At 37.9% G+C, this 144,179-nt stretch overlaps 2 protein-coding genes across 3 annotated transcripts in view; both read left to right on the top strand.

The window, feature by feature from the left end:
- FBXO30 (F-box protein 30) overlaps positions 1–10,147 on the top strand; it is a 16,993-nt gene extending 6,846 nt beyond the window's left edge. Inside the window, exons 2-3 of the mRNA XM_081251397.1 lie at positions 1,782–3,838; positions 7,630–10,147. Coding sequence (XP_081107523.1) covers positions 1,805–3,838; positions 7,630–7,833 — 2,238 coding nt within the window. The 5' untranslated portion in view covers positions 1,782–1,804 and the 3' untranslated portion in view covers positions 7,834–10,147. The remainder of the gene's footprint in view (positions 1–1,781; positions 3,839–7,629) is intronic.
- Positions 10,148–45,206: 35,059 nt separating this feature from the next.
- Positions 45,207–116,766, top strand: EPM2A (EPM2A glucan phosphatase, laforin). 2 transcript variants are annotated; one of them, XM_081250964.1, is made up of 4 exons: positions 45,207–46,352; positions 75,702–75,876; positions 107,169–107,410; positions 115,203–116,766. In XM_081250964.1, the coding sequence occupies exons 1-4, from the start codon at positions 46,052–46,054 to the stop codon at positions 115,478–115,480; spliced, it is 996 nt and encodes a 331-aa protein (XP_081107090.1). In that variant the 5' UTR covers positions 45,207–46,051; the 3' UTR covers positions 115,481–116,766. The 2 variants fall into 2 exon arrangements, with proteins under 2 accessions (XP_081107090.1, XP_081107091.1); XM_081250965.1 differs by lacking the exon at positions 107,169–107,410.
- The last annotated feature ends 27,413 nt before the right edge of the window (positions 116,767–144,179 follow it).

Raw genomic sequence — 144,179 nt, 5'->3', positions numbered from 1 at the left:
ATGAACCAGAAATGACATGGATCCCTGAAGAAGAGTAATATTTTAGAAGAAAAGATTAAGGAATAACCAAAGAGGTAGGGGGAAAACCAGGGAAACGTGAGACCATAAAGACTAAAGAAAGATAGTAGTTCAGAAAGGAGGAATTAGTCAACAAAATGATATAATGGCTAAGGAAGATGAGGTCTGGAAAAAATGCCCTTTGGATTTAGCATTGAGGATCTCGATAGAGCGGTTTTAATGAGTGGTGGTAAAAGTAAAGCCACATTAGAGGGCTGAAGAGTATATGGGAAGTTAACAGGGTTTGTTTGTTGTTTTTCTTTTGAAAGCTTGTCTGAAAAGGAAAAAAAACAGCAAAAGGGGTATATTGCTTTATTATATATGTTTTTAAATATGAAATAGTCTTAAGTTTTTGCTGCTAATAGGAAGAAGCCAATAAAGAAGTTGAAGATTATAGAAATAAGACATTGAATAGGCTAAGTAATTATAAGTAAATCAGTGCATTGTGCCAATACTTTCTCTTTTTTTGTGTAAAATTTTTCTTGCTAAAAGCAGGAAAGAACATTAGTTATCTGTAATCCTCTCATGTTATTTTATGGGTACTACTTCTCTGCTTAAAATCCTCAGTGGTTTCTAACTACTTAAAAGTCTGAACTCCTTAGAATAGCATATAACACACTTTCCATAACTTTTGTTATTCCTGTCCCACCTCATCTCTCACAGCTACTTTGCATTTCACCTTGCGATCCAGCAATACTGGGAAACTTGAGGTTCCCTCAACATGTTTTGCGAATTCTTGCTTTTCTGTATTTGCATGTGCTGTTACTTCAGCATTGAATGCCTCTCCTCCTTTCTAACCCTACCCTCCTGTGCTTAAGACTTCTCATCTTTCAAGACTACTGTGAATTCTTCTGTACCCCCACGCATACTGATTTTCTCTGTCATATTGATCATATAAAAGTGTGACATGATTTTACTTTCATCTCTGACCTCCTGCTGAAGCTCCTTGAGAGGAGGCACCATGTCTTCTAATCTTCACGTTGCCATACCAAACACAGAGTCTGGTACATGGCAGTTAAACAATAAATAGGTGTTGAATGAATGAATGGAAACTGTGGCCCTCAGAAGGAAGTGATTCGTCCACTGCCACAGAAGTGGAGCTAGAACTTATATTTTTTGGATAAATGCCCTCTTTGCTTTAATTAAGGCTTACTCTCTTTATTTGTTATAGAATTTATTAAGGCATAGGTAGAAAGAGGTCAGTAGATGAAATCTTACATGAATTTATGTATTTGGAGGGAATATTAAAGAAAACATCTAATCAGGCTTTAGTTAAGTATATTCATGAAATTCAGATTATTCTCTTAGGAATATGATGAGGTCTCTGCCATGTGGAGTACATCATAATCAGTTTAGTTAAAATTAAAAAGGTAAAAGCTGAAGCATGCTCTGAAATCTAAAAGTTAAATATTCATCAACTTTTTTTGGCATTAATTTATATACTACACAATATACTAGAATTTAAGTATTATATTTTGAAATGTTTGTCCTGTTGGGCAGATTGTTATATGGTATATAAAAATGAACTTATGACTTGCTTCTTGAAGTGCTTAAGCTGTTTCAAGATGGATTGATTTTATGTCAAATAAACTTGTTAAGTGTTTATATTATATATTTCATCCTCATATCAGCCAATATACCTTCATGATTTGATGTTTTTCTTTAAAACAGTTTTTAAAATGCGACCACTTTTTGCCTAACTTCTCCTTTCTTTTCCATCTCAGTAACTAGAGCTGGACTGGCCATTATGGAGGAGGGGCTGCAACACTCTCACTGCGTGAATTGTGTCAGTAGAAGGTGTATGACCAGACCAGAGCCTGGGATTTCCTGTGACTTGATAGGTTGTCCATTGGTTTGTGGAGCAGTTTTCCATTCTTGTAAAGCTGATGAGCATCGACTTTTATGTCCATTGGAACGAGTGCCTTGCTTAAATAGTGACTTTGGATGTCCATTTACAATGGCTCGAAATAAAGTTGCCGAACATCTAGAAATGTGTCCTGCAAGTGTGGTGTGCTGTACTATGGAGTGGAACCGATGGCCAGTTAGTTATGCAGACCGGAAATCATATGAAAATCTAAGCAGAGATGTTGATGAAGTGGCACAGTTAGATATGGCCTTGGCCCTTCAAGACCAAAGGATGCTCTTAGAGTCTCTCAAAGTAGCCACCATGATGTCAAAAGCAACTGATAAAGTATCAGAACCTAGAGAACAGATCTCAGTTAAATCAAGTGTCCCAGAAATACCACATACTAATGGTTTGGTGTCTGTTGATGAAGACTCTTATGGTGCACTTTATCAAGCTACTGTTGAAACAACCAGAAGTTTGGCTGTTGCTTTAGATATCCTGAATACCGCCACAAGAGACGTTGGCATGTTAAGTACGAGTCTTTGTGCTTCCCCGAATGAAATGAAAGAAGAAGAAAATGCCAGAGAAAGCTTACAGAACAGAAACTTGAAAGACCAGGACCATCTTTATGAGGATGAGATAGGAGCAGTAGGTGGGATTGACCATAATGACACAAGTCAGAATGCCCAGTCTGAACAAAATGGTTCAAGTGATTTATTATGTGACTTGGATGCCAGTTCTTGTGGCACTTCTGCTCTTTGTAATGGCTTTCCTTTGGAAAATATATGTACACAGGTCATTGAGCAGAATCAGAATTTACATAGTGACTCAAAACAAAGTAACTTAACAAATAGAGAATGTGTAGCATCCGATGGCCCTTCAGAACCTTCTAGTTCACTTTCAGTAGCAGCACAAGTTAAGGAAGTAATACCATCTAATGCTTTGCCTAATGGCACAGTTCAGCATATCCTCATGCCAGATGATGATGAAGACTTGTGTTGGAAAAAAGTAGACTTAGGGGACCTAAGGAATGTGGATGTCTTATCCTTCAGTCATCCTCCTTCATTCAAATTTCTTTCTAATTCATGTTGGTCTAAACCAAAGGAAGATAAAGCAGTAGATACATCAGATTTGGAAGTTGCAGAAGATCCGATGGGTCTCCAAGGAATAGATCTAATCACAGCAGCATTACTGTTTTGTCTAGGAGATTCTCCAGGTGGGAGGGGTATATCTGATAGTCGCATGGTTGACGTTTATCACATTGACTTTGGGACTCAGACTTTTTCACTTCCGTCTGCCATATTAGCTACAAATACAATGGTTGGGGAAATAGCTTCAGCTTCAGCTTGTGATCATGCCAACCCACAGCTTTCAAATCCAAGTCCTTTTCAGACCCTTGGGCTTGATTTAGTATTGGAATGTGTTGCTAGGTACCAACCCAAGCAGCGTCCAATGTTTACATTTGTTTGTGGACAGTTATTTAGAAGAAAAGAATTTTCATCACATTTTAAGAACGTGCATGGTGACATTCATGCTGGACTCAATGGCTGGATGGAACAGAGGTGTCCTTTAGCATATTATGGTTGTACCTATTCTCAGCGTAGGTTTTGTCCATCAACACAAGGAGCAAAGATTATACACGACCGCCATTTGAGGTCATTTGGAGTTCAGCCATCTGTATCTACAGTGTTAGTAGAGCCTGCTAGAAACTGTGTGTTGGGATTACATAGTGACCATCTAAGTAGTCTTCCTTTTGAAGTCCTGCAACATATTGCAGGCTTTCTTGATGGCTTCAGTTTATGCCAGCTCTCATGTGTATCCAAGTTAATGAGGGATGTGTGTGGCAGTCTTCTTCAGTCTCGTGGAATGGTCATACTGCAGTGGGGGAAAAGGAAGTATCCAGAAGGAAACTCATCATGGCAGATAAAAGAAAAGGTTGGTTTAATTTAATTGTATCAGTCCCTTATTTGACCTATAATAGGCACGCAATAATGTTGTTGCTGAATTAATAAAATTAACCTTGTTGCAAAATTGACCATCCTTAAAACTTAATAATTCAGTATGATGACAAACTTTTTTATAACGATAATGAAAGCAAGAATAGTTAGAATTGTTAGTCATAATCACATATTTACTGCAGACATCCTAGAACTAGAGTCTGATGTCATACGACAGAGGCCACTTCCAGTTCTTCAGTTGAGGGGTTCTATACCTAGTTACTTCTTCTGTAACAGCTCCCTTTGCTTGAGTCCATGTTAGCCACCTTCTAATTTGGGCTCCATCTGAAACATTTTCACCATAGGACAATGGAGGAAGCAAGGAGAAGGTTTTTTACTGCTTGTAATTGGCAGTTTTGGTCCATTCTTAGCAATTTCTTTCTTAGAACTTGATTATTACAGGGAGAACTTAAATAAGGAGACATGAAAAAAAATCTACTCCTAGTAAGTGACCAATGGAGTATTTGGGGTATAGAGAATGTAAATGGATGGATGTGGAAATGTGTTAGGCTGAGGTGAGATAAGGGCAGTAGGATTTGATATTGTTGACTCTGCGTTTAGTACAGTACAAGGGAGTGTTGCAGATTGGAAGCTTGAGCTGGAGATTGGGAACAAATCCTAGCTCCACCATTTTCCTCCTGTGATATCTTACTTTTGCCCAGCTTCTGTTTGAGGTACTATCCAATAGAAACTAGAAGGCATTACAAATACCTTTGATTGAAGGTGTTTTTTCATTTTAGAACATTTATAATATGAAACTTTGATTTTATAAAGTAGAAAAAAATTTAATAAACGTCACATTGGTTGAACAGGGTTCACATTTCTGGCTACTTTGTTTTTACCACCCTTAGGTTTTCTCTTATTTTCACTCATTGCTCCAGTTTTTCAGAATTCTGCATCTGCTTTTGTGTTCTCCTGAAGCTTTGACCAGTAAATGAGCACACTAATTATTTTATGTAGAAAATTTCACACTTGCTGCATATATGTGGGTATGTGTGTATTTTCATTTTCTACATGATTTGGTGTCTTTCTGCCATTAGTGATGAGACCCTGAGAGCGTGGCCCATTTTTGTCCTTGCCCACTAGTATTGACCTATGAGGTAAAATATTTTCTGGGGATTTTATTGCTGCAGAAAACCTCATCTACTCTTGGAGTTTAAATTGCCATCATTTATTCAAATTACATGTGTATATCCTGGCCATTTTCTCTTCTGAACTGCAGTCCATTATATACAAGCATCTACTGGGCATCTGCACTTGGTTATGTCACAGCTTCAGCGAACTCATCAGGTCCACTTTTCTACCCCTCTTAATCTCAGAACATGGCATTTTCATCTCTGAAGCTGCCTAAACTAGGAATTTGGGAGTAAAGGTTGACTCCTTTTTTTCCCCCCTTTATTTCCATATCCAGGTAATCACAGAGTCCTGTTGTCTCCCTTCTTCATACCTCTCAGGTTTGCTGACTGTTTCTACTGCGGTTTCCCTACTTAGTCCCGCCTGTAGTTCTCTCCTGGGTTACTACAGTAGCCTCTTCCTTACTGGGTTTCTGTTTCCAACTGAGTCCCTCTCCAACATACTCGCTATAGAAGAGGTAGAGTAATAAATAATTTCTTAAATACAGTTCTTATGCTGTAGTGCTTGAAAACTTTTAAAATGCCCATCCATTGCCCTGGGGTAGAGGCAGACTGCTTAATAAAACATTTAAGACTTTTCATAATCTTGTCCTCACTTACCTCTTCAGTTTCCTTTTGTCACTTTATATTCCAGCCATGGAATTTACTTACAGTTGTCTGATGTTTTCTTCTTGCCTTAAGGTGTTTGAGTACACTGTCCCTGATACCTGCATTTGAACACTTCAGATGTTCTAGGCAGTGTGTACTTTACTTTCGTTAATGTATTTAATCTACTGTCCCTATTTCATGGATGAAGAAACTGTGGTTTAGAGAGGTTAAGTAACTTGTCCAGTTGGTGGATTCAGACCCTGGGAACCTACTTCTGGAGGTTGTGATCATTATCTCATTGGTATATCCTGCTTACTCTTCAGATCTTACTTTGTCAGGAAAGCCTACTCCGACCCCGTTGAAGCCCTTAGGGAAGTGCACTGCTCTGTGTTCTCGTAGTGTTCCATTATGTACCTCCTACTCTATGTACCCCCACTGAAGCACTGACCATGCTGTTTGGAAATTCACTGACGAATTGTCAGTTTCTTTCATTAGACTGTAAGTTCATTGAGAAGTGAGACTCTCTGGGAACCAAAATATTAACTGCTTAGCATAGCACCTCCCATATAGCAGGCACTAAGTAAATACTTGATGTATACTTGGATGCAAAATTGGCCCATTACTAAGAAACCTTGTCATCAGGAGATGGGAGCCGTCCATTTTTTCCTGAGTTTGTTTCACCAGACTCTTTTGACTGTGTGGAAGTAGGGAGTCTTTCTGCCACCATTGAATCTTTCAGCAAATTCATTCTGCGAAGCTTAACAAAAACTCCTAATTCTTAGTATAGTTTTGTGGTTATGGGGAATTGTAATCTATAATGTCTATTGTTAGCTACTCTCCAGGCCTTCACTGACATCTGGGAAATGACTCCATGCAGGGTAATTGATATAACCTTAAGAAGTATAGCAATTAAGTACCTTATGTGCTGAACTATTCTACTGCTGGCTGAAAAATAATTGTGTTCAGAATTTGAAGGCATCTGGCCACCCCAGAATTCGTAGCGTTCTTTTCTGAGAAGCGCTAATGAATGCTGAGGGCTTCTCTCAAATTCACAGCTACTTTCTAGAGTATCTGCTGTTTGCCATGGGTTCAGTGTTCTCTAGACATTTGCTTGTTGATTAGCTTAGCTAGGATGCCTAGGCCTGTCTTGCTGTATTCATGCTTATTACCTATGTTCAGGTAACTTTATATTTTCAAATTGTAAAGATGAGAGGGGGCCACAACAGTCATTGCTGGACCTATAAGGTGACAGTGCTTCAGGGCTTGGAGGTGCTGAGTGGGCAAAAGGGAAAGTAGTTCTTATTTTTACCAGAACAGGGATGGCATATAAATATTTTTCCCAGAAATGTATTTTACAATGATATGGAATTAAAAAATGATTCATTTTACAAAAAGCTCTATAAAAATTCCAGAAACATGTTGAACAAATTGAAGCACTTGTGTTCCTCGTTATTACTAAGTGCGTTTACTACTTATAAATAATGAAAAGAAAAAGTACCTTGGCACAATATTCTAGAGTATTTTTTAGTATACTTCATATGGTGTAATAGGAATGGGAGAAAAACTTGTAGAAAAAAATAACACCTGTATTGTCAATATCTCCAGACTATGGATAGGTCTATATATATATAAACATTTGGATAGGATGAAAGACTGGTGTACAATATGCATTATTTTAGGAAGTAGCTCTGAATATTTTATAAAAATTGCTTAATAAGTAAGCCAGGTTGGATGTGGTGATTTTCAATGTTGAGCTTTGTCTTTTATTTGCTTTTTAGTTATTATATTTATTGAAGTTATAATGTCATAGAAATGATTTATCTTACAAATATTTGATAAACAGATTTGTATCCAAATGGATTACTACTTCCAGTTTTGTAGCTAACTACTTGAAACTTTATATTAGATATTTCTCTTAACAGTTAGAAATGTATGCAGTTAGACCAAGAAATACGTTTTGATTCTTATAAATTGACTTGTTTAAATCTGAAGTAGAATTTTCTTCTAGGTATGGCGATTCAGTACTGCATTTTGTTCTGTCAATGAATGGAAATTTGCTGACATCCTAAGCATGGCTGACCACTTGAAGAAATGCAGTTACAATATTGTAGAGAAACGGGAGGAAGCAATCCCATTGCCGTGTATGTGTGTGACACGAGAACTCACTAAAGAAGGACGTTCACTTCGCTCAGTTTTAAAACCTGTACTTTAAATACTATAATTCCACTTGCACATACATGCAAGCACCTAGTATAATTTCTTGGTAATATGTGACACTTTATTAATGTATTAAAGATTACAACTAGCTAAATTCATTGTCACTATGTATATAATGTTTTGAAGTGACCTATATTTTTATAAAGTACTGTTTAGTTGGAAAAAAGTTGCCTTAATGTTTGAAATGTGTGAATTTTTTGGAACTTGCTGGACAGGGTGATTTAATTTTTAGCTACATAATTTTCAGAATTAGTATTTTTAGTGGTGTGCATATTTTGGTTCTTACATTTTTTGCTTCTTAAATAACAAGATCCTGACCAAACAATTGATTCCTCATTTTCTGTGGGTTATAACCTATGCATTCAAAAATCAAAACTTTGATTCTGATTTTTACATCATAGGCTTTTCAGATTCAGAAAACATTCAGTTGCTTAAACACTGCATAAGACCATTATAAAGTTTTTCTTTTCTGGTTCTCCCCTTACATAATTGTTGATACTTAGATGATCTCTAATATATACATAATATTTAAAATCATGAGTAATGTTGATAATGCCATTTATCATGTTTTAAAAATAGTCCACAAAAATGTTTTCACCTTACATATTTACAACTCTCATCAGAGAGTTGACCATATGCAGCTTTTTTGGTTAGATGCCACATCCAGAGACATGGCAGTGTATTATGTGACACAAACAAAGTTAAACAAGGTTAAAGCAAAATCAACAAAAAAAACCCTGTGAATTTACTTTAATTTGAAACTGTATATGGTATTATATATTTACTAGGTATTTGATATTTGGAGAGAAGAAAATACAGTTGGCCCTTCATATCTGCAGGTTCCAAATCCATGGATTCAACCAAAGGATGGAATATTTGAAAAAAAAATTCCATGAAATTTCAAAAAGCAAAACTTGAATTTGCCACTCATCTTCAACTATTTATATGGCACTTACATTATATTTATAATTATTTACATAGCATTTACATTGCATTAGGTACTATAAATAATCTAGAGATGATTTCCAGTATATGGGAAGTATGCATAGGTTATGCGCAAATACTATGCCATTTTATGTAAGGGACTTGAACATCTGTGACTTTTGGGACCATAGCAGGGTCCTGGAACCAATCTTCTGCAGATACTGAGAGACGACTGTATACCTCATCTTAAGTTTGAATTGGGCATATTCCGTGAATAAATTTCAGATATTCAGAATGCAAAGGGCTTAACTTTTTATCACAAGTGCTTAAAATTTTTGCCTTTTGATGTTTATAAAAATCACAATTATGTTGTTTTAAGACATTTAAAAATGTGACATTTGCTATCTTTGTAAGATGACAATCATGAAATGCAGAAACCTGTCTTCGTTGACAGTCTCTTTAAAACATTTCCAGGTTAATATTCCATAGAGTTCTCTACCAAAAAAGTAAGAATTGCATCTTTGTGTAAAACCAAAATATAACAGAAAGATATTCAAAGACCTATTCTTAAGGTATTCTATTACAGTTTTCAAATTGATTTATACTGTTATTAACCTGATATGGTCAGTTTAGAAAAATGAATATATCAGTATTAAGAAATAAATTGCAAAGATGGAGACTTGTACTTAAATAATTTAGGTAACTTGTGGCATTTGGTAGTCTGAAATGGTTACAAGTTACTTTGCTAAAAAAACTTCAAAACTATTTTGTCTTCTCTTCCTACATTTGTCCCTGAGAATGCTCTATTAACTAGGTTCTTGATTCCCATATATGGCAATCGGGCAGGGCAGAGGGGTTCCTTGGGCATTACAAAAGAATTCTGAATTGCTTTAAGACTTGTTTTGGTTGGATCAAGGCCTTATTACAGTTGAAAAATACAGCGTTAAAGACTAATCAATTGTTTTGCCTCACCTGTCATTTTAATTAGAAGAATACTTATTTCTTAGTGCTTAAACCAACTATTTCAACTGTGAGATTTGAATTACATAAACAGTCTCTTTCTGTGAAAAAGTCAGAAGTAAGATATCAAATACTGTAAAATATAACTCTGCCTTTTAAAGTTTTGCTGAAGAATGTGTCTGGTTAGGATAGCACAAACATTAACTTTTTGTTTTATGGTTGTGCTTTTTTAAAATCCTTGTTTTTTAAGTTTAGACTCCATGTTTCCACACTGGATCATCAGATATTTAACATTTTCTACCTTTTATTTCTTTTACACGTCTTTGGCTGTTTTCTTTTTTGTTTATGCCACCATACTATTTTGTTAAAATGTTTTCTTTGTGCAGCATTCGTTCAAATTCTAATAAAATTAATATTTTCCTTTATATGGCTCAGTAACGTAAAAAGAAAAAAACTTACATTTAAATAAAATTTTAATCCTGGCTTGACAAATTCCAAACCTAGTCATATTGTTTCTGTAGTGGGGATTTTCTGCATGTTGTAGGAGTTGCTTGTTGATTATCATTGCTCACCCATGTTTTACTGGTGAACATTAATTTTTTTTTTAATATAGAAAACTCATCAGTTAGCTTTCTCTGCCCCTTCAGTGTCTTCTTGAAAGTAGTCCCACCTAGGGGTATTGAAAGGCTGAAGAGTTTCTGGCAATATTATTTTTCTAAAACTTTTAATGGGAACAATCTGTCTAACCTTTTAAGCATGAAAAGGTTTGTGTTTTGGCCAAGTAAGTTGTCATTTGAGAAGACTTTGTTGATACTTTAGTCTTTACTAACCAGCAAGATAAAGGGCAGGTATTAGGAAGGAGGGAAATGTCTGAATTCACTTTTCTCCTCTGCCTTTTTCCTCAGAACTGCCTATTAGCTTAATCTCAAGGCCCACCCACCCCACCCCAACCCCCGCCCCATCTGTCTCTCTCTCTCTGTCTCTCTGTCTCTCTGTCCTTCTCTCTTTCTGTAGCTTCTGAGAATCACAGTTCACTTAGAGTAGTGGTTCCCAAAGTGTGGTCCCTGGACCATCAGCGTCATCTGGGAATTTATTAGAAATGCAAATTCTTGGGCCCCTTCACAGACTTAGAGAATCAGAAACTATGGGGTGGGAACAAGCAATCTGTTAACGAAGGCCTCCCCGCGTGATTCTGATGCTTGGTAAAGTATGAGAATTTAGAGGAAAGCCTGGGACAATGCCAGCTCTTCTGAATGATGAGTTATTGGGACAGATATATGTGTGCATGTAGCTACATGTATGATCCAAAATTAAGAGTAATAGTAATTTATTAGTATTACCTAAATGATCAAATTTAATGATATATGTTGTCTCAATGTTACAGCCATATGACAAAATACATTAGGTACCATGGTTGTTGGACATTCTTTTAAAAAGCTAGTATATACTAGTAAATTTACTCTTAGTATTTCACTAGTGTTTCTTCTGGTCAAGGTTAATTGCAGATTGTTCATTCACGCTAACATTTAGCCTAGTCATTCATTCATTCTCTTGTTGAGTGGTTGCAGAATCGTGAACATATTAGATTTCTAGGATAGACAGAGTAGAGGTAAAACGATACTGGATTAAATTCTACAAGAATTCTATAGGAATTCTTTCAACACTGTCAATAAGAGGTATTAAAGATTGGGTTTCTGGTTTATCAGTGGTATAGAATCTTTTTTGGTCTTTGACCTTGTGCTACATGTCCCAACAATGTTGTTGCTATTATTAACTATCCCTTAACATTGGAATCCTTGAAGACATGGTAGTTTATACTACCATATTTATAACAGGTTTTTAATCTCTGGCAATATGAAGGTAGGTTTTGGTGTTCAGAAGCAAAACATTTCATGTTTTGCATCCCAACCTAAAAAGACATGGAGCTTATTTATTTTAAAAATTTTCTAAGGAATAGTTAGACAAACATTAAAAAATATGTTTGTTTCATGCATGACACACCACATTGGAAATTGATATAATTGGCACCTGCAGAGGTGGGCGTTTAGAATTACAGTAGAAAGAAAGCGATTGGCCTTTGTTCTCTCAAAAGGCTGGATAAAGCCTTCTGATGGAAATAATTTCTCTGATGTGTGTTTGGCTGGTTATCTAAATATAGCTCTTAGTATTAACATGCTTGTGAGGCCTAGAAAGCAAGAGTGTATTAGTGATGCCTTTAAAGAAAATTAATCAGTGACTCATCCATTGTGTTTAAAATAATTCAGTGATGGGTTTTTTTAGGATTTGATCTAAATCTGATTTCCAAACAAAAAGTTCAAGATGTACAAGTAAAGGCTAACGCTAGTAAACTCCATTTTAAATAAGGGGAGAGGAAGAATGGTTTCTTTTAAAGTCACCTTTTTCACAATTTTCCTTGATTTAAAAGATCAAAGTAAGTTGAAGTTTCCATTATATGGATGAAAAAACCTAGGTACTCAAAGTTTAAGTACCGATGAGTGTTTTGGACACAGTTCACTTTTCTTTACAAATGCAGAAAGAGAAGGGAAGTTTAGATGTAGGGAAATTATTTTGGAAAACATTGTTGCCTAGAATATTTGATTACTAATAAGTGTTTTGGACAGAGTTATTGGTAATACCAAAAGGAAACAAAGTAGAAATTAAGTACCGTATGCTGTTCTGAAAATCCTTTGTAAAAATAGGAACTTTTGCTGAAGTTTTACAAGTATTTTATTGCATCTGTGATTGGTAAAATCTATAAATGTATTGTTTATACATATATTTATTTGCATGTATTATCTCCATAAATTGGCCAAGTAGATTTTAATACATCTTGAGGTATACTAATGGAGATACATCTCGAAGTGCTATTTTACCTTAGAACATTTCAAAACTGACATCTTGTATTCAGAATGTTTGACATTCCAATGTATTATGTGGGGAGTAACTTTTCATTAACTTAATAAACTACAAAGAAATGAGTTACAAGGATGATTCGTAAACTATAGAAATACAGTAAAAACTCAGTGATATGAATCTATTTTATAATTTTTTATCTTTGATGTACTGTACTGAAGCATCTGTTATTTACTATGAAGAGCATTTCTGAAGCAAACTGACAACAGAAACAAGGGAAATCTGTTTCCTTTTCACTAACACCAGTAAAATTTTAAGCATCCCCCAGATCATATTATTGACCGATTTGCATGCAAATATGATAGGAAAGGAACTACATGGGTAGCTCTAGTGGTGGTAATAGTGTGTGTGTTTGAAAGTAATATAACTGCATTTGTGTTGAACTCTTAAGACTGACCAACTAATCAGGTCAAATTGTCCTTTCCCAGTAAAAGCAAATTCCTCAGGTTTAGTTTTTACCTTTTTCTAATATAAATTGTTAGAATATTTTTCTCAGACAGGATCTTCAAACAGGTAAACAGGTTCATATATGTGTTGGTTCATCCTTGGGCAGAGGAACTGGCCAGAGTTAGATGGCTTTCTAAACCCCTTCCAGTCAGAGTAACATTGTTAGATTATTATTCAGTGGTCTAATGATACAAGAACAGTAGTAATAATTTGTGATTGCTCAAAAGGTTGAAGTTGAAAAAAAGGAGATCCTGCCTCCGACTGTCCTAGAATTTTTTCTTCATTGAAGTCCTCCTTTCCACATTAATTGTCATTATTGCCTGTTTATCCTATGACTTCAATTTTCTGATCAGGTGATCAGAAAGCCTAGATTAAGTACACAGACTTTTTAAAAACTTGTTTTGCTGATCAACCTATGTTTAGTAGTTTTGATCAATAAAGTTTAGATTTGATTAAGTAACTTAGTTTCTTTTAAAGTCTCAGCTCACAAATAAGTTTGTAGTGTTGAAAAATTGAAATATCAGCATTCAGGTTTACTCACGTTATTTGATTAAATAAAAGAAATCAAACCATAGAAATAGAAACAATAGGGTACTGCATCTGTTCAAGTGTAAAATTACCCAGTGAATATTTAATTAGGTCAACTGGATGTCTATTTTATCAACTGATAACCTTAAAAAATTGTTACCTGTATTACCTTCCCATTTAGGTCACCACAGAGCATTAAGTAGAGTTCCCTGACCTATATAGTAGGTTCTCATTAGTTATCTATTTTATACATAGATAACTCAAAGTTTAGGTATTGATGAGTATATTGGAGTATTTGAGAGCAGTGTGTTCTGACTTTTCTTTACAAATGCAGAAAGAGAAGGGAAATTATTTTGGAATATATTGTTGTCTAGAATATTTGATTCCTAATAAATATATGTATACATACAGCTGATTCACTTTGCTGTACAGTAGAAACTAACAACATTGTAAAGCAACTGTACTCCAATAAAAATGAATTAAAATTGTTACCTGTATTAGAGATCTGAAATAAAAATAGAGAATAGTATTGATTCCCTACAACATTCCAGTAGTTTTATGATTAAAAACTCTGACATATGAAATAAATTGCTTTAAATGGTTAATAATTTGGTGGATATGAATTCTAAAGATTTTTATGCTGCATTTAAAATGTTAAAGCTGTATTGTTCATTTGATCAGTGTTTAAGCACCAATCAGTCCTGAAAACTTGAATTGGATTCTGAGAGGTAATTGCACTGACTCATTAACTTACCTCAGATGTCATTTAGTTTCCAAAGTATCTTCTTCTTCTCATGATTAACATAAAGTCATTTTTTATCTTAATTGCAAAAGGATATGGTATTTATTGAAAAACATGCTAAGTGAAAGAAGCTAGACACAGAAGGCCCCATACTGTAGGATTCCATTTATATGAAATAATCCAGAATAGGCAAATCCATTGAGAGAAATCAGATTAAGCGTTGTGGGGAGGGAATAGTAGGAAGTGACTGCCTGCTGGATACTGGTTTCCTTTTGGTGGTGAAAATATTCTAGGACAAAAATAGTATTGATTGCACAACACTGTGAATGTACTAAATGCCACTGAATTGTTCACTTTAAAATGGGTAAAATGGTAAATTTTATGTGTATTTTACCACAATTTTTTTAAAAAGGAGGAGTATTTGCAGTCATTACTAAAGGTAAAAAGTACAGTGTTTCTCAAGTGTGAAATGCTTAAGCTATGGTTTAGAATTAAATTACAGCATTAGTAATGTAACACATTTATTCAAAGTCCTAATGAAATTCATGAATTCCATCACAGAAGTACTGCTGACAGCAGCGGAAATAAAGTTGTAATTCATCACAATTTTCTTATATTTAATACAACTGTAACAGTGAGTAATTGGCTTCCATGTTAATGTTCATTTTTCACCTTTTACATTTTCTTATGATTCCTTGTGGCACATCTCAATCACATTTTTTAAAGATCCGTATTTAAAATCATGCTTTGAAAAAAAATTTGTATAATTTTCATGATCATTTTTTATGGTTTTATACTTCATGTTCCTTTTAAAGAACAAGTACACTGATGTATTAGATAAGACTAAATAAATTGAACTGATGTATACATTTTGTATTCTTTTGAATTGTCTTGTGGGAAAATACTTGAATCTTGGCATTGGTAGGTACTTTAATGATCATTTAGTTTCTCATTTTATATTTGGAGAAATCAAAGCTGAGTTCGCCAGTGTTTGTTCATTCAACAAGAATTTCTTGAGCACTGATGCCAGGCACTGTGTAGGCTTGATTCTGGAAGGCTGTGACATGCCTCATGAATTACTACTACTTCCCCCTCCTCCTATGACTACTGTGTATCTGGTAACGCGGACAAATGGACAAGTTGCAGAGAAGGAAAAGCTTTTAGGCCCTTTAAATGGTTCTTCATATGTATCTTCCTCAAACACTAAAGTACAGTAAAATACACATGATTATAAATAGTCTATTACTTGAGGAATGCATTTATTAACAATTAAGTTTGCTTTCATGACTTAAGGAAGGAGGTATTTTTAGATTACATTAAGCCAATTACTTTCCACTGTGTTCTAAGGAGCTGACTAGAAAATTGTTGCTTAAAATCAATATTTAAAAAGTTAAATTGGGGCTTCCCTGGTGGCACAGTGGTTGAGAGTCCGCCTGCCGATGCAGGGGACATGGGTTCGTGCCCTGGTCCGGGAAGATCCCACATGCCGCGGAGCAGCTGGGCCCGTGAGCCATGGCCGCTGAGCCTGCGCGTCCGGGGCCTGTGCTCCGCAACGGGAGAGGCCACAACAGTGAGAGGCCCGCCTACCGCCAAAAAAAAAAAAAGTTAAATTGCTTTGCAAATAACTGTGCCTCTCCTATGATTGGGGGTGTATATGCCAACTAAGGTGCCTCTCCTATGATTGGGGGTGTATATGCCAACTAAGGTGTGTGTGTGCTCCACCTTGAACAACAATAAGTATAATTAAATGAGCTGAACAGGTTGAGGCTGATAGTATGATCTAAACTATCAGGATAAACAGAGTAGACAAGAGGAGACTTACACCACAACAGGTCTACTCAGACACTGCAACAAGGTCCAAGGTCAAGGAGTGGGAGGAAGGGAAATAACTTTGATAATTCTACTCTCAATTTGTTGTGATTTTTTACTTTAGTGATTTCTCAGCAATTCTGTGGTATTTCTACAAGACTTAGGACTTTTATCAAATAGGTTATTTGACCCAGATTTCCTTAGTCATCACCTCTTATTCTGTCCTCTTGCAGGCTACATTTCTGCACTATTTCCCAAACACTTTATATCCTTTCATGTCTCTGAGCCTTTACATATGCTTTTTATTTGGCCTAGAATGGCCTCCCCAAAATTCTTTGGTAAACTTCAGATACTTGGTGAGGATCCAATTCTGATGTCACCTGTTTTTTTCCTAGACCTTCCCAAGCCAATGAGTCACCCTCATCTATGGCCCCACCCCTTTTTAAAAAATCGTACCTTTTTTCAGTATTCATCACACTGCACTGCCATTATCTATCTGCTGATATCTGTAAACTGCTATATATTGTGGACCCCTTTAGGCAGAAACCATGTCTCACTTGGCTTTGGATCTCTGTGCCTAGCAAAAGGCCTTACACACAGAAGGCATTCAGTAGATGTCTGTTGAACTAATCATGAAAAATGACTGAATATTTTAAAATGCTGTTTCAGTTAGCTTTTGCTGCATAACATGCCACCCCAAAACTTCATGGCTTGAAACAAGTTTAATTAGCTCATGATTAGTTGGCTAGGTTAGTTTGGTCTGGTCTGACTTGGCTGATCTTTGTCTGGCTGGCTCATGCATCCATGGTCAGCTGGAATTTAGATGATCTAAGACAGCTTTATGGACATGTCTGGCAGTTGGCAGGCTATTGGCTGGGGTGATGGGGATGATTAGGCCACATGTCTCTCATCATCCATTAGGCTAGCCCAGGCTTATTTACGGGGCAGTAGCAAGAACAGCAAGAGAGTAAGCCCCAGTGTGCAAACCACTGCTTGTCACATTTGTGAATGTCCCATTTCCCAAAGCAGGTACACGGCTATGCCCAGATGCAAGGGATGGAGAAATAGACTCTACCTCTCTGTGGGAGAAGCAGTAAAATCATGTTGCAAATGAGTGTGTATATAGGAATGGGGAGAATCTGTCCATTTAAATTTACCATAAATGCCCAGGAAATTTCTAATTTGATAGTCCCACCTTTCCTCTTTAGAGTTTTCTAGCAAAATCCCCTAAATATTAAAAACTATTCAAAAATGAAGAACCAATTCAAAAATGGAGGAGAGCATCAAGTTTTGTAAGGACAGCAGGGAGGAGCTGCACAGGACAGAGAACAGCAGCAGGCGGGGAACACTGCGGTAGAAAAGTGACTTCTTAAACTTTAATGTTTACAGCATCTGTAGTCACCACCACCTTTCATTGCTAATATTAGTAACTTGTAAGTTCTTTTTTTTTTTACTACTTTTGATAGGGGTTTATGAATTTATTAATTTTTTCAAAGAGCCAACTTTGGCTTTCTTAATTTTCTCCCTTGTTTGTCTGTCACTGTCATTTATTTTTGCCTCTTTTCTTTATTTTTTATTTTTTTTTTTTTTTGCGGTACGCGGGCCTCTCACTGTTGTGGCCTCTCCCGTTGCGGAGCACAGGCACCAGACGCTCAGGCTCAGCAGCCATGGCTCACGGGCCCAGCCGCTCCGCAGCATGTGGGATCTTCCTGGACCAGGGCACGAACCTGTGTCCCCTGCATCGGCAGGCAGACTCTCAACCACTGCGCCACCAGGAAGCCCTAATTTACTCTTTGTTTACCACCTTCTTACTGTGGAAACTTAGATCATTGATTTTAAACCTTTTTCCTTCTATAATATAGGCTTGTACAGATACTAATTTCCCTCTAATCACTGCTTCAGTTGCATCCCGCAATGTTGACATGTTGTATTTCATTATCATATCATTCAAAATATCTTCTGATTTCTCCTATGATTCATTCTTTATTTATGTAGAAGTATTATTGTGTCTTCTTGACAAATGGAGTTTTTATCTTGAAAACAGCAATATGGCTATCTAGGGAAAGAGTGCTTTGGGCAAGGGATAGTGGCAAGTATAAGTTCCTGAAACCAGTGTCCAAGTATTTTCAAGGAGTAACAAGAAAGCCCGAGTGACTGGAGGGGAGTGAGTGATGGGGAAAACAGTAGGAGAGTCAATGAGAGAGGTAATGGGAGACCAGATCATGAAAAGCCTGGGGGGTGGTTTGTGAGACTCTTCTGACTTTTAGTGAAATGGGAGCCATGACAAGCCTTTAAGTATGGCTTACTCCATGTTCTTTCATGTTAAAGGGATTGTTTGGCTACTGATTTGAGAGTAGGTTGTAGTGAAATGAGGGCTAAAAACAAGGAAACCTGTTTTCAACCTATTGCTGTCATCCAGGCAGAAGAACAGGATGTTGTGGGCCAGGGTGTTAGCAGTGGAAACAGTGAAGTATATGAGAAAAAGAGGGATCGGGCTGACTTCAAGTCCTTTGTGCTGAGGAAATAGAACTGTTATTCCCATTTACGAGTAGGAAACTGAGATTAAAAATGTAACTCTTGCTTGTAAACTTTTTTCCTCCTAAAAGACAACTGTATCAAGCAATAATTATAAATCTGTGTTCAAAGCCATACAATGTATAAAGATGTAATTTATATAATAATAACAGCACAATGGAAGGGGAAGGAAAGGAGATATATAGGAACACAGTTTTTGTATATGCTTGATATTAAGTTGATATTACTCTGAACTAGATTGTTATAAATTAAAATGTTGTATTAGTTTCCTAGGGCTTTCATATCAAATTACCATAAGCTGAGGGGCTTAAAACAATAAGAATGTATTCTCTCATAGTCCTTCAGTCTGGAAGTTTGAAATCAAGGTGTCAGGACGGTCACGCTCCCTCTGAAGACTCTGGGGAAGAAGGCTTCCTTGCTTCTTCATAGCTTTTGGTGCCTTCTGACAATCCTTGGAATTCCTTGGCTTTTAGCTGCATCACTTCAATCTCTGCCTCTGCAATCACATGGTCTTCTTCCTTGTGTCTATGTCTGTGGGTCCTTTCAGTGACACCAGTCATTGAATTTAGGTCCCATCCTAATCCAGTCTGACATTATCTTAACTAATTACATCTCAAAGACTTTATTTCCAAATTTGGTCACATTCTGAGGTTCTTAGTAGACATAAATGTCTGGGTAGACATTCAACCCAATATTAATTGTAATCCCCAGGGTAATCTTTTAGTTAAAGAAATAACTAAAAATACAATAAAAGAGACAAAAATGGGAAAAAGTGGTACACTGGAAAATATTTAACATAAACGAAGGCAGCAATGGAGGAATAGAGGAACATAAAAAGATGTTTAGAAAACAAATAGTAAAATAGTAGACTTAGTCTAAACACTTCAATCAGAAGGAAGAAATTGTAAAAAGCAACACAATCCAATGGTACACGAGACACTTTTAGATTCAAAGACATGCATAGGTTAAAAATAAAATAATGCAGGGTCATGTGGTAGCTCTATTTTTAGTTTTTTAAGGAACCTCCATACTGTTCTCCATAGTGGCTGTACTAATCTACATTCCCACCAACAGTGTAAGAGACTTCCCTTTTCTCCACACCGTTTCCAGCATTTACTGTTTGTAGATTTTTTGATGATGGCCATTCTGACCAGTGTGAGGTGATACCTCATTGTAGTTTTGATTTGCATTTCTCTAATAATTAGTGATGTTGAGCATCTTTTCATGTGCTTTTGGCAATTTGTACATCTTCTTTGGAGAAATGTCCATTTAGATCTTCTGCCCATTTTTTGATTGGGTTGTTTTTTTGATACTGAGCTACATGTGCTGTTTGTATATTTTGGAGATTAATCCCTTGTCGGTTGCTTTGTTTGCAAATATTTTCTCTGATTCTGAGGGTTGTCTTTTTGTTTTCTTTATAGTTTCCTTTGCTGTGCAAAAGGTTTTAAGTTTAATTAGATCCCATTTTTTATTTTTGTTTTTATTTTCATTACTCTAGGAGGTGGATCAAAAAAGATCTTGCTGCGATTTATGTCATAGAGTGTTCTGTTTTCCTCTAAGAGTTTTATAGTGTCTGGCCTTACATTTAGGTCTTTAATCTATTTTGAGTTTATCTTTGTGTATGGTGTTAAGGAATGTTCTAATTTCATTCTTTTACATGTAGCTGTCCAGTTTTCCCAGCACCACTTATTGAAGAGACTGTCTTTTCTCCATTGTATATTCTTGCCTACTTTGTCATACATTAGGTGACAATAGATACATGGGTTTATCTATGGACTTTCTATCCTGTTCCATTGATCTATATGACCCAGCAATCCCACTCCTAGGCATATACCCGGAGAGAACCATAATTCGAAAAGATACACGCACCCCAATGTTCATTGCAGCACTGTTTACAATAGCCAGGACATGGAAGCAATTTAAATGTCTCTCAACAGAGGAATGGATAAAGATGTGGTATATACAATGGAATATTACTCAGCCATAAAAAAGAATGAAATAATGCCATTTGCAGCAACATGAATAGACCTAGAGATTGTCATACTGAGTAAAGTAAGTCAGAGAAAGACAAATATCATATGGTATCACTTATATGTGGAATCTAAAAAAAGTGTACAAATGAACTTATTTACAAAACAGAAGTAGAGTCACAGATGTAGAAAACAAACTTATAGTTACCAGGGGTAAAACAGAGGAGCGTGAAACTGGGAGATTGGGATTGGGATATACACACTACTATATATAAAATAGATAACTAATAAGGAACTACTGTATAGCACAGGGAACTCTGCTCAATACTCTGTAATGGATTATATGGGAAAAGAATATAAAAAAAGAGTGGATATATGTATATGTATAACTGATTCACTTCGCTGTACACCTGAAACTAACACAACACATTGTAAATCAACTATACCCTAATAAAATTTTTAGTAAATAAATAAATAAAATTAAAATATTAAAATAATGCAAAAAGATACATCCTGCAAACAGTAACCAGAAGAGAGTTGCGTGGCTATATTGCCATACAAAATATACTTTAATAAAAATGTGTTACTAGATGCAAAGAAAGATATTTTATAACGATAAAATGAGCAATCCATCAAGAAGATATATCAACTATAAACATACATGCATCTAATAAGGGAAACACAAAATACATGAAGCAAAACATGTCAGAATTAAAAGGAAAAATAGACTATTGAACAATAATAGTTAAAACGTCAATAATTCACGTTCAATAATGGATAGAACGAGTATTCCAGAAAATCATCAAGGATATAGAAAACCTGATTAAACATTATTAATCAATTAGACCTAACAGACACCTATGAAATATTCCATCTAACAATGGCAGAATACCTATTCTTCTCAAGTGCACATGGAGCATAATCCAATGCACATCATAATTTAGACATAAAGCAATATATTTAAAAGGATTAAAACCACACATAATATATTCTCTGATCACAGTGGAATGAAATTAGATAACAATAATAGAAGGAAATTTGGGAAATTCACAATTATGTGGAAACTAAGCATCACACTCCTAAATAACCAATGGATCAAATAAGAAATCACAAGGGAAATTAGAAAATTATTTGAGAGGGATGAAAATAAATACACAAAATACTAAAACAAATGGGACTCAGCTAAAGCAGTGTTACAAAGAAATTTATAACTATAAACACCTACATCAAAAAAGAAGAAATTGTCTAATCAGTAACCTAATCTTCTACCTTAAGAACCTCAGGGGAGGGCTTCCCTGGTGGTGCAGTGGTTGAGAGTCCGCCTGCCGATGCAGGGGACGTGGGTTCGTGCCCCGGTCCGGGAGGATCCCACATGCCGCGGAGCGGCTGGGCCCGTGAGCCATGGCTGCTGAGCCTGCGCATCTGGAGCCTGTGCTCCGCAGCGGGAGAGGCCACAGCAGTGAGAAGCCCACGTACTGCAAAAAAAAAAAAAAAAAAAGAACCTCAGGGGAAAAAAAAAAAGAACAAACTAAACTCAAAGCAAATAGAAAGAGGAAATAATAAACTCTACAGAAGAAATAAATGGAATAGAGAATAGAAAATATCAACAAAACCAAAAGTTAGTTTTGTGGAAAGATCAACAAAACTGACAAACCTTTAGCTAGACTGACCAAGCGAAAAACAAAGAGGACTCAAATTACGAGAACAAAGAATGAATGAGAGAACATTACTGCATCTTTTACAGAAAAAAATATATATTGGGAACACTCTGAACAATTTTATATCAACAAATTAGATAACCTAAATGAAATGGATAAATTCTTAGAAAGACACAAGTTAACAAAACCGGCTCAAGAAGGAATAGTATATATGAGTAGACCTGTAACAAGTAAACTTATTTAAAAACTTCCCACAGAACTATTAGAACTAATGAATGGGTTCACCAAGTTTGCAGGGTACAAGATCAAGTTTAAATATGTTGAATAAAAAATTTTTTAAAATCAACTGTATTTCTATATACAGTAGCAATGAACAATGTGAATCTGAAATTAAGAAATCAATTTCATTTACAGTAACATTAAAATAATAAAATACCTAGGAATAAATTTAACTGAAGAAGTTCAAAACGTATGTTAAAATGCTACAAAATATTGTTAAACAGATTGAAGAAGATCTAAATAAATAGAAAAACGTCTTGTGAGGACACAATATTAAGATAGCAGTACTCCCCAAACTGATCTACAGATTAAATATAATCCCTAACAAATCTCCAAAATGCCTTTTTTTTCCAGAAATGGACAAGCTGATCCTAAAATTCATATGGAGATACAAGGGGCCCAGAATAGCCAAGATAATCTTGAAAAAGAACAAACGTGGAGGACTCACCCTTTCCAATTTTGAAACTTAGTTCAAAGCTACAGTAATCAATACAGTATGGTCCTGGCATAAGGATAGGAATATAGACCAATAGAATAAAGTTGCGAGTTCAGAAATCAACTCTTACATTTAAGGATTTTCAACATGGGAGCCAAGATAATTCAATGAGGGTAAGACTTTCAACAAATAGTCTTGGGACAATTAATATCCACACAGTAAAGAAGTTAGACCCTTTCCTCACAACATACACAAGAATTCACTCAAAATGGACCAGCAATCTAAAGGTAAGAGCTAAACTATAAAACTTTTAGAAGAAAAAATTACATAGGCATAAGTATTTGGGATCTTGGGTTAAGTGATGTTTTCTTGTATATGACACCAAAAGCACAAGCAATAAAATTAAAAACAGATAAACTGGACTTCATCAAAATTAAAAACTTTTTGTGTCAAAGTACACTATCAAGAGAAGTAAAAGATGATCTACAGGATAGGAGAAAATATTTGCAAGTCGTATATCTGATACATGCAGTATCAAGAATATGTAAAGAATGCAAAACAAAAAGATAAATAACCCAAATAAAAAATGGATGAAGCATTTGAATAGACAGTTCTCCATAGGTGATATGCAAATGGAAAACTAGCACATGAAAAGATGCTCAACATCATTAGTCATTAGAGAAATGCAAATTGAAACCACAATGAGAGCACTTCACACCCATTAGGATTGCTATAATTAAAAAGTAGGGAAAGACTTCCCTGGTGGTGCAGTGACACAGTGGTTAAGAATCTGCCTGCCAATACAGAGGACACAGGTTTGAGCCCTGGTCTGGGAAGATCCTACTTGCTGTGGAGCAACTAAGCCCATGCACCACAACTACTGAGCCTGCGCTCTGGATCCTGTGAGCCACAACTACTGAGCCCACGTGCTGCAATTACTGAAGCCCATGCAGCCTAGAGTCCATGCCCTGCAACAAGAGAAGACACCACAATGAGAAGCCCACACACTGCAACGGAGAGTAGCCACTGCTCACCGCAACTAGAGAAAGCCCAAGTGCAGCAACGAAGACCCAATGCAGCCAAAAATAAAATAAAAATAAATAAATAAGTTTATAACAAAAAAACTGTACATAAAAAGTAGGGGGAAAAACAAGCATTGGCAAGAATGTGGAAAAATTGGAACCCTCATACATTGCTGATGAGAATGTAAAATGCTGTAGCCATTTTGGAAAAAGTTTGGAAATTTTGTTTTTAGCTTCATTTTTTGTATTTTTTTGTATTTTTGAAAATTAAAAAAATTTTTATTGAAGTAACATTGATTTGTAACATTATACTTTTCATGTGTATAACATTATATTTCCACTTCTGTATACCCTATAGAGTGTGCAACACCAAAAATTTAGTTCCATTGATCTATCACCATACAGTTGATCCCCTTTACCCATTTCACCCTCCCCCCCTTCCCCTCTGATAACCACTACTACGTTCTCTATATGTACATGTTTGTTTTTGTTTGGTTTGGTTTGTTCATCTATTTCAGTTTTTTGGTTTGTTTTTCTGTTCATTTGTTTATCAGTTTTTATATTCCACATGTGAGTGAAATCATACAATATTGGTCTTTCTCCACCTGAATTATTTCACCTAGCCTGATACCCTCAAGGTCCATCCATGTTGTTGCAAATGGCAAGATTTCATCTCTTTCATGGCTAAGTAGTAGACCATTGTGTATATATACCACATCTTGTTAATCCTTTGATGGACACTTAAGTTGTTTCCATATCTTGGTTATTGCAAATAATGCCACGATGAACATAGAAGTGCATAAATCTTTTCAGATTAGTGTTTTCATATTCTTTGGATAAATACCCAGAAGTGGGATAGCTGGATCATATGGTAGTTCTATTCTTAATTTTTTGAGGAATCTCCATACCTCTTCCATAGTGGCTGTACCAATTTACCTTCTCACCAGCAGTGTATGAGGGTTCCCTTTCCTCCACATCCTCACCAATACTTATTTCTTGTTTTTTTGTTCTTTTTTATAATAACTATCCTGACAGGTGTGAGGTGATATTTCATTTCAGTTTTTATTTGCGTTTCCCTAACAACTAGTGACGTTGAACATCTTTTCATGTGCTTGTTTGGCTATCTGTTATGTCTTCTTTGCAAAAATGTCTATTCAGCTCCTCTGCCCATTTTTAATTGGGTTGTTGGGTTTTTTTAGTTACTGAGTTGTATGTGTTCTTTATATATTTTGGATATTAACCCCTTATTGAATTATTATTTGCCAATATCTTCTCCCATTTGGTAAGCTTTATTTTTGTTTTATTGATTGTTTCCTTTGCTATGCAGAAGACTTTTAGTTTGATGTCATTCCATTTGTCTATTTTTGCTTTTGTTTTTCTTGCCTGGGGAGACATATCTAGAAAGATATCACTAAGACTGATGTCAAAGAGTGCACTGCCTCTTCTAGGAGTTTTATGGTATCTGGTCTTACATTCAAGTCTTTAATCCATTTTGAATTAATTCTTGTGTATGGTGTGAGACAGTGGTGTAGTTTCATTGTTTTGCATGTGGCTGTCCAGTTTTCCCAACACCATTTATTGAAGAGACTATCCTTTGTTTATATTTTAATGTTTAAAAGTTTTTAATTTTAAAAAGTTAAAAATAGAATTACTGTATGACCCAGCAATTCCACTCTGAAGCATATATCTGAGAGAATTGCAAACATATGGTTACATACAAACTTGTACAGAAATGTTCACAGGAACTTTATAATTATTTGTCAAAAGATGGAAACAACACAAATGTCTGTCAATGATAAATGGATTTTAAAATGTGGTATATCCATACAATGAAATATTATTTGGCAATAAAGAGAAATGAAGTACTGGTACATTCTATGACTTGGTTCAACCTTGAAACATTGTGCTATATGAAAGAAGCCAGACACAAAAGGTCACATATTGCATTATTCCATTTATATGAAATATCCAGAATAGACCAACTCATAGAGAAGGGAAGTTGATTAGTGTTTTCCCAGGGCTGAAATAAAAGGAGTATGGGGAGTTACTATTTATGAGTATGGGGTTTCTTTTTGGGGTGGTGGAAATATTTTGTAAATATACTAATGAGCAGGGAATTTTACCCTTAAAAAGGGTAATTTTGTGGCATAAGCCCTATCTCAATTTAAAATATCCACTCACAGAGTTTATTACCATTAACCTACATAGGGTTTTGAAATTTTCACGTGTGCTTTGTTCTGTCTGCTCTTAATTTGATCATCAAAATTGTGTGTTGTTACAAACAGAAATGTTCAGAACATTAATCTCATTTGTGTGCTGCAGAGTAGATGTAACACTCATAATTTCTTCATTTATCTTTGCTTCCTTCTGCATTAAAAATGTATCCATGGGGGGCTTCCCTGGTGGCGCAGTGGTTGAGAGTCCGCCTGCCTATGCAGGGGACACGGGTTCGTGCCCCAGTCCAGGAAGATCCCACATGCCGTGGAGCAGCTAGGCCCATGAGCCATGGCCGCTGAGACTGTGCATCCGGAGCCTGTGCTCCGCAACGGGAGAGGCCCCAACAGTGAGAGGCCTGCGTACCGCAAAAAAAAAAAAAAAAAATTATCCATGGGTAAAATTAAAAAAAAAAACTGATTACAGCATCACAACTCATAAGCACTTAATAATTGATAATCCTGCAATAGTAAATTGTTCAGCAGTGAGAGTTATCCATTAATGAGTGTGGCACAGAAATAGACAGGTTATTTACCATCCTCTTCATGTTGACTGTAATGTCCTCTCCTTTTTTCCTACTCAACCAAACTTTTCTGGAAAGCCAGTGAGTGGAAATGATGTTTACATAGTGATGAACTTTAAACAGTGCATTATTGTCAAACTTTGGATCTTTGATACCATAGCAAAATTAGTGTTATAAGAGACACTGGAGTTGAGAACTTGAGGACAGGACAAACCTTGGTTACTGAAATATTTACCTCTTAAAATAACTTCCTAAAAATAGTAACTCTTTATTGTATTGCCATTGGCATTGCTGCTCTCTACCATTATTCAGCTCTTCTTTCAACTTTAATCGATGCTTTCTTAAGGAGGTATACTGTGAACCCTAGAAACTCCTGGTATCAAAGGGTGCGTGGAAACTTTTAGCTCACTGCTCTCATTGAGGGTCAATGTCAAGAAAGTATTTTCTAAACAAAACACCAAAGGGCAGGCAGAGCTACTCAGCCGCTCTGCATTCCCTAACTGTCTAGATCATCTCCATTCCTTCACTCTCAGTCAGGAGACTTGCTTGTAACATCACAGAAAACTGAAGACTCAGTATGACGACCCAGTATTTTCCTTCCCATATTTATTCTAATTTTTTCTGCATGTGTATTTATCTTTATTTCTCTTCCCCCTTGTTTTTTCTTAAAATACTATTCCTATTTGGTTACAAAGTTAATCTCTTATATCAGCGCTCTGGGTCCCATCTTCCTCTCCTACCCCTTAGGGGAAATATGCTCCATCAGTCAGCATTTATTGCCCTGTACATTCACATTCCATCTCCATACTAAACATTCTCTCAGCTTGTAAATATGATTGTGTTCTTCATCTTAAAATAAACAGAAACTTCCATATGTGCTTCACTGCCCTCCTGCCTTCTCTCTATCTCATCATATCTTCATGGTAAGCCCCTTGAAAGAGTGGTTTACCCTCACTTTGTATTAATTACTTCATGTGTCATTCACTAGCCATCTTGAGCAATTTACTTTTCCTTGCAACAATGGCAAAGAAACCATTCTCAGCAAAGACTTTTTTTTAAATGAATGAATTAATTAAAATTTTTTTGGCTGCGTCGTGTCTTAGTTGCAGCACTCGGGATCTTCACTGGATCATGCGGGATCTTTCTTTGCTATGCAGGCTCTTTGTTGTGGCACACAGGCTCCAAGGTGTGTAGGCTTTGTAGTTGTGGTTTGTGGGCTCTGTAGTTGCAGCACACAAGCTCTCTCGTTGAGGCGCGCAAGCTCAGTAGTTGTGTCACACACGGGCTTAATTGCCCCGTGGCATGTGGGATCTTAGTTCCTCAACCAGGGATTGAACCCACAGCCCCTGCACTGGAAGGCTGATTCTTTACCACTGGACCACCAGGGACGCCTCATCAGCAAAGACTTTTTAATTGCCAATTCCACTAGGGTATTTTTCTGTCCTTATCTTACTTGAACTCTGTGACACTTGAAACTCTTGTTTCCCATATCTTCCTTTAACTACTTCCTTTTACTTTTCCTTTAATTTATTTTGGCTGCTCTTAACTGGACTTCTCAAGGGCATGGACTCTATCTTCTTTGTCTTCCCACTACCAAGCTCCTGCATCACATAGAGCAGACACACAGATATTTGTCAAATGAATGAATAAATGTTTTTTTCTCAGTGTCAGGGCTCTTCTCTAATACCAGGGCACACCAGAGCTTCATCCTTGAAGCTGGCCCTTTCTCCACTCATTCTAACCATTTAACTGGATAATTATATTCAGTTTTCACCTTCAGGCACTCTGGATTTGGTGACTTTCAAATCTAAACCTCCTTTAAACTCTATAGTGATTGACCTAATTGCCTTTCAGTTAACATCTCCTGGATGGCCTGCAAGTACCACAGTTCAACATGGACAAAGCTTTCCTCATCTTTCCTTTCAAAATCACTTCTTTATATCTATATGAATATCAATCAGTTGTTAGCAGCATAGATGCTGTGACCAGATTACCTCTTTTCCCATTTAGTTTCTTCCTGAGTGGAGAGTGCTTTGATTCCTTTAGTTTTCAAAGAGAAACATTCACGAGACAAATATTTTTCTTACTAATAGACTGCTTTTTATAGCATAACCTATATGGGTCTCTGAATCTTTTCTATGCTCTGTCAAATCCTAAAATTTCGTTTTAGATTATTCTGTTTGGGGATGGACCAGAGCCTGAAGGGATCAGTGGGATAAGAGTGTGTGTGTGTGTGTGTGTGTGTGTGTGTGTATACATCATTAAGTGAAAAAATTTGAGAAGAAAGGAGAGAAAAAATTCCATTTTGCCACATATATAATAAAATATAAAAGCATCTTTTAAAATATCTTTCTATTTATCTAGAGATACAGATAGCTATTAAGCATCAAAAAGTTTGATCTTATCAAGCACAAATGTAATGTTTAAGTTACAGTCACATTGCTAGCTCCTGACAATTGACATTTACTAAATAATTTCATTTTTTAAAGCATATTCACCTGCATGTCATCAGTCCATCTGCTTGTCTACAATCGCCTCAGATATTGATTATAAATAACCACTGGTTTAATACTAATAAACCTAAAGTTTTTCCCACTTACATATTTAAGTAAAAAGTCAGTTTGTTCACAATTTGTAGAGTAAATATCCTCCTGTCATTTTTTCCCCTGAGGTGATCTCCTAGTAACCACTGTTCTTATCCATGTCCTTGTGATTTGGAGCTGCTCATGTCTGCTCCTTCCCACAATGAGAGTGATCTCTCTTCTCCATTCCTAGGCCTGTTAGTGCTCTTAAATACACGTCCCGCCCCACACACACAGAGCCAAACTACATTGAAAGGTCATTATTTATTTTCTACCTCATTACTCTTCTAATGGCTTACTTTTCTTCTAGTTATTAATCAGCAGACACACATCCTAAGAGATGTGTGGTTTTGCCATCTTATTGAAAAAGACTCACAAATTATCCTTAGGATTTGCCCATCCCAAACTGTATGATATTATAATTTAACCAAATCTTTAAGGCATTCAAAATCAAATCTTCACTGGTCAGGGATTGAAATGTTATTCCTTTTGCAGAATCAGACAATTAAATTTACTTTATTACTTTACAATTTTCAGAAATCGAGAAAAATGCTACCTAACATTGCTTTTTAAAATCATATGAGTCTCTCAGAAATCTATCATTCTTGATTTTGAGACACTAAGTTCGTAATATTGTCCAGAGTTTCCTTCATGTGTTATCTTTAGCTTAGATAGCAATAAAAGAATCATATCTAGACAGTGAGCAGAAAAGTTATCTTGTCATTTTTAATATTTTTCCACTGAAGATGTGGCATGTATTACATTTGGGAACTTATATGTAATTTTACTACTGAAAACTTTTTTCCTTAAACCATAATCATTTATTTTGTATTTATCCTCAGTAAGGCCAAAGTTCAAAATAAATATATTTCTTTAAAGTATGACCTTTTTTTCTAATAATGGATCACTTTACTATGAAGAAAGACAGCTAATGTGGTTCAGACATTTCAAAAGAATTTTCTAGAAGTTACAAAGTAAGATAAATAAAATAAACAAAGGTAAGCCAGAGGGTAATAAGATTAGAGAAAAATGGTGATTAATTTATGGAAATTAGGTGGAAATTAGATGGAAGGAATAAAATGGAAGAGAAAAACATTCTTATGCATGATGGGCAATGAGCAGAAGAACAATGAAAAAGAATAGTTTCTACTTCAATTCGTCTTGAAAAAGTTTATACAGGGGCATTATTCCAATGATTTCAAGTTTTCTGCTTCAGAATAATATGAGACTTTGATGTTATTGCCCATCATGCATAATAAATCTTTTCTCTTTCATTTTATCCTTTCCATCTAATTTCCATAAATGAATCACCATTTTTCTCTAATCTTCTTACCCTCTGGCCTACCTTCTTTTATTTATCTTAGTTTTAGACTAAATTAAAATACAAAAATACAAGATGAACTAAAAGTTTATCCACCAAAGTGAAATTTTGTCATAACAAAAATTGGATAGACTTGAGAGGCAACCAAAAAACGTGTCTTACCTCTGTAAATTTGGACGTTAAATCCCTCCTACTTGATTATCTACATTATTCTACTAATTAATACATATTTTCTCCTAAATTGACATTGTTTAAATTGACTTCCAAAGAATATGAAATTCAATATTTATTTTAAAATAGAATTTTTTCTATTTCCTAGATTACATCAACCTCTTTAATGTTTAAGTATTAATAATTGATTTTTTTAAGCTTAGAAATATACTTTCAAGGAAAGTGTAGATTGGTTTTTAAAGTGGGCCCCTAAATCTCTGCTTAAATTATTTTGATTTGTTTTGGTAAACTAATATCCTCAAGTCTCAGTAATATGTTTTCTGTCTCTATTAACTTAATGTCACCTGAACTGTAGCATCTTTTATGCGGTAGCAAATAAAATCAAAGCCTTGCAAATATCTTATAAAAGACATAAGGCCTTTGGAGTCAAAAAGCTTTGGGTTCAAATATTGGCTCAGCCACTTAGAATTTACTTAACCACTTGAGCTTCAGTATCTTAAACAGCAAAATGTGATCATAATTTCTAGTTAAGAAAATTAAGGAGATTTTATTAGGTGATGTAACTGAAGTTTGAAGCTTATTGACCACCACAAGGCAGCTCCTATTAAATAGCCAATTCTATTATTATTACCAAATTATTTGAGAAAACCCAAGTATTTCTGAGGCAGTTAGACTTTTCCCCAAATATTTTACTTTTTTATTCAGGTATTTCACTTATTTAAGCAGTGAGATGCATTGTAGGCTGTTCCATATAAACAAATACTAACACTGTGAAATTTCTTTCTGCCTAAAATAGTTTCGTTTTGCACATTTCTTCTTGCAGAAAAGTGTCACACTTTCAATTTCCCAGGTACAAATTGTCAAACGGGTCCTATCTATAAGAGAACTGTTTTCTGAAGCCAGTGAATACAAGGGAAGTTAGCAAAATTTCCCCCATTTTACCTTCTTTCTTATCGTTACTTAGCAACCAGCTAATACTTTTGAAAAATCTCCTTTGAATACTAAATTACCATGAGATTTGTGTCTATTACTAAATGGAAGATCAAATATGCAGTCACAATTTCCCTAAAGGGCACAGTTGAAACCTAGTTAGTATTTTTTCGTTGCTGCTAAGAGACCAATGTTTTGCCCGCTGTTTAGGAATACCATTATGTGCTGTTACTTAGGCATAATAAATTCACAGTAATGTCTCTGAGACTGGGATTGTAAATGGGAATGTGTCATGTAGCCAACTTTAATACTCTTTAATACTTAATATGAGCCAGTCCTCCAGAAGCATTCCTTATTTGGTTTGAGAACACACAAAGTGTGATATGAATAAAGTACATTCTGGTTTGCCTAAGATGGATCTTGTTTACACTGTTGTTAGCACTGTTAATTATTTTAACACCTCTTTCCATTCTCAAAATTGACCTGCTTTGGACAATTCATTTCATGGTTACCCTAGATTTGAAAAATTTGAGGGCAGTCCAGAAGAGATTAATGGAAATAATTAGAGGCATAGGAAATAGTTTCTATGAAGAAATAACTAAAGGAATTGGGTTTATTTATTTGTAAGAAAAGAGAAAACTTAGGGAGATTACACTCTTCGAGGAGAAAATATAGAAGGAGATAACTCTAAAAGGAAACAAAAGCCTCTGTTTTCTTTCCCACCCAGGGCTGCATAGAATTAAAATTCTCACATCGGAGATATGCTGTGTAGAAAGCAGGGGTTAGGAAGATACTGTACACACTGGATTGTACCCTAGTAAAGGTTATTTTTTTCTTATTTTGAGTATTCTTTGAAGAACAAGTAGAATATGAACATATGCTGTGGTTTAGCAATTCTACTTCTAGTTGTATACCCCAGAGAAACTTGTGCATGTACATCAGGATGTATATACCAGGTTCTTAGTAGCTCCACTGTCTATAATTGGACCACACTGAAAATAATTATTCTCTCCATTAACAATAAAATGTATAAAATGTGAGATATTCAAACAATGAAATATACTGTACATAAACAAAATTAATTGAACTTCCATGCCCCAATATGAATGTATTTCAAAAACATAATGTTGAGCAAAAGACTTAAGTTACAGAAGAGTGTATGCAGTATGGTTTCACTTATACAAAATTCAAAAAATAGGTGAAACAATTTTTTAGTATGAGTGTCCCCAAAAGCAGATCCTAAATCAAGGATTCAAGCTCAAATATTAGGTTGAAATGTATGAAACTAGTGATATTCATTTTTTGACCTGCAAAAATGGCAAATATGGGTCAATCCAATAGTTTATTTGGGAAGGAAAGAAAAATAGCAGTAGAAGTGGAGAAATAAATAGACAAGAAATGGAAGCAGACAATATATGGTGTTTTTCAAGCCAGCTACCACTATGGATGACTAGAGCTTAGTCCCATTAGGGAACTCAAGGGAGCCAGTGAAAAAGTACCTGAATTAACTTATTTTAGGGGCAAAGCTAATATATTTATGCACCTTTTCCTGTTAATTATTGTTGGAGAACTGCTCCGGGGTTTGCCGAGATGCCACACAGCATTGCTGTCTGCCTCAGACATCTCTAGTTTGGTGGGATCAGATGGGACCTATGTTACAAAAGGCATTGTCACTTGTACCATATGCTGGAACTGCTGCAGAGACCTTTTTTGTTCTGGCTCAACTGCAACTGGTAATCTTCCAAGTTACCCAGTGAATGGGTTGAGGCAACATTCTCGTGTGGTATGTATTCTCCAAAATCCAAAGAGGCTTACCAAAGTCCGTGCCGCCTCCTTAGTTGTAGGAGTTGCAAGGTGCAATTCTTTACTTCCAAGGGGATATGCTGGCGTATCTCAGACTACTGAATCTCAAAACACTCTTTTGGCATTGCAGACCACTGAATCTTTGAAGGAATTATTTACAACCCTCTGGTGTGCATTTTGCCTCAACCCTCTGGTGTGCATTTTGCCTCAGCCCTCTGGTGTGCATTTTGCCTCAACCCTCTCGTGTGCATTTTGCCTTACAAAGGCATCCAGAATATTACAACTTTTTGATCCTCAGTTCCAATTATTTTACTATCAAATATAGTGGAGTTCTGAGAAAAGTCCAGATGACTGAGGTACCCTTGAACTATGTTGTGCTCGAGATCAGGAGAGTTATCATAGTTCTGGGAAGGCTGTGATGTATTCTGCCATCATCCATCATGATCCATATGATTTTTTCAAAGGCCAGATTAGTGAATTAAATGGAGATATGATGGAGTCATGTCCCTGCATCCTTTACATTTTTGAGGGAGACACTAATCTCTGCCAGTCATCCAGGATAAGAGTCTGTCTTGCCTGAAGTGAAGGTATTCAAGGACAAACATAATTTTCTATGAACTTTTATACAATTATGATTTTACTCCATTTATTTGTTAAGTTTCTCCAGAGAAACAGAAGCAATAGGAGATATATAGAGAGAGGACGAGATTTATTATAAGGAATTGGCTCACATAATTATGGAGGTTGAGAAGTCCCACAATCTACCATCTGCAAGCTGGAGACCCAGGAATGATACTGGTGTGATTTAGCCTGAGTTTGAAGACCTGAGAACCCGGAGCATGAGGGCAGGAGGTTTATGTCTCAGCTCAAGCATCCAGGCAAGAAGGAGAAAATTCCTCCTTCCTCCACTTTTGTTCTATTCAGGCCCTCCCTCAGAGGGATGATACTGCGCCTACTGGGGAGGGCAATCTACTTTACTGATTCCACTAATTCAAATGCTAATCTCATCTGGAAATACCATCACAGACACACCCAGAAATAATGTTTAATCTGGACTCCCCATGGTTAGTCAAGTTGACACATAAAATTAACTATGGCACTCCACAATTACGGAGCCAATTTAAGTTTCACCAGTTCTACCAGGTACTAAGTACATCCCTTCCGATTACATACTCAAGGACTGGGGAAATGATCATGGATGATTTCATGGACCCATTGGACTCATTGTGAAATGGACATGGACCAGGACTCTAACTGTCAACAGATCTCTGAATGCCCCCTTTCTGACTGGATATCCACGATATTTTGGTTTCCTGACAGTTTCAAGTCAGATCCAATAGCTAAGAGCTCTTAAAAGATATAGGTATTTTCTTTTCTGCAGTGTACTTGTGTATGGCCCTTTGGTGGAACGATTTGGAAATCACTATGTAAGTACTTGCTGAGGCACTGAAAAGTCCTTCCTTGAGGGGACATGTCTCCCCTTCAGTTGATGATATATCCACTTCCCTTCTGATATCAATGGGCTGCCACGTGCCATTTTCTCTTCCAGATTCTTATTTTTCTCATTGACAATGAAGAGATCAGTTCCAAAGCAGTGTCTTCTACCATTAGCCCTGGCTTCAAAGAAGAGCTGCCACAGAAATTCTCAAATACTGATGCTTCCCTTAGTAGTACATTCCTTATTGCTTTAGTAAAAGGATATCCTCTGGGCACCCCCAAGGAGCATGGTCAGCTGGTGGCTTCTCTTACCCTATGTTCTAAATATTTAGTCTAGCCTGCTCACCCCATTAAGTTCTCTGATCCCTTCCTCAATACCCTCTCTGCCAAGGCAATTTCAACATTCACATCATTCACTATGTAACATCTTTTTCCCCAGATTTGAAGGAGCCATTCCAACAATGTATTGGGAATGACCTCTTGAGCCCTTGCTAAAGATGGTACATCCTGAGTCACAGGAGAGGGCCTTCAAATTAATAAGCCAATGCTATATCCAGCTTATATTCCACCCCCTCATTTTCAGACATATCCTCTCAATTTCTGCCTGTATGTATTAGGCCATGTAGCACATTTGATAAATTGTTTCCTCTCATAGAAGAATAGTTCATTTCCTATCATGAAATGATAGGGCTTGAGACTTAACCTTAGTAATTGCTAGGGGATATGAGTGGGATACTAGTAACCTCTGCCACACTACATTATGGATGTGTATGTAGGAAATAAAACTATAAAGAGAAATAAGGAAATGATTATCACAAAATGAGAGTTTTCAATGTTCTTTAATAGATAGGAGTTATTTAACTAGTTCTAAGACTAGTCTGGATTTGCACAGGTAGTTTTCTCCTAGGCATCTCAAACTGCTGAAACATTAATATGTTTTAAAGGCTAATGGGAAGAACCTAAGGGCAGGACAGGAATAAAGACGCAGATGTAGAGAGTGGACTTGAGGGCACGGGGGGGGGAAAGGGAAGCTGGGACGAAGTGAGAGAGTGGCATGGACATATATACACTACCAAATGTAAAACAGATAGCTAGTGGGAAGCAGCCACATAGCACAGGGAGATCAGCTCGGTGCTTTGTGACCACCTAGAGGGGTGGGATAAGGAAGGTGGGAGGGAGACACAAGAGGGAGGAGATATGGTGATATATGTATATGTATAACTGATTCACTTCATTATACAGTAGAAACTAACACACAATTGTAAAGCAATTATACTCCAATAAAGATGTTAAAAATATATATAACATATATAGAAACACACAAAAAAAGAAATATTCTCAGTAATTCCATTTTTAAATAAAATCCAGTCAGGTATTCGCCGAGTCCCCAGTAAGTATTCAACACCATGCTGTATTTGAGGAGAGGATATAAAAGAAGTATAGATCAAACCATAGTCTTTGATTCAATACAGACGATAAGTTTGTAGACTGGATATCAGTGGCTTGTAAAGACATCTCAGAGACAACAGTGGAACCCTTAAGATGATTCCAATTGTATGAAGTTTCCAGAATAGGCAAATCCATAGAGACAGAAGTTGAATAGGAATTGCCAGAAGATGGAGGAAGAGGGAAATTGAGAATGATTATGAATATGTATGGGGTTTCTTTTTGGATTGATGAAAAGTTCTGGAATTAAGATTTTGGTGATGCACGCACAACATAATGAATACATTATTTATTATCAATCATGGATTGGGTATGTTCGGCGGATGTATCATTGACATGAGGCTACCACATAGTTAGTCCTTCAGGAAGGGGAGTGAGAATGAAGAACATGGAAATAAGAGGAAGTGTGTCTTTCAGATAATCCTTCATGTTTTAGGAATCTAGATCTATAGGTGAAAACAAATGAATGGAAACTTTAAAAATTGGTTTTATAAGAGCTTCAGTTTGCTCATATATGAAACAAAGAGGCTGGAATATGGAGGTCCAGATGGCTCTTAAAAATCTGCAGTTCCAAATATAACAGTTCTTTGAATTTTCTAACTAGGGGCAATGTGGTAAACTAACTATATTAAACTGACTGAATATTAAAGCCATTAATCTGGTGAAACAAATTATGTTTTCATTTATTCTATGGAGGAATTTCTAAATTGAATTATAGAATCAATTGCTACTCCACCTGGGACATACAAACTTAACTAAACTACAGAATTTTTTTTTTCTGGTGAATTTAGTGGCGGGACAGTGACTATGTCAGAGCTGGACATTTATTGAAAATTAAAGACTGGAAAATTGATTCTTCCCTCAAAGTGATAATAAATCACACTTTCTAAAAAGAATGTTACTGCATCCCAAAGATATTTACTTTAAAAAGCAATCTCGTGTACCTAACCTAATACTTCAAAAAGTTTGATAACTAAATGAGATTATTAAATGTATATTAGCTTTGCCATGATTAATACTGTTAGTCTGGTAAGCTTGTGGGTGATGCACTCACATACTCACTGAAGGAGGCAATGAGCAAATTATAACAGTTTGCAATTTACTCATTTCTGCTGTTATGAAATAGCATAAATGAACTCATCTTCATATTGAACTGAGGTACACGAAATGCCTCACCTCTTGATTTTAATAAGTTTGATATTCTCTCTATGGACATGAAACACCCAAAATATTTTTCTCTTTTATTTTCCCTTTGTTCCTTATAGAACTACTATAACATGCTTGTCTCTTTATCCATTATTTTTTATTACAAATTGTGAAATGTGAAACATATGAGTTGAAGTGCATGATTTCTCTAAAATGTAACCAAGGCAAAATACATGTTTGTTATATAATTATCTGAGAAAAATGATTTTGGGGATCCTTATCCTTTGCTCCTCTAAAATGACTTTACCTTAAACATGTCTTGAGGTTTTCTGCCTCTGCTTCTGTGGATGCATTTCTCTGACTTGGGATACCCGTGTCCCCTCACCTTCCTCTCTTGTTTATTGTCTCTCCCACGTTCTGCTTCCAAGGTCCTTTATGACCTTTATGCTTCCAACGACCAAACCATCCAGGTCCTTGGTGCTTCAATCCTGTTCTGACCTTTATGATTCCTGTTTCTAGTTGTCAGTCATTGCTCTGTGACAAGTAATTTAGTATCTTTATATTGAAAAAAATGAATATCTGTGATGTAATTCAACTTTTCATGTGTATTTATCTCTAACAACTACACCAGAGACTCCTTGAGGGCAAGGATCACATCTTATATTTGTGAGGTCCAAGTCACCTAATCCAGTGCTGTCTACTTCAACATTATTTGTATATTGATTGTCTGATGTGAATTAGTTGCCTCTTTTGGAAGGATTTGAAAAATCTGAAAAGGTCTTTTTTCCTATCCACCACTGCAAAGTGCGAATCAGTACCTTTGTGTATGCTGAAGGGAAAAAATTCTTCTCTTCTAGATTTTTAGGAACCAGGTTTTTGTGTGTTTTCCTTTGAAAAGCAGGGGTTCAAAACTCAAATGACTTAAATGTGCAACATAAGCTGGTATAATAGTTTACTTGCTTTTTTTTTGGTACATTCTGCAAGTTCTTTTTTGTGCGGTGGCCTAGAGACTAGCGTCTCCCTCCATCTGGCAATATTTATAAATTGAAGTGAAATGTGCTCAGTCGGGTTCAGTAAACTGTTTCCCTCATCCTAGCCTTCTCTGGCCTCCTTTTAAGGAAGGAAGCAGTAGAATTTTTGTTTCCTGTTTCACTCATCTCTCAGAGTTCCCAGAGCGACAGAACGGCTGTGAAGTTTCCTGTGAAGTTCTTGCAGAACTAGGTCTTAGCAGAGGGAGCGGAAGCCGCCACATGGCAGACCCCTACAGCCAGGCAATCTCATCACAACGCATGTATATAAAGTCTAGGCTACTGTTCTACATTTAGTTAGATACATCTGTATTTGTCCAGGCTGTTATATATAATCTGCTTATAGCTGTAATTTTGCTAAGGACCTGTGCTAATGAGTAAAAATATTGAGATTTACCAAACTGTGTCTAAACAGTTGTCATTAATTTTTTCTAATTAATTCTTATTGGAGTATGGTTGCTTTACAAGGTTGTGTAAGCCTCCACTGCACAAAAAAAATGAATCCTCCAGGGCTTCCCTGGTGGCGCAGTGGTTGAGAGTCCGCCTGCCGATGCAGGGGACAACGGGTTCATGCCCCGGTCCGGGAGGATCCCACATGCCGCGGAGCGGCTGGTCCCGTGAGCAATGGCCACTGAGCCTGCGCGTCTGGAGCCTGTGCTTCACAACGGGAGAGGCCACAATAGTGAGAGGCCCACTTACCGCAAAAAAAAAAAAAAAAAAAAAAAAAGAAGTTTGTTTGTTGTATTTTTTAGATTCCACATATAAGTGATATCATATGTTATTTGTATTTCTCTGTCTGACTTATTTTACTTAGCACAAGGCCCTCTAAGTCCATTCATGTTGCTACAAATGGCAAAAATCTCATTCTTTTTTATGGCTGAATAGTATTCCATTGTGTGTGTGTGTGTGTGTGTGTGTGTGTGTGTGTATAAACATCTTCTTTATCCATTCATCTGTTGATGGACACTTAGGTTGCCTCCATATCTTGGCAATTATAAATAATGCCACTATGAACATTGGAGTGCATGTATCTTTTCGAATTAGTGGATTTTTTTTTTTGGATATATATTCAGGAGTGGAATTGCTGGATCATATGGTAGCTCTATTTTGAGGTTTTTGAGAAACCACCATAATGTTTTCCAACTTACATTCTCACCAAGAGTGTACGAGAGTTCCCTTTTCTCCATACCCTTGCCAATACAAGATACTTGTGTTCTTTTTGATGATAGCCATTCTGACAGGTGTGGGGTAATATCTCATTGTGGTTTCGATTTGCATTTCCCTGATGATTAGCAATGTTGAGCATCTTTTCACGTGCCTGTTGGCCATCTTCATTTCCTCTTTAGAAAAATGACTGTTCAGTTCTTCTGCCCGTTTTTTTGTTTTTTGTTTTGGTTTTTTTTTGCGGTACGCGGGCCTCTCACTGCTGTGGCCTCTTTCATTGTGGAGCACAGGCTCTGGACGTGCAGGCTCAGCGGCCATGGCTCACGGGCCCAGCCACTCCACGGCATGTGGGATCTTCCTGGACTGGGGCACGAACCAATGTCCCCTGCATCGGCAGGCAGACTCTCAACCACTGCGCCACCAGGGAAGCCCTGTTTGTTTTTTTATGCTTTTGGCATCAGGGCTTTAGCTTGTATATAGCTATGTGGGAACTGGGAGTATTTCCCTCTGGGAGAAGGAAGTAGTGACATATGTCACCCCTGGGCACTCTCAGCCCCCATGGCTTTCTACAGATTTACCCTGTGGCACTAGGCTTACCAAGGAGCAGGTATTTTATGGGAAGAAAGAACCACCCATGGGCTATGTTTCAGCCCCCACTGATCTCTCCAGCCCAGTGCTTCTGTGCAGTATCTGAGCTGCACAACTATATGCTCAGTCCCTGGCTAGGGAGACATTCCTGGGTACAGTTCCTGGCTCTGTCATTTATTAGCTGTATGGCCTGAGGCAAATCAGTTAATGTTTCAGAAACTTTCATCCTTCTTCTGTAAAATGGAGATCATAACTATGTCATGGAAATGTGGAGAGGGTTAAATAAGGTATGTTAGACACCCAGCACAGTGCCTACCTCATGGTAGAGAGGCGCTCAATAAATGAGAAGTTATTATTATTAATATATATTGTTAAGAAAAAGTATTCAAAACTTAGAGGTAAGATGCAAGATTGACTGCATGTCGGGAAGTCTGGAGCAGTGTCCACCAGATGCATTCAGGAATTATTCAGCTTTTTATGAGATCCTTTGTGTCTTGATTTATGTTACTGTTTACCATTGATTAGGGCCCTACTCCCAAAGTTATATATTAAATTTTGTAAATGTTTATCTGTTAAAGATACAAGTGATTTCTGTGTGGTAGAATAGATAAACCCAAAGGTCACATTTTTATTGCCTCATGGGAAATTAATCAATTTTGTGTTTAACCTAGTAAACTTATAGCAGTCTTTCAGTGTCTATATACATTGCATCTTGAATTCTTTTTGAACTATCTTTACCATCCTGCTGGTTCCCTCATTAATTTGCAAGAGATTCATTCTGGAAAATTATATTTGGACAATGTCCATAATGCATGCTTGGACAAGTATATATCTTTTAGAAAGTGGCTCGTTCCATTCTGGAAAATTATATTTGGACAATGTCCATAATGCATGCTTGGACAAGTATATATCTTTTAGAAAGTGGCTCTTTCCATTGATTAAAATACGAGGATGCACCCTCCTTCTAATTTATTTCTGCATTTCCAGGGAGCTCCTGAGGTCCTAGTAGGAACTAGAGATTTGGGGAAGGCCCAAAGCATTTACTCAGATCCTGCTTTATCCTTTCTTTCCTCTTGAAGGCCAGTGGGGTTTCACCTCAGGCTTCTCCTTTATAGTTCTCACCAATGCTTACTTTCCTCTCTGGGATCCTGGTCTTTGTCCAGCTGATGATGTAGTAAAGAAATGTCTTCTAAACAACTTTCTGCCTTCCTTCCTCTCCCAATCTTAGAAATAGGCACCCTAAATGGTTTCATGTTTAAAGTACTTTTATTCTTAATGCAAACACATACAATGATGAGGAAAAATAAGCAAAGGGTAAATTACAGTGTGCTCAAATTCTTTTTTTTTACAACTTTATTGGAGTATAATTGCTTCACAATGGTGTATTAGTTTCTGCTTTATAACAAAGTGAATCAGTTATACATATACATCTGTTCCCATATCCCTTCCCTCTTGCATCTCCCTCCCTCCCACCCTCCCTAGCCCACCCCTCCAGGCGGTCACAATGTGCTCAAATTCTTAAAAAGTACTTTCAGGTTTGCCTCCTGGCCTGCCTCCCCACTAACAATTGCCCACCTCCTCCACTTTAGTCTCCATTCTCCATTTAAGGATAAATGAGTCAGCTCTGCTTCCAGCTAACCTCCTTCCTTTTTCTCAAACTCTTTGAAAGTTCCCTTGGGAGTTTCAGATCGTCCCTTCCAGCCATGACTCTTTTATTCCCAAGGGTTGAGTTATCAGGCCCTCTACCCTCCTTGAGAAAGGTGTTAATGAACCTGCCATTCAAGTTGCCCCAGACCTAGGAGGATCTTTTTACCACTGAAGGATGCTCTAAGCTGGTGTCTCTAACCTCAAGGTCTGGGCACCTGGCTTGGCCCACTACTTTCCCTAGGAAAAGTCAGCTGAGGTCATTGCCTAACAGAACCCAGGCTCAACTGACCTGTTGCATAGAGGTTTCCAACTGAGAAGTGTAGGGAGGTGTGTTTTACAATGCGGATAGTGGGAAGGGATGTGTGAGGGAGGCATGTTTGAGGGGAGGGGCAGAGTCAGTGTCTTTGGAAAAGGCATACATTTCATTGTAATTTTATACTTGGAGCATTTCTAACAATTAACATTTTTGATCGTATAAATTACAGAGAAATATGCATAACAAAACTGGCTGCTGGTGATGCACTAAAAATGCAGTACTTCCCTATGACTGTGTGGGGTGGGAAGTCGAATTACTGGAATCTCCTGGAGATAGAAGATTTTTATATATACCAAAAAGGGACATGGATTTCTTAAATAGTTGAGAAATGTTGTGGGATTTTTGAACAAAGCCTTGGTATAGCTCAAATCCTTCTATTGCTCCAGATCCTCAAAGGGATTTCAAGTAGCCTAACCTACAATTTTCCAAGCCAGAAAAAAGTCAGTTGCAATACGCAAATATCTCTAAGCTGTATTCAAATTCTCCCTGGAATGTTTAGTCTGGTTTTGCTTTTATTATTTTTTTTAAGCTACAAAATTGGAAATAGTATATGTGACACATTTAACTCAGTATGTTCTGACAAGTAATAAACTAATACTTATAATGGTTCCAAAACTACTTGGTTGGAATATGTTTTACATCAGTGAGTGTGTGAATACATACACAATATTATAAGGAAAGACTTATGATAACTCACTGACTAGTGAAAGATTGCTTCAGAAAACATAAATGACCAGAGATCCAAGTAAGAGCTGTCCCTGGGCGGGCTTTGAAAGAATTTGCATTTGAATCGGATCCTGAAACACTAAATTTGAACTTATCACCCATTCTTCCAAGATATATTGTAGTTATATATAAGATAGCACTATAGAAATGAAATTCAATGACAACAAATTAGTTTGGTCTTTTAAAAATTATTATCATAATTATGTTACTCTGTTGGGCTAATTCTTGTTCTAAATTCAGCTTGTCATTATAGCATCAAGAATCTGACCCCAAATGGATTTCATAACTAACCTCTTTTAATAAATATCCCGAGTCATTGAAATGTAAAAGAAATCTTACATGGAGAACTCAACAAGGAAAACGAGTTGGGAGTAACACAGCTTAATAATTGGTACATTTTTTCACCTTGCCTTCTTAAATCTGTGTTACTACTGCCAACAAGATAGGCATATTAAGGCATAAAAATGACCATTTTCTAGAACCTGAGGTCAAATCCACTTTAGATACCAAGATATTTATGTCTTTACAGATCTCATTGATCAGTTTAGACTGCCACTTATGATTCTTCTATTCCATCACTCCTAAGCATGAATTTAGTCACAGGAAATATTTACAGAAAGTTCATTTTTTAATTAAGAACTAATGGAGAATAACTCATTTAAATATGCTGGGATTTAAATGCATTCTGTAAATGATTTACTTATCAGAAATCAAATATTATGTTATATTATATTATGTTATCTTATCTTTAACTATAAGATGAATGGGTGTCTTTTAGCATCTGTCTCGGCCCCTTCCTTGCTGTGGGCTGTTTACTGGACCGTTCTTGCTTGTTTTCTCGCATATAAAAATAGGGATAACAATTGCAGTTATCTCATAGGATTGGTGAGAGAATTAAATGAGATAATATGAATATGAAAACCATGTATCTGGCACATAAAAAGGGCTCAATAACTATTATAACTATCATAGTTAATAAGTTAAAATGATTGACAGTCAAAGTATGATTGAGACTTTAAAATATGTATTTTTATATTTTGGTATTTCTCTCTTTCCAATTGCATTTTCTTGGGGTGCAGTGTAGCCATCACATTTGTACTATATTTAAATCCATGCATGCCATAAAATAAGCTGTTATAAATTTTATTTACGGGCTTAAAAGGGTGCTTCCAACTGTTAAAATTACTCAACTTCTTTACGAGGAGAGAGGAGAAAAGGAAATAATGTCTATTGAAAAAATACATTGTTTTCTTTTTTGTCATTGTTTCATCTACAGAATGGGCAGTATTCCCTTTGGAAGAGCTGATGGGAATAATGCCATTTGGAATGTACACAACACAGCAGCATGGCAGAACACAAGAAAGTTCTGAACTGTCAGCTTCCAGGGTCCTTGCATGGCCAAATGACTCTTATTTTCCTAAAATTACTCTAAGAATATCTTGTAGCAGCAATTTGAATAAACGGACTCACTTGTCACTGTGATTTAATGTCTGCTTTGCTACTGAATCAGCCGTATTTGGCCAGCCCTGCTGTCTTCACATTTTTCTTTGTGTTTATCCTTAAGCTTAGCAACTAACCAAACACTGAGTGGAATATCGATATTTAAAAGTGAAATGTATTAATAGTTTACTAATTGTTCCACAGAGAGACTGAGTTTGTATGGTTTACATTTTTGTACTTCTTTCTGTTCTACTTATGATATTCTGAATGTCTGAAATTTTTTGACTTTCCCCCCACTATTCACAAGCTTTCAAATACTGGTAAAGATGTGTCTTTAGTTCACATCAGATTGCTATGCTAAGTGCTGATGAATAAGTGCTGATGAATATAGAAATGTTAAGACCACGAGAACAGTTTTAATAAAGAATCAAAAAGTAACAGATTATGTAAACAGGACAGGTAGTTTTCCTAAGGCAGCGACCAAAATTAAAGCCCCCCTCCTCCCCGCCCAACCCCTAACAGTTTTCTTTTGATCAAATAACTATAAGCCTGTGTTTCTGGACACAAAATGATGTTTTAAGTTGAAAAAATATTGCTGACTTTTACTGAGAGCAAATTCAAAGCAAAAAGCTTTATTTTATGCCATTTAAAAATTATCAGTCATATATTTACAGTCATAGAATTACCGTTTTGGGGTTTTGTTTTACCTTGGAAAGGCTTGAAAATATTTACTTTAAAACCCATTTTTATACATACTAAAAGTATTATAACACTCTTTCGAAAAAAGAAAGTGATCATGTGTCATTTCAGGCATCAAATTGGTCTAGGCAAGGGAAAAGTATTCAGTGTTTTTGCACGAGCTCTAGGCTCTGAATGGCGCCTCTTCCACTAATCAGAAAAACTTCAGAGCCGGCAGGGTCTTTAAAGATCATTATTGTATACCCTCAGTTTACAGGTAAGAACCTGAGGCCCAAAGAGAGTAAGTGACCTGTTGAAGGTCCGGAGCTCTCTAGACACCGCTGCAGGATCTTTCCCCAACTTCACTATTGTGGAGGCTGCTTTCTATATGCCATTCTCTTCTTCCTACGATCCTCACAAAAATAATTTCGAGGTTTTTGGAAAGATTACTGGAAAATCTCGGAGATTATGAGATATTTTATTTCCTTTCCTAACCCCTTTTCGTTGCTTCCGATGCGTCCCCAGCCGTCCGCGGAGCCGCTGGAAGAGGCAGCGGGCAGGGGCCAGGCTCCTTCTCCGGGAGAGACGGGTGGTGGCCCCAGCTGACCACTTCCCACGGCCAAAGGCCCCAGCCTGGATCATCCTCGGGCTCCTGGGCCGCGTGATGCAGCCCAAAAAAGGTACAGCATCACACGTGTCCCCGCCAGCGTCCGCGCCTCGCGCGTCCAGGCCTCTCGCGCCGCCGCCCAATCGCCGCGGCCGCCTGGCGCTCGGGTCGCGTCCGCCGGTCGCAGGGAGACTGGAGCCCGGGAGCCGCGCCGCCCGCCGCCATGCGGTTCCGCTTCGGAGTGGTGGTGCCGCCCGCGGTGGCTGGGGCCGGGCCGGAGCTGCTGGTCGTGGGGTCTCGGCCTGAGCTGGGGCACTGGGAGCCGCGCGGGGCGGTGCGCCTGAGGCCGGCGGGCACGGCGGCAGGCGCGGGGTCGCTGGCGCTGCAGGAGCCGGGCCTGTGGCTCGGGGAGGTGGAGCTGGCGGCCGAGGAGGTGGCGCAGGACGGGGCGGAGCCGGGCCGCGTGGACACGTTCTGGTACAAGTTCCTAAAACGCGAGCCGGGAGGAGAGCTCTACTGGGAAGGTACTGGGAGCTGCGCCGGCCTGCACCCCGGCCTCGGCCTCGGCCTGGGGCGGGCCCCACAGTCCCCGCTGCGCCTTCCCGGGCGCTTTGCCCGGCTCTCGGGCTTCGCAAGCTGTCTGAACTCCCCGGGCTCCCTGGGCTGACCCTTCTCTGTCCGCCCAGCTGTCGCCCCAGCCGCGCCTGCCGCACCCGACAGGTTCGCTAGATGGAGGCTGGGTTCCCGGCCTCCCGCCCCTTCGGTCTTTGCTCCTCCGACCTCTTTCCCACAAACACGGGACCCGGTTCGGGCCTCGGTCCCCCTCGCCCTCCGCGTCCTCCCTGCGCGGGTCCCCAGGCTGCCAGGTCCCCCGCCGCTCCTGGGTTCGCTCCTTAACTCTGTCTTGACTGTTTTTGTGCCCTCATTTTCTTGCCCTGATTCACTAAAAAATGACCCAACCAGTGAAGCTAGTCTTTTCGCTAATCCTAAACTGCAACGTACTATCTAGTGTATTTTTTTTTCTTCTTTTCGATTTGAGAGTGAACTAATGGAAAAACGTTGAGCATTTCTCGTTTTGATTTTTTTTAAAGCCCTGAATATATGACAGTTTAGATATGCTCTGATTTCTTAAAATATAAAAACAATACATGCTGGCTGTAAAAAATCAAAAACAAAAGCAAAAAATGTACAAAGTAAAAACTTGTGTCCTCCACACACCCTAGGTCCACTGCACACTGACCAATATATGACATATGTATCTATCTCACACACAAATTGGTTAATATATTATTCTTTATCCTGCTTTTTCTTGCTCTGTAAAGGTTGCGGATACCTTTTAGTGCCACTCGTATAAATGTATATTTCATTTTTTAAATGGCAGCGAAATAGTCTGCATCTACCAATGTCATTTAGGCTGTTTTCTGTCTTCCTCTGTTATAAACAGTAATAGCTTAATTGGAAATCCGTGTATAAAGTTATCTTTGAGCATTTGGAAATGTTCCTGTATGGTAGATTCTGAGAAGTGAAACTGTTAGGTCAAAGCGTGGTCATATTTTACATTTCAGTAAGGACTACCAAATTATTCCCTGAAAACTTTATGCCAGTGTAGAATCCTGCCCGCGATGTGTGAATTTAGACAGTCCTTTCTTTAAATGAAATGTGCAAAGTTGGGGATTGGAGTATGTGTGGCTCAGTAGTTGTCTAAAGCGGATGAAATGTCTCTGTGGAAGTTTATATGACAAAAATGGGCCACGTAGCCCATAATGACGTGGAATCAAAGAATCTGCAGAGAGCATGAGTGTTCTGTAATATGTTTATATATACATTTTTTCCTTGTCCCTCTTTTTGTACCCCACTGAGTTTCATGGTCTGGTGACATTTATTGTCCTTTTGTATTACCATGCCAGAACTGAAAGGTACTCTCATCAATTACGCCCTTCTTTACAGGATATTACTATTTTTAATAGTATTATATAATTATTTTTCATAATAAAGTAATATCTGATCATTTTTATAAAAATTAGGATGGTAAAAAAGAAAGATTCTTCCCTTTACCCAGTCTCTCTCCTTTTCTATTTTTAGTTTTTCTGGTATTCCTCCCAAAGTTCTGAATAACTTGCTTATATTGCTATTTCTTAATATATCAACTTGAATTTTTCTGTTTTTAGATTTTCTGAGTTACCATACAAGTTATATATTACATTTAAATTAAAATTAGACAGTATCTATTGACAGCTGCTGTATACCGATTAAATTAACCATCATACTTGTTGTGAAATATGAAGAATTTAGCTCAAGTTCATTATCTCTCTCCTCCCTGCTGGTTTTTATATTATTATTTTATACTGCATATATGTAGTTTATTGTTGACTTTCTATTATATAGAAATTTCTGTATTATGCTTCTGTTACATAGAAAGTTACTCCTGTATAAAAGGATAAGAAAAATAACTCACCTACACATTCCTCCCCTTCTCCTTACTTTGGTTAATCATCATTTCTACATTAAGTTCTATTAATATATAATTTGTATTCTGTTTTATAATTGTTGCTGTGCCTTCTTGTTTTAGGTGGATAGGTTGATTCTAAGAATTGTAAGTTAACAAAGAACATCACGAGGAGCAGCATAGCCTATTTTGTTTGTTTGTTTGTTTGTTTGTTTGTTTTCAGTACGCGGGCCTCTCACTGCTGCGGCCTCTCCTGTTGCGGAGCACAGGCTCCGGACGGACGCGCAGGCTCAGCGGCCACGGCTCACGGGCCCAGCCGCTCCGCGGCATGTGGGATCTTCCCGAACCGGGGCACGAACCCGTCCCCTGCATCGGCAGGCGGACTCTCGACCACTGCGCCACCAGGGAAGCCCGCATAGCCCATTTTTAAGAGCAACAATTCTAGAGCCAGAATGGCTTCACCAGCCAGTGTGTGACCTTGGGCAAGTCACTTTACTGTGCTGTTGTTGAAAGGACTAAACTGGCTAATAAATCTAAAGAGCTTAGAATAAGACATATATTAAGTGTTAAATAAGTGTTTGTTATTGTTATTTTTACTATTATAGTTAGGAAATAATTAGTGTGGAACTAAGTAGTTCAGTTGCACTCAAACTAAAAGTTTGGAAATATAATTCTGTGACATGAAACCTGTGTACCAGGAGGAAAAGCTCTCTTCTCTTACACTGTAAATCATGCTCAGATTTTTATTTAAAGTGATACCAGAGTTCATTTTACTTTATATTTGGGTGGCCATGTTCTACACCTTGTTTCAAACTTTCTAGTTACTTTTTAAAAACAGAAACAGCACGTTGATCCTCACAATTTCCTAGCTTAAATGCAATATTGGATGAATGCAAATTCCTCACTTTTTGAAAACATTCTTTTCCTTGAAGAATTGGGATTTTTGTTCCAATTTTCACTAATATATAGCTTTCTGAGCACAGCTATCTGGGACTTTTATTTTTGTTGTTTTTAATTGAACTCCAATGTTTGTGGCATTGTTAAGGATTCCAAATCTTCCACTTTCTTGAATGTCTTAATCATTTCATTGGATTGTATCCTCAAATAAATTTTTTTGGTATTTTTTTATACTTTTTTTTTTCACACACACACCCTGTATTTTATTTTTACAAGAGATAAATAAACTGACATCAAGCATTGTAAATGGGTGACCACAACAAAAGCAACAATGATTGCAATTACCAAACACGAAACACACTCATACTATGTCATAATATTGACATTCAGTCCAGTAATCCTCCACTGTAACAGCTCCTTTACTTTGCAGTGAAAATTGATTTGTATATCTTTTGCCTCTGAGTCTTTGTGGGATTTTTTTTTTAATTCAAACAGAAAGTCACAAAAACTATAATCATCCTCATCAGTTCACTCAGTCCCATGTAATTAATTTTTTTTCATCTTGATCTTTTGTTAGCACTTTTATAAATTCATCAGGTTTCCATTAGAGTTCTGAAAATGCTTATTCATTCAGTTCAGCAGTATAGTCAGTTACCAGAAACCTGTACTTGTCAGAGTCTTTCCATGAATTCCTTGAAGATGAAACACTATTACAGGAATATATTTGCAAAAGCATCAGAGTACACCCAGAACTGTCTGCAAATTAAGGAAGACTTAAAAATGACCAAAGTTAAAGATTTGTTGAAAGTTCATAATAGTGCAATTGACAAGGAAATTTAGTTATTTCTGAGACATATATTTTAAAGTAATAACTAGAATAATGACATAACATTATACCAGAACATGTAAGGTTTTTAGAAATTTCATGTAATGTCTGAAACATTTATATTAACATATTTCCATACAAATAAGCCAAAGAAAGTTTAGTATTAGTTGTTCTTTTTTATTGTTTTTTTATACTGCAGGTTCTCATTAGTCATCAGTTTTATACACATCAGTGTATACATGTCAATCCCAATCGCCCAATTCAGCACACCACCATCCCCACCCCACCGCGGTTTTCCCCCCTTGGCGTCCATATGTTTGTTCTCTACATCTGTGTCTCAACTTCTGCCCTGCAAACCAGTTCATGTGTACCATTTTTCTAGGTTCCACATACATGCGTTAATATATGATATTTGTTTTTCTCTTTCTGACTTACTTCACTCTGTATGACAGTCTCTAGATCCATCCACGTCTCAACAAATGACTCAATTTCATTCCTTTTTATGGCTGAGTAATATTCTATTGTATATATGTACCACAACTTCTTTATCCATTCCTCTGTCGATGGAAACGTAGGTTGCTTCCTTGTCCTGGATATTGTAAATAGAGCTGCAGCGAACATTGTGGTACATGACTCTTTCTGAAGAGTTTTCTCCGTGTATATGCCCAGTAGTGGGATTGCTGGCTAGCATGGTAATTCTATTCTTAGTTTTTTAAGGAACCTCCATACTGTTCTCCATAGTGGCTGTATCAATTTACCTTGCCACCAGCAGTGCAAGAAGGTTCCCTTTTCTCGACACCCTCTCCAGCATTTATTGTTTGTAGACTTTTTGATGATGGCCATTCTGACTGGTGTAAGGTGATACCTCATTGTAGTTTTGATTTGCATTTCTCTAATGATTAGTGTGTTGAGTATCCTTTCATCTGTTTATTAGCAATCTGTATATCTTCTTTGGAGAAATGTCTATTTAGGTCTTCTGCCCATTTTTGGATTGGGTTGTTTGTTTTTTTGATATGGAGCTGCATGAGCTGCTTGTAAACTTTGTAAACTTTGTCATTACTTCATTTGCAAATATTTTCTCCCATTCTGAGGGTTGTCTTTTCATCTTGTTTATGTTTTCCTTTGCAAAAGCTTTTAAGTTTCATTAGGTCCCATTTGTTTATTTTTGTTTTTATTTCCATTTCTCTAGGAGGTGGGTCAAAAAGCATCTTGCTGTGAGTTATGTCATAGAGTGTTCTGCCTATGTTTTCCTCTAAGAGTTTTATATAGTGTCTGGCCTTACATTTAGTCTTTAATCCATTTTGAGTTTATTTTTGTGTATGGTATTAGGGAGTGTTCTAATTTCATTCTTTTACATGTAGCTGTCCAGTTTTCCCAGAACCATTTATTGAAGAGGTTGTCTTTTCTGCATTGTATATTCTTGCCTCCTTTATCAAAAATAAGGTGACCATATGTGCATGGCTTTATCTCTGGGCTTTCTATCCTGTTCCATTGATCTATTTTTCTGTTTTTGTGCGAGTACCATACTGTCTTGATTACTGTAGCTTTGTAGTATTGTCCAAAGTCCAGGAGCCTGATTCCTCCAGCTCCGTTTTTCTTTCTCAAGATTGCTTTGGTCTTTTGGGGTCTTTTGTGTTTCCATACAAATTGTGAAATTTTTTGTTCTAGTTCTGTGAAAAATGCCATTGGTGGTTTGATAGGGATTGCATTGAATCTATAGATTGCTTTGGGTAGGATAGTCATTTTCACAATGTTGATTCTTCCAATCCAAGAACATGGTATATCTCTCCATCTATTTGTATCATCTTTAATTTCTTTCAGCAGTGTCCTATAGTTTTCTGCATACAAGTCTTTTGTCTCCTTATGTAGGTTTATTCCTAGGTATTTTATTCTTTTTGTTGCAGTGGTAAATGGGAGTGTTTTCTTAATTTCTCTTTCAGATTTTTCATCATTACTGTATAGTAATGCAAGAGATTTCTGTGCATTAATTTTGTATCCTGCTACTTTACCAGATTCATTGATTAGCTCTAATAGTTTTCTGGTAGAGCCTTTAGGATTCTCTATGTATAGTATCATGTCATCTGCAAACAGTAACAGCTTTAGTTCTTCTTTTCCGATTTGGATTCCTTTTATTTCTTTTTCTTCTCTGACTGCTGTGGCTAAGACTTCCGAAACTATGTTGAATAATAGTAGTATAGTGGAAAACCTTGTCTTGTTCCTAATCTTAGAGGAAATGGTTTCAGTTTTTTACCATTGACAACAATGTTGACTGTGGGTTTGTCATATGTGGCCTTTATTATGTTGAGGGAAATTCGCTTTATGCCTACTCCCTGGAGGCTTTTTATCATAAATGGGTGTTGAATTTTGTCAAAAGCTTTTTCTGCATCTATTGAGATGATTATATGGTTTTTCTCCTCCGATTTGTTAATATGGTTTATCACATTGATTGATTTGCATATATTGAAGAATCCTTGCATTCCTGGGATAAACACCACTTCATCATGGTGTATGATCCTTTTAATGTGCTGTTGGATTCTGTTAGTTAGTATTTGGTTGAGGATTTTTGCATCTATGCTCATTAGTGATATTGTCCTATAGTTTTCTTTGTTTGTGACATCTTTGTCTGGTTTTGGTATCAGGGTGATGGTGGCCTTGTAGAATGAGTTTGGGAGTGTTCCTCCATCTGCTATATTTTGGAAGAGTTTGAGAAGGATAGGTGTTAGCTCTTCTCTAAATGTTGATAGAATTCGCCTGTGAAGCCATCTGTCCTGGGCTTTTGTTTGTTGGAAGATTTTTAATCACAGTCTCAATTTCAGTACTTGTGATTGGTCTGTTTATATTTTCTGTTTCTTCCTGGTTCAGTCTTGGAAGGTTGTCCTTTTCTAAGAATGTGTCCATTTCTTCCAGGTTGTCCATTTTATTGGCATAGAGTTTCTTATAGTAATCTCTCATGATCCTTTGTATTTCTGCTATGTCAGTTGTTATTTCTCCTTTTTCATTTCTAATTTTATTGATTTGAGTCTTCTCCCTTTTTTCTTGATGAGTCTGGCTAATGGTTTATCAATTTTGTTTATCTTCTCAAAGAACCAGCTTCTAATTTTATTGATCTTTGCTATTGTTTCCTTCATTTCTTTTTCATTTATTTCTGCTCTGATCTTTATGACTTCTTTCCTTCTGCTAACTTGGGGTTTTATTGTTCTTCTTCCTCTAATTGCTTTAGGTGTAAGTTTAGGTTATTTATTTGAGATATTTCTTGTTTCTTGAGGTAGGATTGTATTGCTATAAACTTCCCTCTTAGAACTGCTTTTGCTGCATCTCATAGGTTTTGGGTCATCGTGTTTTTGTTGTCATTTGTTTCTAGGTATTTTTTGATTTCCTCTTTGATTTCTTAAGTGATCTCTTGGGTATTTAGTAGTGTATTGTTTAGCCTCCATGTGTTTGTATTTTTTACAGATTTTTTCCTGTAATTGATATCTAGTCTCACAGTGTTGTGGTTGGAAAAGATACTTGATGCGATTTCAATTTTCTTAAATTTACCAAGCTTGATTTGTGACCCAAGATATGATGTATCCTGGGGAGTGTTCCATGAGCACTTAAGAAGAAACTGTATTCTATTGTTGTTGGATGGAATGTCCTATAAATATCAATTAAGTCCATCTTGTTTAATGTATCATTTAAAGCTTGTGTTTCCTTATTTATTTTCATTTTGGATTATCTGTCCATTGGTGAAAGTGGGGTGTTAAAGTCCCCTACTCTGATTGTGTTACTGTCAATTTCCCCTTTTATGCCTGTTAGCATTTGCCTTATGTATTGAGGTGCTCCTATGTTGGCTGCATAAATATTTACAATTGTTATATCTTCTTTTAGGATTGATCTCTTGATCCTTATGTAGTCTCCTTCTTTCTCTCTTGTAATAGTCTTGATTTCAAAGTCTATTTTATCTGATGTGAGAATTGCTACTCCAGCTTTCTTTTGATTTCCATTTTTGTGGAATATCTTTTTCTATCCCCTCACTTTCAGTCTGTATGTGTCCCTAGGTGTGAAGTGGGTCTCTTGTAGACAGCATATATATGGGTCTTGGTTTTGTATCCATTCAGCCAGTCTATGTCTTTTGGTGGGAACATTTAATCCATTTACATTTAAGGTAATTATCGATATGTATGTTCCTATTACCATTTTCTTAATTGTTTTCGGTTTGTTATTGTAGGTCTTTTCCTTCTCTTGTGTTTCCTGCCTAGAGAAGTTCCTTTAGCATTTGTTGTAAAGCTGGTTTGGTGGTGCTGAATTCTCTAAGCTTTTGCTTGTCTGTAAAGATTTTAATTTCTCCATCAAATCTGAATGAGATCCTTGCTGGGTAGAGTAATCTTGGTTGTAGGTCTTTCCCTTTCTTCGCTTTAAATATGTCCTGCCACTCCCTTCTGGCTTGCAGAGTTTCTGCTGAAAGATCAGCTGTTAATTTCATGGGGATTACCTTGTATGTTCTTTGTCGTTTTTCTCTTGCTGCTTTTAATATTTTTTCTTTGTATTTAATTTTTCATAGGTTGATTAATATGTGTCTTGGCATGTTTCTCCTTGGATTTATCCTGTATGGAACTCTCTGTGCTTCCTGGACTTGATCAACTATTTCCTTTTCTATATTAAGGAAATTTTCTACTATAATCTCTTCAAATATTTTCTCAGTCCCTTTCTTTTTCTGTTCTTATTCTGGGACCCCTATAATTCGAATGTTGGTGCATTTAATGTTGTCCCAGAGGTCTGTGAGGCTGTCCTCAATTCTTTTCATTCCTTTTTCTTTATTCTGTTCTGCAATAGTTATTTCCACTATTTTATGTTCCAGGTCACTTATCTATTCTTCTGCCTCCGTTATTCTGCTATTGATTCCTTCTAGAGAACTTTAAATTTCATTTATTGTGTTATTCATCATTGCTTGCTCTTTAGTTCTTTTAGGTCGTTGTTAAACGTTTCTTGTATTTTCTACATTCTATTTCCAAGATTTTGGATATTTTTATTATCATTACTCTGAATTCTTTTTCAGGTATACTGCCTATTTCCTCTTCATTTGTTTGGTCTGGTGCATTTTTACCTTGCTCCTTCATCTGCTGTGTGTTTCTCTGTCTTCTCATTTTGCTTCACTTACTGTATTTGGGGTCTCCTCTTTGAAGGCTGCAGGGTCTCAGTTCCCGTTGTTTTTGGTGTCTGCCGCCGGTGGCTAAGGTTGGTTCAGTAGTTTGTGTAGGCTTCCTGGTGGAGGGGACTGGTGCCTGTGTTCTGGTGGATGAAGCTGGATCTTGTCTTTCTGGTGGGCAGGACCATGTCCAGTTGTGTTTTGGGGTGCCTGTGACCTTATTATGATTTTAGGCAGCCTCTCTGCTAATGAGTGGGGTTGTGTTCCTGTCTTGCTAGTTGTTTGGCCTAGGGTGTCCAGCACTCTAGCTTGCTGGTTGTTGAGTGGAGCTGGGTCTTAGTGTTGAGATGGAGATGTCTGGGAGATCTTTTGCCATTTGATATTACGTGGAGCCTGGAGGTCTCTGGTGGACCAGTGTCCTGTACTCAGCTTTCCCACCTCATAGACACAGGCCTGACACCCAGCCAGAACACCAAGACCCTGTCAGCCACATGGCTCTAAAGAAAAGGGAGAAAAAAAGAAAGAAAGGAAGAAAAAAATAAAATAATATAAAATAAGGTTATTAAAATAAATACTAAAAATTTAACAATTAAAAAGTAATATAAGTGAAAGAAAGGAAGAAGAGAGCAACCAAACTAAAAAACAAATCCACCAATTATAACAAGTGCTAAAAACTGTACTAAAAGAAGAAGAAGAAAAAAAAACCAAAACGGACAGACAGTACCCTAGGACAAATGAAATGGTGAAAGCAAAGTTATACAGACAAAATCACACAAAGAAGCGTACACATACACACTCTCAAAAAGGGAAAATGGTAAAAAATATATATATCGTTGCTCCCAAAGTCCACCTCCTCAATTTGGGATGATTTGTTTTCTAGTCAGGTATTCCACAGATGCAGGGTACATCAAGTTGATTGGGGAGATTTAATCCGCTGCTCCCGAGGCTGCTGGGAGAGATTTGCCTTTCTCTTTTTTATTCTCACAGCTCCTGGGTCTCAGCTTTGGATTTGGCCCCGCCTCTGCGTGTAGGTCGCCTGAGGGCGTCTGTTCTTCGCTCAGACAGGACGGGGTTAAAGGAGCAGCTGCTTCGGGGGCTCTGGCTCACTCAGGCCGGGGGGAGGGAGGGGTATAGATGCAGGGCGAGCCTGAGGCGGCAGAGGCTGACGTGACGTTGCACCAGCCTCAGGTGCCGTGCGTTCTCCCGTGGAAGTTGTCCCTGGATCACGGGACCCTGGCAGTGGCGGGCTGCACAAGCTCCCGGGAGGGGAGGTGTGGAGAGTGACCTGTGCTTGCACACAGGCTTCTTGGTGGCGGCAGCAGCAGCCTTAGTGTCTCATGCCCGTCTCTGGGGTCCGCGCTGTTAGCCGCGGCTCGCGCCCGTCTCTGGAGCTCCTTTAAGCAGCGGTCTTTTTTTTTTTTTTTAGTTTCTGCTTTATAATAAAGTGAATCAGTTATACATATACATCTGTTCCCATATCCCTTCCCTCTTGCATCTCCCTCCCTCCCACCCTCCCTAGCCTACCCCTCCAGGCGGTCCCAAAGCACCGAGCTGATCTCCCTGTGCTACGCGGCTGCTTCCCACTAGCTATCTACCTTATGTTTGGTAGTGTATATATGTCCATGCCTCTCTCTCTAAGCAGCGCTCTTAATCCCCTCTCCTCGCGCACCTGGAAACAAAGAGGTTGGAAAAAGTCTCTTGCCTCTTCTGCAGCTCCAGACTTTTGCCGGACTCCCTCCCGGCTAGCCGTGGTGCACTAACCCCTTCAGGCTGTGTTCACGCCGCCAACCCCAGTCCTCTCCCTGCGCTCCGACTGAAACCCGAAACCCGAGCCTCAGCTCCCAGCCCCGCCCGCTCCGGCGGCTGAGCAGACAAGCCTCTCGGGCTGGTGAGTGCCGGTCGGCACCTCTGTGCAGGAATCTCTCCGCTTTGCCGTCCGTTCCCCTGTTGCTGCGCTCTCCTCCGCGGTTCTGAAGCTTCCCCCCTCCGCCACCCGCAGTCTCCGCCCGTGAAGGGGCTTCCTAGTGTGTGGACACCTTTCCTCCTTCACGGCTCCCTCCCACTGGTGAAGGTCCCGTCCCTATTCTTTTGTCTCTGTTTATTCTTTTTTATTTTGCTCTACCCAGGTACGTGGGGAGTTTCTTGCCTTTTGGGAAGACTGAGGTCTTCTGCCAGTGTTCAGTAGGTGTTCTGTAGGAGTTGTTCCACGTGTAGATGTATTTCTGATGTATCTGTGGGGAGGAAAATGATCTCCATGTCTTACTCTTCCGCCATCTTGAAGGTGTCCTCTCTAATCCCTTTTCTACATTCCAAGCTTATATAGTCTATTGTCTACAAGACTGTTTCACCTGGATGTAGCACGTGTATACAGTGGAATATTACTCAGACGTAAAAGGAAACGAAGTTGTGCTGTTTGTGATGAGGTGGATGGACCTGGAGTCTGTCGTGCAGAGTGAAGTAAGTCAGAAGGAGAAAGACAAGTGCTGTGTGCTGACACATATATACGGAATTTAAGAAAAAAAAATGTCATGAAGAACCTGGGGGTAGGACAGGAATAAAGACACAGACCTACTAGAGAATGGACTTGGGGATATGGGGAGGGGGAAGGGTAAGCTGTGACAAAGTGAGAGAGTGTCATGGACATATATACACTACCAAACGTAAGGTGGATGGCTGGTGGGAAGCAGCCGCATAGCACAGGGAGATCAGCTTGGTGCTTTATGACCACCTGGAGGGGTGGGATAGGGAGGGTGGGAGGGAGGGAGACGCAAGAGGGAGGAGATATGGGAACATATGTATAGGTATAGCTGATTCACTTGTGAAGCAGAGACTAACACACTGTTGTGGAGCAATTATACTCCAATAAAGATGTACAAAAAAAAAAGTACTTTAAACTGAAGATATTCAAACCTCAGCTTATAATCAATCCTTGCAAAGCTTGCTTTTCTTTGTTCCCAATTTAAAGACAATATAGCTTAGTCACTCAAGTATATGGAAACATATGTACTTCTTAGCCTGGGCTGCCTGCATCATGAGCCCCTGGGGCATTTTCTAGGCCACATCCTTAAAGATCCTGATTTAATAATTCTGGAATTGTCCAGGGAATAAGAATTTGACAATTACCCCAGGTGCTTTTGATAAGCAAGTGGCTTGGGAAATCACTGAAAGTGCTTCTGCAGTTGAAATATTACAATCTGCACTCCACCCCTTTTTATGTTCATCTTCCTGCCTCTTGCCAAAGTTTGGTTCCTTTGCATTTCAGTGGCCTTCTACAGATCTAATTCCTTTGCATCCCTTCTCTATTCATTCCTTCCTCCATGCCGCTATTTTCCTAAAGCACAGATTGGATAATATCCCATGTGTGATTAAAAATTCTTTGATGATTTCTTATTACCCATAAAATAAGTCTGAACTTCTTAGTATGACCTTTCAGGTTCCTTATAATCTGGCAATTATTTATTTAAAAAAATTACTTTTGCCTGTTCTTTTCCTGCCACTTCCTAAGGAAGTCTAAGTTTCAGCCACCTAGACTCTTAATTTTCCCCAATATTTTATGCAATTCTTTATTAGTGCTGTACCCTTTTCTTGGATTTCTGTCAAAACCATGGCAGTCTTAGATCTGCAACAAACCATGACACATTATTCCATTGGCTTTGGTGGAATAATATGAAAACCAGTTAGAGGTAACCTCTTGAAATAATTTATATTTATTATATAATTCTTAAGTACAACAAATGATTGTATAATGTAAAATTATTGAATCTATCTAAAAAAATCTTATGACTAATGCACAACACTCACACATTCATATATATACTTCTTGGGATTAGGAATATAGGGGTGAGTTTCTTACTCTCTAAGGGGTGTCTGTCACAGTCCATTGGTGGCATTTGTAGGTAAGGTTGCTTTCTTTTTCTCTGGCAGCTGTCTAGGTTATCAGTGTTGGTTAGATTCAGTATGAAGGTTTTCATTTTAGAGCTTCTGGTCAGAGACTTAACCTTCCAGCATTGGCAGAGGGAAGGAATAATATGCATCCCTCCTGCTAGAGCAAGTGTTTTTGAGCTACGAAAATAACATGCAGTTTAGTGAACTCACGTATTTTGGTCATATATGTGATTAGGGCACCTGCTGGCTCTGTTGCCCCCACTTAACTGGTTGTGGGTTTTACATACATGTAAGTTAAGCATCCATTTGAGTTGACACTGGATATAATTTGCATACATCTGGCTCTGATACCCCACCCACTTGGCTATAGTTTTGTGTTTATGTAAATTAAGTAACCCTGCCATGTTGCTTCTGATGAGATATGGTACCCTTCACTGAACACAGGCAGCTTCTGTGAATTTGTACTGATAAAGTGCTATGTCCAGAACTAAGACTAAGAGTTGTAATTCATACTTACAAATATTCTAAATCCCTTTTCTCTACTTGTTTAATACCTACTCATTTATATCTCACATATCTGAAGCATCAATATTCCAAGTCCTCTAGGCTTCTGTGATAACCCTTTCTTTTGATATTTAAGTAAAATTGCTTGAATTCCCATCCCATATATTGAGGGATTTGACCTCTTTCCTCTGTGTTATCCAGCACCACCTTTTCTCAGCATATTTGGAAAAGTTAGGCTGTGTAGATGATTATCGTTTACCAATATCCACAGCATCTCCCTGTGGGAGGATTATTCTTCTTTGCCCTGTTAAAGAAGTATACCTTTGTCAAGTGGCTTGCTTTGGTCAATAAAGTGTAAGAGGAAATGATGTGTGTCATTTCCTGTTGTTTTGCCTCACTTTTTTCTCTCTGACAAGAGATTACTATTGATGTTCTAAAAATGATTGCTCTGTCTGATGGTCCCAATATGAAGATATTGGCAATGTGAAGAAGAGCCCTTACTTAGTCAATCTACAATGAGCTCTAGCGTGGGAGAGAAGTGCTTTTCTATGCCACTGATAACTTAGAGTTGTTTGTTATCACAGTATGTCCTAGGATCTAAAACAATGCCGGGCATTTGGCAGGTGTTCATTAAGTACTTGATGAATGAATGAACTTGAACAAGGCAATTTCCCGGTGTCTCGAACTAGTACACTCATACTCTCTGTCTTCCCACCTTTCATGTGGTCCTGGACTAGTGAGCCTGTAGCACAGGATAGAAATGCAACATTGTCTTAAAGCAACACTTTTTGTAAAAGGTCTTTGAGGAAAAAAACCTCATGATTTTCAAATTAAAACAGACATGCATATGATATGGAAGAGAACACAGATTCCACAGGAATTTTAAAAGGAAAAAATACAAAAATTTTTATGACAGTAGGGTTCTGCTTTAATCTATATTCCTATAGATTATATATGCCAGTCTATATATTAGAAATGTTTGAGAAACCCTGATAATCTCTGAGTCTCACTTTCGTCCTCTATGAAATACAGGGTTTGGACAAGGGTAGAGATGTCAGAGTCTCTTTAGGAGGAGCTGTGTGGTGTAAGCAGCAGTGGACTGAGAGCCAGCAGCTTTGGGCTCCAGTGCTTGCTTTGCTGCTGGTTAAGCATAGGACTCAGTCGTCATAGAATCTGCTAGAATCTCAGACTCAGGAAAAAATGTACTCACATGTCTGCTATCTGTCCCACTGGATTTTTTTGAGGAATAATATATTTGAAAGTACTTTGAAAATTATTAAACTTTATTATGCCAGTTGAAAAGTGATATGAAATTCTTGGCAATCTTTTCAAATTTGAAGATTTTATTTATATTTTAAGTCCACTGGGTGGCAGTATTTCACTTGTACCCTACTATAATTTTATAGTTTGTATTAATCTCGAAGAAAAGAATTTAATCACCATCTCATTTTCTCCCAACCTTATCTTTCCCCTTTCCCATCCTGTGCACTCCCTATCTCCCAAAACAATTCTGAGAAACTGTTACCATTTGTTTAAAAGTGATTTAATGATATATATGTGAGGACAATCACTAAGACTTAGCAATTTACCCAGAACTTTTGCGTCTTTTGGGAAGAAGTGTTAGATAGCCTAATTTTGCTCAGATGTAGGTAAATTAGTTTGATGTAGGTAATTAAAATCAGTAAAATCACCTACAAATATCTTGCCATTGGCTTTTTTTGTGAATGCTTTAACAGTTTTTTTCAATAAGCTCATGTAAACGTTTTTGACTGATAATACCACCGATGCTTATTTTATCCTGTGTATCCTACATGATAAAGTTGTTATGCTGAATCTTTTGATGTCTATGACATGTTTGTGAAACATGTTGTCATGGTTCCATATCAGTTTGCTTTGCATCAGAATTTCTTAGAAAATTAATTCTACAAGATGAGTTAAATAGGAAAAGTATACTTGTAAAGTTTGATGAGTTATTCCTTGCTGACTTCTGTTGATATTAAGGCTTCCATATAAGTGATGGTCTAGGTCTACTAGAGCAGTCTTTCCCTGTAGCATGAAAAAAATATAAAGATTCTTTAGCAGTATAATGGGTTGCTAGTTTTTAGTTGTAAGGAGACCATCGGTGCAGTTTTAAACTGCCATAATCACTGCATTCTGTACAAGAGGAAGTAGCTGCTTTGAAAATTAGGCTGTAGAAAAGTTGCTTATAAAATGGTGTGGATAGAGAAATCTTATTTTTAAATGGCTGACATTTGATAGAAAATTTTAATAGTTTTGTGCCAAATAAATTGTTGCTGTTTTCATGGAAGAAAAAAATGTTAAAAAGATAGATGTCTAAACATGAATTGATATGTTAATGAAAATTTCATTTCTTTCTCTTATGGTCATAGTTATGAATCACATTTCCTCTCTTCTAATATGCAGGATAGTGTTAAGCTGTTTGCACTGTGTGCATGAACATTTAAAAAAAATTTTTGTGGAAGATGATCCATAGCTTTTTACTGCTTATCAAAAGAATTTACAACCCACAGTAGTTAAAAAAAAAAACCTCTCGTATTTCATCATCATTACATATTTTAAAGTAGGTTTAAAATTTGTTTTAGAAGTTTTACCTCATCAAATATCAGTCCTCATTTGTACAAAGGGAAAAAATAGAGGAGCAGTGTATCTTAGTTAAGGATTTTAGAAAAACCTATCAATTTCTTTGTCTACAAATTAGGAAGCGACTGGCTGGCTAATAGATTAGTTAGGTGGATTGATTGCAAGTTGAACAACTGAACCTAAAGTGCTCTGATTAGTAAACCAGTAGGAACTTCAGGGTGAATGCAACTGGCATTTCACAAGTCACTTTATTCTAGGTCCTTTCCTGCTAAATCTTTTTATTAGTAATTTAGGAAGCATGCTTATCAATCTTGCTGATGAGAGAAAACTGGGAGAGAGAGTTGCTATTTCATTTGAGAGCAGCAGTCTTGAAAAATATTAAGTCCCAAAGTAGGAATAAACCAGTGAGAAGAAATGAATAAAAGTCAAGTCTTGTATTTGCATTAGTAAGTTATTTTATAAAAATAGAGAACTAGAGAATTTGCTTTGAGAACAATTCAAAGTGAAAAGATTTGGGAGTTTCAATTAGTTTTGATTTTAGGGAGAAGTTAGCATGGTTTGGAAAGAGATTGATCAGAATTTGTAAACTAGGTGAGTTGCTGGAAAAAAATGGGTGATCTTATCTTTGGAACATGTAGGTCTGGACAGAGCTGTTAAAACAATTTGAACTTATTTTAGAGGTATGCCTGTTTTGTAAATCAGTAAACAGTTTTGCAAACAGACTAGGAGTGGAAGAGTTGTAAGAAAAGACTAGTCAAGAGTTCTTATGAGGGCTTCCCTGGTGGCGCAGTGGTTGAGAGTCCGCCTGCCAATGCAGGGGACACGGGTTCGTGCCCTGGTCCAGGAAGATCCCACATTCCGTGGAGCGGCTGGTCCCGTGAGCCATGGCCGCTGAGCCTGCGCGTCCAGAGCCTGTGCTCCGCAACGAGAGAGGCCACAACAGTGAGAGGCCCGCGTACCGTAAAAAAAAAAAAAAAAAAAGTTCTTACTGAACACCAACTGTGGTAGGTCCTGTGTTAAATCCTTAAAAGGATCATCTGATTGACTTTCCTCACAACCACCCTATGAGATAGATAGTGCTACAATCCCTTTTTCACAAACAGGAAAACAGAGGCACAGATTGCTTAAATGACTTTCTTAATACTACTTACAAACAGTAAATGGTATAACATGGGATGGAGTCTGAGTCTGGACCTTGAGTCCATGCACTTAGCTGCTATAATATACTGCCGTCCAGGGAAAGAGTATTATTCAGCCAACAGAGGAGACTTTCAACAGAGTGGCCACTATCATTACATGCTGCAGGCAGGTAAAGAAAGGTGAAAAATGAATCTGACATGAGATGACTTCATTTAAAGTTTTTTTTCCAGTGGGGTGATGAGGGCAGGTGCCAAATTGTAGGCCCCTGAAGACTGAATAGGGAAATGAGGGTATTTGTTGGGGAGCAGCCTAGTTAGAAGAAAAATCAGGTTATCAGAGATGGCGGTGGGGCAGAGACTAAAGGAAAACTTGAAGAGGAGGGATGTGGAGAGATTTAAGGCGAGGAGTAGAAGGGAGGAGAGTCTGTGTGATAGCAAAGAGGTTATACAGGACAGACACAGTCAAGAAGTAGAGAGCCTGTAGTCTCTCTCTCTCTCTCTTTTTTTGGGGGGGCGGTGAGGGGAGCCTGTGTGGGCAATTCTTAAGGTTTTAAAACCTTAAAATGCTTTTAGATGATTTATTTTCCTGTTGATTTATTTAAAAATAGTTTATAATTAAAAATTTAATGCATTGGGTACTATTGAATTAAATCAGGTAGAGATAAGTACTACCTAAAGAAATGTGGTTTATCTTCCAAAATGATTTGCTGGAGAAAGATGATGTGTTCCAAACTACTACCATCACCATCAGTGGCCTAATTAGCATTTGTTTTCCCTAACTTTCCCAGGATAGCAGAAATCCTGATTTGTTTTGGTAGCAGTGGTATGAAACATTATTACTTTAATCAGTTATGGTACTCTTATTCATCTTGACTAACAATTGGTCTAAGGATGACTGTGTTGCCTAGTTCTAGCTAATGAAATGTGAGAAGTCTTTTGGGTGAGGCTCCCAGGAAAGCTTTCAATTTCTCATGAAAAGGAACAAGGGCGCTTCACTCTTCTTCATGGCTAGTGGAGTGTCAGACATTATGTCTAGAGGTCACCCTTTGAACATGGGTTGACAAGCATGACAACAAAGTCAATGTGTGAAGGATGGCAAAGCAGACATTTAGAAGGCACTTGGTATTTCACCAGTTCTGGACTGCCTGGCTTTGTACCTCTTGTTACATGAGAGATATATGTGTATTTGTTGAAGTCACTGTTAGTCAGTTTTTCTGTTGCTTGTCGTCAGATGTAGGACTCAGAGAAGCAAAATTCTTTATCAACTCTTTCTTATACATGCATAGTTTATGGCTTTGGTAAATTTTAAGATAATCTACCTAATTGACACTCTTATTTTTACAGCCTATATGTCTCATTAAAAAGGTTTTAATCTGGCTTATCAATTTCAGAAACAATTTAGTCTTTAAAACTGTTTGACCACTTTGTTCAATTAGCTGTCATTTCTAGTTTCTTTTCAGTGACTAGAGCAGTGCCTCTATGATGTTTACATCAGCTGTATCTCTATACTATCAAAAAAATATTTTTGCCATGGAAGAAACCAAAGCATGAAGCAGAGATGGTTTTCACATCAGATCTAGATCAGCTCAAGGGAATGTCTCATTAAACCATTTAGTCCACATTCTAGAAAATCATAATTGAAGAGAGATTTCATGCCAAAGCATTTACTTACTATGAAATTACTAAAATGCCTGTCTGCTGGGTGAGCTGGGTTAGGATGGGGTTAAATGTAAAATAATCCTCAATGTTCTTCAGAGTTCCTGGGATGAATATGATTATTTTATGTTCTTTGCATCCAAATGTTGGACACTTGAGATATGGCTACTAGGGAAGGTATTGCCTTCTGCCTCAGCATTATTTGACTTAAAGTACACAAAGATAGGTGACATGAGAGCTTTTGTCGTGGGCTTCACAGTATGTCAAATGAAGTAGTGAAATTTGGTTAGAGGAATTTGCTTCATATAGTGAGTCTAATATTAATATAGATGCTTTATTTTTATAGTGTGACTTGGATTTGTGTTCAGACAATGAAACACAATGAAATTTCTAGTCAATTCTGAGAGTGCTATGGAGAGAAAAATTGACCTGACAATTTAACAGCAGAAGTCTAGACACTATTATAAAAATTGTTTAAATGACAGTAGGAAAATCAACATTAAAAATTATTAGAGAAATCAAATAAAAATGCATTAAACACATGAATAAACATCTCTGCACGTGACTATAGAAAGTAAATGCAGTATGTAGAAATATATCCAATTATGCAGAGATGGAGCATTTTAATATTCCAATCTTGTTTAATCCCTTGAGTCATGGATTATTAGCTACCAGAAGATTTGATCACTTCAAATCAGATGGTCAAATCTTTTGGCTTCTCTCTAGATTATCATCACATTGCATGAATTATTAATAATTCAGTCCTGGTGCTTTGAGTAAGCCTATTAAGAACAATCTAAGTTTCAGATTTTCTCTAAAAATTATATAAAAAGGAGAACTCTGTTATTGTATTTAATTTTAAATGGAAGCATAATTGCCTGGTAATGACATTTTGGGGATGTCTTTAAAGAGAATCTTCAATCTCTGAGATGCTTCCCATTTTAAGATGTGTGTATCCTCATGAATCACTAATGAATGCAAATCGTCTGCAATAAAAAAAAGTCTGACTTGCTAAATAATGGTTAGAAAAGTGGTAATTCTCTTTTTCGCTTTTCCAAGTCATGAAATCCAGTTGTTTTACAGTGCTTGCTTTAGAATTTGGTAAGTAATATGAACCCCCTATGAGACCATATTATGTTGTCACTTTACCCACTGAAGGAAACATTTGTTCTTGTTATCTATTTTCTTCTTCGAATCATACTCATTCATACATTGTTGTGCTCTTTGTTATGTGTCTAAAGCATACTCTGTTGTCATCACATACCCTTTATCACAAAACTTTTCTCAGTAGATGTAGCTCATACTGATACTCTATTTTTAGTCTTCTATATCCATGTACACACTGCAAATCTATCATGGTTTCCTTTCCTAGTGAGCCAATTACTCCTTAAAATAAATCTCAACATAGCATTCCAGTCATCATACATTGAAAAATGTCATTGGAGATGCAGCTTATTTGCAGTCCTTGAACATTCTGCTCATGTATCAGTGTCTTGAGTAGTTTTAAAATTATTTTCACCATTTAGTTTAGTTTTGTTTCATTCACTAATTGCTTTGTGTAACCTTTGTCTAATCAACAATAGTCAATTCATTGTGACAATCATGTTTTAAATTTCATTTGTCTACCTCAGTTACCACAGGACTGGATATACAACAAGGTCTCAATAATACTTGGATATTAACTGGATTAAATTCTAGAATATTTCACATATATGAGTGCATTAGTCTGTTCAGACTGCTATAACAAAATACCATAGACTAGGTGCCTTAAATGACAGAAATTAATTTTCTCACAGTTCTGAAAGTTAGAAGTTCCAGGTCAGGGGGCCAGCAGATTTGGTTTCCAGTGAGGACTCTTTTCCTGGCTTGCAGATGGCTGCCTTCTCACTGTGTCCTTTCCTCTTTGCCTGCATGGAGAGAAAGATCTCTGGTTTCTCTTCCCCTTCTTATAAGGACACCAGTCCTATTGGTTTAGGGCCCCACCCTTATGATCTCATTTAACTTGAATTCCCTCCCTAACAGCCCTATATCCATCTACAGGCACACTGGGGATTAGAGCTTCAACACATAAATTTTGGGGGTACATAATTTAGTTCATAACAATGAGATATTAAATTATTAGTAAATCTTTAAGAAAAGAACTATTGAATTTTGCTTTTCCCATAACCATTTTAAAATTATATTTCTTCAACCTAGCTTGATCTAAGCCTCCACTTCACCTATATCTTCTTATAATCATGGAAATTTTCCCTTCTAATGTTTTCTGCTCTGTATGGTTTGGCAGGTGTTAAGTTTTTCTTTAAAATTCATAGCTGGAACTGATCAAGCCTCTTTGGGGAGTTTTACCTAAAAAATCCCCTCTGGAGACTTGGTAGAGAGTGAACCCAAGGCTAAGCTTTATTAATCACTCCTGCTGTTCCTGTTTTCTGCACACCTCAAGCTCACCTTTGAGAGAACCAACACATCACACCTGCCTACTAAACAACTGTCTCAAGGACTTTGAGAATTTGAAGAATATGTGAATCGTTTTAATGAGAGCAAGTGAGGCCAGACCTATTATGTACAAAGGTTGGAGACCCCTGACTTGTGGTTCTATCAAGTAATTGTCTAAGTTTTGACTGAAAGGGTTAGACAGTGTATAGATTTACAGAAAGGATGATGCTTATGTATCACGTTTCAACTTACTATTCGCCATAAAAATAACAATCACCAATAATAATCAGTTTTTTACCTTGAAAGACAGTCACACACACATATACATATTTGCATGCATGCACGCATGCACACACACACACACCCCTGAGTCAGATGTTTGAATCATTACCGTAATCATCCTGTCACATTTGATGTTTTCCTTTCTGGTCCTCCAAATTCTAGCCTCCTTAACAATATTTTCTTATCTATTGTAGAAAAACCTTATTATCTCTAAATCTAGTTCCTATTTTCATCATTGCTAAGTGTCTATGTAGTCACTATAATTATTTTAAACCAAAACTCTTGGAGTTCTTTCCTGAATTTGTTGGATTGTTTTGTATTGGATTTTTCCTAGGAGTTATTTTAGCTTTAACTCTTGGCATGGCACTCGACTATATACACCTCCTATTATTTTAATGCAATATTATTATACAGAAACTGGGTTTTTGTCTACATACCTACCTGAGTTAGTATAGAACTTTTTTCATGCCCACAGGTAGTCATTGATTTCCTAATTTTCATTAGTCAAATTTCATTTTTTTACCATTAGCATGAAGTGTTGTCTACTTAACTCTTTGCATTTAAGGTTTTTGCATTCCTATAATCAAATGAGATAAAAATCTTGTAAATCAAAATATTCTTCCTAAATCTTGTATTATTTATTATTTTCTTATTAGCTTTCCTTGTTTTCTTTCTTAAAATTTTATTTTGTTGTGTGTGTACAGATTCTGAAAGCTTGTAAAGACTATAATTACATGTTAGATTTTAACTGTGGTCTTCCTCCTTATGATATTATATATCTAAATATCTGTACATCTATATATCTATGTATATCTATCTAAGTCCCTGTTCCTATAGATTGGGGAGGACGGAACCCTCTCTAAGATGCCTGTGTAGGAGGGAAGGTTTAAATCCTCCTGTAAGGATTTACATTTGCTTTCCTGCTTCTGCTCTGCTTAGCAGATAAAGCTTCTTGTTGCCCTGTTGTACATCATCAACACAGGCAAGAAATTGAGTTTTTAAATAAATTTTCATTAATGGACTCTCCTCTCTGTCTCTCCATGCAAGAAATTTGTGTGTGAATGCAGTAGGTTGTATTGAAGGTTGGGTGGGAGGAGTAGAGAGGAATATTATAGAAAGACAAACAACTTCAAATTAAGAATTAATATGTTTGCCTTTACCTGCTCTCTGGTGGTCTCATGACCAATGTGTTTATTACTTCACTTTATGTAGTTTGCCAGCTGCATCTTGCCTTCTCTCTTCTCTTTCTCCATCTCACCTTTCCTTCTCCTTCTCAATCTTCACACCCTTTTTCCCCATCTTCTCCTTTGTTGATTGCACCTGTGTCCTCTATTCTGTCATGCAGTTTACCTGTCTCCCATTGCTACTCCCAAACTCAGCTATTTTCTACCGTTGCGTACTGCAATTTACCAAAGTGCTCAAGTGGAACAGGATCCACTCTCTCAAAGGGGCAGTTGGTTGAACAAAAAGATTTTTTGCATTTTAGTTTGTTTTGCTTTTGCCATTGGAACAGAAAATCAAAATACCAGAGTTGGTAATGATTATACCATATTTGTACAACTTTATGCACCAATAGTTTCTGAAGTAGTAAGTAACAGATGGGGCATGAGAGAGATCTGATTTGGGTGAATTAGTAGCTAAAATTAGAGATTAATGTGTTAGGTTCAAAATTGATGTTCGTGTGCTGGAAATAAAAACTGCAAGGTAATTAAACTCTAAAGAGGATAGATTCAAATAAAATAACATATGCAAAATAATTTTATTATTTTATTTTATTTTATTTTATTATTATTATTTTTTGCGGTACGTGGGCCTCTCACTGTTGTGGTCTCTCCCATTGTGGAGCACAGGCTCCGGACACGCAGGCTCAGCGGCCATGGCTCACGGGCCCAGCCGCTCCGCGGCATGTGGGATCTTCCCTGACCGGGGCACAAACCCGTGTCCCCTGCATCGGCAGGCGGACTCTCAACCACTGCACCACCAGGGAAGCCCCAATAATTTTAATTTTAAGTAGACTACACTATCCAGTAGATTTTACTTGTCCAATATAATTTCAAGCCTTCTGAGTTTATAAAAAATAAAGTCACTTTCACTTGAACTTTCAAACTTATAGAACTATTTAAAATAAGGTGTTAGTCCAGATTTTTAAATTTTTGAGGTTTCTTACTTCTCTGGCTTTAATTGGAGTGTCAGAAAGCAGGCCTCTTACTCCTTCACATTTATTTGCTTTATTTTAACTTACCTAACTTGCTTCAGTGAACAAATAATATTATGGCCAAATCTGCTCTAAGGAAATAGGTGTTTATTGTTAATTAAACTAACCCTTTTCTACTTTTCTGCCAATAACACGTTAGTTTATCCTGCCTTAGTGAGTTGTTTGTATGTTTATTTATTTTAAATTAATGCTAATGAATGACTGGCAGTGGGCGGCTCCAATGGAACAGATAATTCACCTCCTACAGGCTCCCTCCCCACCCCCATCCCCCCTCCAAAGAAGCCACAAAGTTACCCCTTTAACCTTGTTACAACACAGCCAACTGACTCCTTTATGAGGTAGAAGAGACCTGGAAAAGTCAACTGAACTTCTAGGCGTAAATGATCACTGTGGTAGTAAACAATGTGTTATACATTGTACTCTTAGGCCAGTCCTATGGAAAAGAAAGTGAGTTGGAAACTTAAAATTTCTCCAGTCTATTTGGAAAAAACAGACAAACCAAGATTTATTTATTTTTTAATTAAACTTTTTATTTTGAAGTAATTGTATAGTCACATGCAATTGTAAGAAATAATACAGAAAGATCCTGTGAATCTTTTACCAGTTCCCTCAGTGGTAACATTTTCATCACTACAGGGATCTCCCATGTTCCTGTTTTCTAGCTTCACCTGCTTTCTTCCTTCCCCAACCTCTAACCCTGGGCAACCACTAAACTGTTCTCCATCTCTATAATTTTTATTTTTGATTTCAAGAATGTTATATAAATGGCACTATACAGTATGTGGAATTGGCATTTTTTTCACTCAGCATAAGTTTTTGGAGATTCACCTAGGTTATTGCATTATCAATAGGCCATTCCTTTTTTTGGCTAAATTATGGTATCCGATGTACCACAGTTTGTTAAATCATTCAATCACTGAAAGACATCTTAACACTTTTTCTGTGTTTTGTTTTTTGTTTTGTAGATTCCACATTTAAGTGAGATCATATAGTACTTGTCTTTCTCTGTCTTATTTATTTCATTTAACATAATGCCTTCAAGATCCATCCATGTTGGACTGATACTTTTGCCACCATATAGTTTCCCTCTCTATCTCTGATTTTCTTTGCTCTGGGGTTCTACTTTACATGATAATAATATAACCATTTCTGCTTTCTTTTAATTAATGTTAGCATGGTGCATTTTTTTTCTATACTTTTACTTTCCACTTACCTGTATAATTTGAAGTGAGTTTCTTCTGGGCAGCAAATAGCTGGTTCACTAAAAAAAAAAAATCTATTCTGACAATCTCTGTATTTTAATGTGCATTTAGACAGTTTACATTTAACGACATTATTGGTATGTTAGGACTTAAGTTCGCTATATTATTTTTTGTTTCTGAGGGGCTTTTTTTCTCTCTCTGTTTCCTTTCTCTGCCTTCTTATGGCAATATGGTTCATACTTAAACATTTTTTAGAATTCCATTTTGATTTACCTACATAATACACACATAACTTGTCACAGTTAACTGGTTTCATCATTTTGACAGTTTAAATGAATTGGAGGAATCTTATTTCCCTCTTTATTTCTTTGTCCTTCTCCATATAACTGCCTTAAATATTTCCACTACATCCATGTAGGGCCACATCAGAGAGCATTGTAATTTTTATTAGAAACTCAAGAGGAGAAAGAAAGTCTATTGTATTTACCCATATTTTCTTACCATGTTCTTCTTTCCTGATGGTCAACAATTCCCTTTCTGTTTATAGAGATCTTATGCTTAGCCTTTTTTTTTTTTTTTTTTGAGAAGCCTACTGACATTAGAATGGTTGTTTTCCTAAATTGTTATTTTTCTCTGGCTATTTTCAAGATTTTTTTTGCGTTTAGTTTTCAGAAATTTAATTATGATGTGTTGTGGCATGGATTTCTTTTTGTTTACCCTGTTTGGAGTTTGTGCAACTTCTTGAACCTGTAGATTTATGCTTATTGGCAAATTTGGAAAGTTTTGAGACATTATTTTTTTCAAATATTTTTCCACCATACCCTCTTTCTCATCTCTTTTTAGGACTCCAATTACTGGAATGTTACATCTTTTGTTATAGTCTCACAGGTCCCTAAGTCTCTGTTCTTTTTTTTTTAATCTGTTTTCTCTCTGTTGCTTAGATTGGGTAATTTCTGTTGTTCTATCTTGCAGCTTGCTAATTCTTTCCTTTGTCCCCTCCATTCTGCTCTTGAGCCTATCCCCTGAAGTTATTATTTCAATGGTTAATACTGATATTTTTCAGTTCTAAAATTCCATTTAGTTCTTACTTTCATCTTCTATTTCTTTGCTGAGACTTTGTGGTTTTTCATTTGTTTCAAATGTGTTCAATGGATTGTTGAAGCTTAAAATCTTTGTCAGATAGTTCTAACATCTCTGTCATCTTGATGTTAGCATCTTTTGAGCTTTTCTCTTTTCATTCAGTTTGAGATCATTGTGATTCTTGATATAATGAGTGACTTTGTACTGAAACCTTGACATTCTGAGTATTATATAATAATACTGTGCATGTTATCAAACCCCTTTTGGTTTAACTGGATTCCTCTGATGCTGCTCCAGCAGGAGAGTGGCGGTACCACCTCATTACCCAGGTTCCTTGCCCAATCTGCATTGACAGCTGAAGGGATTGGACTCCTTATTACTACTGAATGGGGTGGGAGTTCCTGCTCTCCCCTACACCTGCACTGATACCTCCCTGGCTGAGAGAGATAGATGTGTCATGTTACTTCTCCTAAAACATGTATGTGTAAAAATGAATAATTCAGGGCCTCCCTGGTGGCGCAGTGGTTGAGAGTCCGCCTGCCGATGCAGGGGATACGGGTTCGTGCCCCGGTCTGGGAGGATCCCATATGCCGCGGAGCGGCTGGGCCCGTGAGCCATGGCCGCTGGGCCTGCGCATCCGGAGCCTGTGCTCCGCAACGGGAGAGGCCACAACAGTGAGAGGCCCGCATACCGCAAAAAGAAAAAAAAAAAAAAAGAAAAAAAATAAAAAAATAAAAATGAATAATTCAGAAAACTAAATCTAGGAATGACGAATTCTTAGGAAGTCAATGTTACATACATAATTTTGCTTGAACAGTGTAATTTATGTATATTTGAGCTACTCAATAATTAAATTTGTTTAAGTTACAACATTTAAATTGTTGTAAGTCTCTTATACTGAACAGTAGGAGCCATAGATATTATTCTTTTATTACTAAAAAGTAATACCTTCCCTTTGTAGCAAATCCAATGGATTCAAAATAGTTTAAAGTAGTCCTTCCATCCCAATTACATTCTTCAGATGTAACTACTGTTAACAGTCAGACATGCATCCATCAAGTTTTTAGTCTATGTTTACAGTTTCAATCATGCTCCCCCACCTCATTTACTCACTTCTAGTTTTCTTCTCCAGCTTCTCTTTCTGTGCCTCCTTTGTAAGCTCATCCCTCTGTCCAGCTTTTAAATGTTGAGGTGCTTTTAAACTTGGTTCTAGAAACCTTTTCTTCTCAATCAGTATTGTTTTTCGGGGCTTCCCTGGTGGTGGAGAGGTTAAGAATCCACCTGCCAATGCAGGGGACATGGGTTTGAGCCCTGGTCCGGGAAGATCCCGCATGCCACAGAGCAACTAAGCCCGTGCGCCACAACTACTGAGCCTGCGCTGTAGAGCCCGCGAGCCAAAACTACTGAAGCCCGTGCTCCGCAACAAGAGAAGCCACCGCAGTGAGAAGCCCATGCACCGCAGCAAAGAGTAGCCCCCCTTGCTGCAACTAGAGAAAAGCCGTTGTGCAGCAATGAAGACCCAACACAGCCAAAAATAAATAAATATTTTTTAAAAAGAATGTATAAAGTATTGTTTTTCTTTGTGACTCACCTATATCCTTGTCTCAATTACCATCTATACTTAGATGACTCATAAACTTATTTTTCTAGTTTAGATCTCTGGTCTGAGTGTCAAATCAATAACTCTAACTCTCTACTTGACATCTCCTTTTGTATCTAAATAGCACTTCAAGCCCCAAATGCCAAAACCAAACTGATGATCTTTCCTTCCAACTCTTCCAGATTTCACATCTCAGTGACTGGTACCACTATATATTGAGTTGTATTTGCCAGAAGCCTAGGAGTCATTGTTGGTTTCCTTTTTTCTTCACCTCCCATATCAAATTAATCACCAAGTCCTGTGGCTTTTCCCTGCTGAACCTTCCCACTCCTTTCCAGTTTTACATCCAAGCTTTTACCATCTCTTTCCTGGGTTAATGCAGTATTTTCCTAAATGGACTTTCTGTTTCTAATCTCATTGTGCTTGAATTAATATTTTACTCTATAACCAGAGAGATATTTTCAAAATAAAAATGTGATCATGTCACCTGTCTGCTTAAAATATTTTAATGTTTCATTGCTTTTATGGGAAATACCTAAATCTTTAACATGACTTAGTATGATGCCTGTCATATAGTCAACATTCAATAAATATTTGTGGAAAAATGTATAGATGAACTTGTGTAGTTTACAGTATTGCTATTAAGATAGTATTGCCACACACATGTATGCATCTATGTATCTTTCTTTAATCTTATATTTCTGTTGGATATACTTCTAGAAGTGAAATTGCTAGTATAGTTTGATTTTCGTCTATTAAATATCAAGGTTAATAGGGCAGTTACAAGGTGTAGTGCCTTGTAGCCATCAAGAGGAAAAGAGGAGTCTGAGCTAGGAAGATCAATGATGATTTATTAAAGAAGCCATCCTGTACCTTCTATCTGATGGAAGGGAGTTACATTCTAAAGAAATGCCCAATGACTTAAGGATTTTTTAAATAGATTTTATGCCAAATAACCTTAGGTAAAATGTTTTGTAAGATAGAGCAAGGAACAAATGAGTCAAATTTTCATATTCATGATAAATGTGACTTTTCCTGTTTTATTTTGCTTACATGTTTTTCTTATAAATGACAATATATGGAAATTAGGTAATTTAAAGAAAATAATTATTTGAAATGGGGTGGTCACATAAGAAGGGCTAATAAAAATAGTGTACAAATTACAATTTTCATAGAAATAAAAGGTCTGTTTACTAGTGTAGTTGATACTGGGCAGAATTGTGATGTAGGCAAGTAGTGTGTTCAGAGACATGTTCTTCTGTCTCTGCCTCTTTTGCTCCACTCACTGGAAAGAGGATGTGTGTCTTGGTGCTTGTGAAGTAGGTGGAAAACAGCATGAAGGTGTCAGGTGCCTGAAAGTTGGGGTCTAGGGGTATCAGTTTACTGATAGCTCTGCACTTATTAGTTCTGTGACCTTGGACAAGCTAGTTAATCTCTGTGATACTTAATTTTCCCATTTGAAGATAATACTAACCACTGATTTACATGCAAACTGGATTGGATGTGATATTTGTTTTATTATTTATTAATGTATTTGTTTTTAAAAATTTATTGCTTGAGCTGATACTGAAACACTTTATTACTGATTTTAGTTATAAATTTGCATACCAGGAAGATAAAAGTATGAGGCGCAGGGACATTAATGGCTTTAAAAACCCTTTTCAGCAGCTTATCAGGCTACAAAATGACTCACAACAGGCTTTTAGGCACTGAAAGGTCGCGAGAAATTCTGAGTTAATATGCTTTTGGAAATATCCATGTATTCAAAGGGAGCATAGGACTCTATGAAATTCATAAGTAACTCTACAAATTTTTACTGTGTTCCCTATTACTCTAGTCTATTTTTGTTTATACTGAAATGTGTAGATTATGCAGCTTCGTATTTATTTCCATCTTACTATTAATTTTACATCAGCAACTCTGTGGCTGTTTAAGCAAAACATTGATGTAATTGCTTTGTTTGTCATTTCTTCTTGTTCTAGGCAATGGGCCTCACCATGACCGTTGCTGTATTTATAATGAAAACAACTTGGTGGATGGTGTTTATTGTCTCCCAATAGGACACTGGATCGAGGCCACTGGGCACACCAACGAGATGAAGCACACAACAGACTTCTATTTTAATATTGCAGGCCACCAAGCCATGCATTATTCAAGGTAAAAATAGTGCCATGTTTATAAACATAGAAGTAGGACAAGGGTAGCATTAGGACAATGGAAGTATTCACTGTGTGTAAAACTGCAGTATCTCCCTTTGGAGGGTTATATAGGCCTGCAGTGCTTTGAGGAGGTAAATTACAGTGAATTACTGTGTGAGATTTTCTGGTTCTAGATGTGAAGGATCCTTTTTATAGAATTCTTTTATTAAGTATACACCCTGGCATCAACATACTTTGACCAGACAGTGGTTTACCAATCTTTGTACTTACAGAGTGGATTAAAAATAAAAACCAGACTAAAATATCATAAATTAGCATTTGTATCTTTTATGCTACAGACCAGCTGTAAAACAAAAATGCTGTCTCTTTATAAAATATTATTCAAATAAACATATGTGAAAATCTAGACATAAAACTAGATAGGATGTGATCATCTGCTCTATTATTGGGAGGGCCAAAAAATGCCTTCGGTTTTTTTTTTTTTTTTTGCGGTACGCGGGCTTCTCACTGCTGTGGCCTCTCCCGTTGCGGAGTACAGGCTCCGGATGCACAGGCTTAGCAGCCATGGCTCACGGGCCCAGCAGCTCCGCGGCATGTGGGATCTTCCCGGACTGGGGCATGAACCCGTGTCCCCTGCATCGGCAGACGGACTCTCAACCACTGCGCCACCAGGGAAGCCCTATGCCTTCGGTTTTTTAAATAAAAATAAAGGAAACATTTTTCATTTTCACCAAGAACTTTATTGAACAACGTATTCACCCTTTTGTTCCACTACCTTCTGCCATTTTTCAGGCAACTTCATAATTCCATCTTCCTAAAACTTTTTATCTTTTTGAGCAAAGAACAGTTCCAGGTGCCTTTTACAGTCTTCCAGGGAATTGACATTTTTTCCATTAAGAGAATTTTGTAAAGACCAAACTAAATGGAAATCCGAAGGTGCAATGTCTGGTGAATACGCGGATGAATCAGAACTTCTCTGCCAAGCTGTAACAGTTTTTGCCTGGTCATCAAAGAAACACACGGTCTTGCATTATCCTGATGGAAGATTACGCATTTTCTGTTGACTAATTCTGGACACTGTTCGTCAAGTGCCGCTTTCAGTTGGTCTAATTGGGAGCAGTACTTGTTGGAATTAATTGTTTGGTTTTCTGGAAGGAGCTCATAATAGAGGACTCCCTTCCAATCCCACCATATATACAACATCACCTACTTTGGATGAAGACCGGCCTTTGGTGTGGTTGGTGGTGGTTCATTTCGCTTGCCCCACGACCTCTTCCGTTCCACATTCTTATACAGTATCCACTTTTCATCGCCCGTCACAATTTGTTTTAAAAACGGAACGTTTTCATTATGTTTCAGTAGAGAATTGCATGAGGAAATATGGTCAAGAAGGTTTTTTTCGCTTAACTTTAATATGTGGAACCCAAACATCAAAGCGATTCACATAACCAAGCTGGTGCAAATGATTTTCAACACTTGATTTGGATATTTTGAGTATGTTGGCTATCTGCCGTGTGGTATAGCGTTGATTGTTCTCAATTATTGTTTCAATTTGATCGCTGTCAACTTCAGCTGGTCTACCCGACCGTGGAACATTGTCCAGTGAGAAATCTCCAGCACGAAACTTCACAAACCACTTTTGACACATTCAGTCACAGCACTTTCTCCATACACTGCACAAATCGTTTTGTGCATTTCAGTTGTGTTTTCCCCTTTCTTGAAATAATAAAGCATAATATGCCAAAAATACTCCTTTTTTCTTCCATCTTCAGTATTAAAATGGCTACACAAAAATTCACCAATTTTGATGTCTTTTTTTAAAAATTCATGCTGATATGACAGCTGTTACATACAATCTAACAAAATTGTTTCGAATGAAGTTAAAGACAACTAAGCACTACTAGGGCCATCTTACGGAAAAAAAACGAAGGAACCTTTTGACCCACCCAGTATTTATTAATAGATTTATTTTTATTTGTCTATTTAATTATTATACCAACAATATGTGCCATAATACAAATTCAAACACCAAAGAGGATGCTAAATGAAAAGTAAGGTTCAATATACTTTCCTTCATTCCCACTCACCAGAAGTGATTATTTTTAACCATTTTATGGTTATTTTTTCTAGAGCTTAAATCCAAGTCTTAAATAATATGCATATACTTTGTTTGTTAATATGTCAATTTAAAAATAGCTTTTGATTCCCCTCTATGACATGAGAGAAATTTAGCTCACTTATCTTCTCTCCCCACTTCCAATCCCTACCAAGCTCATGAAAAAAATTATTTTGTTATTTAGCTTCATAAAAATTCTATTTCTTGACTCATACATTTTTGACAGTGCCCCTTGATTTCCTACTGTGTAAGGTAAGAGATTTACTGCCCCTATATTTTCCTCCACATCTACTTCCACCCATTAACTCCTGTTTTTCATTACTTTTACATTTCCAAGGGTTATATAACTTAGATTTAATTTAGCAAATATAAATGAGTCTTTCATACTCAAGGTGTACGTGTGCATGTTTGATGAATCTAGTAGATCTACAAGCTTTACTAGGAAGAGAAGTCTGCCACTCCCCCTGCCTCCACACCTCCTCTCATTTGGTCTGTCCACAGGCAACTGCTTTCACATCTTTAAGCTGATTATTTGCTAATTACTTTCAGGTAAATGATAAATAAGATGATTATATTACTGCTTCTTGATTTTAGTTTTTGGTATTATTTATTGATTTCACACCTGAAAAATGAAAATGTAGCTCTTTTTTCTTCCCCTTCCCCCACAAACCTCAGTGACATCCTTCTATTGTTCAATCCTCCCAACATAGTTATGCCACAAATTAATAAAAGTATTATTTACCTCGCATTCTTATTTTCTCACCCTAATAAAATCTTTTAAATAATTATTCTGTTGAAGTACAGAAAAAGCCTTCCGGGTAAAGTACAGCACTGTCTTCTTTTTTTTTTTTTTTTTTTTTGCGGTACACGGGCCACTCACTGTTGTGGCCTCTCCCGTTGCGGAGCACAGGCTCCAGACGCGCAGGCTCAGTGACCATGGCTCATGGGCCCAGCCGCTGTGCGGCATGTGGGATCTTCCCAGACCGGGGCACGAACCTGTGTCCCCTGCATTGGCAGGTGGACTCTCAACCACTGCGCCACCAGGGAAGACCACAGCACTGTCTTAAAATTGGGCTTTAGATTTTTATCACTATTTAAAATATATTTTCATAGAGGCTTGGGTCCAGGACCTTTTCTGTGCACAACTCCAGAATATATGATTCATATAGTAGTTTACGTGAATCCCCTCTCCACCCACCCTGCTACCACTCACTCTGTGCAGTGCAAAGCCTGCCTTGCTACATGTGGTGGTCCTGGTTGGGTAATAATTTTAGACAGTACACAAATCTATGTGGTGGGCATTATAATTTTTTTGATTGACACACACTTAAAAACTTCATAGTATGTTTTGGACCCAGATGTAATAACTTCTAAGAAATTACCTGTGTTAAACTATTTAGTTTGCAAGTCAATTGACTGATATTCCATCACATTTCTTAAGGGACTCTGAGTGAGTTAAGGCCTATTGTTGCCAAATTAAACTTGGGTCCACTTGCCCACACGCAGTAAAGCCAATCTATTGATAGCAGGTTGTGGTGAAAGAAAGTGCAGCATTTACTGCAGGGTGTCCTATAAGGAGTCTGGGATAGCTAGTACTCAAAAAGCCCGAACTACCAGATGGGTTTTAGCAAAGCTTTTTTTTTTTTTTTTTACATCTTTATTGGAGTATGATTGCTTTACAATGGTGTGTTAGTTTCTGCTTTATAACAAAGTGAATCAGTTATACATATGTTCCCATATCTCTTCCCTCTTGCGTCTCCCTCCCTCCCACCCTCCCTATCCCACCCCTGCAGGCGGTCACAAAGCACCGAGCTGATCCCCCTGTGCATTTTTACAGGCCAGGCAAGGGAAGGAAGTCCCAGGGTATGATCAGCTCCCGCACAATCCTCTGATTGGTTGATGGTGAGGTAAAGTTAAAAAGCCAGATAAGTCGTTGCAAATATTTCCTGGTTCCCGCCGTACTGCAGAGGGGATGTGTTAATTTCTTCCACTTGGTGGGGCTTTAGCATCTGTAAAACTACCCGGGAAATGTGCATCTGATACTGTTATCTACATACTTCAGAGAGGAGCTAAAGTAGAGGGTGGGAGTGTGGGTGGCCTGTCCCGGGAAAGCTCATAACGTCCTGGTTGGTTACACTTCATGTTATTTAATCTTCATGTATGTCCAGTTTCACAGTGATGGGGTTTATTATACGCTACTCCAAATATGGCACCTTAGGATATCAAATATTTTAAGCTGAAGGAATTTGAGAAACAGCATGTATCTGACCTTCTCCTAAAGCAGGTATCAAGACCTTTGTGTGAATAGTGCCCTCCCGATACCCCTATACCTGGAGGAAAGGAGCATCCTTATCTCTGAAGACTGAGAGGAATCCAAATGCACATACCTTGCTAGTTTCCCCCAGTTCACCACCCTTAGTTCACATCCTTTTGTTCTATTACATTTTCCCACTACTCTTCACTCTTCATCAAACCTAGTATAAAAATGCTCAGGTTTAACCACTTCTTCAGGTCTTCGTGTCCCTGTGAAGGCTCCTGTGTCTTGTAAATTTTATATTAAATAAGTATATATTAATATAAGTAAATTTGTATGCTTTTCTCATGTTAATCTGTCTTTTGTGAGTCTGATTTATAGAGCTCCAGTCAGAGAACCTAGAAGGGTATTAGAAAAAGAATTTATTCCTCCCCTGCAACAGTCTGAAAAATCTTCCTAGAATTTGCGTAAGGAAAAGTATCTAAGCCTAGAAACAAATATTTCTAAACACTATTTGAAAATGGAGATTAAAAAATTATATGAAGGCCCCTAATGCACTGGGAAGATTAAGAGTTAACATTAATTTAATTAAAAATCAAAGCCACTTATAGATTTTGAATTTAGAAAGCCTTTATGGCTTTTCACTACATTAACTTATAAAAGGCAAAGTAGATTTTTCTACATATATGGGTTTTTGAAATAGCCTTATAAGGCATGTGTCATCCCAGAGTAGATTTTTTATTGCTTAATTATGAAATGAATTTTAGTGAAAACAACATAACTTTCATCTGGAATTCAGTGAACTATGCCATTACAGAATAGGTTGTATTTTATTTTATTTTATTTATTTTTTATTTTTTTTTTAATTTATTTATTTATTTATTTTTGCCTGTGTTGGGTCTTCGTTTCTGCGCGAGGGCTTTCTCTAGTTGTGGTGAGCGGGGGCCACTCTTCATCGCGGTGTGCGGGCCTCTCACTATCGCGGCCTCTCTTGTTGCAGAGCAAGGCTCCAGACGCACAGGCTCAGTAGTTGTGGCTCACGGGCCCAGCCGCTCCGCGGCATGTGGGATCTTCCCGGACCGGGGCACGAACCCTTGTCCCCTGCATTGGCAGGCGGACTCTCAACCACTGCGCCACCAGGGAAGCCCGAATAGGTTGTATTTTAAATGAAAAAGAATAGGAAAGTCCTCTTCTAGGCTTAGAAGTAAAAGTAAAGAACAACTAACTCTCTGACTGAAACTATTTCAGATTTCTAGTAATTGTAATGAGAAAGAGAAATAATGAGTTTAGGAGCAAAATCCATCTATTGTATTGTACATGGTGAATCCAAACTAACAGATCTTCAGTAAAAATAAGAAGCCCATAAATTTAAAAAATGCTGTGGGGTAGTACAGAACAGGTCAGTCATTTAATGGAGCATATCTGTAAATAAAATGCAAAATAAAGAGACAGTAAAGTATGACTGCATGCTTGGACAGATGCTGACAGTATTTACTATGCAATTTTGGCTTAACATAGTGGCTAATTTCTTCAGCTTATTTAAAGGTGTTTGTCTTAGGCTGCTCTTTTGCTAATGCAAATAGCTTTTTTGGGAAAATCAAAATAGCAAATATAGAGTGCACATAAAGGTAGCTAGTGTACTAAGAAAAATTAAGAAAATGAAGTTTTATTCCAGACAGTCGAAGGAACAAACATAGTCTTATGATATACTAAGCTGATGGGAATTTGGTATTATCAGTTTAGGACAAAGTTGAAGGGCAGTCCCATGAGATACATCACCTGAGTGACCGTATTTCTGAGTTCAGCAGACTCTGGGGACAGTGATTATAAATCTTCTGCTATTTTAAGAGTGAAATGATAGTCTTTTGATTAGAGCATGAAATTGGCCCTTAAAGTGAACTTGAAAATCTTAGCAAAAGGCTGCTTCATGTTCCTAAAATTCTAATTAAAACCTGCCCTGTAGTAGCTTGAGGCCCCAACTGACCAAACAGATTATTACAAAAATGCCACTTAAATTGAAAGTCAGATCTCTGATTATGGATCAAGTGGTTAAGAGAAGCCAGCACAGAAGGAGCATGAGCAAATGGAAGAAAAGGAATAAAGAATGTAAATGAAAAAAAGCAAAGGCCAGAAAGAAAAACCTAAATACAACTTAATGATGAGAATAAATCCCGTCTGTTAGATAGGAAGCATAGCTTCCATTAAAAAAAATTACAATACATGTCTGGAAAAAAAATTAGAAAGATGAAATTTCTCAAATAAGAAATAATGATGGAGCATATTCTTTTGTCTATTGTAATTTATCATTCTTCAAATTTTATTGTTGATTCTAAACCTATTACAAACATTCTCTAAAGTGAATCCTGCCTTGTTTTATGAGAGGACACTGAAAAAATTTCTAACATTTCCTAAAAATAAACTAATAAACATAAGATTCAGGAGATTATTTTACCTGTAGAAGTACAATATTGAATTGCACCCATTTTTATCTACAAGATTGGGCAAATTTCATGCTGCCACACTGTCAAAGGAGTGTTAAGGAGCCTTGAAGAGCAGGGATGTTTTTGAGACTTCGAATACTATGCATGGCATTCTGCAGATAGCACATAGTCAGTCACACTGGATCAGGAAATTATCCCATCCAGCTTCATATGGCTCTTTTGGCAACAGCACTGTACCTGTGTCAACTGTTTTCCATGATGATGACATTGTATCATCATGTTGACATATCCAGATATTGATCAGGCCCATTCTCTGATGCCACCTGCTCTGTCTCTGGTAATAAGAGTAAAGACTTTGTCTATTTCAGTCACTGTTGTATTCCCAGTTACGGTGCCTACACTTTGTAATCCATCACTTCTTATTTCATATAAAAGTTATTTAATGATGCATCCTATAAGACTATATACTCCTTCGATGTAGGATATATGTCTGAATTCATTGTCACATCTATTCACTGCTTTTAACACAATGCCTTGCACATAACTGATGGTTATATGTATAGATTGAATGATGAACTTCATTCAGTGGCTCACTATTACTTGCCATCTAGGAACTTATCCAAAAGTTTTGCAATTCATAGGTAGGTCGTGTGCAGTGCTGGGGTGGGGGGGTGTGAGGGGTGGAGGAAATGACAACTGAATTGCTACAGAGTCATAGCTTGGCCACCAGCAGGCACAATGCCTTCTCCCCTCTTTGAATCTCTAGAGTGCCAGAGAGTCTGACTGTGTAATGTCAGCAATTCAGAGGGGGTGTTTTTCAAAAGTAACTAATGATGATGAGTACACATTTCAGTGGATAGAGTGAGTATGCAGGTGGGAGTAGAGAGAGGTGAAGAAATCTAAATTATAAGAAAATTAAAAATATAGAACTGTAGAATATTATAGCATCAATTCACAAATCATAGAGGGAAACTCAGAACGAGATAGTTGAATGCTTCATGTTCACTGTGCAGAAAAAGAATAGTGCAGGTCTGAAATTGCCTATTCTTAGAAAAGCCTGCTTGCAAGGTTGGCCCTCTTGCTGGTCTCTGGGAGTTTGGCTAGTAAACAGTCCCACACACTGATATAAAACTCTCCCTAAATACTAATTGTGGCTCACTGTGCCTAAACTGTGCAAAGAATATGTTTGTGCTTAACACCTGCCTTCCTTTTGGGAATCTAGAATTTTGGTATATACTGGGCAGAGGATACCTACATACCAGCCTCCACAAAAAACCATTGGTGGTGTCTCTAATGAGCTTCCCTGGTAGACAATACTTCCCATTTATTTTAACAACTTGATGCTGGAGGAATTAAGCGTGTCCTATGCAATTACACTGTGTGTTTGGGGGACTCTTGGAAGCGTGCACCTAGTTTCCTCTAGACTTCTCCCATGTACCTTTTCCTTTTGCTGATTTTCCTTTGTATCCTTTTACTGTCATAAATCTCAGTATGAGTATGACTATATGCTGAGTCCTGTGAGATCACCTAGCAAATCACCAAACCTGGAGTGATCTTGAGGAGCCCTGACATATTCACTTTATGGGATTCATCCTAGCTAATGTGTTGAGCCAGTCCTGGCTAGGACAGCAGGCTCTCAGAAGGCCCTTCACCACCAATCGGTAGAGGTGCAGGTAGACTTTTAGCCTTAGACTGGTATCTGGTCATCTTGGTGCGAATCTCAGGTACATGCATCCCATTCTGTGTGAATGGGTTTTTTTGTTTTCTTTTTTCCCACCATATTTTAATGTAGTCATTAAAAGCATGTGCTCTGAGTTGGGCTGCCAGGGATTGAATTCCAGCTTTACTACTCCCTAAGCAGTAGGACTTTGGGTATGTTACTTAAGTGCTGTGCATCATCTGTAAGAGAATGTTAATAGTAAATTTAAACCTTAGTAGGCTGTTGCTAGGATTAAATGAGATAAGACATTAACACAGTAAGTGCCAAACGTGTTTAATTATTCTCATAACTGGCATTATAAACAAGCAACAAGTTTATTTTTTCTTCCAGAATTCAGTAGAGAAATTCTCCCTGGATAAAAATATGGGGAGGTCAATAATTTTTTTGGTCACTTACAGATAATAAAAGCTCTATATTCATTTAAGTCATAAAATACAATCTTAATTTTCTACTCAGAAGGTTGGCTCCTTTGAAATAATCAAATCTTTCAGTTTAATATAAAATGAAATCCTTTAATATTCTTGCCTTGAATTCAATCTTGCCTTCTATTAAAATCTTGTTCCTTGATTTATTTTTGCAAATAATAATTTAATGACAAATTAATAGTAAAAAGATAAACTTTTGTCTATCTATTTACTTTACCCATTTCCAAATTACATTGTTTTTACTTTGCCTTTTATATTTAATATGTAGTTACATTTGTTTTTTGAATCAGTGGGAGAGTAGTTTTTCTTTAATAGGTAAATATAGTCCATTAATATTTAGTGTTATAAAATGCTCAGTCTTAATTATACCATCTTAAGTCTCCTGTTTTTTTGTTTTTTGTTTTTTTTTTGCGGTACGTGGGCCTCTCACTGTTGTGGCCTCTCCCGTTGTGGAGCACAGGCTCCGGAAGCGCAGGCTCAGTGGCCATGGCTCATGGGCCCAGCCACTCCATGGCATGTGGGATCTTCCCAGACTGGGGTATGAACCCATGTCCCCTGCATTGGCAGGCGGACTCTCAACCACTGCGCCACCAGGGAAGCCCAAGTCTCCTGTTTTTAATGCTTTTTAAACATTTCCTGTCATTCTGTCTTTTATATATGATCATCTTTCTGATAATTAGAAGATATATAGAATGTTTCTTGTTCTACTATAGGTTATCTTTTGAATGTGAACATACTGTTACTTCAAATTCAATTTAATTGATTGAAAGCACCCAGAGAAGCCTCCTTTTGAAAGACCGTAGATATTATTACATAGATAGATAAAGAACCCACTATCCCTTGGCTACAACCTCAGTTTTTAGTATTAGTGGGATTTTTCCTTACAATTATTTATTTTTATTTTTAATATTGTATAGCTTTACTTTTATAAGTGACAACACATTGTTTTGTCACTATAATCAATTCTTTAGATTTAATTACATATTTAAATAAATTTCTTGACCATCATATCTTTCATATAAGGGCATTATCTTTTCTGAGTCTTTTTAAAGTCATCACTGGGTTGGTTAGATTAAGTCACAAGGTAGTTTTTCAAGAAGGATTCATGAGAGTTTATTTCTTAAATCTTTTACATATTAATATGTCTTCATATTGTCTTTATACATAGATGGCAACTTGATTAGATATAGAATTTTGAATTACTTTCAAATGTATTTAGATGTTGTTTTTAATCTCCTAACTTGATTGTTGCTATGGAGAATTTTGAGGCCAGGCTTATGTTTGGGGGCGTCAATGAGGATTTGTAAGATTTATTTTATTTTATTTCATTTATTTATTTGTTTATTTTTGGCTGTGCCGTGCAGCTTGTGGGATCTTAGTTCCCTGACCAGGGGTTGAACCTGGGTCCTTGGCAGTGAGAGTATGGAGTCCTAACCACTGGACCACTGGGGAATTCCTGATTTGTAAGATTTAATGTGCCCACCCTTGACCCTATGGAACTGACATCTTTAGGGTTAGGAGAAGTTCAGATGGTAGTTATCTTTATGATGAGTAGAAAGGAGTGTGAAGAGAGTCTTCTAGGGCCTGGTAGAAGTTCTGTTTCTGAATTTGGGTGCTGGCTATATGAATGTATTATTTGAAAAAAAAATATTGAGTAGTACACTTATGTGTATTTTTAATGTATATTACATTTCAATAAAAAGTTTTTAAAAGTTCATGTACCCAGTCTTGCAGATACTTAGAAAAATTGATAGGGTGCAAGCTCTTAATGTGTTACAAATATAAATAACCAAAATAACTTGTTTCAGAATTTCCCTTCAATAGTTTCCATAAACTATTCCATAAGAAAATTAGATTCCCATTAGAGGCAAACAAAAAGGGATGGTAACGTATAGGCAAAGAAAAACAAATTTCCTTGAAGTCCATTAACTGATTCTCAGTAGATTCACATAAATTGTGTCTTAGATCTTTGGTACTGTACTTATTTTACTTGTTGATGTTCATCTCAAGAATGCAGTGAGACCAAAAGATTGTATTTGTAAAAGTGCTTTTTGATGTTCATTAAAACAGGATGCAAAAGCCAAAGTAATAGCCATGTAGCCTTTTTATAGATCATAAAAGGAATAAATAAAGCCTCTTAAAAGTATATTTGAAGCTTCACTGGTCCTAGTCAGAAAATGGAATTATTTAGTATTTCAATAAAACAGTGGGACCATCCTCTTTTTATGAACCGTTAGTATTGTGCCAGCTGCCTGCTTTTAACATCAGTGAAAAGAGGATGGATGGAATTTTCACATGCACAATATGTATTGGAAACAATAAAACATACACGGACCTTTTCTGCAGATCCCCTTTGACCTATTTAATAAAATAACAGAATCCCAAATTGTGAATTTTTTTTAAAGCACCTGAGTAGCTGAGAGATCTCATTGCAGATGGGCAGGTCACTAGGGCAGACATCAGTGTAGCTCAGTCCTCTCAATCACTGCCACACTCCCTTTTCTCTTTTTGTTATTTTATATTCATGACCATTCTTTCTTTCCTTATGTAAATATAAAGATATACCATTTAATTCCTGACTCTGTTTGCTAAATAGAGAAGGCAATTCAGTAATGCATCACTCAGTATTTCTGGTTGTAGAAATGTTGTGCCTTGCTAAGCAGAGGAAAAGGCTCTCAGGAAGGCTTCCTTTACATTGATAGGAACAGGTGTTCTCTTTTAGTTGTCAAGTCAGCTCCCTTCTGAGAATCTCAGATAAGTGGTCCAAATTACATCTAAGAGGAAAATTTGCCAAAGCATAATTACTTTTCATCAGGGTGCCACAAATAATGAAAAGAACAGAACACTGGAAGTATATTGTAGTCTACTTAATCACCATCATTTTAAAAAGCTGATGTAGAATTCCTTACTTCAAGACAAAACTATATAGCTTTGGTGGTAAATTAGGCATATTTTCTAAACACTAAATTATATTTCTTCTAATTCACATTTGGCTAAGAAAAGCTGGCTAGTCTTTGTAGCAGTGGAATATAAGTGATAAGATTTGCAGCTGCCATTTCAAACAGTGCATTTTTGTCTATTCTTCAGTAGCTTCCTGTGTTTCTATTCATCCTGAATGAATTCCTTTCTTTATCTTTCTTGATAAGATAAATTTCAACACGGTTGCCTATCTATGCATAATGCAGACTCCTTATATCACCTTGCCTATCCATTCCCCTCCTCCCCCACCCCCACCCAAGAGCTAAACTTGTGGAGAGTGATAGATTGTTTGTATGGGTAGAAATAGTAAAACTTTGCCCAGTGATAAACAATTATTTAGAATAGTGCATAAAAAATTCTGGTCATCAGAATTATATCTAGCATTTATCTGCATTTAAGAGAATGTCTAAAACCAAATAACTTCAGCTGAGGCATAATGGAAAATCTGAGATCAGTAAAACTAGTTTTGACTAAGATCTCAACCGTTGATCAGCTATGGGAAAGTTACTTGAACTTTGCTGTTTATTCCTCTATAAAATTAGGATAATAATTATATAATGAAACAAATAGCATAACATTTGACATATATACACTACTATGTATAAAATAGATAACTAATGAGAACCTAGTGTATAGCACAGGGAACTCTATACTCAGGGCTCTGTGGTGATCTAAATGGGAAGGAAATCCAAAAAAAGTGGGGATATATGTATATGCATAGCTGATTCACGTTGCTGTACAGCAGAAACTAACAGCATTGTAAAGCAACTATACTCCAATAAAAATTAATAAAAAAAGAAACAAATAACATAAAAGCATTTTCTAGGATTGTACTTGATTAATAATAGTAATTATAAAAGAAATCTAATATTTTGGGGAGGATGAGTAGACTTTTGGAAGGTTATGGGAGAAGATGCCCATCCTATGTCAGCACCTTTAACTAGTGTCAAGGTCTTTGAGTCACCTTCTGTTTTTCCAATTGCTTTCTGTTTCTTCGCCATCAGCAGTTCTACTCTATGATCCTTGCTCTTTATCCTTTCCAGACCATATAATCGAGAACCTCCCACCCCCCATACCCAGTCTCTTTTTACATCCCACATTGATGACTGTTTCCTCTCTTTCTCCAGCCAACTGGGTCGATGGAATAGAAATGGCTATTCATAAAATAAAATTTGTCTCGATTAAGTTACCATGGAGAAGAGCTGTAGGCTTTGCAGTACATTACACATCTAAGGCAGGGATTGGCAAAGGGTCGGACAGTGTATATTTTAGGCTGTGTGGGCCATATGGTTTCTGTTGCAGCTATTCAACTCTTTTGTTGTAGTGTGAAAGTAGATATATAAATATGTAAACAAATGAGAATGGCAGTGTTCCCTGAAAACTTTGTTTACAAAAACAGATGGTCGTCTGGATCTAGCCCATGGGCCATAGTTTTCTGGGTCTCTAAGACATGGGGATGAGTCATACAATACTAGTGTTTAAAGGGATATGGCAGTCATGTAGTCCAGCTTTCCCCAATGTGTGATCCATAGACAGCTGTCCCCCTGCAATCAAAGGTTAACTGGTCAAATATATCTTTGAAGTGCTACATGTTGTTCCCCCTTCTTAGAGGCTCACCAATACATTAGCAATACTCAAGGCCCTGACTTTCTTCAGGGGTGGAATATAAGTAATAAGAATGATAACTTATGTTTTAAATAGTGCTTACTGTGTGCCCAGATCTATTCTAAATGCTTTTACATATATTAGTTCATTTAATCTCAAAACCCTATGAAGTATGTAGTATTGTTAATACCATTTTATAGTTGATGAAAGTGAGGCACTGAAAGGTTAATTAATCTGCCCAAGGTAGCATAATTAGTGGTGCCTGGATACAAATTTATGCAGTCTGGCTCCAGGGTCTGTGCCCTCAGCTACCCTTCCACCTCTGTGTAATATCTAGACACCTCTGGGAAACAGTGTGAGCTAAGAAAGTGCTTCTTTCATCCAGTTCTCTCAGTTAACACATTGGAAAAGCAAGGTCTAGAGAGATTCAGGTGACTTTGCAAAGGTCACAAGTATAATTAGTAACTGAGACCAGTCTAAAAATCAGTTAAATCACCACCTGGTATTTGAAGAAATGCTCGAATTGATCCTTTATAAAGACAGAAATCCTTTTAAAAATGAGTAATCATCTCTAATTTTCCCTTTTTAATTCAGGCTTTTATAACCAGCTTCATTTCAATGGGGTAAATATAGTTTGATTTTTTAAAAGTAGAATTATTTTCACTTTAAAAAATCTGATAGGCAGTCTTCTGTTAAGAGAAATAGGACAAATATTTATCTCTAACTTGGACCTCTTTCCCAGGCGCTGAGCCATTGATTCTCAAGTCTCAATGTACAATAGAATCACTTAGGGTACTTGGAAAAAATGATGGTAGGCCCCACCCTACTGCTTCAGAAATTACATTTTAATTGCGGATCTGGTGTAAGTGTTTCAAAAGCTACCCCCAGCAGGTTCTTGTATGGAGCTGGATTGTGAATCACGTTTGTTACCGTCTGCTAAATTTGTCCACCTGCATTAACAGCTAACATTTAAAATGCTACATGGCATGAAATGAAACTTACGGCTATGGTCCATGGGTTATAATTAATAAAAATGTGACCACATTTCAAGCATGAGTGGAACTTTAGTATTGCAGATAAATTGTACTGGTGGCTATAATATGCAGTCAGTTTTATGTGAGTGGGACGTTTGGATCGACGTGCATAACAGCAGAACCAGACTAACCAGAAAACTCAGATTCTGATAGGTTGCCAGAAGTCTGTATGGCTCAGATAGAGGCTGGTCTTGACTTTTTAAAAAACTGAAGTATAGTTGATTTACAATACTGTATTAGTTTCAGGTGTACAGCAAAGTGATTCAGTTATTTTTTTCTGATTATCTTCCATTATAGTTATTACAAGATATTGAATATAATGCCCTGTGATATACAGTAAATTCTTGTTGCCTATCTCCTTTATGTGTAGTAGTTTGTTAACCCCATACTCCTAATTCATCCCCCTCCCACCCTCATTCTTCACTTTGATGTGGCTCTTTAATGCCTGGGACTTAAGGTGGAAGAAACACATATTTTGAAGGATTAGGTTTTGTTTTTTTTGTTTTGTTTTGTTTTTTTGCAGTACGCGGGCCTCTCACTGTCGTGGCCTCTCCCGTTGCGGAGCACAGGCTCCGGACGCGCAGGCTCAGCGGCCACGGCTCACGGGCCCAGCTGCTCCGTGGCATGTGGGATCCTCCCAGACCGGGGCACGAACCCGTGTCCCCTGCATCGGCAGGCGGACTCTCAACCACTGCGCCACCAGGGAAGCCCGAAGGGTTAGGTTTTGCCACCATTCTCTACCTACTTACAAATATTAAAATCATTTATAATAGAAGAATTTTGAGAATAAATCATGTGTAGTAAAGTAATTTAGGATAGAAAGAGAACATTTATGAGAGGAAATGGGATAGAAATTATCAGGGACTTGAGATGGTCTAATTACTACTAGTGAACACTAAATTTGTCTTTAACTTTTTTGGTAGTTAAGGCAAAAAAAGAATATAAATATAGTTTTATATTTTGGCTAAAAACAGCTTTCACTTTGCAGAGAAAATTGTTATTTTTAAACTAATTTCAACCAGCAATTTAACATATATCCTTGGGATAACACAATTAAAAATATCTTCACCACAGTTTTGCAAAAGTTATAGAAATGCTGTTCAATTGGTGATAGTTGTAAGAACCATCATGTAGTTGAATGAACCAAATCTTTTGAGTAAGTAAAGACATTTCCACAGTTGTTCATTCACTCATTCATTTATTCAATCACCTGTTTGCTTTTTTTGTTTGTTTGTTTGTTTTTGCGGTATGTGGGCCTCTCACTGTTGTGGCCTCTCCCGCTGCTGAGCACAGGCTCCAGATGCGCAGGCTCAGCGGCCATGGCTTACGGGCCCAGCCGCTCCGTGGTATGTGGGATCTTCCTGGACCGGGGCACGAACCCGTGTCCCCTGCATCGGCAGGCGGACTCCCAACCACTGCACCACCAGGGAAGCCCACCTGTTTGCTTTTAATTGCTACCATTATGCTGGATACAATGTTAAGTTCTGGAAGTAAGGTGATCAATAAGATGTCATGCTTGTTCTCAAGGGGTACAGAGTACAGTGGGAGATATGCTCAGAAAACCCAAAATTTCTATTGAGAGAGGTCAGAGACTGAAATAAAGGTGCGTATATGTTATGGGAACACAAAGAAGGAGGACCTAAGTGGAGGACCAAGGAAGATTGAATAGGTTTAATCAGATAGATATGCAGTGAAAATGCATTCCAAGAGGAAGAACAGCAGGATAAATGTCAGGGAAGGGAGAGTGCATGGTGCTTCAGAAGAATTACAAGTATCTCCCCTAAATTGGGTGGTGGGATTCATATGGGGCTTCAGAATGGGACCTACATTGGGGTCAGATTCCAAAGGGTCAGGCCAAAGACGTGAGACTTCATACGAAAGTGATGGGTAGTCACCTTAGTATTTTCGGCAGTAGGGTCATGTGATCAGATTTGTGTTTTAGAAAGATCACTTTAGCTACACTGTAGAAGGGAGACCGACTGGGAGATCACTTAGGAGGCTGTTAGTGTAATTCACTTCTTGAGTGTTGAGCCTCTGAAGGAAAGCAATGGGAATGGAGAACAGGTGACCGATTCTGCAGCTTTTCAGGAGTTTGACTTGTATGACTGGGTTAATGACTGTAGAGAGGGGAAGCAGAAAGAAGGAAGAAAGGTTTCCTGGCTTAGGTGACTGGGCAGCTTGTGGCACAATACATGGAAATCTAGAGCAACTGGGGAGAATCAGGTTTGTGGGTCGGGAGCAAAGAGTGGAAGATGGTGAAAATGTGTTCAGGTGATACTTATGGGACTATTAGTGGAGAATTCCAATAGAGCGTTGAGGTCTGAGCTGGAGGCAGTAGATTTGGAATTTACCAGCATGTAGATGGCAGTTATAGATGGCAACGTATACTAGTGAGATAACTTAAGAGTATATAAATTGAAGAGAGACCAGAGTTTGGAACCCTGAGAAACACTCACACTTAAGGCTTGTAGAGGACACAGAGTTTATGAGGGAAACAGAGCATAAGTATGAATAAACTAGGAGTATGTGGGATAATGGAAGTGATCAATAGGATACATGTAATTTGGGACAGAGATGTAATTTGGGATAATATAACAGGAATGTAATTTGGTAATTTGATAGATGTAATAGGGAGGTAATTTTTTTTTTTTTTTTGCGGTCCGCGGGCCTCTCACTGTTGTGGCCTCTCCCATTGTGGAGGGCTCCAGACATGCAGGCTCAGCAGCCATGGCTCACGGACCCAGCCGCTCCGTGGCATGTGGGATCTGCATCGGCAGGCGGACTCTCAACCACTGCGCCACCAGGGAAGCCCATAGGGAGGTAATTTGAGACAGAGATAGAAAGTGTACATTAAACTGTGAACTATCAACTGTGTCAGATGGGACTTGATAGGTGTTGGGTCTCTGGCTCATGGACTGAATTCTCTTAGTAGAAGCCTATGGATGATTTTTATTATTTAAGGGACAGATGTTTTAGATATCAGATATGTTTCAAAAGTTTGAAATCCAAACATTTCTCCACACACTTAAGCCCAGTTGTGAATGCAGAATAACGTTCCTGAAAAATCTTGAAAACATCTAAGCACAGCAGTTAGAGGCGATGATGTCCTTGACCATGAAACATGGAAGAGGCAATTTTAGCTTAAAAAATGTAAGACCAGTTTTTCCCAATTAAGCACTTCAATGAATGTAAGCTAATATATGCTCAGTGGAATGGATGATCTGAAATAAATCTGTATTTTGAAGGTATTGCCAGAATGAATTAACTGCATATAAGGGCGCCACATAACTGAATGCACTCTCATGATGATTAGGGTTATTTGAAATTCACCAATTTAAATATGAAAGTTTTAGTTTGGGTATTATTGGTGTTTAATTCTCTTTGTGAATTGTATTAGACTACATGCCCGACTGTTTATTTAAGACCTTTCCTAGTTCAAAATAATGTAAGTAGACCAAGTATCACTGATATCTGGCATATCTGTGGATTTTTTCCCCTATCTATGGATTCTCAGAATCTGGGTAACATAAAGTAAACAGAGGCCTTTTTGATTTGTACCCCCTTAAGTGGGTTTATTGACTGTCATGACTTTGTTTTGGTCCTCATGAAATATATGTGCCCTGATTCCAGGCTGAATGAAAGAAGCAAAACTTCCCAGGGATTTTCTCAGTCCCAATATTACAATATTTGTAGCTATGAATCTCTCTTCTGTACCTGTCATCCAAACTACTTACATCTCATAGGGGAGAGGAGGTGTTTCTGTTTGTCTTTCTGGAAGCTTACCTAATTTCTGACACCCCTGACTGCAACACTGCTAATTGCATCAGAGTTCTCAACCATTTAAATTCCTTGGTGTTCCCTAAATTTCAAGTCTTGTGTGTATCATCCCCAGTTTTCAGCATCCACATATAAAAAATCTCAAGCTTCACTTTAAAAAGATAACACAAAAGGGAATTTTTCCCCCTATCAAGAGGCCAGTGAGCACTGTAAATAAGGAGAAAAGAGGAATGTTTTAGAACCAAGGAAGGTCATTATGTAAATACAACCATTTGGCTTCCTACAGATTCTTCACTGAGAAATCAAGAAAGAGGGCTAAAGAGATTTAAAATTTTTTCTGTAATTAGTAGAATTTTTAAAAATAGCAAGCCTCTCTGCACAGTTATTCGGCCTCTAGTATTAGTATCAACAATAGAGATAAAATGCTTTTCTTTTTGTTTCTACTTGCAAGAGGGACCTTATTTTGTTTACTTCTCAGTGCACCTGAGCATTATGAATTGCATTGATCTATTGTATAATGATATCATAATAGCATATAGATTAAATATCACTATTAGAGTACTCCTTGCTACTCAAAGTGTGTTCCAAGAGCCAGCAGCATTGATATTACAGGGGAGCCTGTGAAAATGCAGAATCTCAGGCTCTAACCTAGATTTACTGAATCACTATCTGCATCTTATCATAATCCCCAGATGATTCCTCTATACATTAATATACTTTTTTTCATTTATAAATTTATTTATTTATTTATTTATTGGCTGACTTGGGTCTTTGTTGCTGTGCGCGGGCTTTCTCTAGTTGCGGCAAGTGGAGGCTACTCTTCGTTGCGGTGCGCGGGCTTCTCATTGCAGTGGCTTCTCTTGTTGTGGAGCACGGGCTCTAGCCGCGCAGGCTTCAGTAATTTTGGCATGCGGGCTCAGTAGTTGTGGTGCATGGGCTTAGTTGCTCCACAGCATGTGGGATCTTCCCCGACCACGGCTCAAACCTGTGTCCCCTGCTTTGTCAAGTGGATTCTTAACCTCTGTGCCACCAGGGAAGCCCTGTACATTAATATTTAAGAAACACTGGTTTAGATGAATAATAACCATACAAATACCCCAGATGATTTTTTTTGGTCAAGAAAATTATAAGGAAAACGCCTACTGTGGCTCAAAGTACATAATAGAATTCCTTTCATGATAGAACTTCCTTGTATTTCAGTAAATCAAATGATTAGTTGGCAATGATGAAGAATTAACATAAAAAAGAAAAAAATCATTTTTTTCATTTTCCAACTGTCTTGTTTTCTAAATTCATTTTTGTTCCAGAGCTGAAATAAGGACCCACAGGTGCAAAGAATAAATTTTAAAAAATAACTCTTTAGAAAACTGATTAAATCAATCAATCAGTTTCATTGTGATCACTTTACCTACAATGGATATTTCCTTGATGTGAGTTAAATCTAATTGATGGGCAACATATCCTCTGTACAAAGTTCTTACATCAAAAAAACAAAACAAAACCCTACCTTATTAACATTTCCATAATAGAAATGAAAGAGTTGAGTGGAAAACTGAAAGGAAGTTTGAATAGTTTGATATTCTCAAGACTTTGGGCATATGGATGCCATTAGCATGATGTCTAGTCAATGAAATGTTGGTTAATCTGAAACTTGTAAAAATATGTAGTAAGGAAACAGAGAGATAGGCTTCATTGAGGGCAGACCTGGTTAAGCAATTGTAAATTATAATATTACATGAGTAAACTTAGAGTCATTTTATAATCTTCCCTTTTCTCAATCCTTTCATCCAATTAATGTGCAAGTTCTGTTGGTTCCACTGCTAATGTACATCTTGAATTAATCCACTTCTCTATCTGCACCACTAACTATATTCCAAGCTGTCACTATCCGAAAGGTCTTCCCTCTTCCTCATAGCAGCCAGAGTCACCTTATAAAAATTATGAAATAAGTCCATGTGACTCCTATACTTAAATATCCTTCATTGACATTTCATTGCTTTTATATTCTTATACAAATTCCTTAGTACATCAATGAGGCCTGGCATGGTGTTTTCAGTCTGTCTCATGCCACACTTCTTCCTTATTCCCCTCACTCCTGTCTCTACGTTTCTCTTGGTTCCTAAAGTATATACCTCTCTTTCTCACCATAAAACATTGTATGTCTTGCTCCTTTTTCTACATCATGTCTCAGGGTTTTTTCTGTTTGTTTGTTTGGGTTTTTTTGGCCATGTCAAGCAGCATGTGGGATCTTAGTTCCCCGACCAGGGATAGAACCTGTGCCCCCTGCAGTGGAAGCTCAGAGTCCTAACCACTGGACCACCAGGGAAGTCCCTCTACATCATGTCTCAGTTTTAATGTCACCTTTTCAAGGGACATTAAACTGTCTGTAGGAATGTAAGTTGGTGCAGCCACTATGGAAAACAGTATGGAGATTCCTCAAAAAACTAAAAATAGAATTACCATATGATCCAGCAATCCCACTTCTGAGCATATATCCAGACAGAACTGTAAGTCAAAAAGATACATGCATACCTATGTTCACAGCAGCACTATTCACAATAGCCTAGACATGGAAACAACCTAAATGTCCATTGACGAATGAACGGATAAAGAAGATGTGGTACATATATTCAATGGAATACTACTCAATCATAGAAAGGAATGAAATAATGACATTTGCAGCAATACAGATGGACCTAGAGTTATCATGTTAAGTGAAGTTAGTCAGAAACAGAAAGACAAATACCATATTATATCACTTATATTTGGAATCTAAAATATGAGACAAATGAACTTATCTACAAAACAGAAATGACACAGATATAGAGAACAGACTTATGGTTGCCAAGGGGGAGGGGGAGTGGATGAGGGATGAGGGGGAGTTTGGGGTTAGCAGATGCAAACTAATATATATAGAATGGATAAATAATAAGGTCCTACTACTGTACAGCACAGGGAACTATATTCAATATTCAATGATAAACCATAATGGAAAAGAATATAAAAAAGAATGTATGATATGCATAACTGAATCACTTTGCTGTACAGCATAAATTAACACAACATTGTAAATCAACTATACTTCAATTAAAAAAGAAAATAATGTCACCTTTTCAGGAAGGACCTGCCTGATTGTCTTACTTGAATTCTGATTCCTCTGTGGTTCTCTATTTTAACTCCCTGTTTAAGTCCTCAATAGCACATTACAAATTAATTTATAAATTTTAAAGATTTTGGATATTTATTCGTTTATTGCCTGTTTTCCTCAAAAAAAGTAGGCTACAATAAGGGCATACCTTTACTGTCTTGCTCACCACCGATTGTTGAGTACCTGGTAAAAAGCAGGCATCATTACATTTTTCTTGAATAGAAAGGATGACTGTAAAACAAATATAAAAATTTTCACATGCTTAATTTTTTATTACTTCCTTGATCTTCTGTGGTTCCTAATTCATTATGCAAGTAATTAATTTTGAAGAAATCCTTTCAAGTTCATTATGTGAAGAAATATTAAACATGACATTTTACTCTTTCAAGGAATGCAAGGCATTGGAAACAAAATTAACATGCCAAGAGGATATTTTAATGGAACATTTTGTTGAAATTTGTATCAAGGGAACCAATTGAGGCTGCTAGCCTAGTTATTTGTCTTAGTCTGTGGTACCTTGTGATTGACTTTAAGAAAGTGAAGTGTGCTAGTTGCCGTATTTACCAGTACAATCTGTCAATATGGCATATAAACCAAATTTCAGGCCAACATATATGCAAAAATAAGAAGAACAGGGCTTCCCTGGTGGCGCAGTGGTTGAGAGTCCACCTGCCGATGCAGGGGACACGGGTTCGTGTCCCAGTCTGGGAAGATCCCACATACCGCGGAGCAGCTGGGCCCGTGAGCCATGGCTGCTGAGCCTGTGCGTCCGGAGCCTGTGCTCCACAACGGGAGAGGCCACAACAGTGAGAGGCCCACGTACCGCCAAAAAAAATAAATAAATAAGAAGAACAAACTCTATGGGACTAAGAGTCTGAAGAAATCATGAGTCTGAGAGACTGTGCTCTTATACATTTCAGGTAATTCTCCAATGAGGAGCATTCCCTGAAAGCCAAGCAAAGGGACCCAAGACTCTACTGTATTTATCAAAACTATTGATAGATACCTCAGGACTTTAGAACTGAGTTATTAGATCAAGAAAAAAGACAAATAGCCCAGCCAGGGGCCTGATGGTCTCTTCCCCTACATTGGAGGTACTCAGGTGATGGATTGAAGGACCTGAGTAAAGGAAGGAGTGTGGGTAGTATTGTGTATAAAGAACAATTTGGCACCACAATCAAATGTTAGTTGCATTTTTAGAATTCCAAACATCAGGATGAAAGGTGAAAAATATCTATTCAAATGCTTAACTTTAAGTGCACTTGATGTATGGATATTTGAAGAGTCTGGATAATTGTATATATTTTAAGTCTGAATTTTAGACCTTATATTCATTTCCTGGGGCTGCCGTAAAAATGTGCCACCAACCAGATGGCTTAAATAGCAGAAATTCATTGTCTCACAGTTCTGGAGACTAGAGGTATGGGATCAATGTGTCTGTAGGATTGATTTGTTCTGAGGGCTGTGAGGAAAGGATCTGTCCTAGGCCTCTTCCCTTGCACTGGAGATTGACTCTTATTCCTTTTATCTTCACATCATCTTCTCTCCATATGTGTCTGTGTCCATATTTTCCCTTCTTATAAGGACACAATTCCTATTGAATTAGCCTACACTAGTGGCTTCATTTTAACTTGATTATCTCTGCAGAGAACCTTCTCTGAATAAAGTTACATTTTAAGGGATTAGGACTTCAACACAGGAATTTTTGGGAAATGCAATTCAACCCATAACAGACCTTCATAATTAATTTACTTAAATGGCATTTTATAATATAGAAAATAAAAGAACATGTCAAAAATATTTGCTTTATGTGGCCAAAAACTACACAGCACATCCAAAAAAATCTAAGAAACTAACTGCACTTATAAAAATTCACATATGCTCTATATAGACTATAGTCTATGACCCATAAACAAACTATAATAAAACTTTTTTATTGGAATTTCCCTGGTGGTCCAGTGGTAAAGAATCCACCTTACAATGCAGGGGACGCAGGTTTGATCCCTGGTCTGGGGACTAATATCCCACATGCCGCGGGGCAACTAAGCCCGCATGCCACAACTACTGAGCTCGCACACCTCGACTAGAGAGCCCGCGTGCTGCAAACTACAGAGCCCACATGCTCTGGAACCCGTGCATCACAATTAGAGAAAACCCTCATGCCACAGCTAGAGAGAAGCCCACGCGCCACAATGAAGAACCTGCATGCCACAATGAAAGATCCCACATGCCGCAACTAAGACCTGATGCAGCCAAAAAGATAAAAATTAAAAAATCTTTAAAAAAAAACCCAAAACTTTTTTATTGAGGAAGTTAATTAGCATCATTTTTTAAAATTGGAATTTGTCTTTGAGCAGTTATTCAGCCTTAACTGGAGTCTATTATAAGCACCCTTTTGGGGTAGAAATTTGGCATTAATAACTTAACACCTGACACCAGAGAACAAATTTTCAGCGGAAGGACCTATATGTGCTAATGAAGCTTGGAGCTTACTAGAGGTTGATTTTAATATTTCTCTTGCTTTCTCCCTAATGAGATCTAAATTACAGTCCTAATAGACTTATTTTCTTCACCTATTATTTAAAAGCCAGATCACATTTTAATTTCACATCGAATTGTCCATAAAATAATAAATAAGGTAAATGCAGCACAATTATACACCTTAAGAAATGTGCTAATCTCTTTTTGCTCATGAATTCTTAGCTGGATTTTGTGAAGAACCTCAGCAAAATCCATTTTCTCTGTCTTTGAAACGGTGCTGTGTTTGTATGGATAAGAAGAGGGTGCTGCAATTCATGAGTTGTGGTCTCTTGGTGTGATAAGAAATAAACAAAAGCCTATATTCATACATTGATCCCACCATTCCTGTGGTTTTCCTAATTTTTTTTCCTGTGGACAAAACATAATGCTAATTTTCACCTTCAGGAAAAGGTTATTCTGCCATTTCTTGTGGCCATTAAGGATGGAACCTGCGATGTGGAGTCTATACAGCTGTCTCCTTTGCAGATATCTCTTGTCTTTTCCACGCTCCCTCCTCCTGTCAGTACCCTGTGATTTTTTTTTTTTTGCAGTACGTGGGCCTCTCACTGTTGTGGCCTCTCCCGTTGCGGAGCACAGGCTCCGGGTGCGCAGGCTCAGTGGCCATGGCTCACGGGCCCAGCTGTCCCACGGCATACGGGATCCTCCCAGACCGGGGCACGAACCCGTGTCCCCTGCATCGGCAGGCGGACTCCCAACCACTGCACCACCAGGGAAGCCCCCCTGTGATGTTTTTGAAAAGTGCTTGAGTGCTCATTCTACTTGATGTACTCATTACTGCCAGTGAGGCCTCCTTTGACTGACAGCTGAGATGGAGCAAGTGAGTTCTGATTCGTATGCTTCAGTAGCTGTTGTACCATAGGTCCTAGCCTGACAAATGAAGTAATCAGTGTAGTTTTGCAATGTGATGACCTGGAACCACAAATCCAGATTCACTCAAATGAATGAAACTGATTTTGATTTGCAATCCAAGAAAGTAAGGTTCCAGAATGTCAGCCATCTATTTCTTTCCCCTGGTCTTTAGCCAAGTTGTGATATGACTAGGATGGATTTTATTTAAATTCAATCTTGTTGAATCATAGTGGCAATAGTCAGAACCCAAGTGAATAATTTTTCTCTACAATAGTACATTCTTAGTGGATATAACTGTGTTAAGTATTTGGCATGACTCAGAAAGAGATTTAGTTTTGATGTTTTGGAAGATAATATGCATTAAACATAAGGACACGTGTTCTCACAACTACTCTCTTATAACAGAGTTTCCCATTCCTCACTCTCTGTCTAGGAATCATATGCAGTCTTGAAACTATTTTTGGAGAAAGTAAGGGCTTCACTTTATATGTCCATGTGTAGTGCTGAGCAAGTCCACATCCTCTCATCTCCATATTTTTCACCGCTACTAAAAGGTATTGAGATCTATATACTCAGCTCCTCCTGAACGTTTATTGGGATCTGCTAGGCTAGTGGTTCTGGAATCTAGCTACATATGTAATATATGTAATATGGTTAATTTCTAAAAAAAAAAGTAAAAATCAATTCACAGAATCTGAGGCCTCCCTTTAGAGCCACTTTATGAGTATCTCTGGCGTAGATCCTGGTAATAGAAGTTTTTATAAAAGCACTGCATGTGACTTGAATGCAAAGCCAGATCTGGGAACTTCTGTTCTGGGTTGACTGAGTGTCAATGCCCATTTGGTACAGTGGTTTCTCTTTGACCTTTCCAAATAATCTATAGTGGAGATGCCAGAAATCTCTGTTGTAATTCATGATTGATAGTGAGTTATTCATAAAATAGTTCTCTGGAAGTTTTATGATGTGGTTTACAATATAATTATAAGCTCTGCTTTTTATTCTGTTATTGTATCTTTGAAGTTTGGTATGTCTTGCATTAAAGCTACCTTTACAGAAGATTTTTTATTCCCTAAATCTTATATTTCAACAAATTTCTTCTCACCTTTACAAAAAAATCCTGATTTAAAAAATCATTTAAAGTATCATTGACACCAAAAGAAGATTAAAACTAAGATGAGATGAGTAAAAATTGATTTTTAATGGTGTCAAATCATTCTCTTTTGAATGAAGTAAAAGTTTAATTACTGTTTAGGACATGATGCATCTTATTACCATAGTGTATCGTGTAACTAGAAATGTATCACCTACTATTAGAGACAACAAACTGAAACAGAATGCATATAAAGGGCACTTTAGCTGTCTGATTAAGTAGAATCTATTGATCTGTGTGTTTCCAACAAGCCCAGTATTTTGTCTCTATATCTCATGTAATGGTTCAGTATAATTTACTTTACAACTTCAATTCTCTATCCTTCACTACACTACTTGTTTTCAGAATTTATCTTTAGTTATCCGCCTCCTAGGTTCAGAACATCTTACTCTAAAAAAACCAGGAATTATTTTATATTAATTTATTGAATATGTACTCTGACTTCTAGCATTGTTAGAGGAAGAATTAATTATGTTAAGTAAAAGTTGGAAGTATCTCGTATAGAAACTGGTGTTATTTGTGTGTGAGTATGTGTGGGTGTGTATTTCAAGGGCTTATTTCCATTAGAAACTTGATGTGGGAAATATATATGTTAGGGTACCAACTTTGGGCCTATTTATCTTTGATTTGTTCTGAGTTTCTTAAGGTTACTGGCTAGTTTAAATACATTTGAAGACCGGGGCTGAATGAGATGATAAAATAACACCTTTTTATTTAGCAACACAATGTGATCTATATATTGAGTCTGGTTTTGGATTCTGATTTCTTATTTTATAGGGTCAAATGTCCTGATTTACCCTTTATATATCTCTTTGAACTACTCTTTGGTATATATGCAAATCTTGCATGCCAGCCACTTTGTTTTGGCATTTATCTACTAGTTGAATACTAAATGCTCCCACTCAAAGAGTACAGTACTCAAGAGAACTCTGGATAACATTTGGAATTTAGCTTACCTGTCATGAATATTCATTTTAATATGTAACCAATCCACTTCAAGATTTGGACAGTAAAAGTACACTATTGTTCAGAAGGTTGTATAACTGAGGTGTCCACTTCCTTCTTTTTCCAGCTGAGTGTTCTTAAGTATGCTCAGTTAAACCCCAAAGTATAGGTAAAGCAGCCCAACACTATGACCTACTAGGCATCCAGCAGGTTGCTGCAGGAGAAATCTTTATGGAATAATGGAAGGAAGGATGGAACTTCTACATAGGGGAAGGTTCCTACTCTCACTGAACAGCCGGAGTGTAGGGGCAACGACCCAGGGGATGTGAAGTTTCCATTCCTGCAAAGACCAATACTCAGCTAACAGTGTCCTGGCCAAGCATAGCTCTGGGCTACTCTAAATGTGTCCCTGCTGGTGGTCTTTCTCTCAGTTCACTGGACCCAATGGGGTGTCTGAGAATTCTCTGGAGTCAGAAATAAAGTTTTTAAAAAAACCTTTGGATCCTGTGCCCTTCTTCACAGCACCTGGGTTTCTCTTTGTTTTAAATTTTATCCTTTTATTGCTTCCATAATAATCCTCAATATCCACAAGGAAATTCCTAATAACCCATTATACTTAGAACCCAAGTGGCAATAAAAAATTGGTTTATCCTCTCCTGGAGAGTAAGTAGGGTTCAAGCTTTAGAAAGATGATGCTTGATCTTGTAAGATATTTTCATTGAGGATGGATAATACCCACATTTGAGGATTAGTCAATTGGCTTCTTAATGTTAACATCCACAATGACAACAACAACAACCAAAGGAGAATAACTAGCTGGATTTCATATTATAAAATAGGGTGAATAGTCTACACTCTGCAGCATTCAAATGAAGGATACATAGGACAATGAAAAATTATATAAATAGTCATTTCAATATCAAATAAATTACTAAAATAGGTACATTATAATAACTAGACATAAACTCCACTGGTACTTATTGTGTATCCACTAGTGTCAGACTTACTCAAATACATTACTTAATGGTATTTACTCCTTACAAAATTCCTGTGAATTAGTTATTTTGAGACCCATTTTAAAGATGAGCACACCAAAGGCTAAGAGATGATAAATAGGTTGGCCTAAGGTCAGACAGTTATTACCAAGTGCTTTTAAAAATACTGTTCTAAAATTGGTATTTGAACCCAGTTTTTCTAGCTTGTGTTTAGTGCCCTTTCCATTATGCCACACTTAACATGTTATCCTGCTGTTCAGCTATCTAGTATTAGGCGTTTGCTTCATTCTTTATATCTCTCTTCATATACACATGTACATACATACTTACATATTTCCAAATATGCCATGGAATCATATTATCATCAGAATATTGTAGCTGATGAGCCACAAACTCCGTGTCAGGTATGTTGGTCTTACTCCAGCTCCACATTCCTTTTCTTCCTACAAAAAGTAAAGAGTTCTGTTCCACTTTTATTCCCCTAAATGAAGGTTTCCTAACCTCCACTTTATTGACATTTTGGAGAAGATAATTCTCTGTTGTGGGGAGCTGTCCAGTGCATTGCAGGATGCTTAGCAACATCTCTGGTCTCAGTCTACTAGATGTCAGTAGCACCAACCAGTGTGACAATCAAAAATGTCTCCATAATCACTGTCAAATGTCCTTCGGGAAGCAAAACTGTTCCCAATTGAGAATGACTGCTCTAAACTTAAAATGAAAGTAACTAAATAAAAGTGTAGTCCCTCTGCTCTGTTTCTTCCCTGCATATTAGAGACTTTAAGCAATTAGTTTATTTAGGCTTTGTATTAGAACAAGTCAAGTTAGGCTGTGGTAACAAACGATGCCAAAATTGGCTTAACACAATGAACTGTTAGCTCTCTGGGCTGCTGTCCTCCCTGAGTTAGGTTACCATCCAGGTGACTTCAGCTCCTAGAAGCTCAGCATCCACATGTGCCTTCATACTCATTGCAGCAGGGAAAGAGAGAGTGGAAGATCATGCATAAGGCCTTAAGTATGTCCCTCTGAAGTCACACTGGTCACTTCAGCTTACGTTTTAGCGACAAAAGCAAGTCATGTGGCCATATCTAACTTTGAGGCGGAGAGGAAGTTTAGTCCTCCATACTTGAAAGGGGATACGTGGGAACACTGGTGAGCATCCGTGATGCCTGCCATCATCATCTAAGGACTATTGTCTGAATGCCCTGTAATGAACCTAGTAAGGTTCTAGGTTACATGAATCAAGTAAAGTTTGAAATAGATTATTCATCTATTAGTTCTGGAGAGAATGTATGCATGTGAAATAATCAGTGAACAAGACAACATATACCATATGCAACAGATTATAATAACGTGTTCAATTTATATATTAATTTGGGAAATATTTACATTTTTAAGATACTTATATTTTATGATTTTAAGTCTTGCAACTAAAGAGCATGGTATATCTTTTGGGTTCTGGGACCTAATTCCAATGTACGGGGTAGGGAGTATTCTCACATATCCAAGCAATTCTCCAGAGACCAGCTTGGTGTCCTGCAGTTCAATTCAATTCTGACACTACCTACCTACAGACAGCATCAGATTCCACAGGTTAAGTGTTCAGTCACACAAGACCCAGCCCCCAACCTGCCTTCAGAAGCCAGTCACAAACCCAGGTTGTTACCCGTGTTTCTGATTGACTGGCTACGGATTGGAGATTCCCCACACCTCTCCTTAAACTTGAGTTTGATTAATTTTCTAGAACAGCTCACAGAACTCAGATAAACATTTTACTTCCTAGATCACCAGTTTATTATAAAAGGATGTAACTCAGGGACAGTCAGGTATAAGAGACACCTAGGGGAAGCATGGGGAAAAGGGCAGGGCCTTCTCAGTTCCACGTGTTCACCAACCTGGAGGCTCTACAAACCCTGTTCTTTTGGGTTTTTATGGAGACTTCATTTCATAGGCATGGTTAATAAAATCATTGGCCAAAGGTGATTGATTCAACCTCCAGCCCCTCTCCCCTCCCAGGAGGTCAGGGGGTGGGATGAAAATTCCAACTCTCTAATCACAAGGTTGGTATCCCCTGGCAACCAGCCTACATGCTTAGGTGTATTCCAAAAGTTACCTCATTAACAAAAGACACCATTACAGCTCTCATCACTTAGGAAATTTCAATGGTTTTAGGAGCTCTGTGCCAGAAATGGTTATGAAGAGCAAATATATATTTCTTATTATAAATCACAATGTCACAGTATGTCTCTCTATTTGTTCGTCGTTGTTTTCATAATATCCTCTAATAAAATTTTATAGTGCTTTCTGGTTAAAGGTATTCCTAGATGTTTTATAATTTTGTTTTCTTTGTTTGTTTGGGGTTTTTGTTTTTTGTTTTGTTTTGTTTTGTTTTGCGGTACACAGGCCTCTCACTGTTGTGACCTCTCCCGTTGCGGAGCACAGGCTCCGGACGCGCAGGCTCAGCGGCCATGGATCACGGGCCCAGCCGCTCCACGGCATGTGAGATCTTCCTGTACCGGGGCATGAACCCGCGTCCCCTGCATCGGCAGGCGGACTCTCAACCACTGCACCACCAGGGAAGCCCTTGTTGTTATTTTTGAATGAAATTTTCCCTGCTCCTCCCATTCTATTTCTACCTGGCTATTGGTAGTACAGAGAATGGTTGCTTGATTTTTTTATATTTTCCTTCATCCAGATATCTTAATCTTAATACTTTTAATATTTTTCATAGCTTTTGTAGTTTAATCTCTTTTTCAGAGTTACATTTCCTCTTCTTACATTGTAGCATTAGGTGAATCATACAATGTTGTTACTAATGGAAATAAACTTTACTTTGTTTTTATTTAAAAGAATATTATTGATTATTAGTTTCTGTTAATCTCATACTATTCGAAATTTTTGTATAGAGTTTTAAACAGGAATGAATGCTGAATTTTAACACATATTTTCCAGAATTAATCATAGGAGTTTTACACTTAATTTGTTAGTATTTGAAATATGTTGATAAGTTTCCTAATATTGAACCACATATACATTCCTGGAATAGGTATAACTTGGTGGACTTACTTTAATATATTGATAGATTTGGTTTGCTAATGCTTATTTTCTGGCATTCTAGTTAATTGAATTATTTGTTTCCCCCAAAACACCACCACCAGTATTTCAGTCTTTTGATAATAATATTGGTTCTCACATTCTTAATACAGCTTTTCCTGTTCCAGCTTTAAAGGTTAATTGCGTTTTAATACTACATGTGTTATGCAGCTCCTATAACACCAACAATAGTAATAGTTGACTCCATGCGTTCTTATTAGAATTCTACCAAATATCTGGCTGGGTAGTTGCCCTCGCCAAGTGGAACATGTAACCATCAAACTGAAGCATGAACTGGGGATTACGGCTGTAATGAATTTCCAGACGGAATGGGATATTGTACAGAATTCCTCAGGCTGTAACCGCTACCCAGAACCCATGACTCCTGACACTATGATTAAGCTGTATAAGGAAGAAGGCTTGGCCTATATCTGGATGCCGACACCAGATATGAGCACTGAAGGTAAGCATGAGAAGGAGCTTTCTGGCTCCTCGTTGAATGTTTCAAAGAAGCGCTTGCTGGTTTTTCGCCTGTCTGTCTGTCTATCTGTCTGCCTATCTACCTACCTACCTTGCTGTCTATAATTGAATGACCTAAACGTAAATGACAGATATGGAATAAATATAAGGTTTTTGGTTTAATATATTTAATATATATATCTTTTGACACCTTGGCTAAGATTCTGTTTAACATGTGTCCTTTGATTTATTTATTCATTAAACATGTATTTACTGTGTATCAACTATGTGTGGGACCCTAGGCTGGTGGTTGGGAATACAACGGTGAGGAAAAGCAGGCACAACTCCTGTCCTCATGGAGCTTCTAGTTCTATAGGGCAGACAAGCGTTAATCAAATGACTACAAATAGAGTTGTAAAGCTATGATGAGTTTTTGGTTAGAAAGATACATAGATGTTGCTATGAGAGCCTAGGCCTGCAAATCAGACCTAGGGAGAAGGGCCAGAGAAGGTTTTCTCGGGTGTGTTTGAGCTGAGATCTGAAGCGGGGGTTGGCACGGGTGAGGTGGGAAAGAGGCTTCCAGGCAGAGGGAGCAGCTTGGGAAGAATCCCCTTTGCAGGAGAGCACAGAGTGTTGGAGGAGCTGAAAGAAGGCCAGTGTGGCTGCAGGGCTGGGAAGGAGGGAACAGAATCTTGCAGGATTTGGGGCACAATAAGAACTTTAGATGGTATCCTAAAGCAGTGAGAAGCAGTTGAAAGGGCGGGAGGCTGAGAGATGTCAAGTTAACTTTTTTTTTTCCCTCTAAAAGTGCCCTTCGTTTGCAGTGTAGAGAATGTCGGAGTGGACCCCAGCCGATCTGGGGACGCCGGTTAGGAGGCGACTGCAGTAGGTAAGGTGAGAGAGAACGCAGCTCAGGGCAGGGTGGCAATAGTGATGCTTCATTTACTGCACAAACACTGGCTGAGCGTGTCTTTGTGAAGAGGGAAGTAGGGTGTGACATGGATGCTGCCAGGGAAACAGAGATAAATAAGGCACACTTTTTAAAAAAAATTTATTTATTTAATTAATTTATTTTTGGCTGTGTTGGGTCTTCGTTGCTGCACGCAGGCTTTCTCTAGTTGCAGCGAGCGGGGGCTACTCTTCGTTGCGGTGCATGGGCTTCTCAGTGCGGTGGCTTCTCTTGTTGTGGAGCACGGGCTCTAGGTGCCCAGGCTTCAGTAGTTGTGGCACGTGGGCTCAGTAGTTGTGGCTCGTGGGCTCTAGAGCGCAGGCTCAGTAGTTGTGGTGCACGGGCTTAGCTGCTCCGTGTCATGTTGGATCTTCCCGGACCAGGGCTCGAACCCTTGTTCCCTGCAATGGCAGGCGTATTCTTAACCACTGCGCCACCAAGGAAGCCCAAGGCACACTTTTGTTCTCATGGTACGAGGCAGTAAGGCAAGTTCAAAACTAATTATAGTAGAAAGAAGAATGTGATGAGAGGGATGAGCCCTGCGTACTAAGAGGGTTATAGCTTGGGAGGTGCTCTTTTACGGAGGAGCGCAGGGAGGCTACATGAGTATCCTGGGATTTGAGGTGGGCGTAGAAGGTCCAGGTAGAGGGAGAAAGAGCATGCCAGGTGGAAGAAACAACCAAGGCCCAGAGGCATGGTATTTTAGAGGAACGATCTGTATTTCAGCCTGGCTGTGGAGGAGGGTTCTTGTTTGTAGAAAGGAGTGGAGCCAAGAGAACAAGTTACACGAATAATATCAACCAGATGTCAGCAGGGGGCAGCAGAGAGCTATGGACTGGTGCAGGCTGAGGGAGTTTGGTGAACTGCTATTCTGGGGGAAAGAAGGAAGACAGTGATGGCCAGGGAGGAAGCGTCTCTATCATTAGCCCTCTTCCCCGCAAAGTACATTATGTATCAAACACTCTTCTCAGCAATTTCATACATTAACTCATTTAATTCTCAAGACAAGAGTCCAGGTAGATGTTGTAGTTATCTGCATTTTGCAGAGGAAGGGAATGAGGTACAAAAAAGTTAAGTAACCTGGCCTATGTCATAGAGCAGAGACACAGCCTGGATTTCAACCCAGGCAGTCAGGCTCAGAACATTGCTCCTGGCACCATATGATGAAGCTTCTCTACATGCTCTCTTCATGCACTTTCTGCAGACCACCACCTGCACTTTCAGTCTGTCATGTACATCGTCAGCTGGAGTTAGACAAAGTCATGAGTTTCCAGGGGAGTAGCTTGTCACCCCAGAGTGTCCCAGGACCTTGGCCATCTTGGCTCTTAATGAATCTTTATGGTCCTCCTGGCCGGGTTAGACCCCTTCGTGGGTCAGTCTGAACTGAACTGTCACTGGGGATGTATAATTTTTCTTCCTGAAGAAGGAGATAGTTTGGTTACTCTTCTTGGTAATTAATGCTGATCCAGAGGAGCTTGATTCAACTGCAAGAGCTCTGTCTTTTTTCAAGGAATTAAAAAAAAAAACCCACCAAATAAGCACAGAAGAGCACTGGTCGAATCTAGGTCATATTTGCCCTGTCCAGTTTGTTTCTCTGGTTTCAAAATGGAGAAGGTCGTTAGGACAGTGTGCCTGTAGCTTCCTGGGAGTGTTTTGATTTTCGCTTCTTTGGTTGTCATCTTGGAGCATTGTTATCCTGTTGGAGTAGGATGTGAGACGAAGCTCAGAGAAGTTGAGATAAATATGCCCTGCTCCACCCCATGCACTGATTCTCCAAAACCCTGCTGACTGATAGGCAATTTGCTTGATAGTTGGGGAATATACAGAAGCCTGATGGAAAATTCTACCTCCAAAGACCCACTGTAATGGTATTAAAACCTTTGTCGGTGGGGGAGGAGGGTTACAGAGTCACCAGTCATACAACGGAGCGTCTTCCACCCTGTGGCACTTTGGAAACATGAAATGGCAGCAAAATGAAAGCTCCCACTTGAAAAAGGCCAAACCCCAAGACTAAATAAGGGGTTTCTTTGGTTCAGCAGAACCTCGGGGAGTAATCAAAGAGTTAACAGCACTCCTGCGTCGCCGAGGAATTTCTGACCAACAGATCAATCTCTGTGGTCACAACATTAGCACAATGAACACACAGATTAATTCAGCTGAATATTTTTAGAACTCGAGAGAAAAATCCATCTGGAAGTGTTTTGAGCCGCAACATAATGCTGTCAGATAAAGTCTGAGAAAGAAGACAGTCTGTTAGGCCTGACTGTCACCACGGGTTGTCACAGACCTGGTACAGTCAATTGTGCCATCGATTCTTTCTCTTGTACTTTTTGTCATATGCAGTGGGACTGGGGTTGTTTAGGTTTTTCCTTTTCTTTTCTTTTTTTTTTTTAATTTTGATTTGTGTCTTTCACCTGAGGAACAAAAAGCTCCCAAATCTAGCACTCACCTGAAAACATAAAATCTGTTCATTAAAAGTCAGTTTTCCTTCACACGGGAAGTACTCAGATTGGGTTTTGACCTCTGTAAGCGCAGTGCTGTTTATAACAAATGGTTTACCCTTGTCTCCCAAATGGGTTAACATGCTCCCCAGAGCCACCCACTTGTGGTCACAGTCTTAGTGCTTTCTCTGACTCAGCACGCTAAATTCAGTGCTGCCGTGAGGCGAAGACACTGGCCTTGGAGCCTCACCACCGGGGCTTGAGCCTTATCACCATCATGTGATACGGGCAGGCTTGTTCCTGCACTTGGAAAATGGGGAATAATAATTGCAGACTTACACGATTATAACAATAGAATAAAATAACTGATATGAAAGTGCTTTCAAAATTCCAAAGTTGGGACTATAATATTAGTGCCAAGTTCTTCAGTTTCTACCAAAGGGCGTTGCAGTTAACATAGACCTTATCAATATTAAGGAAAAGAAAATATGCTCAAATAAAATAGTAATATATTCAGCCATAAATCTGCCTCTGGATTAAGAAAGGAAAGACGTGTGTGTGTGTGTGTGTGTGTGTGTGTGTGTGTGTGTGTGTTGGAAGGCTGGAAGTTGTGCCAGGAATGATTTCTTTCAGGGTCAGACTTAGGTCAACCTCAGCTATCTTTAAGGACTCCCCACTCCCACTTATTTCAGGCCCCCTCATGCCTCAGGCTGCCCCACCATGCCCTTGTCCCCTTTCTCACCTGTGCTTGCTTGCTCATTGCATGTTTTCAGGTAGCTTTTAATCATTCCAGAGTTGGATTAGCCTGGAGGAGATGTGGACCAGAAATTTAGATAAGAGGGGTCTTGGACTGTCTCAGATCAAATCGGTATTAATGGGTTTTTTTACATTGTTTTAATTCATGTATTTAATGAGTGTTTATTGAGCATCTGTGGAGAGTCAAGGCCTGTTTTAGATTCCAAAGTAAGAATCACAGATGGTAGAGTGTTTTGTTGGACCTGCACAGGCTTTAAAAATTTCAACTTAGTTGCCAACACTTAAAATTTGGAATATTTTACATTAAAAAATCAGTGGTTCTCTTTTGCCTTGGGGTGTTATTGTTTATAAAAATGGAAACATTTTATCAAATTAAATTCTATATGGAGCCTAAATATATGAAACATAAAAATTAGGGGATCTGGTTGACGCTGGCTTTACTGTATGAGCCCTGACCCTGGGGACCGTCTTGTGATTCCTTGGTGGGTTACGTATTAGCTCAAGCTCCCTAGAATGGGTTTTCAAGCAGAAGGACATGCGCCTGTAGGGCACAGATGGCCCCTCTAGGGTAGGAGCAGAAGTGCTGAATCCCACAGAGGGTGTTACTGTCCCACAGGAGTGAGAGCCGCAGCATGACCAGGTAAGTGGGTGGGCAGGGACTGACTGAAAATTCAGATTGACAGCATAGTGGCCAGCAAGTGCCATTGACCAGGTAGGTTAGAGAAGGACAGTAGTACAGAGGTTAAAACCAGAGGCTTTAGAATCTGGATGGCTGGGTTGGAGGTGGCCATTAGGGAGTAACCTTGGGCAAATCTCAGATATAACTGAGGATAATAATAGTACCAACCTCATAGCTCTTGAGAGGTAGCTATAAAGGAGCTATTGCACACAGAATGTTTAGATCAGTGCTTGGCAAGTAGAAAAGGCTCAGTACGTGTTAGCTGTCATCAATCAAAACAGGGTCAAAGTAAAGGAGGGCTCCAGCTGAAGCCAGGCTGAGAGGGGTGGGCCCCGTAGACTGACTGCTTCTCTGGTGCTCCTTTTTATTCTTTATTCATTCTTTATGCTATTTAAATAATTGTTTGACAGTTCTTAAGTGGGACGGCTGCGTGATTCTAGGAGAAGACCACTGGTGGGTGAGACCTGTGTTTAAACTGGGAGCCTTCTGGAGTTTCCACGTGGCAGCTGACATTTACATTCCAGGATTATGCATCTGAGCTCACTGAACCTTAAACTAACACAAATCCCTTTTCAACTTCTAAACTGTGTACATACCTGTTGAAGAATCTTTTACAGATAAAAAGGAGAGGGGGAGATACTAGGTCATTTTGGCCATTTGGTGCGGACCCTTCCTTGGGGAACCTCTGGCCATAATGAAGGTCAGCGGAAGGGATCCTGATGGGTCCATATAGACGTGGCCGGGGCAGGCTGGCTCCACTGATACTGCAAAAGCTGAGCATTGACTCTGGGACTCTGCAGCAGTTCCTCCTGCAAATGTCCACTGTGGTTTACTTGTGTATTTGGCATTTGATGAAAACCCATATTAAAAATATTTATGTTTATTTCCTGGCAATGAACATGGTAACTGGAGAGGCAGCCATAACAGGGAACTTGAAAAGTGATGCCAGCTGTGGCAGAAGCCGGAGTGACCCAAGCTTCCCAGATCCGTCACTGGTAGTTCCCTTCCTGGACAACATCACTTAAAGTAAACCTCTAACATGCCCTCAGTGGAACAAAAGCTGTGCCCTTGAACAGGCCTCACCCTTATCAGCAGGGCCACTCAAACATACCTTGGAGGTTTTGCCCCCTCTGATCCCTTAACTCCAGTGGTGGACCAAATAAACAGTCCTTTCCCTGAGACATACAGTGAGACACCTCTCTGGTACATATGGTGTCTTCTGCCTTGTTACATCTCCGGAGATACTTACTGCCTCTAGGAGAGGGCCATGAGTAACTGACCGAATGGCAGGCCCACCTAGCTGTAACCTCAGAACACCCTGCAACCAAGCACAGAAGCATAGATCAATTAAAGTCTATGGCTCAGTTTGGACTCTGAGAAATCAGTCAAGGCTTGGAGCTGGTGTGTCTCCAATTCAGATGCCTTCAGGGACAAGGCAGGGAACATGAAAGTGTGGCAACAGGTACTGGCAAGAGATGGAGCTTCAGGCACTTCAAAGTGTGCTTTGCCTCAAGCATTCCTGTTAAAAGCATCTCTAAACTGCCGCCTGGGGCCTTTAGATCCCTTAGTCAGAGGCAGTAACAGAGCACCAGGAGCAACTAGAATATTATCTGGCTTCCATATAGATCTCCTGCTCTGATCCCAGAGCAGGCTGAGCCTGAAGCTAAGTGCCAGCCCCCTCCCACCCCCTGCCCCAGCAGGGAGGTGACTTCAGGCCACAGTGGGATTTTGGTAACTCTCTCCTTCTAAGGTGGTGGTGCCTGATTGCAATGTGTTGTGTTGGTCCCTACAAGGCATTTAAAAAAGGACATCTAAGGAAAGTCTAAACTTACTTGAGCAGCTCTCATGGGAGAATTCCGGGCCTCATGAAATCATTTGAGGGAGGGGTTTCTCCCACCTCTGCCACCAACAGGATGGCAATGTGAGGGCTGGACAGGGCATTCTCTGTGGCCCTCGGAAGATCGCCCCAGGACTGTGGTGTCTCCATGTGGTTGAGGACAGAGAGCAGCTGGAGTATGTGAGGTCATAGCACAGAGTTTTCATCCAGGACTCTGTATAGTTTCCGGCTTTAATCGCTTCTTGAAGTAATTTATAATGACCATCCTCCACTCTCCAAAAAACTCCACTAAATTCATTTTGCTCTGAGAATCTGTGAGCAGGAGAAGTTCCAGGCATCCAGGATTTTGCTGGTTTTAGGGGGCTGTCTGTCCCTAGGATGATGAAAAGGGCCTGAGTCCAACGAGCCTCAGCAGAGCATTGTATATCCTGTCTCAGTGTGATGAGGGGAAGACATTGGATCCTCTAATCATCAAGATAGTAGCCACAGAGCAGCAACACCTATAATCATAATTGCACAGTAAAGGAGAAATTGAATCAGTTTTAATACACACTACGTCGTGAGGGGATACATGAATGACTGGCTATCCCACATGTATCAGTTAATAAGTTAGCCATTTCACTGGACAAATTAAAATTAGCCTATGTTGAAAGAGTCAGATTGACTCCTTTAACCAATATGGACTAACTGTTTTGGATTTACCTGGAAGATCCTTTTGGATTAAAGGAAATTCAGGTGACAGGACCTGTGAGCTTCTCTTTGAAATCCTTTAAACCTCTGCCCAATCTGTACAGACCATTCTGATGGATGTAAAAATCCATTCTTCTGAGGATAGGCGGTAGTGAAAAAATTATCTTTGAAGGGAGATTTGCACGGATGCAGACATCATTCAAAGGAAAATCAAGTGAAGATTCAGAGCTGACCTATTGCCTCTGGCTGCTCTTTCCACTTTCTAATCAGCAGGTTTTGATATTGTCTCGCCTCTCCTTTCAAAACAAAGGAGTGAAGCAAGCTCCGACATCCCTGCCCCTTCCGCCAAAACACTGTGATTCCTCGGTGCGCTGGAGGAGTGACTGTGAGCGGCAACACGGGCTTCACTTCTCACTGGTCTGTGCTGTGCTCTCTCAATCCCAGGCCGCGTCCAGATGCTGCCACAGGCGGTGTGTCTCCTCCACGCGCTGCTCGAGAACGGACACACCGTGTACGTGCACTGCAACGCCGGGGTGGGCCGCTCCACCGCCGCCATCTGCGGCTGGCTCCAGTACGTGCTGGGCTGGAATCGCAGGAAGGTGCAGTACTTCCTCGTGGCCAAAAGGCCGGCTGTGTACATTGATGAAGATGCCTTGGCCCGGGCAGAGGAAGACTTTTATCAGAAATTTGGGAAGGTTCGGTCTTCCATATGCAGTGTATAGGTGATGGATCTGCGTCAACTACCTCCCGGTTCCCTTATGAAGCCTGGAGTGATGCTTGTAAATGACCTAGAAACCAAGAGTCTTCCTCAACTGGAAAGACGGGTCTTGGCTTCTCCGCTGACCTGCCTTCTTTAGTCTGGCACTGTCTTCTGGTTACGCTTTGGTTGAGCTGTATCTTCTTTGGAAGATTTTACAAAGGAAGCTGTAATTGACATGCAAGAAAAGTCCACAAGCAGCTGGACTGTGCAGTGTGGTTCTGGCATCAGACAGAAAGTGAATGGGTGCAGTCCTGTGCCTGCAGGCGGCTCGGCCCCTGCAGCATGGTGGCTGCTTTGCGGTACTGTGAATGCACGACTGCCCTTGCTTGTTGCGTTGTGACTTGGCTTGCAGAAGAAAAGGTTGGGAGTTACGTAGATGGCATCACTGCGTGTGTCCATGCACACACACACACACACACACACGTACATACACGCACAGCTTTTCTGCTGAACTGAGATGGAATTATAAAGTAAGAGAGTTGGTCATTTGACCAAAGAAGGGAATAGTGTGGGTGGGAGCCTAGGCCATGATAAAGTAAGAGCCTCATATGACCCAAAGCAATGACTTTCTAGATTTTTTTTTTTTTTTTTGCATTCTGCTTCATGGTTGTTAAAATGTGTTCCAAGGCCTCACCTTCCATCTCTACCCACAACCCTGTGTGACAGCCTCAGAAGCATTATTATCTCTGTTTGTTTTAGCTGAGGCTCTGGAAGCAGAGGGAGCGTGCCCAAGGTCTCATGGCTGGTGAGGGACAAGCTGGAGTTTATCACCCGGATTTATTTGACTCAGTGCTTTTTCAACACAACCTGTGGTTTTGCCAGCACAAAGTTCAGTCTCTGTCAGAGGAAGGTCGACTTTTTTGCAGCAGTTTTACAGTAAGAAATGGAAGAGCATTCTGATCAGTTGCCATAGAATTCAGGAAAGTAGTTTTCCTAATTTAAACCATGGGGGCTGTCTCAAGGCCAGAGTGGCCTGAGCCATACATAGCTCACAAGAGGAGCTGTATTCCCAAAAGAGCCCCAAGTGCCAAAGTCCACAGACAATTGTTCCACAGTTTAGGAGTGATACTGCGTTATTCCTCAGTTTAATACAAGACACAGTTACTGTGCCTCCAGACTATGCAGCTCACTATCCTGGGTTCTATAGGAAATATAAAGATTAGTAAGATGTTGTCTTCAAAAAGCTCATAGCCTAGAAAAAGCCCTATGTTCAATCAGGTGCACTGCAGGATTGAACTAGTAATGATTTGCTGGAATAGGGAAGGGGAAGTAACTTTTATTGGGTACTTCTTATGTGCTAGATGCTTTAAATCTTATTTAATATAATCTTCACGGTACCTTATGAGGGAGATTTTATTATCTCCATTATATAGATGAGGAAACTAAGACTCAGAGAGATTAAATCAACTGTCCTCTATCACATGGTGAATAAATAGATGAAATAAGATTCAAAACTAGGTTTGTCTGACTCAAAGCCCATACTTTTTCTGTTAAACTAAAATGCTTATTTATTTTTCTCCTCCTCCTTTTCTTCCATCAACATTTATTGATAGATATGAGAGACTCTGATTTAGGAAGCATGGGTATAAGAAGGACGAAAGGTAAGTCCCAGTGGAGTTCAGAGGAGGGAGAGGCATCTTATAACTGTGACTCAAAGGCGATGGCATTTAATTTGGGCAGAGAAGGCTAGACAGGACGCATGTATCCTCCAATTTTACAAAGTTAAATTTATAAGCCAGGATTAAGTAATGTGAAGTCTAGTTCTCTTGCTAAAAATAAGTAGAAATAACTATGATATTTGAGTAACCCATAGTCATAATGTGTTATGTAAAATTTAATCTTAAAAATGGAATATTTCTAACTAATTATATAAATGTGTGTGTGTGAGAATTTCTTTAATGTCTACGAAGTCCAGCTACGTAACCTCCACCATAGAAAGACTTTTTGGGGTGTATTTTCCCCTTTTTTGCTTTGATAGACAAAATCAGTTTAGGGCTATTGAAAATGTTTTGCAAAAACTTCTCATCCCCAGTGAATGGAATGTCCAATGTATTTCAAAATCACCTGCAACTTTTGCTAAATAAAAGCATTAACAATGACCTCTGTGTACAGGATTTTTTTAAATGTTGTTAATTTAGTCTGAAATCCAGAAGAACAAACTGTGTTTCCTTATTTGTTAAAAGAGGCATTCGGCTGAGCTAAATTGTTTTTTCCTTATCGCTCTCATTAGCTGATCAAAATTGGCAGTTACAGGACAAAAGAAAGTCAAAGGTGAGGGCACCACAAACAAGTGAGGATGGAAAGCTCAAGGGTGTGTCAGAGAAAATCAAAGCAGATATTGTGCCGTTAGCTGCTTGTCACTGGCGTTAACAAAACTTTCCAGTCACAGATTTTTCAAAGAACAACATAAGATCTCATTCAGGGTAAAGAGATGTCCCAATAAGTTTACTTTCTTTTAGACTTGAAACATTATCCGTCAATTATTTTGTGTGCTAATGTTAGGAAAAATTTAAGAAAATAAACACTCTTTTGACCAACATTAAGGTGTGGGTGAAAACCACTTGGCTTGGCCTAAGAAATAATGATGAAAGAATGTGGTTAGGACTTTGGAACCTATAAAGAAGTAATGAAAGGAAACATCGAGGACGAGCTAGCTAGGAAATGAGAACTTCCACACATGAAAAAATACTGAATAGCTAAACGTAGAGTTAGTTTGATCAAAAGTTAAAACTGAAAGTATCGTTGGAGATAATCTGTTTAATTTCTTTATTTTACAGAGGAGCAAACTAAGTCTCAGAGACCTCAAATGACTCTTCCTGCTGCAAAAAGCTTTAGTTGAGGGTGGTGGAAAGGGATGAGCTAGGGAGATAGGTCAGGAGATTTACTGCGGTATTGAGGGGTCCTAGGAAAGTTCATGGGAGTGAGAGCAGACAGTATTAGTTAGTGGGGAAGCGTTGGTGGGAAGATTAATGGAAACTAGAGTAAGTGGAAGAAAAGTGGCTAAAATGAGAAAAAGCAAAGGGCAGCGAAATTTCCAAAAGAAGAAAAAGCAGGTGGTTCCTTTCATAGCGATACTATTGGGGGAATTGAAAAGGAAGATGTGTGTGTAGAAACAGGCAATTAGGGTCAGTTTTGTGTTCCCAGGATAGAGGATCATGCTCAGTATACATCTATAATACTTCTCTTTGGGATTAGATCACAGTAGGAAAAGGGACCAGTTTGATGTAATGTGCTGACCAAATAGAGGGGAGGGATGCACAGAGGTTTATTACCTGCTGGGAAAAAGAGAAAATCTGATAGGAGATGGGACCAAGAATAAAATGGGAAGGACTGATGAAGCTACCACTCATTACAACAACAATAATAATGGCAATAATAATAAAGGGAAGAAGAAGAACAACAATAATAACTTTGTTCTTTCCTTCCCCAATTACTCCAGCACTCTTTCCCAACTCGGTTAATGGAAACATGCTTCCAGAGTCTCAGGTTCAAACCTCAGAGACATTCTAAACTCCATTCTTTCTTTCAAACATCACATTTAATCCATCAGGAAAACCTGTCACCTCTCCTGTTAAAATATCTATAGCCTGACTATGTTTTACCTCTTCCCCCAAACCACCCTAGGCAGAACCACCATGATCTCTAGACTGGACTTCAGAAACAGCCTCCTACCTGGTCTGCCTGTGTCTTGCCTTCCCTCTCTCTCTGCCTCTACTATTCTCATACAGTGGCCAGGGTGATCCTCTAAAAATGTATGTCAGATCATATCATTCCCATGTTCAAAACCTCCAAAGTCTTGCCATGTCACTCAAAATAAAAGCCAAAGACCTCTAGGGACTTACACAACCTGGTCCCCTGTTATGTCTCTGACCTTACCTCCTACTGCTTTCCACCTCACTCTGCTCTCCCCACACTGGCCTTCTTGCTCTTTGCTTATTCCATGAAGGCTCCTATTTCAGGGCACTCGCACTTGCTCTTCTCTCTGCCTGGAGTGGTCTTTCTCCAGGTGAGCACATGCCTCACTCCCATCCCTCCTCCAGCGATGCCTCTCTGGACCACCCTACTGAAAACTGCCACACCCAATCCCAGCCCTCCCTCTCCTCATTCTCTGCTTCATTTCTCTTCGTGGAACTTACTACTGGCCAGTATATCACATAATCTGCCTATTTGTTTTACTCTCTGCATCCTCTCACTACAAATGTAAAAATCATAAAGGCCAAATTTTGTGTTTGTTTTGTTTGGTGATGTACTTACAGTGCCTGTAATGGAGCTTGGCATGTAGCTCAATGAGTCAAGGCCAAGAATAGCTAGTAACTATTGAGAGCATATATGGTCCATGTACTTTTCTCCAAGTGCTTTACCTATACTTGGGAGCTTATTTAATCTTCTCAGCAAATCTTATGAGGTAAATATTATTATTATCCCTATTTGACAGATAAGAAAGCACAAAGAAAATGTGACTTTATTCTAAGGCAAATAGGACAGTTTCACTCCTGGTTTGTTGGAGAAGCACCTATATGAATTCTGGGCACACCACATGTATTAGTTTGTTAGGGCCTTCATAAAAATGTACTACAAACTGAGTAGCTTAAACAACAGAAATGTACTGTTTTACAGTTCTGGAGGCCAGAAGTCTAAGATAATGTATCAGCAGGGTTGGTTCCTTCTGAGGGAGAATCTGCTCCAGGCCTCTCACCTGGTTTCTGTGATTTGCTAAGCAATCTTTGGCAGTCCTTGGTTTGTGGAAGCATCACCCCAACCTCTGCCTTCATCTCCCCATGGTATTCTCCTTATGTGTGTGCCTGTGTCCAAATTTCCCCTTCTTATGAGGACTGGTATAGCCACATTGGGTTAGGGGCCCACCCTACTCCAGTATGACCTTGTCTTAACTAGTTACACTGCAGAGACCTTCCTTCTGAATAAGGTCATATTCTGAGGTGCTGGAGGTTAGGACTTCAACATATGAATTTTGGTGAGGACGCAACTCAAACCATAACACTACAGAAAACAACTTCCAGTAGACTATGGTGAATGAAAAACCAGGCAGGTTGGAGAACAGTGGAAGTGTGGAAGAAGGGATCAGAATGGACTGAGTTTCCTGTTTTTACCGGTTTAGCCTGATGTCAGGCCACAGTCACAGTAAAACACTTGACAGGAAACACTCTTCTCCTTGGTTCAGGAACCCAGAGTTGAGTAAACTTAAGTATTTCCCTGGTAATAGAGATGAGTTCAGGAAAAATATGTGACTTAACACGGGCCCCTGACATACATAAAGCATTTCTGGGGGCTTCTGGGTAAAGTTTTCTCCCTCTTGAGAAAGAACTACAGGAAGAGATGCTCTTTCTTCCTTTGGCGGTTGTTTTGTATAGATATGTGATCCAGACTAGTGGAACCATCTTCCTACCAGCCTGAGAATAACACAGAAGGAGAGAAAAGAGAAGTGGTGAAGCTGGAGCTACTAGATAAATTAACCTGAAGTCTTCCCAACTTCTTGACTTCAGTTGTGTGTGACTACTTATTTGTGTTTAAACCAGAGATTTGGGTTTTCTATTGCTTACAGCTGAAGGCATTGTATTTGGTTCATTACCCATATATAAGTTCTAGTTTTATGAAAAAAATATTTTTGTCATAACTTGTGACATTAAAATGTATTCTGATTTCTGATGTCACTTAAACAGCTTATGTTTTATATTTGCTGCTACTGGAATATTGCCCAATAGCAGTGTTTTCACTACTGGGTTTCAGAGGATAGTTCTTAAAAGGGAGATGGAAGCTCTTAAATGATGATCTGCAAATGAAAATGTTACAGAGAAAAGTAGTTTGTGATGAATTTCGTAGACTTAGAACATTTTTATATTTGTGATTTCCAGTTATTGTCCTTTGAGTAGTGGTTCTTACCTAGCTAACTGAATGCCAACCCAAAATGAAAGATATTGAAAACTCACCATTTTTCTTGGCAATAAATAAATATACTCCACAGGATTACACCTTCAGATAGTCTCCACGCCTTATGTGAGCCAGGTAATCTTAATATCTAGCCAAGTAGATGGTGAAAAATTAAACGGACTGGGCTGATTTGAAGTTTATGACTTCTTTTCCCTACCTTTAGACATAAATTATACTGAGTATAAAGTTTTTTTATTTTTTTTAAAGAAGAAAAGAAACAAAAGAAAAAAGTAGCATACAAAGGAAGAAGCAGTAAAAATAATGGACTTTCACAAATGGAATCATTAGCCCTTTAATATATGAATTGGATTTTCACATTTTAAAAGTAGAATTTTCAAGTAGGTAATTTAGATGAGGGAAACTTTAAAATATGATTCATATGACAATGTTCAGTGTTTCTAGTTGTACTAGAACACTTACACGGTAAACTTGGACCAAGTTTTTTTTTTTTTTTTTTTTTTTTTTTTTTTTGCTGTACGCAGGCCTCTCACTGCTGTGGCCTCTCCCGTTGCGGAGCACAGGCTGTGGACGCGCAGGCCCAGCGGCCATGGCTCATGGGCCCAGCTGCTCCGTGGCATGTGGGATCTTCCCGGACTGGGGCACGAACCCGCGTCCCCTGCATCGGCAGGCGGACTCTCAACCACTGCGCCACCGGGGAAGCCCTGGACCAAGTTTTTAATCTAATAAAACTTATATTCAAAACCCTAACACAAAACACATTCAAAACTTTCTTTGGTTGAATTATTAGCTATTATTATTATGTGAGATCATTTAGAGTTTGGTAAAAATGTATTTGTGTGTTTCATATTATTAGTCTTCTACTGAGCAGCTCTTTTATTACCTTCTAAAGATGTCCCATTAATCTTGTTTGTTTTTCTTTGATTCCTTAGCATTAATTTAGTGTCAACATAAAATATGTGGTTAGTTTACATTATAGTAGGTATGGACTAGCTCTGGGCTCCTGTAGCTAGAGGCTATAGAATATCTCAGAATATGTCTAATGGGGGAAAAGCTTTAAGCTCAAATATGATCTGGAAGTTATCATTTGTCCCAAAGGACAGAAACCCAAGAAGAAAATCCAGAGAGAGCTGAAAGAATAGCCAGAGGCAGACAGAAAATGTTGGGCCGTTCAAGTAACAGGCAGGATGAATTCCTGTACTATAGTTGTATCAGACATTATACCAATATTACTAAAGGAAATACTACTTAGCATTCAGTGGATAAGACTGTTGTCATTTAAAATGTGAACTATAAATAATTAGTATTAAATGGTATGGCCTAGCATAAAAGTGGTTTGGATTACAAAAAAGAAATTCAGAAGAAACAGGACAGTGAAAAGAGTAAAGAGCTGGACCTAGCACAGAACAGAACAGATAATTGTCATTGTCACACCTATCAAGGCTTTCATCAATTTCTAGTGTGAGAAAACTCAGAACTCACTGAATAAAATTTACTGTGCTGTATATAATTATTTAAGAAAATGGAATATATTTTTCATTTAATAGAGATCCTTATTGTTGCTTTCTTAAAGTTAAACGACAAATCCAAAGATGGATTCATGGTCCAGATAAGTGCAGTGAAGATTTTGTACCAACTGTGGACAAAGAAGATAAGTATTCTCCATTTCTTATAGAATGGTATTCAAACAAAGCTTATGTCTGCCCAGCACCTCACATGCTTCGGGGACTTAAGCCATTTCTGTTTATTATGATTACTGATATATTTGAACTTGTTTCTATTGTTTAGTTTTTATTTCAAAATCTTTCTGCTTTTTCTATGCCTTATTTTCTCCTTTCTTGCTTTTAGTTTTGACTTTAATTATTTCCTCTTCCTTAAAGGAAAGAACATTAATGTCGACCTACAGCCACTTGTATTTATCCCTCCTTCCTGTTGACATTATTACAATTATAATTATGAATTGTTTTAGATATACTTTCTTTTTTCCTTTTTATATTCCTAACTCTTTTTTGATTGTTAGGGAGAGCAAAGTAAATGTTGGTGAGGACGTACTCTTTATCGCCAGACTTAAAATTAGCACCCCATCTCATTTTTGCCTTTCTGTATCTCCCAACTTCCATTATATTTGAGAACTTTAAGCTCAGTGAGTCTCAAGATTCCAATGAGCATATTATTGCCCATCTTCCTGCAGTGCGGCATCTCCTCATTCGGTGATGAAATGTCTTATCTGCTGGTCATCCTTCTTAACTTTTCTATTCATTGTTGGAGGTGGATTTCTATCCTCAAATTTTATGTTGTAATTTCCATTCAGATGTCTGGAGAGATAGCATGTTTGCCATTTAAAATCAGAATTTTCTCAGTCATCATCTATACCAGTGACACCCAAATCTCAATTCTAAAGCTCTTTCTTGAGTGCCAGGCCCATATATCAATTTTTTTTCTGAACATTTTTATTTGGACATCTCCCAGGATAGCTTTCAAATTCAACACGCCACAAAATGAAGTTTTCTTTTTTTTGCTGAACTTCTCACATTTTCTCCTTTGGGCAAACAGTGACAACATCTTTCCCCCAGTTGCTCAGGTCAGAAGATTGAATGTCATTTTTGCCGTTTTCCTCCCATTCACCATCCCTCTAATCACTCAGCAAGTTCTTTCACTTATACCTCCTAAATATCTCTTAAGTATGTCCACTCCCAATTATCAGCTCTGCTATAGATTATTAAAACATTCTGAGTTATCTTCCTACTGTTATTCTTACCCTTTTCCAGACCATTCTTTATGTGGCTACCAGAGAAACCCTTCTAAAATTCAAGTATAATACTGTCTCTTCCTTGCTCAGTGTTTCTCAATGTCTCCTCATCGTTTTAGGGAAAAAGTTAAAAAGTTCTTATTGGGACATATAAGGCCCCTTATGATCCAGACCATGTCTTTCTCTCCAGTCTCTCTTGTCACTCGTGTAACTATCCTCCAAGAGTACACTCCAGTCACAGTGAATTACTTCAATGTTCTATGAACTTTTTTACCCTCTGGTTTTTGCATATACTCTTTCCTCTGCCTAGAACCCTCTTCCCTCCCATCTATGTCTGGCCTGTCCTTTGTTCTCCAAGGTCACCCTCTCTGAGATGTCTTCGTGGGTCCCCAAGGTTGCTCCTCCCCGGCATTTTCATAGGACCTACGTTTGCTGCTAGTCAAGCACTTAACACACTGCACTATAACATCTTTAGGTAGGAATTGTAAATAGTGTTTAGCAACACAGGGTTTTGCACATTCTCAGATATCATTTAAGCCAAATACTTCTTTGGCTCCTGTGCTCAGATCTGATGTATATTTTAACCTAAGAGAAATATGAAGAAAACATTTCAGAATAACTTTTTTTCATGTAAGTTAATGATTGGGTAATTTATTGAAAAGTACTATCAGAGGCTTCCTTTTGTTGTTTTTTGCTTAATATCCATTACTATATATACCACTAGTATTTAATGGTATTAAATCATAACAAATATATATCAACAGCAGAAAGTCGTGATTCTATAAAATTTTATATTGCATTTTCAACCCAATCTCTTGCTGAAAATTGCATTTATTCATTCCCCCTTTGGTTTGCCATCATAGGCTAATACTGATGGCATCAAAAAAGAACAGTCTTATGAAACACATTGCTAAGTGTACTAAGAATATTATTGATTGTATTGCACTGCACAGTATTCTCACAGTGAGTGATCTCATGGAAGAAATTTCCTTCTGATCAAGGAATTAGGCACAGTTCTTGTTTTCCTGAGCAATAAAAAATACTAAATGCAAGTGTGAAGCTTACAAATAACTGTTTTCCTCTTCTCAGTAACAATTAGGATTATGTAGTACAAATTTCTTGAACTAAATTTACTCCATGGTCTGCCTTGTTTTTCTACCCATTTTTTACTCCATTGCCTCATCTTTCTTACTTACTTAAAATTTTATTTTCATTTTGCTATATTGTTTGATTCATTATAAGTTTCATATTTAATTCCTTTTGGAGAAAGAGGTGTAAATAAATACACAAATAAAGTAGTTGCCATGTTAAAACACTTGCTCAATAAAGAATGAATATGAATACTATTTGTGTAAATGTCAAAAAGTGGTGAAATGTCATGAAATGTCATATATGTCTCAGGATAAATTTCCATATTTTGGAAATGAAGATACTCTAAAAATAACATCATCCTTTATACTTTGCCTCATGGACACAAATATCAGACGATTGTCTCAAACCCACAGATTGTCTTCCTGCCTATGTGTCGATTTGATTGATAGATGCATTCTTATGATTAAGCAAGGATGAGCTAGAATTCAGGTCATCATCATAAGTTTCCTGTATGTCTAAAACTTTACAGAGGGAGGGATGTGTTTTTGTGTTTTTCTTTTCTTTTTCTGATTAATCCAACAAATTGCCTCATCTCCATAATTTCATTTATAATCAATGGAGTAAATAATCAGATGTGAACACCTGTTCTTCCTCTATACAGTCTGTTGAGCATAAAAACAGCTGCAGCAACTTGCCTTATCAAGACCGGATGGGGTAACACCAGGCTTTCCAGGCAGGGTAGGCTAGGAACTACTCTCAGCCTCAGCTCTGAATTAATTCCCCTACCTGGGCGGTAGCACCAGAACCCTCCATGTGGTTCAGGCTTTTCTCGGGAGGCTGTCAGCCCCGCCTACCCACCTCTCAGCTCCAGCGCTGTTGGCTGCACAGCTTCCAGGTGTCCGCTCCTCTGGTGAGACGGAGCTGGGAGATGCCCTCCTCTGCTCTTTGCCTGGGTGGGCAAGTCAAGCTCTAGGGCCAGCAGAAATCCTCATTTGAGGGTCTCACCGAGTTCCCTGGTCAGAGTGCTGCAGCTGAGCAGAGTGGCTGCTTGGGACTACTGCTCGGGTGCTGCGGAAAGCCTTCTTGGAATCTAACATATTATCATTTTGGGCCCGTTGGCCAGCTGCTCCTGACTTGGCTACATGAAGGCTCAGACTGTCCCAGTCTCTGAACTGAAGAGAACCAACACTGTTAGCATATCTCTCACCACCATAAATGCAGGCTTTGTCCTGTGACACATGTACCTTCAGCTGACTTTCAAAAGCCTGCTATTTTGGAGGTCATAATTTTGACTGATGGGCCTATAATTAGTATCTCAGGGAAGAGTATCAGGAGGACATCTACAAATCCCAGACTGGCATATGCAAGTTCTGAGGAATGGTGGAATAATCCAATGTATCTGGGTGACCTTTGGAGATAGTTGAGACAGAGCTACAACAGGGCAGTGGCTAACACACAACTCAGAGCCCAGCTACTCCAGCCATGTAGCTGACAGGGTCATGTTGTTCTGCCAGCTGTCAGGCCTGAGCCTCTGAGGTGGGAGAGCTGAATTCAGGACATTGGACCACCAGAGACCTCCTGGCCCCATGTTATATCAATCGGCAAGAGCTCTCCCAGAGATCTCCGTCTCACTAAGACCCAGCTCCACTCAACGACCAACAAGCTATAGTGCTGGACACCCTATGCCAAACAACTAGCGAGACAGGAACACAACCCCACCCCTTAGAGAGGCTGCATAAAATCATACTAAGTTTCCAGACACCCTGAAACACACCACCAGACATGGTTCTGCCCACCAGAAAGACAATATCCAGCCTCATCCACCAGAGCACAGGCACCAGTCCCCTCCACCAGGAAGCCTACACAAACCACTGAACCAAACTTAGCCACTGGGGGCACACACCAAAAACAACAGGAACTACGAAACTGCAGCCTGCAAAAATGAAACCCCAAACACATTAAGTTAAGCAAAATGAGAAGTCAGAGAAATACACAGTAGATGAAGGAGCAAGGTAAAAACCCCCAGACCAAAACAAATGAAGAGGAAGTAGGTAGTCTCCCTGAAAAAGAATTCACAGTAATGATAGTAAAGATGATCCAAAATCTTGGAAATAGGATGGAGAAAATACAAGAAATGTTTAACAAGGATATAGAAGAAATAAAGAGCAAACAAACAGTGATGAACAACACAATAAATGAAATTAAAACTTCTCTGGAAGGAATCAATAGGAGAATAACTGAGGCAGAAGAGGAATAAGTGACCTGGAAGATAAAATAGTGGAAATAACTACTGCAGAGCAGAATAAAGAAAAAAGAATGAAAAGAATTGAGGACAGTCTCAGAGACCTCTGGGACAACATTAAATGCACCAACATTCGAATTATAGGGGTCCCAGAATAAGAACAGAAAAAGAGAAAATATTTGAAGAGATTATATTAGAAAACTTCCCTAATATAGGAAAGGAAATAGTTGATCAAGTCCAGGAAGCACAGAGAGTCCCATACAGGATAAATCCAAGGAGAAACATGCCAAGACACATATTAATCAAACTATCAAAAATTAAATACAAAGAAAAAATATTAAAAGCAGCAAGAGAAAAATAACATACAAGGGAATCCCCATGAAATTAACAGCTGATCTTTCAGCAGAAACTCTGCAAGCCAGAAGGGAGTGGCAGGACATATTTAAAGTGAGGAAAGGGAAAAACCTACAACCAAGATTACTCTACCCAGCAAGGATCTCACTCAGATTTGGTGGAGAAATTAAAACCTTTACAGACAAGCAAAAGCTTAGAGAATTCAGCACCACCAAACCAGCTTTACAACAAATGCCAAAGGAACTTCTCTAGGCAGAAAACACAAGAGAAGGAAAAAACCTACAATAACAATTAAGGCCTACAACTAAGAAAATGGTAACAGGAACATACATGTCAATTATTACCTTAAATGTAAATGGAATAAATTCTCCAACCAAAAGACATAGACTTTCTGAATGGATACAAAAACAAGACCCGTATATATGCAGTATACAAGAGACCTACTTCAGACCAAGGGACACATACAGACGGAAAGTGAGGGGCTGGAAAAAGATATTTCATGCAAATTGAAATCAAAAGAAAGCTAGAGTAGCAATTCTTATATCAGACAAAATAGACTTTAAAATAAAGACTATTAGAAGAGACAAAGAAGGACACTACATAATGATAAAGGGATTGATCCAAGAAGAAGACATAACATTTGTAAATATTTATGCACCCAACATAGGAGCATCTCAATGCTAAAAGCCATAAAAGGGGAAATCGACAATAACACAATCATTGTAGGGGACTTTAACACCCCACTTTCACCAATGGACAGATCATCCAAAATGAAAATAAATAAGGAAACACAAGCTTTAAATAAATAAGGAAACACAAGCTTTAAACAAGATGGACTTAATTGATATTTATAGGACATTCCATACAAAAACAACAGAATTCACTTTCTTTTCAAGTGCTCATGGAACATTCTCCAGGATAGATCATATCTTGGGTCACAAATCAATCCTTGGTAAATTTAATAAAATTGAAATTGTATCAGGTATCTTTTCCAACCACAACACTATAAGTCTAGATGTCAATTACAGGAAAAAAACTGTAAAAAATACAAACACAATACACTACTAAATAACCAAGAGATCACTAAGGAAATCAGGAGGAAATCAAAAAATACCTAGAAACATGACAATGAAAACACGATGACCCAAAACCTATGGGATTCAGCAAAAGCAGTTCTAAGACAGACGGTTATAGCAATACAGTCCTACCTCAAGAAACAAGAGAAATCTCAAACAACCTAACCTTATACCTAAAGCAATTACAGAAAGAAGAACAGAAAAACCCCAAAGTTAGCAGAAGGAAAGAAATCATAAAGATCAGATCAGAAATAAATGAAAAAGAAATGAAGGAAACAATAGCAAAGATCAGTAAAACTAAAAGCTGGTTCTTTGAGAAGATAACTAAAAATGATAAACCATTAGCCAGACTCATCAAGGAAAAAAGGGAGAAGACTCAAATCAATAGATTTAGAAATGAAAAAGGAAAAGTAACAACTGACACTGAAGAAATACAAAGGATCATGAGAGATTATTACAAGCAACTCTATGCCAGTAAAATGGACAACCTTGAAGAAATGGACGAATTCTTAGAAAAGCACAACCTTCTGAGGCTGAACCAGGAGAAATAGAAAATATAAACAGACCAGTCACAAGCACTGAAATTGAAACTGTGATTAAAAATTTTCCAACTAACAGAAGCCCAGGACCAGATAGCTTCACAGGCAAATTCTATCAAACATTTAGAGAAGAGCTAACACCTATCCTTCTCAAACTCTTCCAAAATAAAGCAGAGGGAGGAACACTCCCAAACTCATTCTACGAGGCCACCATCACCCTGATACCAAAACCAGACAAAGATGTCACAAAAAAAGAAAACTATAGGCCAATATCACTGATGAACATAGATGCAAAAATCCTCAACAAAATACTAGCAAACAGAATCCAACAGCACATTAAAAGGATCATACTCCCTGATCAAGTGGGGTTTATCCCAGGAATGCAAGGATTCTTCAGTACATGCAAATCAATCAATGAAATAAACCATATTAACAAATTGAAGGAGAAAAACCATATGGTCATCTCAATAGATGCAGAAAAAGCTTTCAACAAAATTCAACACCGATTTATGATAAACACCCTCCAGAAAGTAGGCATACAGGGAACTTACCTCAACATAATAAAGGCCATATATGACAAACCCACAGCCAACATCATTCTCAATGGTGAAAAACTGAAACCTTTTCCACTAAGATCAGGAACAAGACAAGATTGCCCACTCTCACCACTATTATTCAACATAGTTTTGGAAGTTTTAGCCACAGCAATCAGAGAAGAAAAGGAAATAAAAGGAATCCAAGTCGGAAAAGGAGAAGTAAAACTGTCACTGTTTGCAGATGACATGATACTATAATTAGAGAATCCTAAAGATGCTACCAGAAAACTACTAGAGCTAATCAATGAATTTGGTAATCCAGGCACCATTTTGGACTTTCACTTAATACTCACAATGGCTTTGTTAAACGGATGTAATTATCAAAATATATAGAAAAGAGCTTAGGACAATTCACTTGGAGAAAAGAAGACTGTAGAAAGAAGTAACACTCGAAATATTTGAAGAATTGACATATAAATAAGGCAAGTACCTTGCACTTGCTGCTCCAGAGGGCAGAAGAAAGATTCATGACTGGGAGTTAATAGGGTAGTAGGTTTTGGCTTCCTTTAAGGAAGAACTTTCTAAACAGAATTGGAAAATGGTAAAACGGATTGCTTTGTGAGATAATGAGCTTCCTGCCACTAAATGATTTTAAACCAGAAGTTGAAAAAAACCCCTACAAATATTTTAAAGAGGGTCCATTCCTGAATGGAAGACTTGATCCTATGACTACTGAGGTCCTTTCCAAAGTTAACAATCTATGCTTCTAATTAGTGATTTATGCCAACTTTCAATTTCCTCTTTTCCCTTGAACATTAAAAAGCTACAAATTGGCATTTACCAAGGCAACCAAAGGACCTGAGAGGACAGTAAAAATGTTCTACAGTGCTCAGAGAGAAAACTGAACTCTCAACTGGCTCGTGCCTCTTCCTAGTGATGTTGTAGAAGATAGGGTAAAGGAATGAATGAATAATGAATGAATGAATGTACAGATAAAAAATAAGTAAGTGTAAACCTTCTGAAGCTCTGCAGGGGTCCACATTATGTGTGTAGGGAACACTGGAATAACATCTGGGGCCAAATGGAATGAGCTGTGGATAGATTCTCCAATGAGAAGAACTTTAAAGGAAAAAGAGGGTCATAGCCTGCAAGAGAGAAGAGGCCATCTTTGCCACAAGAATAAACCCTGGAAATCATTTTGAGTTCATGCAATTGTCTTGATTGAATATACATCATTATCTTCTCCACGCATTTTCCACGTAAAATTTTTATTCGGAATTCATGAAAATTTCACTTTAAAACATCTCTGACAAAAATCCAGTCTGGTGTCAGTAGAGCAAATTTAAATTTGATCATTCCTGGACACAGTTCTAGTTTATTGGCTGACAGTTCTATGGGCTATGTTATATTAGGTATATTGACTGGTCAAGTCCTGCTCACCTATTCATTTGGTATTTAACTTTGAGCTAAGCAATATGTCAGATCAATTAATTGACTCAGAACACTACTCAAGGCAAGTGTATTAAACATTCCAGGATTTTACTAATTACCTAGTCTTGTGGCTTACCACCATCCCCTCCCTCTCCCTAGGAGAACTTGCTTCCTTTTACTGTTTCATAGGATGAGAGCTGTTTGCTGAGATGGTGTCTTAGCCAAGTAAAGTAAAGAGAAGAATACTTGTGAGTATAATCACATTTCTCAAATAAATAATCTCCTGAGTAGTTTTCTCCCTATTTTCCCTGCTGTTTATTTTTTTCCCTTTAATATAATTTACTGCCTATTCTGTTAAAGCAATTAGATATTTATGTTAATTAGATATTTGCTGTCTATGCTGAAGTGGAGGTACTTAGCTCAGGATGGGAGCTGGCTCTCAGATGCTCATTCTGAGAGTAACTTTTTGTTTTGCTATTTTCTTCGTGGCCCACTTGCATCTATTTCTTCAGCACTGTGTTATGGCTCTCTGAAAATACATCAAACTTAAATGGGCCCTCAAAGCAGCACTTCTTCTGTACTGTCTGTTATTTAAAAATGTGTTGCTTATACTACTTTCTTTAGTACCACGGGAGAAGAGAGATGACCAACTAAGGAGGTATTGTGAACATTTCCTCTTATTTTCCACAATTCAACTGTTTATGAAGTGATACGTGTGAAACAAATGTAAGGAATAACAAAGATAGTTTTATATGAGTAAGTGCAGAAAGCAAGAGTCATTTTACCAAGGAAAACAACGTGGAAAGGGCATTAATGAAATAGCTTCTTAAGTTTAATTCTGATACTGTTTTCTAGCTTTGGAAGGTGTATGTATGTGCATGCGTGCTTCAGTCTGTGTGTACATAAAACTACCTTTGAATCCTAGGTTCTGTCTTCCCCCTGTACAGGCCAGATGCCGCTACTGGGTAACTGATAGAGACAAAGGGTTAAGAAAAGGGGAGAAGCAGCAGCGAGTTTAGATAGTAAGTGCTGACCTCACATGGTATCAAGAACTTTGAAATACAAATGTAATTTTCCTTTTGCCTGCTCACACTCTTGATTTATATTTCCCTGAACATAGGATGAGTTGTGATGGAGATCCCATGTCAGCTAAGATTCAAGAACAGTGTTATGTTTTCCTTCAAATCCTCTATTCCACCCTGCTGTCAATCAAAGCAGCTGTGTCATTATCATCTCTTTCCCATTTCAAGCCACAAACTAGTGTCATTTCACCTCCTCTGCATTCTGTTCATGCATTTTATTGCTAAACTAAACTTTATTCTGCTTCATGCTTTTCCCTCGTATCTGTCCCACATTTTTACCACCTGTCCCGAGTACTTATAATTTTGTGTCTTGATCAATTTTAGTCTCCTTCCGGACTCTCTGCCTACAGCTGCCCTGCACTTCTCACTGTCATCCTATGGTCAGCATTGTTTTCTTCATCCATCTCTTAGCCCCTTGAAGTTCTTCCTAAAATGCTCTTGCTTATCTCCCCGCAAAGCCTGATAGTGTCTTGCCGCTGATTACGTTCTTCAGAACTCTAAGATCCACATATTGTGCTTCACAGCCTGTCAGGGACAAGCCTTGAGCTTCATTTCCTTAGTTTCTATTCTTTGGTTCATGAGTCTTTAATCATGTTAGACAAAATTGTCTCAAACTCCCATGATACAGTCATTCCAATCCAAATGCCAAGTCTTTAAGATAACAGCCTTGCAAGCCTAGATAAGGTTCTTTTCTTTCAAATCCACCCAGTTGTGTCTCTCCTCTCTTAAACTGTCACTGTCACTGCTCTTCCATGAAGCCATTAACCAGAGGGGATCTGTACTTTTCTTTGTGAAATGCAGAATTCCCAGGGACTTCCACGGGCATCTCCACATCCCTTCCCATTTACCTTTGACCTGTTTCTAATGTCAGCAGAGCACATCTGTAGATGATGTTCTTAACTGGTTATTTCAGAGTTTGGTACAGGCCGTTCTATTGCAGGATGTGTGTACGTGTGCTCATGTGTGGGTCTGCAGGTTTTGAGAGGACTCAATTGATGAACTCATGTACCTAGTGTCTAGCAAAGCATCATGTGTCTATAAGTGCAGAATTGATTCTTGGGGATGATAGTGAAAACAATACCAAGATATCTCCTCGGCTGACACTAGACACAATAGTAACAGTAATGGCTTTAAATGAACAGGGCTCATAACAATTCTTTGAGGTGGTTGCTACGATTGTTCTCATTTGCTGATGAGGAAGCTGAGGTACAGAGAGGTTAATACCTTCTGTAAGGTAAAACACTTTCAAAGTGTTAGAGGCAGAATTAAAATCAGGCTTTGTGATACCACAAACCCCACTCTTAATCACTATGCCACATTGCCATTATAGCTGATTAATTTTTAAATTTGTATTGAAGACAACTCAAACTGTACACATGGTTTTTTTAATAGAAAAATAGCATTTAAAATCGTTAATAAAAAACTATGAAGCAAATATTTATGTCCTGGCATAGCTCAAATGGATTCTGGTTCGTAATTTAGAAATGCTTTCTGCATAAATGTTTAATATAATATAAAAATAGTTAAACATGAGAAATTAACATCAAATGTAAACACATGCTTTAAAAAGCATATATATTTTTTATTTATACCAGGGTATTGAGTATGCTTTTTTCTACATATAAGAAGTGCACCAGTGAGGAAAAAGAATGACGATGTCTAAAAAATAAAATAAATTACACAGTTAAGAAATGAAAAATTAAAGTACACATGTGTGCTGCCTCCAGAAGTTCATGCAGGGCACAGAAATAGCTGAGAAGGGGACATAAGAACCATAAACAATTGGGTTTCTATTCATGTAGAGTCAAACTTTTCTACTTTTGTTCCTGGATTTTATTTTAATTTTCTTCTTTTTCTCTTTGGTGATTATGAAATTGAATAAGAATTTAGATGATTGCTAAAGGAATAATCAATTGGCAGAAGTAAATTTCCATAGTTAGTCACCTGGTTTGAGAAGTATCCCATGGGATAAAAAGCTGTATGATGAATAGTTAGGGTTATCAATGAATCTAAGGTGTGATGAAAGTTTCCTGTAGTTTATTTTTTTCACAGTTTCTTCTTAACCATATTAAATATGCTGTCGTTTGATGTATCACTTTTTGAGTTATTTCTTCTGAATCTGAAAGCATATTTTTTGTTTCTTTTTGACCATGGAGTTTTTAATTTTAAATCTTTTTAATTTTAATGTACATAAATGGTAAATTACAATACAAAAATTTGATGCCAAGGTTACCACTCCCTTTTTGTATCTGGAAAGCCAGCATTATTAGTAAGCAATGTGTCTTTCTCTGCCTGAGAACAGTCTCTTTTGAGTGTCAGTTTTCCTGAATTACAGTGATGTTGGTTTACCTCTGAGCCATATATAGGAGCCATATATATTCCTTTTTGACACTTGCAGTCTGCATAATTGTACTCTTACCTTTCACTGTGGCTGAACTTCAGAATGAAGCATTCCTATTTAGCATCCCAGCTTCAGAGAAGAGGCTAATGGAAGAGCCTGAGCTTATGAAGCACACATGTCCTAGTACAGGGCCAGTTACTGGGGGTTGGTGATATCAAAAGTTAGAGTAGTGCCCAAACTGTTTAGAGTATGTTTTTCTATGTTTCTATAAAAGATAAAAAAAAAAAAACTTTTAAATACTCAAGTGAGAACATGCTAAACCAAAGAGTATTTTACTTACCATGTATGGCATTTTGGTATAATTGTTATAACTTGTGAATAACTGCTGCTGTTGTTGTTTTTGCTAGAAATACTGAACGGTCTCTCAAAGGAAGGTGAACTCCAGGTTGGCAGTCAAAGGCACTTTCTGATAAGTAGACCACGAAACATAAAATCTGTCCCTGGCAAAGTTGTAAATTTAATTTTTGCCATAATCTTGCTATTCCTTTAAGCATCCATTACTGTTCTCTGTTCTTTCCTTCCCTCTCCCCAACCCTAGTGATACCAATAAGACACAATATGAATGCAGAGATGCCTCATTCTGGTCCCCTAGGCCTGCCCTACTTGGTTATAGGTCCTCTCTCCTCATCTCTCCAATCTAACTGATATTCCTTCCGGCTTGTGACTTACTTTCATGGTTGGGCTGACAGTATTCTAAGTTATAGGTGCAATATGATTGAATAGTAAAAGTTTGATATATTTAGCGATCCCCCCCCCAAATTAGACACCAAAAAAGGACCTGCTTCCACATGGCAAAAATCCCCAAGGAATGAATCCCTAGCAGTGAAATGTATGATACTCTGACAGTCTAGCTGAGTTCATCTTTAGAGACCAGTGGTCCTCATTACTGTTTCTCAGACTTAGATCTTTTTCTACATACTTATATTTTAGATCCACACAGTCATTTGAAAGTAGAAGTTGGAAGGTGTTGGAGGTAATATACTTTATTCTATTCTTACAAAAGGAAGTAATCTTGTTGATTAAGGGATGTATTTTTTATGAGGATATGAGAAAGCAGCTACTTTCATTTACCCAGTGTTCTCAAATTGCCTTTCTTTTCTGTTTCTTTGAAACATCTTGATGAACTATTTGATTTATGAAAATTATTCTCAGGCTCTGGAGCAAATGCCACTAAATAAATTATTTATTTTGAAGATAAACAGATTTTCCAGTAGTTGCATTGTGTCGATTCAATATAGAATTTACATTTGTAAGAGCAGGGTAAAAGCTAAAACAGAATCATTCAAATATACATGTTTTATTCTTTACCAGAAATCACATTTGTTAAAAGAGAGTTATGTTAAATGGTCCAATGTGCCCAAATATCTACTATATTTTCCTTGAGTATAATAGTAAATTCCTAAAGGAAACTTTTAAATCTTTGTGTACAGTAATACTACCCAGCAGGCATAATCACATTTCTCAAATTCCCAAGAAGTACAAACTACTTTATTTCCTAAAATGATAAGCTTTAAAAAACACACACACATTTTAGGGATTTTTCTGCATGGCCCCAGAAGAGCATAAACTCTTTATGGTTATCCAATTTGGCTTCTGTGAATAAACATTTTATTGTTTATAATTCTGTTGAGTAAAAATCAAATAATTGACAAAATTCTATTCTCTATATTTTTATGGAATTTCTCCCCACATCTTCAAATTTACCCCGAAGGCCTTTTTTTTCTCATTTAAATTGCTTAAGATATTGCTAGTGATTTGAGATATGAGAATGTATTTTATATTTAGAGTCATATAACTTTAAGCTTTTTTAATTGGAAGGGATCCTAAGAGATTATTTCTATTCTAACTTCTTCACTCTACAGATAAAAAAAAAAATTGAATCTCAAAGAGGCTATGTAAGCCATCTGATATACATGGCAGAAATACTAATTCCCAGTTCAGGGCACAGATCAGTTCAACAAACATTTATTGAGTAATTATTGGGGATTTTAAAATAATTGAGAAATAATGTTGAACTTCTAGGGGTTTATACTCTAATAGGGTGTGCAGACCAGTAAATAGATAATATCAACAGAATGTGTTAAATATGGTAAAAAAAAAAAAGGCAAGTGCAGGATGAAAGCATAAAAGCAGAAGAATGAATTCATTTGATAAGTGATTTTATTTCTCTTCATATTTATTGGGCACCTACAGGTGATAAGTACTGGTGAAGTAAAATAGACATAGTCTCTGATCTCAGGATTCTTAGTCTTTTGGGGGACAGATGTCAATAAACTAATTGCATAAAATGTATAATGAAAACTAAAATTAGTGCCTTGAATGCATCTCTAGAAGGGCACATAACAAAAGAATCTGACTAGCTTGGGGGTTCAGGAAAGGCTTCCCTCTCATCTAGTCTCTGGGATAACCCACAAATTGAAGGGGTCAGGCTCACTGACTTTTAACAGTTAAGTTAAAATTTTTCTTTTATTTAGAAATAAAGGATTCTCTTCTAGATAGTTTCATTGTGCATTAAAGGTGTTCACTAAGGCGTATTGGGCAGCTTCACAGGCTTGGGGGAGTCACAGCCAGAAATGATGTCCCAGTTGCACCACTGGGCAGCTTTGGCAGAGATGCTGTTGTTTTCATGGCCAAGTATGGACACCGCACAGTGGACTACCAACATGGCACATGTATGCCACCAGGAAGACTTCTGTTGGTCTGTCCCTGGACCAGAACGTCTCTGGCCACTCTACTGAACAGAAATCCAGGAGGAGCTTATGTCTTTAGGTTGCAACCTTCCAAAATTGAAGTCTTAAGAGTAGAGACAGAATTACCATGAAGCTACTGAAGCTTAAGCTCAAGGCCACTCACTTGCCACGCACTGGGTATGACAATGTATTCATTTGGGTCACATATTTTTGTAAAATTTGGAAAAGTAAACTACTTCAATTTCAACAAATTAAGACTATTATTTTCTTTTACTTCAGCTTCCCCTCCATCACACTTCCTGTGTCAGATGGTTTTGAAATGGCCCCAGAGATTCAGTGGAGTTGGGGTATTTAATTTACATTTAATGGGGTGTGTTTATATAGTTTTCAGGCACTTCTAGGCAAAGTTAAACTATTAATAACCATCCTGGTATAAGAATGGCTTCCTGAAAGAAAAGTCTAAGGAATATAAGAGTAATGGACATGGGAGAAATACCTACCTTTAGGGCTGAGATAGAGCACACAAGGAAGAAACAAATAAGGAAGATTCCACCTTCCTCTCCTCTTCCCTACTATGAGATTCAGACCTCATTGGAGAGGGTACAGCCATGCCCCACTGCATGGTGGGGACCTTCCTGAAATCAATGTAAAACATTCAGAGAATTTATTACATGATTTTACACTCAATCTGAAAGAATAAAGTAATCTGAGTAGCTATAAAAATTAAAGAAATTTAAAGGTAATATATCACTTCCATAACTAAAGCAAGATGGTTCTCATGTCAGAGAAGAAAGGTATATCAAAAGAATGTAATAAAAAATAGAGCTGAAAGGCAAATGACAAAGCAGGAAAAATCAGGTACAAAATATGAAAAATTCTTATAAATCCTTACTGTATAAAAATTATAATTTTAAAACTTGGGAGAAAACCTAACAGAAATGAAACAAAATCACCAGAGAGGATACATACAAGCTCAAATAGCTGTCTTAGATTATTGTGGTGGAAATAAAAATTAGGTCAGCTCTCTTGAAGGTAATTTTAATAACAATCATTAAAATTCTTCAGGATATGCACACCCTGTAATCTAGCAATTCTATTTCTAGGAATTTATCCTAAGGAAATAATTGAATAAGTACACAAAAATAAACATACAAAGATGTTTATCCAACTTGGTCATGGTGTGTAATCTTTTTTATGTATTTATGGATTCAATTTGCTAATATCTTGTTAAAGATTCTTCATGTATGTTCATGAGCAATGTTGGCCTGTAGTTTTCCTTTCTTATGATGTTTGTCTGATTGTAGTGTTAAGGTAATGCTGCCATCATAGATCGAGTTAGCAAGTGTTTCCTCTGCTTCTATTTTCTGGAAGAAATTATGGAAAACTTGTGGTTTTCTGTATTCTCTTGTGTCTCCAGTCTTCAGTGCCGCAGTTTGCCATATGACCTCAAGTTTCTGATGGAGGTCATTGGTTTTGAGTTTTGTTTTTTGGTTTTTGTTTTTTTTTTTTTTTTTCTTTTGGTTTTTGTTTTTTTTAATATTAAGGATGGGAGTGACAATTTCTAAGCTCTTTACATGTCAGAATGGAAACTGGAAGTTGAGATTGCTTTTTGAAAGTTTTGTTTTCCTTTTGTCATGCTTCTTTCTTTTAAAAATTTGAATTGTACAGTGACCACGCATTGCTTGAGTAGCCCAGATATTAGCGGTCTTCTCACCCATTCAAGTTGATGCTCTTTGGGCCTAACATCAATCAGTACATGAAATTCGACCCTTTACTTGGTTTCAGATGAAATCCAATTGCACTTATCATTCATCATCATTCTTTATTTTTTCTTCCTATTTTTGTAAGCTCTACTTAAGAGTTATAGAGGCTCTGAAAAGGATGACAGTCACAACACTACACATCCTGCTCCTAGACAAATCTCCATTGAATACATCTCTTATAAAATCTGTTTTGTTGCTATGTCAGATAGCCTATTTCCAGGTCCCCTGGATACCCTTCATACCCTCCATACCCTCCCCAGCAATGAGACTCAGCTTCCATTTCTCTAGTAAAATTTGGATTTTACACATAAAATATATTATTTTGTGGAACTAGGCACATTTGTAAATGAGAAGTGAAATAATGAAATACTCTGTGCAGTTCCATTTCTGACCATCCTTTCCTCACCAGTAGCCACTTCCAAGTAGGTCTAATCCATCCGCACTCTCTCACAGTGATGGGCTGCTTCTGTAAACCAACTTCAGGCTGCCCTCATACTCCAAAACATGGGCTGTTTCTACGGAACGGCACTGTCCCTTTCCTTCTGGCAAGTTTCTTTGTCAGCAGCAGATTTTGTGTTCCTGTCATAGACATACCCTTTTCGAAGAGGGCTAGATCTCGGCTTTGGTTGGGGGCAAGGTCCTCTCCTAGTCATTAGTTTCCATATTTTCTACTCTTTCTTAGCCTGGGGGTGGTAGCTTTTGCATCTGCTACCTGTGGACCCCTCAGAGTTCTCTTTAATTTCCTAATTAATAATTCCTTGTAGTACAATTTCCTTGTTCAAATAACAGTGTGGTTTCTGTATCCTGATGGACCCAATCCATTTGTCACAATGCATTGTTTCTGAGTCTTTACCTGTTTCTTTATGATACTAAAAGTTTAAGTTTAAAGACTATAAAACATAAGTCACAGACTGTATTTTGGTCATCTTTTAATGTTTAACATCTTGCACTATTTCTGGCATGCAGTAAGTGTTCAAAAATCGTTTGGTGAATAAATAAATGAATAATGCTGATGATTATTTTTTAGCAATAACCTGGGGATGTATATATACATTTCTGATACAAAAGGAAAACCAACTTAGAGCAATAAGTGATAGTTAACATGATTATTTTAAAACTTTCATACTTCAAACTTTTCCCAAATTTGAATTACTTTCAAATTGAATAAAGATTCCTGAAGGCACTTTGTCAAAAATAACTCAATTCTCCAAGTTAAGCATGTCCTACATGAGGAATTTAGCTTCTGTTCTCTAGGAATAAATTCATGAATTGCATGATTTGTCCATTCTTGTTAAATGAAGAATATATAGGCCTCTAAAGTAAAACTAATTTATTTCACTACAGCACTTATGCTTTTTATTAGGTTCTTTCCAATATTAAAGAATGCTAAACTGTGAGATTATATTTTTTTCCCAGAAGATAAACATGTCAATACTATACTCAATGAAGTCTAAAAAATCCTGTATTTGGCAATGAAGACACATTATTAAGGCATTCCAGTCATCTGTGTAATTCATTATGGTTCACCAGAGAAACTTACCCTGAGGTTTTTGGTGTTCATTGTTAGCAGTTGATAAGCATGCCCTCAATACATTTTGCAACAGAGTGAATGACAGCTAAATCTGTAAGCAGTTTTCCAAACAGGCTACTATCTGATCTGTGCATATATAATTTATATTTAATTCAGAAGCTTTATTTATGAGATTTCACTAACATTTTCAACTCTCTTGATAAATTGAATTATAGAGAGTAAAATGGATTTGTTTAAGAGAAATGGCACACCCCTCAAGGTTTTAGATATCTTGTTATGTTTTATACCTCATCAAAAGTTCCTTTACTCAAATTCTTGTTTTTTTCTCCTCTTGGGAATGGTATGAGTTGGGCAAATTGAGAATTATGCTCAGTAATGACAATTAGAATATATTAATTGGGTACTCATTTTGTGTGATACATTGCAAGGAGTTACAAATATGTTTTTGGCATAGCTTCACCAGTTTGAAAAAAAAATAACTCCCTTCTCTCCCCAACTTGCTGTACTGAGAGAATTCTTATCTACAGAAGTCAAGGAACAGCTCTTTGCTAATGGATCACAGCAGGTGAATAAACACAGCAGCCTGTGCAGAGGATATTTTTCACTCTTGTGGAACTTGTTTCTCAATATTTTGTCCTCTGTTGTGGATTATAAAGTGTGTATGTGAGAGTAAACATCAGGCAATCACTCTTCCTCTCCCTGCATGAGGAATAACACTTTGAGGCATATTAGTAATTCATATATTCTGAGCCATGTGCAATACAGTTCTTTATTGAATAAAATGGGGACAAAATAGAAATATGGATTGAGTTTACTTTTCTCATTAATCATAAGAACATCATGTTAAGGTGGGAATATTTCTTTCAAAATGGGACATCCCTGATTTGGCTGTTTCTATATTCTACTATATTATGTTGTTACCAATTACTTCATGCCTTTCATAATTACATGGCTGTTGTAATAGTCTAGGTGAGATATTATGAGAGTGAACCAGAAGAAAAGTGATTGGAATAAGAAAATTTCAAGAAGATAAAATTTTCAAGGGTTTCAAATACTTCAAAGAAGTCATATATAAAAGGAAAAAAAAACCCTAAGAACTCTAATTAAATTTGGCAATTAGGAAGGTTTTGGTAATGTTTCAGTACACTTGGGAGCCATACTACAAAGGACAGAGATTTATTACTGATTAGTCTTTCAAAGAGATTGGCATTAAAGACCATCAGAGTTCATTTGGAGTTTTGTTTCAGATAGAGTAGGCAGTATGCATTTCTTTGGATTGGGAATAATCTGGAAATATTCCTATCATATTAATTTCTAAACTTTTCTGTTTGGAAGTTGGGTTAGGGCTGTGGAGGATGCTTAGAAATTACTACTAAATAAATAAGGAAGATCATTTTGGGGGGCAAGGGATTGTCTCCACATCATACAAAAATCTAAATAAAGGGATAGATCTGTGAGTGTGTATCTTGTACATAATTTACCATATCACTTTATCTTCAAATATAGTGGCATTCACCACTGTTCAAAAAATAGATTCCTGGGCTATAGCCTAATGACACAGAGAGTTAATATATTTTCAAAGCATAAATAGTTCTGAAGGGATATTATGGTATTTGATAACCCCTTGCTATTACACCTAAATTCTGTTGCTCCTTCCCTGAGGACAAGCCCCCATTCTGAGTGCCAAAAAATATATATAAAAATATAGAAAGGATAAGCTCTCTATAAAAAAAACCTAAAGATTTTTTTTAAAAAAGGACTGTGAATATGGTATAACAGAAAAAGATTTATCATCCCACATTAAAGAAGCAAAACACTAGATAAAATACATGAAAAAATAGTCAAGACACTATACATCAGGTAATGAAGGTAAATGACCCTGAGTGATGAGAAACAAGTGGCTTGAGCCCAGTGACTGCCCCAGAATACTGCCTTAAAAGAGTTTCCAGGCTGCAGCCCAGGGAGGGGGAATCTAGGAAGCCAAGCAGATGCCCTGAGTTCAGGAGATGGACTGAGGATTTAGGCTGATTAAAGAAACTAGAGTTTGCAGGACAGAGTACTGAAGAGGTAAGAACCAGATCAAGAGAAAAAGAAGAGATGTGAAGGTTTCAAGCATTCATGCAAAATTGGGAATTGTGCCTGTTCCTACTAACCAGAATGGAAAGCCTAATAATTCGTGGGAAATTGGGTAAGTACATAGAAGAGATTTGCAATCAGTAATGAGGCAAAATTAGCCTTAGACTAAAGATTGTTCTTATCCTGCTTGAAATATTTTAAACACAAGACCCCAAAAGATCAAACTGTTTCCAAGTAACTTAATTTTATACCAAAAAAAATCCTTGAAAATATTTACAGATACCTATATTATAGTCATGTAGCAGACTTACACTATGTGAAGTAATGAATAAAGTTCATTAGATGGACAACGATACCACATGGAAATATGCTTCTAACTGGAGAAATAAAGAGCACTGAAAATAGTAAATACACAGGGTAAATTTATAAGAACTTTTTTTTTTTTTTTTTTTTTTGCGGTACACGGGCCTCTCACCGCTGTGGCCCCTCCTGCTGCAGAGCACAGGCTCTGGATGCGCAGGCTCAGCGGCCATGGCTCACGGGCCCAGCCGCTCCGCGGCATGTGGGATCCTCCCGGACCGGGGCACGAACCCGCGTCCCCTGCATCGGCAGGCGGACTCCCAACCACTGCGCCACCAGGGAAGCCCCTATTAAGAACTTTTTATTATTATTTAAATATTTTTGAAAAACATTGACTCTAAAAAATTAATAAAAATGTGGTCTAGGGTTTACAACCTATGTAAAAGTCTTAAAGACCAAGGTAAGAGATAAGTGGAAGTATTCTGTAAGGTTATTATATTTTACGTGAAGTAGTATACTATCACTAAAATATAGACTATTATATGTTAGAGATGTCTACTGTAAACCTAAAGCAACCACAGAAATAAATATAAAGAGAATAATAGCTAATAAGCCAACAAAAAAGATAAAACAAATTGAAAATAAAATTCATTTAATCCAAAAGACAGAAGAAAAAGAGAGACAAGGGAAACAAATGTGGCAATTAAAAAACAAACAGCAAGATGCTTGGTTTAAACTTAAGCATATCAGTAAGCACAATAAATGTAAATGACCTAAATATCCCATTAAAAGGCAAAATTGTCAGACCCAATTATATGCTGCATACAAGAAAGGCTTTTAAATAGAAAGACGCTACTAGGTAAAAAGTTAAAATACAGATAAATACACACTATGC

This window comes from Mesoplodon bidens (genome assembly GCF_964165515.1).
Source record: "Mesoplodon bidens genome assembly, chromosome: 12".
NCBI classification, from domain to species: Eukaryota; Metazoa; Chordata; class Mammalia; order Artiodactyla; family Ziphiidae; genus Mesoplodon; species Mesoplodon bidens.
This window is presented reverse-complemented; position numbering and strand designations above follow the sequence as displayed.

Coding starts and splice junctions, on each gene's coding strand:
- EPM2A (XM_081250964.1), top strand. CDS start 46,052: ATGCGGTTCCGCTTCGGAGTGGTGGTGCCGCCCGCGGTGGCTGGGGCC. Junction 75,877..107,168: donor CAAGCCATGCATTATTCAAG/GTAAAAATAGTG, acceptor CGTTCTTATTAG/AATTCTACCAAATATCTGGC. Junction 107,411..115,202: donor ACCAGATATGAGCACTGAAG/GTAAGCATGAGA, acceptor TCTCAATCCCAG/GCCGCGTCCAGATGCTGCCA.